Here is a 144,179-nt window from a genome sequence, read left to right as displayed (position 1 = left end):
CTTTTCTTTGCACTAACTGTCATCCTTGGCTTCCTCATAAGAAATATGTATTTGAGATTAATGATTGTTCTGTTCATCTTCTTATTTTTGCTTTTTAGATTCCTGTTCTTTTTGTACCATAATCCCAAATGTAGCATTGTGTTGTCATGAATAGCTCTATCTAGCTTATTATGTTCCCTCAAGGTTTCATTTTCTTTTTGGATGTGCCGGTTCAGAATTTCTAGCCCAAAGATCTCTTGTTTGAGAGAGCTAATTAAAGTTTGTTGTTGGGTGACAGGCTGCTCTAGATTAGATGAAGTTCCTAGGTCTACTGAAGTATTCTTTTTCTCTAATGACTCTATGTAGTCATAGATTTGTTGTTGTACTAGATCTATGTCAGGAGAAGCTCTACTTGGTCTACCTTCAAAATTCTGTGGAGTAGAGTTCTGTGGACTTTGTTAAAATGGAATATTGTTAGGGGACTGTACTGGGGTTTCTTCCTCTAAGTTTATAAACTGCGCCTCTTTTGATTCCACCTTCTTCACCTTGACTCGGAGTCTAGAGCTCCTCCTCAAGCTTTGGAAGCTTATGGTTTCTTCTTTTGTGTCCTTTTTTCTCTTTCATTTCTCCTTATTTTTCTTGATTTGCTCCTTGATCTTGGTTAGTCTTTCAGAGAGCATTTTTTCATCTTCTTGAGGTAATGAAGGTTCAGGAATGTCCTTATTGATTTCTTCAATCTTTTCTTTCATTTTTCTCTTTTGTTTGGTCTACTCCTTAACTTCTGGTTTAAGAGCTATCTCTGCATCATCCTTTTGTGAGGGGCTTTTAATGCTGTTATATCTTCTTCTAGTTCTTTTAACAGGACTTCCCTCAGATAAATCTAGAGCATCTTGAAAGAAATTCCTTACCAAAAAGTCTTCACATGTATCCCCTACACTTATCAAATGAAATTCAACTACAATCTTTACTAATCCATGATGATGTAGAGTTGTTTCTATTGATTCAAAATTCTTTTGAACATTTGTTGCCATTCTTATCAAACTATTCAGAAGGGAAAAGGGAATATTGAGGGTTCCATTCTCTAGAAAATTCATTAACAAACGTATATGATAAACATACATAGACCCAAACCTTCCTTCACATGTAATGAATTTTTACAATATTAACGACATGCTACTCCATTTGTTTTTTAGTGCTAAAATTGGAATCCATTTTCTAAAGACTGTAACATCCATACCTGGGTTTTTAAGAATCACCTTCTAAGGTTCATCATGAAACTCTTTGTTTTTAAACCATCTTTCTCCTAGTCTTAGGAGTTATGTTGCTTCTGCTATGAAGCATTCGGTGACTACAAATTTGATGTCCCTATTTCCACTTCCATGCCATCAAATGACCTTGTAAAGGATTTAGTGATTTCCTTGTGGTAGCCATCATAATTTTCAATAAAACACAACCACCTGACCTTTTGTAACATCCCCTTCAGATGTAGATACCCCTCCATGTATTTTACCCCTACGGGCTCAGTTCTAACAATGAGCCCCATATCCTCTGTTCTCGGTTACCCTTCAAAATTACTCTCACTATCTAAAAAATGGAATGACTACGTATATGGAAAGAATAAGACTGTGTATAAAAAAATAGGGAGATTTTGTATACGAAAATAGGAAGACTGTGTATATGGAAATGCAGTGACTGGGTATACGAAAATAGAGTGACTGTGGATATGTAAATAGAATAACTATATACACGTAATGGATGCGTAAATATGAGAGAAAATATTAAGGTTTGACATGTAATAAATAAATAGTCAGGGTTTGACAGTCATAGATAAGCAAGTCACGTCATTAATCTAACTGTTAACAGGTGTAGCTGTGAAGGACCGGTTAAGTACAAGTTATGGATTTTAAAGCAGAGATTAGTTATGAAGGAATCATTGGATCGTTTTTCATTGAAGGTGGAAGATATGGTAGAGACACCATGGTGGTCAAATCACATGATGGTTAATTAAGGAGACATGTGATAATACATGTTATACAAGCTGATGTTTTCAAACTTCTTTTTGAAATAAATTTTTGAATTTGCCTTTGGAACATTTACCTTTTGCTTGCTAATATTTTGATGTTTTGATCCATGGGTACTCTAGGCATGATTGGTATTCAAAGTTGTTTTTTCTTCAGTTACCTACATACATGATCTTATTATGAACTGCTTGGATTGATAAACAAATTGTTTCTACAGAATTAGATTAGCCGCAGAATAGGATCAGTTGCGGAACGAAATCAACTGCAGAATGTGAAACAGAGAGTGAAATATGGCTCATGAATGAATGAAATGGAAATGGCTATGTAAGCGAAAGTAATACAAGATTATAAATGAAAATGGAGATGAAAGAAATAATGGAAAAGGAAAAATTTATTGGTGAAATATGGCAATGGAATGAAGTGAAACTGTAAAAGTAAAATAGAGTGAAGTGAGATGAGATAATGAATTTTATAGAATGCAGAGTGACTGTGGCTTTTTGTCACCACTTGTTACAAAAAGGAAATGGAAAATATAGGGTGTCAGAAAATTCTAATTTTCACCCTGTATTTTTTATATAAACATGCCAATCAATGAATGGTTTTCAACCTTATACAATTATTTATTTATTCATTTATTTTTATTTTTTTATATAGGAAAAATAAAGACTAAGTTGGTGGAGAAGAAGGATTATTTTTCACTAACTTCATTTCAAATTTGTTATGGAAGATCTTGATGAACTCCTCCTTTGAAATTGGTTTTTCATATATCTTCAATCTATGACCATTCACAAGAAGAGGAGTTTGACTTTCATCTATTGTTCTGATCTTCACTACTCCGTTACTAAAGACTTTTCCAGCCTCATATGGCCCATGACAATCAGTTTGAATCTTTCCTTGAAAATCCTTAAACTTTGAATCAAATAACAGTGCCCAATCTCCTTCTTGAAACCTCTTGTCCTTGATGTACTTATCATGCCACTTAGGCCTCTGTTGTTGGACTATACCAGTCCTTTGAACTGCTTCTTTCCTGATTCCATCAAGTTCATTTAATTGCTCCAGTCTATGCTTTTGAGCCTCTGATAATTCCATCCCCAACTGGACTGCCATCTTGAAAGTTATGATTTGGAACTCTATAGGGAATAGGACTTGTTTACCATAAACAAGTTCATAGGGTGTATGTCCCATTGTGTTCCTCCATGTAGTTCTATAGGCCCATAAGGCTTCACGAAGCCTTTCTGCCCAATCTCTTTTATGTAGATGTGTAGTCTTGGTGAGGATTCCTTCAATCACTTTATTTGTAGACTCCACTTGACCATTTTCTTGTGGATGATAGGGAGTAGATTTCGTATGCTTGATTTTTTACTCCTCGTCAAGCCTTTCCACCATATTGGATGTGAATTGAGATCCCTGATTTGTCACAATTTCTCTTGGGACACTAAAATGAATGAAGATATCCTCAAAAAGAAAATTAACTACAAATATTTCATTAGAAAAAGGTAATGCTTTGGCTTCTACCCATTTGGTGACATAATCAGTGCATACCAATATATACTTTTTCTACTTAGATGGAGTATTAATTGGTCCAATAAAATCTAGAGTCCATTTTTCAAAGGGTTTAATAAGTACCTGAGTTCGTAATGGAATTTCATTTGATGGAGTAGGTTTCCCTACCTTTGGCAGCTATCACACCTCCTGACATATTCTTTATCATCTTTGAAGATGGATGGCCAATAATATCCTAAAGAAAGGATTGTATAGGTTTTCCTCTTCGCAGCAAAGTGTCCACCACACGGCTCATCACGACATGCTTTGAGAATATCAGGCATTTCATCTTCCTTGACACACCTTCTGATCATAAGATCTGGCCCTGTTTTGTACAATTCATTAGTGATCCGTGAATATCTTGCACTTGCTTGAATAATATTTCTTTTCTCTCTAGGAAGAAAATGTGAAGGTAACTTCCCTATAACCAAGTAATTAAAAAAAATTGTGAAACAAGGAGTTTGAGTAGTTACTGCAAAAAGATATTCATCAGGAAACTTATCTTCAACCAGAGAGTATTCTTTGATATTCTGAATCCTGGACAAGAAATCAACAACTGTGTTTTCTTTTCTAGGTCTATCTAGCATAGTAATGTTAAATTCTTGCAAAAGTAAAAGCCATATTGTAACTCTGCCATTAGTAATAGGTTTATTCATCAAATATATAATTACAGAGTGATCTGTATGAACAAAGGTTTCATAACCTGTTATATAGTGTCTAAACTTATTAATTGCATGAACAACAGTGAAAAAGTTCCTTTTCAGTCACAATATAATTCAACTCAGCAGGAGTCAAATTCTTACTTGTATAGTAAATGGCATAAGGAATCAAATCCTTTTGTCCCAATACAGCTCCCAGAGCTATATCTGAAGCATCTGTGGAAATATGGAGAGGAAGTTTCCAATTTGGACCTCTTAAAGTAGGTGCTTCAGAATTTTTTACTTTCAAGGTCTCAAATGCTAGTTGACAATCAGGATTCCAACTAAATTCACAATCTTTTGTAAGCAATTTGAAGTGTGGAGATGCTATTTCAGTGAAGTTTTCTATAAACCTTCTATAGTATCCGGTAAATCCTAGAAAACTTTTAACATCCTTTTGGCAATTTGGAATTGATAACTTAGAGATGACTTCAACTTTAGATCTATCAACTTTAATCCCATCTCCTGAAATGTGATGTCCTAAAACAATACCTTCTGTAAACATCATAAAAAAAAATTCATGGCTTAGTGAAAGCTTTGTTTCTTTACATCTTTTAAGAACTTTTCCCAAATTTTCTAAAGCTTCTTCAATTATGTTTCCATATACTGTAAAATCATCCATATATACCTCTACAAAATCATGTATTAGATCAGAAAAAAAATCCCAGTACTGCTCTTTCGAATGTTGCAGGAGCATTACACAACCCAAAAGGAAGTACTCGGTAGGCAAAAGTTCCCCATTAACAAGTAAATGTGGTTTTATCTTGATCCTCAGGTGCTACTTGAATTTGATTATAACCACTAAAACCATCCAAGAATGAGAAATACTTCTTACCTGCTAATGTATCTGACACATGATCTATAAAGGGATCTTTAAGGGTTTCTTTATTCAATTCTTGGTAATCAATGCACACCCTCCATTTACCATTCTTTTTAGGCACAATTACCAAAGGAGAAACTGATCGGCTATCTAAAATTGGGTAAATGAAGTTTACATTTAGTAATTTTTGGAGCTCTTCCTTTACAATCTCCCTAAGATTTGGATTCATCCTTATCTAAGGTTGTCTGATTGGTATACTATTTTCCTCAGTATAGATATGATGGATACAACTCTTAGGATCAATGCCTTTCATGTCGGTGTATTCCCATGCAAATGCAACAGAATGTTTTTGTCATGTTTTAGTTAGCTCTTCTTGTTGTATTTTCTCCAAGTTTTTGTTTATCTTCAATGTCATACTTGGAAAAATTTCAATTGTAGACCTACCAAAATCTTCCATTGAATGGAGATACATCTACCTAGATGACAAGTATTCAACGTTATATTTTTCTTGAAATTATGCATGATCATATTCTGAAGATGTTTCAAAATTTTCTAATGTATTCAAAATTTCACTATCTTCACTAATTTTTGATATAGTAAAGAGAGGTTGAATATCATCCTCATCAAAAATCCATTCCTTGTCATTTATTTCTATGATTGCTTTTGCTGGAGGATACAGAGTAAATTTCTTTGTTGAATTACCAACAGAAATATGCATGTCACCAAATCTACAACTAATAAAAGCATCAATTATGGCCATCCAAGGTCTTCTTAATATGAGTGGTTGTACTGCTAGATTATTCTTGGGAGTTAAGATCATGAAATCAATAGGATATTCCCAAGAATCTAAGGATACTGAAATATCATCTAGCACACCATCTGGTTTGATTACTAATCTATATGCAAGTTGCAGTAAGCTAGGTGTGTAAAGAAGATTAGGAAGTTTAAGTTGCTCCATAGTTTGTGTACTCATGATGTTTATTGCTGCCCCTAAGTCAATCGATGTATTTGGAGTTTCAATTCCATTTATATGTGTTTTGACAATTGGACTCCCCGGATCCACATATTTCTATATGGCAATTTTTCCCATCATTATGTCTGCTATATTTCCTACCAGGTGAATTCCTTTTTTTTCTTTTGCTTTTCTTCCTGGTCTTTTGATGCTCAACTCCTTTATTGTTTTGGACAGAATTGGAATTTCTCTAATGGTTTGTAGCAAAGGAATTTTGATACAGAAATTCTTCAATTCATTTAGAAAATCATAGTTGGGAAACAATATCTGTTTTTCTACCCCTCTATCAATTTGTAGTCTCTCAGGAAAAAGAGATGTAGAAGTAGATGTTGGTTGCTCAATGATAGGAGTTGTATTCACTCATTCTTTATGTTTTTCTTTTTCAATGTTTTGGTTTTGGAGAGATATTTCCCTAGAAATTTTATTTACTTTTAAAGAATCTTCCTCAAAATTGTCTTGTTCTTGAATAACTACATAAGATCTTTTCTTTTCTAATATCCTACCAGATCTTAGTTGAACATCATTAAGATCTAGAGGAGTAATCATGTAAATTGGAAATTGTTGTCCTTCTAACATGTAATCATTCTGAGGGTTTTTATTATTGGGGTTTGGTAATGGTTGGGTAGGTAGCTGAATTGGTTTCTGGTGAAATGGCAGCAAGAGTTGAGGATTTTGGCTTTGTTGTGGAGGTTGTTGTGGAAATGGCAATGAAAGTTGAGGGTTCTGATTTTTAAGTTGTGGCTGCTGATTTTGTGGGGGAGGATAATTCTGATAGGTGGAGGATATTAATAATATTGAGAAAATATCCCGTAAGGATTTTGTACCCCTTGTGCCCACGGTTGAGATTGATATTGATATTGAGGTTGAGGCCAAGCTTGCTGCCAAGAATTCCTGTTTGTTGGGGGTTGAGGATACATTTCATTGTTAAATCCCTAATTTTGTGGCCCCAACCAAGGTATTCTTGCAACAAAACAAAGAGATTCTACAGAATTTGGGACTCTTTCCTCTTGAAAGACAACCTTAAGACATGGGATTGAAGGACAACCCTTGGTTTCATGGCTTTCCGAACAGATCATACAAGTTTCTACAATTTTTGCATCTAAAGGGCATTCCCTTAGAGCATGTTTCTTCCTGCATTTTGGAAAAAAAATGGCCAAAGCATCAGCCTCTGTTTCTTTCTTGTTTTGATTTTAAGGGTGTCTAGTTCCTCACTAAGGCTCCCTAAAATGTATGTTTTAAACTCATCAAGCATATCGCCAATTTCTACGCTCCTTACAGAACCAATTGTAGATTTGTTTGCTCTAACAAGAGAAGGATCTCTTGGCCCTTCCCCTGTTTTAGATTTCCCTCTTGGGAGATGAACACACAGTTCTCCTATATCATTCAATGGAAGTTGAGAGATATCTCCATTCCCCATCATGTTAAGGGTATCTATCCACTCATCTCTAATGGCTTTTAACAAAAGAGCTTTCAAAGTTTCTTCATCTAAATTGTTCATCTTTGCTCTTTTCAAATTAAATTTGAATCTCTCAATCAAATACTCTAAGTTTTCATCCTCTCTTTGCATCATTTCGAACACGTCATCTTTATGATTGGTAGGCATGCAGTAATCCAAGTATCTATCCAAAAATACCTTTTTCATGACATTCCATGTTCTAATGGATTGAGTGACTAACCCCATGAACCATTTCAAAGCAGCTCCTTTCAATGTTGAAGGAAACAATTTAAGCCTTTGAGAGTGTTCTAGATAGTCATAATTTCTGCACAAGACTTCAAACTCAAACAAAAATGTTTCAAGGTCCTCACTTATCAACCCATAGAAGTTTTGGAGGATAGATGGTGAGATATTTCTCATTGTGGTATGTGTTTCCTCATCCACTATAGGGAATCCAAAATATTTATTTACTTCTCTATTTCCTTTGCCTCCTCTATTATTACCTCTACCTCCTCCATTATCTCCTCTACCTTTCCCTCTACCCCCTCCTCCAAACAGTGAGAATTATCCATCTTGTTCTTCTTCTACCATTATAGTTTCTTCAGAGTTAGTATAGGGTTCAACCTACAAGGTTTTCCCTCCTCCTCTAGTTCTTCTATTAATGGACTATGGGAGAGAGTTTCTACTTCTTCGTCCTCACCTGGTATTCCAAATTCTTCAACTACATTAGGCTCTTCTGTGGAGGTGAAAAAGGTTATCCCTGTTGTTGGAGATTCGAAATTTTTCTCTCCTAGGATTGTCTTGGTAGATGAAGTAGGAAATTATTCTGATTGGATTTTTTCCCTTGGAGTTTCAGGAGTCCTATGGCTGGGAGTATGAGATTGGGATGGAGGTGTGTCTTTCCTTATTCTTCATGGAGTAGGTGGTGTTGTAGGAATCGAACTTCTGCACCTAGCTATAAATCTACCCCTAGAGTCTCTCTCTCTATGCATGTCATTGTTTTGTTTTGTATTTTTTTTTTTTTGAATGCAAGAGATAAGGCTACCGAGTTACACTTCCCTAGCAACGGCACCAAAATATTTTTTCAATTTAGTGTTCTAAATTTCTCTACATAAATTATCAATCTGGGTGTCGTAAACTAATGAAGTGTAGTGCACTGTTTGTGTATAGATTTATTTTAAATACAGATTTAATATGAGTAGAGAGATTTAATTCTTTTATCTACAATTTTTTATAATTATTTATAATTTAATTTATTTATTTAATTATTTTTAATTTCAACTTTACTAACTAATAAACAAAATCACACATCATACTATATAAACCTCTCCTCTAGACTAATAATCAATATTTTATATTTAAATAAATTATATGTAATTTTATTATTTTATAAAACTACCTTTTTTTCACACTTTCATTCTGATGGATCCCACTTCACTGTTTATTTAACATGTTGTTATGTGAGTTTTTGGTCTTTTAATCCCTAATGATTTACAAGGAAACTAACAAAATCTTAAATCTAACTTCTGTAAAGACTGCTAAGAACCTAAAGAAATGAGAATTAAAAGAGATTAAATAAGATTTAGAAGCAAAGTTTAATCAAGAAATGAAAATAGAGTTTCTCTTTCTGCTCTTATCATTTTTTCCAAATCATGAACTAAAAAATAAAAGTAAAATTGCAACTACTGTCTAATCAATTACAAAAACAAAACTTAATGAAATACTAAAACTGAAAGTGAAATTGCAATTAATGTCTAATCTATCATGGAAACAAAACTAAATGAAGTGCTTAGTTACTTTGCCTCTCAATTTTGGGAGAAAAACCTCGTTGTGGTGACATTTTTAGGAAATTTTTACTTCATTATTCTAAGAGAAGATAAATGCAAAAAATGCAGAAAAGACTCATTGCATGAATGAAGTATTCAACCATGTAGTTTAAGATGATTTATCAACTAGAAGGGCTTTTTAGAAACATTCATCTACACCATGAGTCAATAAACTAGTAATAAAATAGCAAGAACAGTAATGGCACTAATCAGCCTAATTGAAAACTTAAAGACTAGTGAAACAGTAAATAAAACAAACTACGTTACACTAGTCCATTTCAACTTCTAACTACTGATAAAAACTAGAAAGAAATTAAGCAAAAAGAAGCTATTATGTACTAAAAGAAGCTATTCTGCATTAGTAAGAAAATGATAAGGATTGCATTATAAACAAGGTTAATATGAAAAATGGTTATGAACACTATGGAAGAAATGATGAATTTACAGTTAACTAGAAAAGATCAAACAAAATGAAATAAAACCTCAGTTAGCTCAGAGGCCCTCTGCAACTAATCAGGTTATGTGTACTTAATCAAACTCCAAGAAACTTCTTCACATATCTATAAAACTTGTGGTGTTCATGTTAAAAAAAAAAACACAGGAAATGAGTTTTTCAAAATTACAGAGCAATTGTCTTAGCTTAATACATGAGGAAATTCAAACTCCTTCTGAGTTCATTACACAGATATTTATAAGAAAATTATGCAACTGTCTGTCGAGAAAAATAAGCTACAGCCAGAAACACGTAGAAGATATGCACACGGAATTCTTTTCCTCAGCTGCTGGAGACATAAATCCAAGATGATGGTTGTTTGATTCAGTTGCACAGATGGCTGTTGGAGTCCATGGGTTCAGGAAGTTGTTTGGATAATGCTTCCCATCACTGTGAAACATGTTGATTATCCACGAAACAGATTCTTGTTGCCTTCGGTCTCTACGTTTGACTTCTCCATTGACCAAAGTCTTGTACCATCTTCCTTGTCAACCTGGGCTAGGTGAATATGACATGATGCATGTCATGATGATTTCTAAGTTGCCCATGTAATTAGTTGCTCCTTCTAACACCTAGAACTTGTTAAAGCATGGAAGTAGCTGCGGAATAGCCGATTAGCTGTAGAATAGGCTGCGTTCCATAGCTAAAAAGAAGAAACTTATTCAAATAGAAAAACATAAAAGCATAACATGTAAATCACTAAATGTTCTCCTTAAGCCAATATATACTGGTCATTGATGATAGGAATGTTTTTCTTCATGGAAAAACAAAGAAAAGGGCTGAGAAGAGTTGCTATGGATAGAGCAGTTTTGAGGCTCAACAGGTAGGATCTTCTACTAGTTCTTCATTCGCAGTTGGATAGGAGACCATTAAAACGTAGGCCTGCCCATGCGCTCCTATGTCTATTTTGGTAGGACATTCGCGTCTGACCCTAGATCTAGAATCACTTGGTCCATCTCATATTCCCCAATATGTGCAGTCAATCTCATTTCCCTCCCCGTTCGCATCGTGTTCTTTCCGCGCTTCCAAACTATGCATGGTTGTCCTCGCGTGGTCCCAATGCATCTAGTTATCAGTTCTTATAGCCCATTTATAGCTCTTTTTTTGCACAATAGCTTTATGCATGTCTCCAAGAACATAGTGAGCATTAATGGGTCCATTTCTGGCTCTAGTCTGTCTTTGCTTCCCGAAGTGGAGGCATCAATGAAGCTCCTCTCAGCTTCCATGAAGGTCTCCTTAGCATGCTCAAAACAAAATTTTGGTTCATTCATTAGAGCCTTGCAAACCCAGGTGCTTTCTTCAGGTTGCTTGCCTTTGTCATCCCCTATCATAATACCACTCCAGATCATCATATTTACATTAGGGTCTTCCCCACACGGCTCATACCTCATCATTTGCAAGTTCTCAGTCGGGGGAGGTTGGAGTGCTCCTTTATCACGCAACCTCACTATCAGTGTGGGACAATCCTCCATCTCATGGTCAAACAACGTACAATACAAGCATGATGGTTGCGTAGGATTCATACAATCGTGGGAATAATACCCTAGCCCTCTGCAATTGTAACATATCTATTTTCCGTGGCCTCCTCCTGGCCCCCCTCGACCTTGGCCTCATATGCGCCCCTGAAATATGTTGCATGCCATTCCTGCATTTTGATCGAGGGGCCATGTTTCGGCCTGAACTCTATAGGTAGGAGCTTGATCCATCATCAGCTCATAACTTCTACAGGTGCACTCATCATGTCCTACTAACCTGCAAAAACTACAGAACAACTGTTGTGAATTTTACGTATACTTTTTTAATAGATGGCAGTTATCTGTAGCATGATTTCATCCTATCTGAAAAGTCACCCACCATAGTGTAGGTGCCATGCTTGGTCCTGCTTGTGCCTCCGGTCTTAGTGCCATTGGCCCTCCTCCTGCAAGGTAATTCGTGAATACCGGGTAGTGATCCTTGTCGTGCCCCTGGCCCTTTCATTTTATGCACTATACCTCATCGCACATCTATGGGTAGGTTGTCCTATCTTGTTTCAAACTCTGCATCTCCAGGAACAAGTTTTTCAACTGCACGTGAATCTGCTTAATTCCCAGGTTAGGATCTTGTATTGGAGTCTCATGTAATCTCATCGCAACCTCCAAAGCCTCAGCCTAAGTGGTTAGCCTTTGTTATAACAACGCATTCCATAGATGTGGCGTTAACAATTCCACGAACCATTCATAGTGTTTCCCATCTGTTAATGTCATGCTCGCTTCGCGAATTATGCACTTAAGTCACGGGGTATCACCTGGTAGCATTGTGATTTCCTTGAATCCAGTGATCGACTATGCTTCTGAATTTGGCCTGCTAAATTTGTTTTTTAGCGCAACTTGGATATCCACGATCCTCACATTTAGATTTTCAATGGAATTCTTAATGTACCAGGTCAGCGCGCGATCCTGTAGAGCACTGAACAACAATGCCTTCTTTATATTGTCGTTCGTTACACCCTATTCTTCCCATACAACTTTTATTATGAACCAAAACTGGTATGGATCTTCATTCACTACTCCCTTAAACACTGTTAGCTTTATCACGCTTTCCATACTGCTTCGCGGTGGTGGCGGAGGTGGTATGAGCGAAGAAGGGGGGAAGACGATGAAACTGGTGGTGGTGTGGGTGGGGGTAGTATGCGCGAAATTCTCTATCTTATCAGATTAATCACACTTCTTTGTGAGACCTTCACGGGCTCTTCTTCGCCCCCTCGCGGACCTGAAATCAAGAGGCTAGCTTCTAATTCTATGCTACATTTTCTTTTGTAGATTATCGCACTCTGCGTAGCCCAAAACATCAATTTATTCACATAACCTTTTTTTCACACATTAGCATTTTAATCCAAGTTTTCAAATATTTAATGTACTTACCTCACGGTCCCTTGAGAAAGCATTGTTCTGCCTCGCTATAGCTAACTGAAGTATATACTATGAATTTGGTGATGAATCCTCCTATGATTCGATCAAGTCAATGATCGACAGCACGCGCAATCTTATGTTCCAATGCTTCCAGTTTGCGCACCAACCACACAATAGGTTTGTCGAGTTTACACCTTCCTTGGCTATTAGCTAGCTTCGCAATCCACTTGTCCAAATAAGTGGGGTAGGATGCAAAGAAAATTTCGTGGATATCCATATACAAATAGCAATCTAACCACTCTTCCTTTGATAGTCGTGGATTCCTATTTTCCTGCGCCACGAACTCGTAAATCTTTCTTTCCAACCAATCTTCAATTCCATTCTTTGTCAGATTCTAGTGATACAACATCAGACATCTCTATGCAGATCCCGGTCCCAACAACGAAACAATTTCTTGGCTTGTTGTGCCCTGACCCAGGTTCGGAGTTAATTAGCCAAACAAATCCCTGTACTACTCGCCCTTTTTGCAACAGTCCACAGAGCGTGGACTGAGGTCTCACCCGAAGTATTATGGGAGGGTGCTAGAACCAGTTTTCCACGCCCTTGAGATGTCTAAGAGGGTCGATTGGTCCCACCATTTGTCCCTATGCACAGGTTACTTCACGCACTTCCCTGTTCCTCATGCCCTGATACACTGCCTTCGTGCAGCGCTAACTAGGGGTTGTGGAGCTTCCACGTTGCTAGAGCTGTGCTCTGCTATTACCCAAAACCTTCCCTGTATTTCTATACCATTTAATTACCTTCACATACTTGGATGTCTTACGTCATAATTAGTTATACAAAACATTCATATAAGTTCGCACAACAAATAAACAATATACCTGCAAATTATACCCAATCATATATTAAAATAGGAAACGATGCACGGAAATATGGTAAACTTCTCTTTATTGATTCTTCCAATGGTTACAAACTAGACCTTCCCTGCGCACTTAGTTGCAATGGTTTGCGCACTCAGTTGCGGACTACTAGGCCTCTATGCACTAAGCTGTAGAGCATTTCCCTACCCTACAACCCAAAGACACACTTTTCACTTAAGCTTAATCACTTAGACTTCTCATGATCTTCTATTCTATCTTGGCTATCTTCTCTACTTAGAGGCTCACTCTATTTATATAATCCCATGGTCCACAGGCCATGGGTAGGTCTATTAAGTTGACATTACATTACAAAACGAGGGCAGAGAACCCTATGACTCTATCATAATTTCGCGCTCCACTCCCGCAATTCGCGGAGATTTTACAAGAATATTTCATCAAAACTTAGGCTTTAAGCCCAAAAACATGCGTTGGGTGGATTACATGCCCAACACCATTGTAATGCTGCATCCTTGAGGGTAGATGGAAACAGTTTTAACTTCTGCTCATCATCTGTATAGTCATAGGTTTGGCATATAACAACAAACTCAAATAGGAAAGTGTTGGGGTCTTCTGTGGTCGAGCCATGGAAATGAGGTAGGGCAGTAGGGCTTATGTTTTTCATCTTAGTGTCCCCATTGGTTTCGCTAATGGGGAAGGAACCATCAAATATCTCTCTATTCCCTCTGTCATTTATGTTTTCAACCATTGGTTCAGTAGGAATGGGTACTTCTTCTTCTTCTTCCCCTATAGATTCTTCAAATATGTCATGTTACTCGCCTAAGGGTTCCTCCAATTTACAACCACTGAAGAAGAGGGAAGGTTGGTTTCTTGATGTAGTGGGAGTATTTGGAAAAAAAATTGTAAGTTATCCCTATTCCTACACGGCATGAAAGGAAATGTTTTTGGTTTGGTTTTGTGTTTTTTTTCAAAATTGCAAAGTACTTTATAGAATTAAAATTGTTGATTAAATGAAAACTACTAAATGAATGTAGAAGCTACTTGATGAATTGAAATCTTGCTTGCAAAATGGAAAGGAAAGAAGAAAATGCAAAATGGGAAAAAAAGGAAACAACTAAATTACTTTTGCAAAAACAAACTAATGGAAGAATATTAAAGACAAGAAATAGAAGAAAAGAAAGCAGTAATCACATTTTACTCAGACACATCCCCGATAATGGTGCCAAAGAGCGATGAGCGCCAGTATTGCAGCAAGGATGTTGCAACTCCTGGGCTACCAACTTTACTTTATCAACCCAGGGTTCATACAAACTTGGAGGTGACAGTGTTGTATACACAAGTAAAAGTGATCATTATGCCTGTTGTCACTATTCAGCTCACAAGAGACCACTAGGGTTTTCAAGCCAAACTTCTATGGAGTCGGAATAAGCTTGATTTCTTGATGGAAGAAAGGTAAATCCACTCTAAGAGAGAGCTACTCTACTGCAATAATGGAGAAGACCAGAATTCAATGATAAATCACACCATTTCCTAATTAACTGCTAAGAAAATATGCTTTGAAAAAATGCTAAATCAACATGAACCAAATGATGCTATCTATGTTATAGAAGTAATAAGCATCAAACATCACTAATGTGTAAGTAAAGAGACTAAAATAAATCTAGTTTTGTCTTTTTGTCTTTTCATGCAAGATAAAGTATGCAAACTAATTTCTTCTAGTGATGTGGCAGATGAATTAAGGATGTTTGGTGATGGCTCAAAGGGTTATGAGATGGTTGGATGGTGTGGGAGATCCTTTGGAGGATTTTGGTGACTTCTTAGAGTTTTTCCCTCAATTCAACCTCAAAACAGGTCATTTTAGGAAAACTTACATGATGTATTAGAAACCTACAGGATTCCCTATACACCTACATGATACAACTGAGAGAAAAATGTGAGGTGTTGGAGGTGATGGAAGGCCTAGGGGAGGTGTTTTATGGGTGGCATGGAGTGGGAAAAGGTCCAGGATCACTCAAAAGTCAACAACAAATATAGGAGATTGTTGGATTCACTCAATTTGCATGGAAGAATTTCTATGAAAAATGATGAAAACTATTGAAGGTGATGGTGAAAACAAGGAATGGCTAAGGTGGATGGAATGGAAGGTGGTTGTTGGCTATAAATTCTTTGTCTCCTCCTGAAGCACCTGCTATGCATAAACCATGTATATCTTCCAATAAGATATGTAAACAAGAAACATTCTCATAAACTAGAAAAGCAGAATTAATGAACTAACTTCCTATAATATGCATGAGGAAACTTGTTGAAAGGAATGAAAGAATGGATGAGATCTAATGCAATAATGAAGATGAAAAATATGACAATGGAATCGTACCTTGCAAAAGTAACCAAATACTAATTTAAAGACAGCAAACTCCAAAGCTCATAAAAGAAATAGAAATCTGTGTTTTTGGGGCTGCTTAAGGGTCCCTTCCTCAAGTCATGATCCCTAAGGGAGGAAGTGAGTTCGAGACACCTGCTGACAACCTTATGGTGCTCCTTTCATCCCTACTAACCTACTAATGAGGTAAGGCACAAATGGAAGGAAATTAATAAACAACCAATCCAATCTACACTACTTGCAATGGAAATGCATCTAAAATAAAATTAACAATGAAGCTATCAAACTATACTAAACATACATATACAAGAAAAAGGAGCCTTGGCTACTAGGTTTGGTCTCTAACCTAGGAGCTTCATCCCTCTGAGTTAACTCAGAGCTGGATGAAAACAAAACTCATTTTTATTACCAAAACCTAAATTTACATCAATAAAACTTTCACAAGTCTGGAGCTCGAAAATAGCTTAGACTTTTACAAAAAAAATCTAAATCCTAACGAGGCTCTAGGACTCTTTACTTATACAGCTAGATTCCCCAACAACATTCTAAAAATTAGGGAACCTCGGCTCGTGAACTCAAGATAAACTAGCTCTTTTTCTCTTACCTGCTCAGCTGCCTTTTGATCCTCATGGCTTGGTTGTTTGCACTCCGAGCTGGTGTGATGGATGGAGGAATATTTGAGTGGGGGATAAGTAAATGATGAGGATTTACCTCCTAAAATCCCTCTCCCTTGTCCTGTTCGAGTTTGAACCTTAGTATTTGCAAAAATTCCTTGATTTCTCCCTAAATCTTGCATTCAATGCATATTTGTCCACTAGGCATAATATCCAACTCTAACTCATCTCATAAACACAATATAATAAAAAAATGTAATAAGTTGTGAGAAAAGTTGTTTAAATAAGCTAGGAGGTGAATTAAGGCCCATATAATTACCTAATGATGAGGCTCACCAGATGCTTGAGCATGTATATATGTATTGTAACACTGAAAGGAACATAATGAAATATCAATCTAGTAGTCCCAGTTTTGGTATCGAGGGGAAAATCTCTGTGTATATGTGTTATATGTGTTATGCTCTCACATTGTTTATTTATGTGTTTTAGAATTCATATGCAGGTAATTTCTGTACGGGGTTAAAATCTACAGGGCTTTTACCCAAGGTGACAACGGCAGGGAAGTCTATGTTGTATCTAGAACAGATGTTGCCTATACTCACTTTGAAATTTCTTTTGGGTATTCTTCATTCAAGGTGGCATGAATGAAGTTTACTTGCAGTGGATCCACCTAGTCTATCTATAGCCACTTTTCACTTTTAATTCTACGAAGTTGGATTTCATCACCAACTAATGAATTCGTTATGAAAAACTTGTTTGCAATGTTTTAATCCTTAGATTATTTAGCACATGTCAATTGTTTGTTTTTAGATTTTAGAGACCTCAGGATTGGATTGAGTATTTTTTGATTTTGTGATAAAATTTTATCCTCGAGGAATCACTAAAGTAGTCATGCATAATCCAGGGTAAACCCCCTAAATACACACCTAGCCAATTGGAAAAGATAAGAACTGAAAGGTGAAAGTCAACAGGATCTAGAGCCATAGAAGAACCTGAAACATTAGCAGTTCTACAATCTAAGATAGTATAAACCGAAGTGAATCCAATGCGAGAACTAGAATTAGGCTTAGCTCATTCTGGTCCAAAAATTACCGAAGTAGTTCAAACTGAATCTATTACTCGTGAGGTTTCAGACACTGAACTAACTAAACCGGAAATAGAACAACTTGAGTATGAAGTTTCTCAACCTAAATCACCTTCGGCAGTTATGGCTCCTACTCCTAAGCCACCTTCACCTCGAAGGAGGCTGATAATTATGACTAAGTTACCTTCTTAATTAATTAGCATTGAAGATATTACCAAAAATGTAGAGGCAGAAACATGTCATTCTCCATTTACACTGGTGAATCTTTTGACCCAAGAATCATTTTCTCTCCTTTTTGACCTAACCCTTGGTATTCTACCACTTTGACCTTTTCACATCATAATTTGTCACCACCATGCATTCCCTTTTATTCACCAGAATGAAATATTTCAGAAATTCCTATTCGAAGCCAACCCATTGATTCATCTATGTTTACCAGCTCCCTAAAATCACTACTGTATGGTGGTCCATCAATTCCTCCTAGATACGATTCACTTATTCGGACTTTTTAAGGAGATTCTTCTTCTCCTCAACCATCTTCTTAGTCATCTCGTTTATCTACATCTTCTAGTCATAGCATGACATCAATTTATGAAGCACCTATTGCATTAGACCAACAAATTCATATGGTATCTAGTAACTTAGGTAACCCTCAAGTAACCCCAACTAGTTTTTATTACCTACCTAGTGGGAAACCACCTTATCCTCCCCCTGGAGGATAACCTGTTGTCAAATATTATCCTACAGTTGTGGGTCAACCTTTTACCAAAACTTATGGTCAGATACCACAACCCTTTCTAGGTCAACATGTTGTAAGTCAACCTTTGCTTGGTACTCCTTATCCTAGGATGAACATTATTTGGAACCCTAATTTTGCTCAATAATTTGGTCTAGTTGCTCCACAAGTGCCACTTTATCAACCTGTTCAACCTACTGGAAAACCTGTTCCTCAAATACCTATTCCAAGTATTTTTGTACCTATCTAGTGGCCTATTCAAGGGATTTCAAAAACATTTGTTCAAAAACCTATCCAAGGAATTCCTCAAACACCTGTTCAGCAACTGCATCAAAAACAAGTTCAGAGTGCACCTCAAACACCTACTTCGCAGGCAGTTCCAAGTTCCCATAAGACACCTATCCTAGGATTATCACAAATGGCCATTCTAATTACCTCTCAAATACCTGTTCCTCAAACTAATCAAGAAATAACTCAGGTTTTTTCTTATCAAACTGGTCCTATAGTCCAGTCTATACCATAGATTCCTATTGAAAAACCTACTATAGGAACTATGCAAAAATATTTTCATGGTCAAGCTTTTTAGGTTTCACATTTTCAAGGGAAATTTTTTCAAAGTCCACCTTTCCAAGGTCAAACTTTCCAAAACCCACCTTTTAAAGGTCAATTTTCTCAATTTCAACGTGTTCAAAACCAATTTTCTCAAGGGAAACCTTTACAAACTGAACATGTACATAGGTAATATTAGTTAGTTCAACTTGGTCAAGCTCAAACTATCTAGGGTCAACCATACCATTGTCATACTTATCAAGTCCATGTTCAACCTCAACCTAGTATGTTTCACCCTCGTTACCCTAGTGGAATCCCAATTCCAACCACAAAGGCTATTCTAGGATACCCTAGGTATCCTCTTCGAGGGGTTGGTATTAACCCACAAGGTTATCAAACTTTACTACCAAACCCTAATCGACAATTTTCGCTTATTACAACCCTAGATTTACCTAATTTTTCGGTTAACCAATGATCCCATTTATTATTATCCTTATTGGTTGGTGATTCCTACCAAGTTACCGAGTGAAATACCCAAAGTTGAAGGGAAATCAGTAGAAGACCCGTCTAATCATGTGATGACATATCATCTTTGGTGTGCATCAAAATTATTTAATCGATGGTTCTATATGTCTTATCCTTTTCCAATGAACCTTCATCGGTTCAAGAGTCAAATGGTAGATTGAGCTACATCGCTCATCTTTCCATAAATTTAACTCTCTAGAAATATTGCTTTTAACCCATTTCCTACTACTGATTTGATATGATACTCGTACTGAAGTCTTGAATTATTTAAAACAATAAAAAATGACTCACACTTCCAATCACATACATGAATGAAGACATAGACATTGGTTAGTCAAAGATTTTATTCCAAATTAGATTTTAGCTGAATGGTTTACGAAGTCAATTCTTCATGTTATTACCGAGGATGATGCTAAGGGAGGTGTCATCACAGAAGATTAGGTAATTTTTCATGCTCAATATTTAGAAAGTATACACTAATCCGTCACCTTGTATGAGAAAATCCTAAATTTAAAACACCATACAAATGATCTGATCGTTACGAATCTTACATGATCTAATGCCACTAATGGTATAATAGGTTTTTTAACCAACAGTCTAAGGGAAAAGATAAAAATTCTTTGATGGACATGACTATCGAAGACAGTCGGTGACAATCGTGGTTTGCGGTTGATAGCCACGTTAATACTCATCTCCATTAAGATCCAAAAAATCTTGCTATCCTTGACCCTTTGGGGGTCCTTGGTGGCCCACAGTGAAGCAAACTTCGCTGCTTCTGATAAATCTTGTCCAACCGGAGGAAACTAACTATCCTTTGGTAACTCCCATACGACCAGTACTTTGGATAGAAACAACCACGCATAATGAAAGTTTTTGTTGTGGTCCTATGCCTATATGCAGTTCATGAGGAATTGGCTGCAGAGGTAGCATGCCCAGTTGAATTGTACATCCTCCGCGCAGTAGGTTGCTAATGATACAACTAGTGTCGACAATTCATCTGCGCGACACTTCCTCATAATTTTCCTAGCAAGAGGGTGGCTATTTTTACTGCGGGACTAGTTATACTAGAAATGGAGTAGCCACGCGGCTTCTTGACGAGCTTAAATTTGTTCTTCATTCACTCGATGAGGTCGCGCTCACTTGTATTTTCCCCTTATGCCATGGTCAGATTTAATCCTAAATGCGACACCTAAGTGATCCTATGCATCAACATGTCTGTGATCGGTATGGTTCTTCCGACCACAGGCACCCATCGTGCACCATGCACAACAGCCATTTGATCACTATCATGGTTATGGGCGCGTGGTTGTAATGTGTCACCCATAGCACATTTAGGAGTCCTGCCTTGTCCACCCATTTTATCCATTTCCCTAGCTCCAGCGTAGTCACGCCAGTGTCCTTATAGAAGACATGGAGCATCAACTGATCAGTCGCTATGTGGGGAAAGCGCTCTGTATAAGCCAAATCCCAATCCTCCATCTTTAAAAGGGGGATGTATGCTAGGCACAGTCTATGAAATTCGATCTTGTCCAACAGGAATAGTGTATGCAGTGTGACCTTACTCCCATCAATGTCCTTGGGGACCTCTTCCTTACCTCGGCGTAGAGGAATATATTCGGGTAGTTCAGAGATAAGGTCAGACCCTTCAACATCAATGTTCTCAGCCCCCATGTCAATGTCATCCCCACCCATATTGATTTCTTTATTGTCTGCTTCAGGTTCCAAGTCACCTACCTTTCCCTTCTCCTGCGCGATGGATTTTCCTTCTACGGGTGCTTTCTGGGCAATGCTCACACTAGCGGTGTCACTTTCTGCTTATCCTTCTTCGTTTTTAGACCTTCTTTGATCGGCATAGGCCTCAGCCTAGGTGACCTCAGGGATTTGGGTACCTCTGCATGTACTTCAACACTTCCTATCTCTGGGGTAGCTTCCTAGGCTGCCATTGCTTCTCCAGCACTCACAGTTTTTGCGGGCGCCAACATGATACTAGGCAACAACTCTTGTGCTTCCTTTGGCAACTTCTTAAATGTTGAACTCACTATCGAATATTCAAAGTACTCATGATTCATATGTGCCTGAGAGCTCAACACCTTAATTCTCAAAATTCCAAGTGTTTTTCGCTGGGTAGCCACCTGTAATTTATAGGCATTTTCGAATTCAAATCTGACCATTCCCCCCAAAATTCATTCATAAATACTTGAGTGGAAGAAGATTTTCAAAGATATTTCCCTCAAATTCCAACTTAAATATCCCCCCCCACTCCATTTAGCCATTTTCCAACTGTCAAATCATGAACAGTGACCATAGCGGTCAATTTCTGGCTACCCTACGTGGTCCCTCCTTCAATAGCGCAACTCCCTGCATGTTTATGCTGACACTATGACATTCCACGCAGTTTCCCAATTGTGCAGCTCCACAACCCGGGCAGTGTAGTTTATAGTCCCGCACCTCCTTTCAGATGCCTGGAGCACTAAGACTATGCTTCCATCATGTATTCATCTATCTAGATCGTCCTTGTATGGCTTCAATCGGCTACCATTTGCCCTCCCTGGGAATGGATCTCCATTCAACTTTACCAACTGAACTGCTCCACCATCTATAGTCTCCTTGATGAAATATGGCCCCATCAAATTCATCATGAATTTTCCTAGAAATTTATCAAATTTGTTGTCATATAATAGAACTAAATCATTTACCTTGAAGGTGAACAGTTTGATGTGTTGATCGTGCCATGCCTTTTCCCACTCCTTTTGAACTTGTTGATGGAATCCAGCTAGAAATCTATCCTCTTCAAGCTCTATTAGCTGCATGAGCCTCTCCTCCAAGGCTCTATGATTCGCCATTCTTGTGAATTCCACTATGCACAGACTAGGTACAATGTATTCCATCAGCATCATAGCTTCTATGCCATAAAATAGTTTGAATGGAATTTGTCCAGTCAACTTCTTGTAAGTTGCTCTATGAGCCCATAACACTGCGAGAACATCCACATCCCAGTCATTTCTTTGATCATTACAAACCTTTGTTAGCTCATTATCCAAAATTTTATTAAACAGTTCCACCGTCCCGTTAGCCCGCGGATGATATAACGTGCTCCTCTGATGGTAAACCTGAAATTCCTCTGTCATCGCGTTGATTGTCTCATTAATAAAATGTGTACTGTGATCTCTCATTAAAAATATTGGACATCCAAGTCTTGTCAGCATGTACTCAAAGATGAATTTTGTTGTTTTCATGCTTGTATAGTCCTTCACAGGCTATACCTCCACCCATTTGGTTAAGTTCTCAGTCGCGGTGATGATGTATCGCACACCCGTCTCATTTCCTGGAGGTTGAATTGCTCCCACAAAATCAATCACCCACATCTCAAAGGGCTGCAACGATATCTGCAAATTCAGCGGTAGCTCATCCCTCCACGAGGGTCTGCCAGTCCTTTGGCATGCATGACATGCCTTACAATACACCTTTGAATCCTTATGTAGTTTTGGCCACCACAACCCAACTCGTAGAATCTTCTGCGTCTTTGCCTTACACACATAATGTCTTCCTGTGGCTCCACCATAAGCCACAGTGGGGATGTTTTTTCGTTCAAACTCTGGAACATAACGTCATAATATTTCATCTGATCACATTTCGTACAAGTGCCCTGCAATGTTAGAAAACTCTGCCGCACACACCACCAGTTCCTTCTTTTGTTAACTTGTGTATCCTTCCGGAGTCATTCCTGTCACTAGGAAGTGTATATTATATTCAAAGTGGATCTCTGTGATGCACATAGCAAAGAGTTTCATGTCAAGCAGTCCTTCCTCCAAATTAGTAGGCTCTTCTCTAGTTTCAATGTGCGACAGATGATCCAGTCGTGCATTCAATCATCCTAGTTTCAAAATGACTTCAAAATAATATTCCTGGAACAACAATAGCCACCTGCATATCTTCCCCCCCTACACAGGCTTTGTTGACCAAGTATCTCAATGTAGAATGGTCTATATATATCTTAAAATGTCTACCCAACAGATAATGCCTAAGCTTCTGGAGCATGTATACCATAGCTAATCCTTCACTCTCTATTGTGGAATAATTTTTCTCAGCTTTGGACAGCTTCCTACTTGAGAATGCTATAGGGTTATCCAAGTCCCCTTCACTGGCCTATGTCAGTACTTTTCCCAGCGCAATAGATGACGCATCCACTTGCACATGAAATTCCTTATTCCAATCTCGGTGTTGTCACTCAAGTTGTCCTTCTAGTCGGCATCAAAAGGATACGGCCGAGGTAACCACAGACCAATCTTTGGATTGCAGGTTCCAGCCCACCTGTAATCAGAGAGGGCTCTGTCTTTTTTTTATTTAGCTTTGTTGATAATGTTTTAGGCTAGTTATTGAGGTCAAGGGGTTTTGCTTAGTTTTTTGTGGGAAGGATGATGCTTTCAGGTAAAGAGGCAGGGACAGCATGAAAGTTCTAGAACAATTGGGCGTGGAGTCAAAGAGTAGGACTGCTGGTGCATTTTCTTGGTCACAAGAGGGAATATGGAGCAAGCTAGCTGCGTATGAAACAATCATTCAAGGTAAAGGGATGGATTAAAGGCTAAGGAATGAGGGGCAATTTAAGAATCTCTCATTCAGATTAGCAGAAAGAAGACAAATGAGCCCTATCTAGGAGCAGTTAAGAATTCCTAGATAACAGTCATTTATATATGGAAATAGGTCAAACATGAGCCATAACAGAATTCATATTTATGCCTAATTTCAAGAGGAAAACATTAATAAGCCACAGAAACTAAGCATAGAGTGCAACCAAGCAAGTTCTGAGCCAATCCTTTGTTCTGTGACTTGAGCATATGTGGAATTGAAATAACAGAGATAAGGAAAACTTATTGATTCATATAGCAGCACAAGAATTCCACATTCAATTCTTCAAGCCATTAGACACAGAGCAGACAGTCGTTCCTCCAAAGCTTTTCAGCAATCTTTGATTAAGTAAAACATCTCTGATATCCAGTGCAAGCCTCTAATGAGGATTATCAACCAACCAACCCTTTAAACAATACAAAGGGTCGGTATATATAGGGAAAATTATCAAAAACTGACTTATTACAGCTGACCTAAGTAGGTCTGAAAGAAAATGATTACTTTAACCTAATCTTATCCAAAAATAAATGCATGAAAATATCTTTGGGCTGCGCTGAGGGCAGCTGTCTCAAAATTGAGTTAATGTCTATCCTGGGTAGCCTGGTGCAGTCCTTCTGTAATAACTGTGATTTTTCCTTTATCTCCACCTCTAACTTGGTTTTGCTGCTGTTTTGTTGGCATTAATGTCCACTAATCCCGACCAGATAGGCTTTTAAATAGCCTTAACTGCTTTGCTGACTTTGATGAAGGTTTTTAACTTTCACCTGATTTGATGTTGCTGAACTGATACTCTCTGTCGCTTCCTGATACTCTTTGGTGCTGATCGTGGAGTCTTTAAAATATTTTGAATGGTTTAGACTGTCCCATCGATCCTTCATGGCAGATACTCGGCCTTCTGTTGCTTTAAAAAGTGTGTTTTCCCCTTTTTGAATGCTTCGCAAAGAAAAACGGGTCATTCTGTGCCTTTCGGGCTTGCTGGGGGCTGCGCGATGAGGGGCTTTCCATTTTGGCCCATTTCCCGTAGCCATGCGCAATTAGTGCTAGGCGCTAATGGCACATGAAAAACTGCCTCAGAATCTGAATCCGGGCTTCCTAAGCATGATTTTCGCCTTTCACGCCTTTTTGAGTGATGACGTTAGCATGACATCAGCGGGTGGGACCCAATATGGCGGGTGACGTGGTGGGATGTCTTCAGCTGATGACGTCAGCAGTACGGCGGGTGACTTGGCAGTACAAAGTGGCGGTGATGTGGCAGGGTGACTTGGCAGTGCAGTGGCAGGAGGCCGACGCAGGTTGATGACGTCAGCGATGACATCACTAGGGAGAAGACGTGGCGTTGACGTCACCAGGGGAGGGCGTTTTGGTGGTTTCAGGCGCACCGCTTTAGCGCCTGGGTGGTTTGGGAGGAAGGGGCTCCGCCACAGCTGGGAGGGCGACACGTGGTGGGAGTACGGCGGGAAAACCACCGAACTCCCGGATGCTAACCCTCGGCGTGTTGGCATATGACAAAGCCCCGCGCACTGTAGATCTTGGGCGGGCCAGATCTAACGGCTGGCGGGACGGTTAAAGCGAGGGACAATTAGTGATGGGGCCCGCGCGTTATTGTGTTTGTTTATTCATACGGAGGGGGGGAGGTTTAAACATTAATAAAGTGGGTTTTGGGTTTATATCGAGCAGGGGTAAAATAAAAGTTTAACGTTTAACATAACATTTAAACATTTAACTTTTGGGAATGATTGTGAAGGGTTTAAATGTCTATTAGTTCAACCATGGGTTTAACTAATTCTGAGGGACAAACGAGGAAAGGTTAAATATAAGTCCCAAATGGACTTAATATTTCCCCAGTTTTTTAGAACATATGGCTATAGTGCCAGGGGGGGTTATTTAATATTTTTTGGGATTTTATATAGTTTTAGTAGTAAATGGGGATGGGGAATAGTTAGGGATCTATATAGTAGAATCAGGAGTTAATATGATCTGGTAGAGTGGAAATGAAAGGGACCAATGATAAGTCTATGAAGTGGAGACAGACATAGAGATTGTGCAGAAGATGAAAACATGACTTTTACACAAGAAATGTGGCTTCTTTTCATGAAGAAAGTCAAAACTTTGACTTAATGTTTCACAAAAATGAAATGGACTCAGGACTTGTTGGGTAGATCCCAAGGTCCTTTAGGGGTGTTAGTAAGAAACTTTGAGGGGGAGTGAAGGGAAGTTAGAAATGCTTCCAGAATTCTGCCACCAAAACACTACTTTGCTGCCTCTAACACTGATGAGATGAGATTTCCTTGTTAAAGCCAAAACTGAAGATAATCTTGCTTCTACAACCCTAGGCTACCTACCCAGCCTAATACATATAGAATTTTTTGTTACTTCAGGAAGGGTGCACTTAGACTTGCAGACCCTGCTTTATAATTTTTCTTTTTGACTGCCCTCCTATCTAAATCTATCCTTATTTCTTCCAAGGGCCCAGATTAAGCAGTTGGAGTCCTTTGTTTCTCTACCTGTCTACAAATCTGCCAAGATTAAGCTGTTTGGATAGATATCAATTCTCTATGTTCTAAAACAAGAAATTGAAACCTAGGGAAGCCAAGATTAAGCTGTCTGGACTTCCCTTAACAGAACATTCTTCAAAAATGGTTAAGTCATCAAAATTGGAATACAGCAATGGCATTTGGACTGGCACACTTTCATGGCCTCTTCTTTGGCCTTTTTATGGAAATATGAAGCATTGCAGGATGAAAAGTATGACATATTCCGTATGTAAAACTGTCAATCATGAAAGATGAACACCTCTTGCAACAGGAGGCTAACACTGGGAAGACTAGAATCGGCGCAGTAACCATTTTTGCCTTTAGCACATCCAAGCTCTTCTGGCATTCTTCATTCCAATAGAATGTAACATCCTTCTTTAACAATTTTTCAATTGGCATGGTGATCTGGGCATAGTTATTAATGAATTTCCTATAGTATCGTGTATGCCCCAATGTTGCTGCAACATTTTCACACTCCTTGGTGACTCCAAATTGTTAATGACCATGATCTTGATAGGGTCTACCATCAAGCCTTGTTGACATACCAGATGACCTAGAAAGATCCCAAAAGTGACACAACACAAACATTTCTTCAGATTGAGCGCAATTTGATACCTCCGGCATTTATCTTACATGAATCACAAACTTGCCACATGGAACTTTACGAATCCAAACATTGTCCAATCATCAATGTATACCTCCAAAAATTTATGAATGAAATCCTTCAATGCCATGATGACTACATGCGAAAATATCGTCGGTGCGTTCTTCAGCCCAAAAGGCATCAACAAATACTGGAAGCATCCCCACTCAGTCCGAAGGTCATCTTACTTCTATCCTATGGTGCGATGTTGATCTGATGGTTCCCAGAGAACACATCAGTGAACGAATATGCTTCTTAGCCACCAACATTATCCAGGACCTCATAGGTGAATGGGGTTGTGAAGGGATCATGCACGCATGCATCATTCAACTTCCTGAGATCTACTCATATCCTTATTTCTTCCTTCTTCTTCTTTTGTTTAACTACTATTGGGATCACCCATTCAGATTCTTCCACTGGTTCAATAATACCTACCACGAAAATCTTATCCAACTCTAAGCGAACCCTTTCTTTATACATCAGATCAGGCAATAAGATCTTTGCTTCATAGGTCTCACATCTATTTTTAGGGTGATCTTCATAACACCCAAGTCCCCTATTATCCCTTTGAAATCTAAAAACTTCGTGGGTAACATATCCTAATATTTGCACAGTAGTTCAACGACCTTATCTATTGCCGCATTGTCCCAGTAATCCCCAATATTTTATTTTCAAACTTTGACTCTGCCTCCATGCCAACATTCACCTGTCTATTTTTTAGTGGCTCGGTTATGTCTGGGTTCTCTAGTTGCGGTCCGTCAAATTTGCAGTGACCTTCAGTCTCAGGGATATTAATCTTCCTCGGGTCTTCATCTTCTTCGTCAACAGTCACATTATAGTAGTCCAGCGTATGGATCAGCTGAGTGGTATGATCAGCTGGAAACAAATCTAGAGGATCCTGTGGTATGCTGAATATTCTTTCCTTAACCTCCTGTAATGCTTTGTCGATACATTCAAACCCATCCTCAAAGTTGAATGCCATAAAAAAATCCTTGGCATAAAATGTCAAATTCTTTAGTGCCATGGTGGAGTTCTGCCTCCAAGTACCAATTCATTGGTATAACATCCAAGGTATGAAAAAATAGATGAAACCACTCCAATTGAGGCTTTGCTCCATACAATTCAATCCATTTGGCTAGATTTTCACGTGGATCATTTCTCCCATCATATTTTTCTGTTAGCCATACTTGTGGGTGACCAAACCGCACTCTCATCATTTTTTTGTATACGCGCCAATCATCAAAATTGTTCTTGTGCGTGCCCCACCATCTCATAGATGTAGTGCACAGTGCCCATTCCATGGCCTGGAAGCGATGTTTCCCTAGAATGTATCCCTGAAATGTATCCAAAATGTGATCAACATTAGTTAAACCATCATAGTAAGGCAAATCTATTACCTTTGATGATACACAGTGCAATGACTCGGCCATCATATTACAGCGCAACATGGATACTTCATGCATTCGATTCTTCCAGAGCTCTAGTTCTCCATATGAATATGATGTGCATGAACTTTCGCAGTCCCATGAAATATGTCCATCTACTGTCAGATTCACCCAATCCTGATCTCGTGTCATTGTCTTGTAAATCTGGTCCAAATAGTCCTCACTTTCATAATCACGGACCAGTTCTGTATAGCGTGGTCCTTCTGCAGGGTCCAGTGGCACCACTACGCGGAGCAATTTCTACTCAAATATCACCTTTTTCTTCTTCATATTTATTACCCCATTCACGTCAATGGCCTAATAAATCCCAAGGAGCGCGAAGTAGGGATTTATGTCATCCACAATCTCTATAACATCAAAATCAACTAGTGCACTCGCGCCTTCAATATCAACTGTTACACCATGCAACCTCCCCATTGGGATTATTTTCTATTGATTCTCCATCCTTAACTGAATTATAGACCACTGTAGCACATGTATCCCCATTCTCTCCCATGTCTATTTTGACAAAATGTTTGCTTCTAACCCCAAATCTAGGATAACCTTATCCATCTCATATTCTCCTATCTGCACGGTGAGTCTCATCTCATGTGCAGTTCTTGCCTTATGCTTACCAGTCCTTCTAAACATGCACAGTCCATCAGCAGTGGTTTCCTTGCCAACACACCTATTGATTAGCTCTTGCAATCCCTCCACAACCTTGCTATCACGTAGCAATTTCATGCAGGTCTCTAGGAATGTGGTAATAATGGATGGGTCCAATTCTTCAACAGGCTTCTCTTGACTCCCTGAGATAGAGGCCTCAGCGAAAATTTTCTTTGCTTCCATAAATGTTTCTTTTGTGCATTTTAGTACAATCATTGTCTCCCTTTCTAGCACTTTGCAGGCCCACTCACCTTCTTTAGGCTACTTCCCCCTATCCTCTCCAGTCATCGCTCCACTCTGTAACACAATATTTTCCTTAGGGTCTTCCTTGCAAGGATCAGCCCTCATCATCTCCAGGTTTTGAGTCAGTTTTTGAGGTTCCACCCCCTTCTCATGTATCTTAGCTAACAATATAGGGAAATCCTATGTCGCATGGTCAAACTGAGTACAATAGTGGCATGACAACTACATAGGATTTAGGAAGTCTCATGCGTACTGCCCTGGTCCTCCATAATTGTAACAAATAACCTGCCCTCGATGTCTGCCAGGTCCTCCTCCACCTCGTCCTCATCTGCACCCCTGATACTCACCTCACACTCCTCCAGCACCTTAGTCTGAATGCCATGTTTCTACCTGCACCCTGTATGCAGGTGTCCTATCCATCATTAATTCGTAACTCCAGAAATTACGCTAATGATGACCCACTGATTGACAGATGTTGCAGAAGAGTGTTTGTGGTATTTGTATGAATTTTTACAGCAAATGGAAATTGTTTGTCACATGTTTCCCAGCTATATAACAGATAACACACCATAGCACGGGCCCTATACTTGGCCCTACCATAGCTTTCAGCGTCAGAGGCATTGGTTCCCCCTGTTGCAACATAATTTGTGAAAACTCGAGAGTGATCTTTGTCGTGCCCTTGGAATTTTCACTTCTTCATGCACCTCTGGCTGAGTTGTTCTATCTTTTTTCAGACTTTACATTTCGAGGAAAATGTTCTACAACTGTGAATGAATCTGTTGAATTCCCAGATTATCATCCTACATTGGTGTCTCATTCGATCTCATCGTGATTTCCAGAGCTTTCACCTGGGTCACAATATTTTGTTGTGATAGCACAACCCTTAGATGAGGTAGGAGTGAGGCCACAAATAATTTGTGGTGCTGCCCATTAGTCATATTCATGTTAGCCACATGGATTGTACACTTCAATCTCTTATCCAAATTCCAGGGTGTCTCACCAGGCTTCATCATGATCTCTTTGAATCCCATAATTGATTGCGCTTCAGACTTAGGTCTACTAAACTCCTTATTCAGCGCAGTTTAGATATCTGCTAATGTGGACATCGGGTTATCCATGCAATACATAATGTACCAAGTTAGTATGCGGTCCTACAAAGCAGCAACCAATGTTGCTTTCTTCATTTGATCATCTGTGATACCCTGAGATTCCCATAGAGCCTTTGCAACAAAGCAAAAATGATCTGGATCTTCATTTGCCATGCCCTTGAACACAAGTAACTTTATGGAGTTCGCCATATTGAATAGTGGTAGAGGTGGTGGTGGTGTGGGTGAGGGCGTAAGCGGCGGAGGTGAAAATGGAAGTGGTGTGGGTGGATGAGGTATTTGTGGGAACCCTTTCTTTATCAAGTGAATAACGCTCTGTGGAGAAGCCTATGCTGCTTCGTCATTGTCAACCAGAGGAGGTTCAATCAACGGGCTATATTCAGGGCCTTTTATTCCTCTATCTTTGAAATTCCTTCCACTTGGTGTAGCCCCAAACATCAAGGTAATTGCATAACCCGCTTGTCCCACAATAACATATTAATCTAACTATTCAATGATTTTAAATACTTACCTCGCGGCCCTTTGAAGAAGCAATGCTCTGCTTCACTGTAACTAACCAAATTATCGACCATGAACTCTGTCACAAATCCTCCTATGATACGATGGAGCTGATTATCAATGGCATGCATGATCTTATCTTCATAGGCTTCCAATCTCCACACTAACTCCAGGGTCCAAACAATCGCACCATCAAGGCTCCACCTCCCTTGGTCATCTGCCAAATTCGTGATCCACTCATATAATTCAACCATGAATGAAAATAAGAATATTTCATGTATATCTATGTATAGATATTTGTCCAACCACTGCTCTTTCATCAATCACAGATTCTTGTTTTCTTGCACTGCAAATTCGTGGATCTCTCTATCCAACTAGTATTCAATCTCCTTCTTAGTTGGATTACAATGATGAGACATCATGCATCTCATTATGCAGATCTCGGTCCCAACAATGGAACCATTTGTTGGCTTGATGGGTGCTGACTCAGGTTCAGCTTTAAGTAGCCAAGAAAATCCCTACACTACTCGCCCTTTTGGCTTCAATCCATGGAGCGCAGACTAAAGTCTCACCCGAAGTAGTATGGGGGGATGCAGGAGCCAAGTTTCCGCACCCTGATATGGTTGTGATGTCGACTATATGTGTTAACCCTTCCTTTGTGTAGACTGATAAGCCCTTTAGGGCTTATCAAAGTATTTTTCATATTCGTTCTTGAAGCCTCCATGAAAGTCTTTGATTGTCCTTTGTAGACCTTAAATAGATAGATCAGGCACCTACACACCTCTATAATTACTCTTACTTATATATTTACTCAGGTTCTCTTAGTTTCGTACAATCTTAACAGGTAAATACAATTATCACGCGTAAACATATATTCTTAGTTATGTTCATTTAACAAAGAGAAACATTTAGATTCACACATTAGAATAGCATTTAAAAGATAAACCTAGTGTTCAACATAACATTATTACATGTAATTAACAGAAGTAACATACACAGGTAATTCTAGAATACTTCTCTTTGTTGAAACCCAGATTTCTAGTACAGATGCTTACTACCATGTGCACACAGCTGCAGGGGTTCGCGCACTCAGCTATGGACTTCTACCCTAAGCCTCTACGCAGTCAGCTGCAAAGCCTCTTCCTATGCTAAGACTCTTTGCTCTTAGCTCTCATAGACCCATAAAATTACTCAAAAGTTTCCCAAAAACTTATGAACTCCCTTATACTCTTCTAAGGTTCATTTTTTATACAATTCCATGCTCCACGAACCAAGGGTGGATCTCATCAAGATGACATAAACTATGTAAACTAAAGGTGGAAACCCTTTTTGACTGTTTACTTGTTCGTGCTCCGTGACCATAAAATGTGGAGACTTTACACTCTTTACACAAAACATGGGATTTTAACCACAAAACTTGGGAATTTAACCCAAAAATTGACCGCAGGGGACCGATTCCCAATAGAAGAGGAGGTAATTTCTTGTGCTCAGTATTTATAAATTATACACCAATCTGCCACCTTGTATGAGAAAATCTCAAATTTACCATGCAATACAAATGATCTGATAGTTACTACTCCTACGTGATCTATTGCTGCTAATGGTATAATAGGTTTTCTTAGCCAACAATCTAAGGGCAAAGATAAAAATTCTAAAACTACTCAGACTTTTTCCATACAATATTCACCCCCCGAAAGCCTTTCTCCAGAAGCTATTTTGGAAATTAATGTTGTAAAATCATTTATCGACAAGATTCAATCGGCTGGAGGTAAAAAGAAGGGGAAAGGTAAATCGAAACAACTTTCTTCTTTGAAAGAGAAACCTGATAAAATTGAACCTCCTGATGAAAAGAAAGAACCTTTCTATCCTTGATATATTTGGAATGGGGATCATTACACGAAGGAATGCCCACATCAAGTAGAGGTTCCCAAATGCATTAAAAGGTATTCAACTCCCACTATTTTGAAGGGTCAATTTCCTTCTCAAGATAGAAAAGATGTTTCTCATAACACATTTTCCTCTTATACATCACAATATATCATGATGATGTCTTTGCAGCAAATTATGGTATCTACGAGATCACAAGATTACAGATCTAAGGGTCTTATCAATAATGGAAATGAGGCTAGTTCATCTAGTCAACCTTATAGTTCAATTCCTCCTCCTCCTTCTGAACCACTACAGATCCAGAAACTGAAACTTGACATGATGATTTGACCACCTACCAAAGGTTTTATTTGAAAATCAAATTTCAACCCACATGCCAGAGCTGCACAAAACATTGTTGAAGACACGGCTATGTCTCCTTCTGCAATGTCAACTCTTAAAGTGTTGCAAACATGCATGACACAACGAATAGTTTTATTGTTAGCTATAGGATATATTTATCCACATGATTCTAATCTAAATATATTTGATCTTGAGATTCATATACCGAGACTCCCTCATCAACTAGTGTTCCAAGTTCTAGTTTTTGTTAAAACTAGACGAGTGTTCCGCATAGTTTTTTATAAAGGATCTTCTACGTGTATTATGTCAATTTCTTGTTGGAAAGATTTAGGTTCTCCAACCATCAATTAGTCACTTACCACTCTGAAATCCTTTGATGGAAGAGGCTTTCATCTTTACGGAATCCTAAATGATCTACCCATAAAGTTAAAGGGTAAAATGATCATGATCGAAGTTAAATTTGTTTATGCTAAGCTCTGTTACAACATTTTTCTTGGTCGAAGTTGGACATACACTATGTGAACAATGGTCTTTTCACTTTGTCTAATGATACAATTTCCTCACAAAGGGAAAATTGTTAAAGTAGACTAGCTTTTTACTACAATTCAGACCCTAACTCTATGGGTGACATACCTTTTATTAGAAAACAAATTCTCTTTATGAGGATATTGATGTTGGTTTAGTCAAATAATCATCACTAGTGGGAAATTTTGAACTTCCTCCATCAAACTTTCCTTCTAATTTTTCCAAGGTTAACATGATTACATCAAGCACTATGGAATCTTCTGATCCGTGGATAGTGCCTTTAGAGTCTGAATTAGTCTCGTATGGAAATGAGATTCCTTTGAATCCATTTGAATTGGATTATCAGGTTGTTCAATGATTTTCCAGCCCATCATCTTCTGATATTGATCAAGTGAATGCGATCAATGATGATTATTCTCCTTTACCTTGGCTAGAACTAGTTTCATTCCTAATCCTTTCGACTATACATTTCTAGCTGATGAAATTGTTATGGAAGTCATGAGTTCTAATGAAATTCCATGGAACGATTACCGTCATCATTCATATTTTCTACCTAACCTTGATAAAATTGACAATCATTTTTCAACTATGTTGTCACCTGAGATTGTAGATAGTCGAGAATCGCCCCTTTCAACTTTTCAAGCTAAGTACGAAAGAAATTTGGGAAAGATATCTACGATGATTACTATTAACATCTCAATCCAAATAGGAAATATTGAAAATATTCATGTGGTCTCCTCATGCTCATTCAAAGAAAATCGAACATATAAGACCCTATTTTGAAAATTATGTATCATTTTTGCCTGCTCCTATGAGGAAATGTCGACAATTGACCCAAGCCTCATTGTACATGAGATTAAGAACTACCTATATGTGAAAACTATGAGACAACAGTTATGTTTAGTGCATCCAAGAAAAGCTTCTACGATTAAAGTTAAGGTCCAAAAACTGTTCAAAGCAGGTTTCATCTCCCTGATTCCCTTAACTGATTGGGTTTCCAATATTGTACGTGTTAACAAGAAACATGGAACGATTAGAGTATGCATCGTTTATAGTGATTTCAATAAGGCTTGTATGAAGGACAACTATCCTACTCCGTATATCAACCAATTTTTTTATTATTGTGTCAGCGACGAAATGTTTTCTTTTATGGATGGATTTTTTAGTTACAACCAAATCAACATAGTCCCAAATGGTCAATACAAAACCACATTCATTTTCCAATGGCGAAATTTTGCCTATCGAAAACTCCCATTCGATTTGAAGAATGTCAGTGTAACTTTACAATCGGCTATGTTTTATGCATTTCACGATATTAAGCATATTGTGTAACCTTATTTGGATGACTTTCCAACTCATTCACTGAGACAAGAAGACCATCAAATGTATTTGAGAGAAATATTTATCAGATGTTTTCATTACAATATTCTCTTCAAGCAAATTTTTTTTATTTTTTTGTGCAAGCCAGTCAATTTCTAAGATTTGTCGTTTCAAAGGAAGGCATTAGTTTTGATCCACTGAAGGTAGAGGCTATTATAAATTTTCCTCCTCCTTCTAATCACCCCCAACTCCAAGGTTTTCAAGGGAAGGAAAACTTTCTACGTCGATCCATCCAGAACTATGTCAAGTTAACTAAATCACTGTTGAAAAATGGCATCTCATTTACCTAGGATGAAGTTGCACAAAAGGCCATTGATGCACTTAAACATGCATTGACCCATACACTATTGTTGCATCCTCCTGATTATCATTGAGGCTAATTTTTATTCTTAGCTTCATCCGATGTCACTATTGGCATAGTTTTAGTTCAGTAAGACAAATCAAACGAAGAGAATGTGATACATTACTTAAGTAGAAATTTCACCAAAACTGAAGCAAAATATGCACATGTGGAGAAATTTGTCTCGACAGCTATTCAAGTTGTCAAAAATTTTCGTCACTACATTAGACTGCACAAAACTACTGTGATTTCCAATTGAAACCCCATGGTTTAATTCTTACTAGAATTATACGAGGGGGAGGCATTCCAAAAGGATAGTCATCCTATAGGAATTTGATTTGGAATTCATTAAATCCAAATCTAAGAAATCGCTACTATTTGTTGAATTATTATCTGATTTTCCCCACACTAACATGCAAAAATGGTAGATGATTCTCTTCTAGAAGAATCCCTATTTTGCACAAATAATTTAGATCCCTAGTATAGAGACATGATTATTTATCTTCAAACCCAAACATTTCAGCCAGAACTAAATCGAGCTGATTGTCGTCGTATCCAGTATCAATTCGAACAATACAATATTGTTGGTGATACACTTTATCGTTGTGGTGTTGATTCCATCTTTATATGATGTTTAACTCACGAGGAATCCATAAAGGAATTAAATGACTGTAATTCTAGATCTAGCGGTGGTCATATGTTAGGGTTTTCCACTACTCAGAAGATCCTATGCGCGAGGTATTTCTGGCCTTCTATGTTCAAATATTATATCATTGTAGTTCGAAAATCCATAATTTTCAAATCTGTGATAAAAAAATGCATGCAAACCCATCTCCTCTTCACGCAATCATTGTTCTCGGTATTTTCATTAAATGGGGCATCGATTTCCTTACATGTAACCCTCACTTGGTTGGGGGCATGGGTACATTATTCTAATGGTAGATTATTTTACAAAGTGAGCCAAGGTCATGCCTACATATAAGGATGATGGTGAAAAAACATCCATTTCATATTCAGTCATGTGATTGCTCGGTTCAAAGTTCCACAAGCCATCGTCACGAACCATGGTAGCCATTTTCGAAACTTTCTGATGACTGATCATACCACGAAGCTAGGCCTACATCATGAAAATTATACTCCATATTACCCACAGGTGAATGGATGAGTAGAAGTCATCAAAATTATTTTAACCACCAGGGTTAAATTTATTATCGGGATTCATAAACGAGACTAAAATCTAATGCTTTATCTAGCCTTGTGGGCATACCATACCATTGCAAAAACTTCAACTAGTTTTACTCCTTTCCAGCTCATTTATGACACGCAATTAGTTTTACCTATTGAATGTGAAATACCATCCTTGGACCTGGAAATTTAATTATTACCATCTACTTCTGCTAAAGAAGAACTCTTCCTATACATAGCATGTCTCGATGAGACCCATTGTCATGCTACATTAGCTAGCGAGGCCTAAAAGAAATAAATTAAAGTACAATATGATCAAAATGTCACACCTTGTTCATATTCAGAATGTGATTTAGTCTTGGACTATGATAAAGAGCATGATACTTTAGGCACTCTTAAATTTGAGCCTATGTGGCATAGCCCTTATGTTGTAAAACGTGCATTGGCAAAAGGGGCCTATGAACTAGATGATTATGACAAAATTCATTTGGGAAAGCCCAGCAATGGTCTTTACCTAAAGAAATATTATGATTAGATTGTTTGGTGAAGAATTTGTATATTGATGTACCATATTTTATGTTTGGAAATTTTTAGTGACTTTTTAATATTTTCCACTACTTCTCTTGCTTATATTTTGTTCCACTTGATTTGGAGATGTCGACACTCGGTCAAACTTACATTGGCTTGACTGATGGTGCTAGTCGTAGTACTCATAATTTATCTTCTGGAGCCTGGGTCATTTATCCACCCACAGATGAGTTAGTTTCTATTCATGGGATATGCCTTAGTAAAACAACGAATCAAAGTATAGTGAAATGATTCAGTTATTATGTGATGCCATTTCATTTGGTATTCGTCGATTGATCATTAGGTTAGATTTAGAACTCATAGTATTACATTTGAATGGTGTTTAATTAGTTAGAAGTGCTTCCATGTTATGAATGTTTTTTCAAGTACGTCTCTTAGAAAGAGAGTTTCATTATATCGAGTATCAACATATTCTAAGAAATTTAAACACATTAACTAATGCATTGGTTATTTATGTTTTAAATTGGCATTTGTAAAACATCCATAATGAAATCAATGCAATATTCATTTTTATATATTGTACAAGATAGGCTGAAAATAGAAGTAGTATCTTTCATTAGATAAATGTCTATAAAAAGTGTGGCTTTTACAAAAATTTCATCCGAAGACATGAGGCCCTATGGCCTTTATTTTTTTTATCATGCTAATACATCATTAGGAAAACAAAAACATAACTCTTATACTAGTGACTATGCATGATTATGTTCATGGTAGCATAAAATAGTATGTGGTACTCATCATAGCAAGCAGATAATAGGTCTCGGAACCCCCACAATGTGCCTCTGATAGCAGAGAGGCAAGTCATCTATCCTGACATCTGGGATGTACAGGGTCAACCTCTCAAGGTTATACTCTATCTCAGTCAATGCCTCTACTGCATCTGAGTTTGGCATTGTGTTAGCTACTACTTTTTCACCATGCCTATAATATATGTGTAATCCATTCAGTCTCACTGAGGCCACATCTACATGATCATTTCATACAATTAGTTTTGGATGCCAAAAAAAAAAAACCAAATTGTGAAGTTTTACTTAGATTTACCCAATACGTTCCAGCTAGTAGTGTCATGTATGGATCACTTGTGTAATCCATGCTTGCATATGGAAAATCTTCAATCACGATAATTTGATTTTCAATGATTCAAAGAAGTCAGGAGTATACCTGATCATTGGTCCTTCGCCACCTCCATGGCATGCCATAAGTGGGACCCATTTCAACATGTGAGGGTCCTAAGGTCCTCCTCTCTCTACAACTATGTGTGGAGTGAGAAGAGGGATCTGCTCTAGAGAAAATGAGAAGAAAAAGGCACCATAACCAAATTTTTTGAGTTTCCCTATTCTGACTGAAGTTAGTTTCCCTTTTAGATTGACAACTACAACCTCACTGAAGTTGAATATAGTAGGTTGCAAATTATTTATTACAATTCGCATATGAACCTTTGTGAGAAAATGTGGCGCCACACTACCGCATAGTCATGCAACAATGAACCTGATATATTTCAAAGGAAGCCTTGCTAGGGTTTTAATGTCAGTTTCCCATCTTTTAGAGAAGCTCCATCACTAGAATGTTGTATCGGAATTGTGGCATTAGTTTTACCACATCACCTATCCCCATATAGATATATTTCCACCGCACGCCATGGAAGTGCATTCAAGAAGTAAATTTCATCAGCGTCAACGATGGGCATATGGTATTCAACTATGAAGCATTCTTCTTGGACGTTCCACTTTCCCATCATCCATTCTAGCAAGCCTGATTGGGCTTTCATGCCTGAAATGGTGAAAATATTGTACAAACCATAGTTTGTTAATGCATGTATGGTCTCTAGATGGTTTAGAGTAGCTATGTCTTTCTCTTCATGTTCATGTTCTCTCCATTCCATTTTTGTAGCTTAAAACCCTAAAAATGAGCATAAAAGATAATTAGAAATAATCATGGTAAAAATTGGCAAGAAATTTCGTTGTTTTCTATTTTATTTTTTGTGCCCTCGGCGCTGTGCCAAATGGACTATGTTGAAAAAGTGCAGATGTGTGCGGTTATCTCCCTAGAAACTTTGCACATCACATTTTTTACTGTAAAAAATATGGTCAATGTGCGCATGCATAATAATTACGAACTGCACACACTGAGGGTGATTTTCAATTTGAAACCCCTCCCCAAAAAATCCAAATCCACAGTGAAATGTTCAACAAAAACCGTGAAAACAAGGAACTCAGAGTGATGATGTACCTATAAAATAAAACTCGCGATCTCATCCAACATTTTGACTAGAATCTGCCTCAAATGTTTTTGGTGAAAATGACCACGATCACTCTCAAAAGCTAAAAAATACAAATGGTAAAAACCTTTTACTTTTTTTTGCATTTTTATAAGTTTTTTAGGCCTATTAAAATATTATTTTTTTCCTATTAACCTTTAAAATTCAAACTTTTAATTTTTTTACTTTATTTTTTAGTAGAGATAATTATTTCGAGTTTAAGTGTGCATATCATACGTTATTTACGGAAAACAAATAATTTTTCCATTGAGTATATTTTTATCACTTTTTCGAACTTGTTAAAATATATGAAAAAAGAAACCAATGAGTTCCATTTATGCCCTTTTTAGACTCCTTAAAAATGAAATTATCATTGACTACTTGATTGTTCGAACTCGTAAAAGTAAAGGAAAAACCATCTATTTAGAATAACTTTATGCCATCCATGGACTGAACCAGACTATTTATGAAAAATATATGCGTTCACTAATCATGGTCAATAAAGTTCTCTTCTGCGTTATTTTACCTCTTTTTCAGGCTTAAGGAACTTAATTAACAAAAAATGACATTGTGGAGTTTACTTATTTTTTCTCCTAACTCCCTAAAACTAAAAAAACATCAATCTTTACTTTCTCTAGGCTCGTTAAACTCTTTAAACTCTTTAAATATGAAAATGACATCGAGTTACCCCTTCACTAAACTTGTAAAGCTTAAATAGTGCAAGACTCATTAAGAATGATGAGACCTAACCACTCCTTCCTAGGGTCCATTAAAAATACTTCAAAGGACTCATCTAAAGGATGAGATTACATGACAAGCATATGTTATCCTCCTCAAGCTTGTAAAAAATAAAGAGGTACTTGCTAATAATGGTGGGGGGAAAGTGAGAAAAAACCTTTATTTTGTATTTGTAAAAGGGAGTATGCCATTGTTCAACATGACACTCCATCACTTTTTTTGTATGGATTGTGAAATCCATTTTCCGCTCAGTTGACCATAGCTCATTGAAATTCTTCAATTTGTTTGAGTATTATTTTTTAGTCAAATGTTGCCAATTCATCATGTCGTATCACTAATATGTTCAACAGAAGTCCAACCTCAGTCAAATTACTTTTCTAGTCATAGCCTTTAGCTATGTCAATCATCCCTGAGTCAATTATGGATTACTCCAAATTGTTGTTCTTTAAAACTTGACATGAGTTTCATGTCATGGGCCTCTTGCGATGGGTCTCTTCCAATCAACTTTAGCTCACTAGCTAGGAATTTGATCTAGAAACATTCAGTACCTTGGGGCTTGCATGCCTTAATAGCAGGTTTTTCGCCTTCAACGACAAGTTCTCATCATTGAAATTTGATCAAATGATTCTATGAAAGAATTCTCCTGTAAATTTGGAATCCAAAATATCCCAAAGAAAGTGGAATTCCTAGATCCCATGGTTCAAAACCTTATTTTTGGCTTCCTGCAGAGTTCCCTAGTCAATGTTTGCACATACTATAAGATTCCATTAGGAACTATGCATAAGTATGCATTTTCATACAATGTGACCCACGAACATGAATTAACACATGTAAAAATAAAAATTAAAGTCCAAAAGCCTTGTTCGTCATATCTATTCCAACAAACAAGCTCTGAACCATTACCTATCCAGTCTCGATCCCTCCCATCATGGAGCAACTCCCTCTCTTTGAGGAATCCCTATCCCACCATTAGTGGATCTCTTCCTTTGGAAAATGGATCCCAAACTTTCCACTCTTGGCCTGTAAAGCTAACCCAGGCCTGAGGATTGAGGAGTAGTGTTGGAAGTAGGCTTATGCTGCAGGTGTAAGGTTGGAATGCTACTCATTCAAGGAGAGGGTTGGAGATTGTGGGAAGGGACTTGTAACATCAACGGTTAATTGTTGTAAGTATATTCTCCATATTATTAATATAAGGAAATTGTCATTTCTCAATTATATTTTTGTTGATATGATTTGTAGGATTCCTTGATCACCTACATAGATTGCGATTTCATATTTATCAGTTTATGATATGTGGTTGAGTTAATTATTCCATTTATCTCTTATGTCATATATTGGATGATTTGATCTCGTGTTTGTCTTTTTCTATGCGGATCTTGTGCAGGATATCACAGAGAAGATGTGGGAATCAATGGGAGGATCTTTAAAGGATTGAGGAGGAACATATGGTAGAAATGTTTGAAGGGTAATTCATCAATTATTTCTATTAAATGATAATTTGCCTCTATCATAGTATTTGTTTTAGTCAATCATAGTCTAGAGAAAGAAAGGTCGCAATTTCTAGTTGTTTGTTAGTAGATTTATTTGGAGTCTAGGGATATCGTTCTTGTCTGCAAGAGGGATAAGTCCACATAACACCTATAGGAGAGATGTCAACACCCATGGATAGTCAACATTCCTCAAATAACCACAAATGACCTATTAGTCACCTATAAATAGTAATGATGACTGCAAGAACCTTCAAGGTTTTCTATAACGACGTGTCTGAAATATCATCCCTGGAAAATAGGTATTAGGGCCTATGTATCTATGTCTCTATGTATTTTTTTCTTAGTTATAAAATGAAAGTAAAAAAAGAAAGAGGCATTCACTATGAATATGGAATGAATATTAATAGGTTGAATTGTTTCTATAAAAAACATATCTCTCCTCTCCTATGTATCAATATCCCTCTTTTATCTACTAAAATAGGGAATAATAATAATGGATGCCATTCCTTTTTCATAGCCTAGTATTTAGAATATCTTGATAGATATCTAAGGTTAGGGAAATTGTTTTTGCACAATTTAACCCTAATTTAGTGTGACAGTTTTCTAATTTATATAATATTTCAAAACAACATTAGTGACTAGCCCTCATGTTTGAGTAATGGAAGCCAACATGGCATTCATGTTGTACCATTGTGCTCAATAGGGTAGGTCACCTTCTAAGAGGCATAAATTTTGCATAAAAACTTTGATCTAGGTGACTTTCACACCATTGGAAAGATTTCAATATACATAATAGTAACGAGAGCTTATAATATATACTTGGAATTATTTTACCTAAAATGGTGCTATTTTATGCCTCAAATTGACTTTGGGAGTTTCAAATCCTTAAATCCCCAAGCTAGCACATGCCCCTAAATGGACCTTACAAGACAATTACTCCAAATATTTTACATAGAATGTACAAATATAAATGAAAAGTAATATAATGATCCATTCTATATCACCTCACCTCATTATTTTTTCTTAACTTCATTGTCCTATGGGTGTTGTTATCCGCACCCTATACCTTTCTCATCCCCCCTACAACATTTGATTATATTGTATGTTCTTGCATATCATGAGTGTTCAATAATTTTTTATTCTTATCAACTAAGAGAATATGATTAATTTTTGTTGGTATATCTAACAAAATCCCAGCACGTCCAAGGCCTCTTACATTGTGGATAGCTAAGAGAGAATTGAGAATCCTCTTGTAGTTTTCATCAAAATATTTTGGTAAATGAATGTGTGAATTCTTCGTTATTGTTCCTCATATTTTAAATCATAGAATCTTCATAATGTCATAAAATAGCTGCTTAACTTGATATATTATCCTTATATTGCTTATTGAAAATGGTATGATATTATGAAGGCTCACTATTATGATGCATTGACCCTTGATCCTTTTCCCCTTTCTCTAATGCGTTAAGCCAATAGGATTTTTATAGTCAACTTTGAAACTAATTCCTTGCATTTGTACAGATGAGACAATGTATATTTTGTTTCTTGCAAGATATAATCGATGATGAGAATCCTTTTAAAATATTATCTAACCTTTTTCATGAAGTTTCTTACTAGTGAATAGGAAGTAATGATTGGTTTCTTCAGTCAATTTTGGTTTACCTAATTATATTTGAATATCCATGTGGATATATTTCTTATTTAAGATAAATTAATAGGGTATCTAGGTCAATTATAACCCCTCCTTCCATTGGTGGGTTAATATAGTGATTATATCTTGTTGCCTCAAACTTGAACCACTATTGATGATGACTTATGAGACATTTTAGAAAGGATATTTGATATAGGGTGACACAAAATATTTTTTTATAACATGCATCTCAATATTTATTGTTTATTTTGAAGTTGTCAAAATATTCTCTATACCTTCATTTCTTGAAAGTTATGGAAACTAGTCCTCACTTTTAACAAAGTAAGGCATGCCCTTATTGATATTCATAGCTAATTATAGCCAAGGAAATTGGAAATACTACATGGTTAAATGGATTTCCTTTACTATGAGCATCATTGATACATTCAACGAATGATTTCATGGAGAGATATCACCAATTATCCATTTCCTTGGTGCAATAGTATTGGAAATCAAGATAATATATAGTGTGCATTGTTCCCTCTTATATTTCCTCATGACATTAAATTTGAATATTTGGATATTCATCCTAATCATATTTATGGTAACTATCATGACCATTCCACATCATTTTCTTATGATGTATCATGTTTTTTCCAGAGGTCATCTTCATTGGTCTTCATTAGTTTTCCATTTTGTTGAAAGACTATCAAAATTTCAAGCACATACAAGGAATGTATCATCATATCCTTGTTTTAATCCAATGTAAGGCCACCATAGACATACTAACAAAGTTATCTAATCAAGAACTTGATACATCTATACACTAGTGGCGTGATACAAAAAGGTAGGAACTTAAAGTAGTGACGAGACTTTCGTGGATCACAATTCCTCCATGACATCCATTATTGTGTCCCCAATACTTATATGAAATTGATTCATGTTAAAGTATAGAGTTATATTAGGTATTATCTCACCACCCACACACAAAAAATTAAGTGGTGCTCAATGATTCTTGTGAATTCTACCTTTCCCATGAACTCCCCCCTTTCATGTACTATGGATTTAATGGGGTATGCATGCACATATTCTTTAATATATAGATATATTGAAAAAACCATGTTTCTGATTTCTTCTACTATGAACTCTTGGAATATTGAATGGGGTGTGGATAAAACCTAGATTATCTATTGGATGTATAAGTTAGTATATATATGATTTATAAGTGCAATAAATACTTCAAGATATGAAGTACACCGATAATCTGATCTATTTGAGTATGGAATTAATAATTGAAAATAAACTCACATCGATACAATTTTTTTGTCCTTAAAAACCTTATATGTATGACATGAACCCTATAGTAATGATATTTGGTCCTACATCTCTAGTTTTTGGTCCTAAATCGCGACTAATACCATAATACCCATCCTATCTAAACAATATTTCAAACTCCTAATTATATACTAATTGAATTATTTTTACACTATGTATAGTTTGTGAGGTTGTGTGTGTCATCACAAAAGAAAATAATTCACTTAGTTCCTATTGGGGAGATATCAACATCCAAGGATAGTCAAAACTGCTCAAATCACCACAAATGACCTATTAGTCACCTTCAAATAGTAATGATGACATCAGCACCCTTAAAGGTTTTTTATTACAAAGTGTGTGAAATATCAGCCCTAGAAAAGTAGGTATTACAGCCTATGTCTCTATGTCCCTATGTCTATTCTACTCAGCTATAAGATTCAAGTAAAAATAAAAGATGCACTCACTAGGAATATGGCATGAACACTAATAGCTTGAATGATTTCTATGAAAAAATATGCCTCCTCTACTATGCATCAATATCCATCTTTTATCTACTAAAATAGTGAATAGTAATAATAAAAAAAGAATGGAGGCCATTCCTTTTCTAATAGCTTGGTATTTAGAATATCTTGATAGTTATCTTAAGGTTAGGGCAACAGTTTTTGTTTTATTTAACCCTAATTTGGTGTTAAAGTTTTGTAACTTATAGAATATTTTGAAACACCATAAGTAACTAGCCCTGATGTTTGAGTAAAGGAAGCCAACATCGCATCCACGTAGTACCTTTGTGGTCATTAGGGTAGGTCTTGTTCTAAGAGGCATAGCTTTTTCATATAAACTTTGATTTAGGTGACTTTCACACAATTGGAATGATTTCAATCTACATAATAGTAACGAGAGGTTAGAATATATCCTTGGAATTATTTTAACTAAAAGGCTGCTATTTGATGTCTCAAATTAACTATGGAAATTTCAAAACCTTAAATCACCAAGCTAGCACAAGCCCCTAAAATTTCCTTTACAAGCTAATTAATCCAAATTTTTTACATGGAAGTTACAAATATAAATGAATAATGATATAATGATCCATTCTATATCACCTCATCTCATTTTTTTGGTTAACGTCTTTGTCCTATGGGTGTTGTTAGCCCCACCCTATACCTTTTTCATCTCCCCTACAACCTTTGGTTCTATTTTATGTTGTTGCATATCAAGAGTATTCAGTTTTTTTTATTCTTATCAACTAAGAGGATATGATTAATTTGTGTTGGTATATCTAATGAAATCCCAATAAGTCCAAGGCCTATTACATTATGGATAACTAAGATAGAATTAAGAATACTCTTGAAGTTTCAACAAAATATTTGGTAAATGCATGTGTGCATTCTTGGTTATTGTTCCCATATTATAAATTAGATAATCTTAATAATGTCATAAAATACCTCCTTGGTTTTGTATATTATTCTTATATTCCTTATTGAAAATTGTATGATATTATGAATGGTCACTATTATTATGCACTAGGCCTTGATCCTTGTCCGCTTTCTCTAATGCATTAAGCCAATAGGATTTTTAGTTTCAACTTTGAAACTAATCCCTTTAATTTTTAGGCATGAGCCAATGTATATTTTATTTCTTGTGAGATAGGATCCATGATGAGAATCCTATTGGAGTCTTATCTAACCTTTTCTTGAAGTTTCTTCCTAGGGAATAGGAAGTAATTATTGGTTTCTTCACTCAACTTTAGTTTAAATAATTATATTTCAATATCCATGTGCATATATTTCTCATTTAAGATGAATGAATATGGTATCCACCTCAATTCTAACCCCTCCTTCCATTATTGTGTTGATAATGTGATTATATCTTGTTGCCTAAAACTTGACCCGCTATTGATGATGACTTATGACGAATTTTAGAAATGATATTTGATATTGGGTGAAACAAAATATTTTATTATAACATACATCTAAATCTCGATCGTCTATTTTCAAGTTAAAAAAATATTCTCTATACTTTCATTTCTTGAAAGTTATGGAAACTAGTCCTCGCTTTTGACAAAGTAAGTCATGCTGCTGTGGAGATTCCTAGCTAATTTTAGCAAAGGAAATTTGAAATAATCCATGGTTAAATGGATTTACTTTACTGTGAATCTCATTGATACATTCAATGAATTATTTCATGGAGATATATCTCCAATCATCCATTTCCTTGGTGAAATAGTGTTGGAAATCGGGATAATATATAGAGAGCATTGTTCTCTCTTATATTTCCTTAGGACTTGAAATTTAAATATTTGTATATTCGTCCTAATCATATTTATGGTAACTAACATGAATATTCCACCTCATTTTATTTAAATGTTTCATGTTTCTTCCAGAGGTCATCTTCATTGGTATTCATTAATTTTCCATTTTGCTCAAAGATTATCAAAATTTCAAGCACATACATGGAATGTATCATCATATCCTTGTTTTACTCCAATGGAATGCTGCCATAGATATACTAACTAAGTTATCTAATCAAGAACTTGATACATATATACACTAGTGTTGTGCTACAATAAGGTTGGGACTTAAAGTAATGATGGGACTTGCTAGGACTACAATTCCTCCATGACATCCGTTCTTGTGTCCCGAATACTTATATTAAATTGATTCATGTTAAAGTATTCAGTGAGATTAGGGATGATCTCACCACACACTCAAAAAAAATTAATTGGTTCTTAATGATTCTTGTTATTTCTACCTTTCCCATGAACTCACCCTTTTGATATACTATGAAATTAATGGGGTATGCATGCAAATATTCTTTACTATATAGATATATTGAAAGAACCATGTTGCTAATTTCTTGTATTATGAACTCTTCGAATGTTGAATGGAGTGTGGAGAGAACCAAGTTCATCTATTGGATTTATAAGTTAGTATACATATGGTTTATAAGTGCAATAAATACTTCAAGATATGAAGTACACCAATAATATGATCTATTCCAATATGGAATTAATAATTACAAATAAATTCCCATTGATACATTTTTTTTCTCCTTGAAAACCTTATATGTGACATGAACCCTATAGTCATAGATATTTGGTCCTACGTCTCTAGGTTTTTGTCCTAAACCATGACTAAGACCATAAGACCTGTCCTTTTCAGATACTATGTCAAGCTCGTAATTATATAAGAATTGAAGGATTTTAACACCATGTACAGTTCATGAGGTTGTATGCATCACCACCAAAGGAAATATTTGACTTAGGTTGTATAGGAGAGATGAAAGCATCCAAGGATATTCAAACCTCTTCAAGTCACCACAAATGACCTATTAGTCACCTATAAATAGTAATGATGGCCTCAAAAACCTTGAAGGTTTTTTATAACAACGTGTGCTAAATATCAACCATGGAAAAATAGATATTAGGGCCTATGTCTCGATGTTTTGGTCCTAAACCATATCCTAGTTCACAAGACCCATCATTTGTACATAATATTTCAAACTCACAACTATATTACAATTTACTTTTCTTAGTAACATGAATGCTTCTTAAGGCTATAGGAGTCATGAAATGAGGAAATAATTACGTTAGGAACTATAGTATGCTTGCAGGGATCTATGATCATTAGGACTTCTCAAAACACAAATTAAAAGTCACCCTATTTTGAAGGTCTAATTAAACACCATTTCGATGTTTTGAGCACTACTCATAGATTTCAAGGCCATGGACATCAGTTTAGGAGGGAATAGTCTCCTTAATACCTATGGTAGGGTTGTAGAAATCCAAGGATATGGACAACTCCTCACACTACAAGAAAAAAGGTCACTGGTGAGGGTCATGCTTGTGACAGACCTTTAAGGTTTGTCACTAATGTCACATATGGTGATGATGTTTAAAAAAGCGTTGTTGTAAGTGTATATAGTGATGGTCCTTTAAGATTTGTCACCAAAGCCATTATCAATGACACTTATGGTGAGGGTCACTAAAGGCCCGTCACTAATTCTCTCTTTGCTGACACTTTTGGTGAGGGTCATTAAAGGCCCATCACTAATTATCAATTTGGTGACACTTCTAGCGATGATCTTTTATTAACCACTACCAATGATCACTTTGGTTACTTTTGGAGATGGTCAATAAATGTTCATCACTGTTGATCATTCCAATGAGTTTTTGATGATGCTACATGCCTGTGACGCACCTTTAAGGTCTGTCACCAATGTCGCAAATGGTGACAGTCTTTAAAAAAATTTTGTTGTAAGTGTATATAGTGATGCTCCTTTAAGGTTTGTCACCAAATCAATTTTCAATGCCACTTTTGGTGAGGGTCGTTAAAGGCTCGCCACTAATTTTCTCTTTGGTGACACTTTTGGTGAGGTTCATTAAAGGCCCATCACTAATTGTATTTTCGGTGAAACTTCTAGTGATGATCTTTTATTGACCCTCACCAATGCTCTTTTTGGTTACTTTTGGTGATGGTCAAATTTTTTTTGCCATCATCAATCATTCCAAATTGTTTTTTATGACACTATGTACCTGTTACTATATTTTTTGTCAAACTATAACGATTTAAGACCATTGTTGTGGAGTCTTTTTCATTATGAGTCCAAGGTCATAGCAGCTATAATAGTTAGTCAATTTGTTAAGAAGTAATTAGTGTGTATCATTTCCCTCAAGTCATAAGAATATAGTTTTCCTATGATTTAACACATGATTCATCTCTATTAGGTTTACTATCTAGCAAATTTCCTTTAAATAAAGTTCCACCAGTGTGTGTAGGAACTATATTATTTAATACATAATAAAGTTGTATCAATTCTATTACTAGGAGAGACCTAGCACTCCTCAACACTCATGGCACACCTTAACATGCTTTGGAATAGTAAACTAGCATTCCTTGGCACCTCGCATGTCTTGGAACATATTTGTACTTGGAACATCTTTGTACAAGACATCTTGCCATGAGTGGGATGTGCAAGCAGACATTGGCATGCCCTAGCATATCATACCACTCCCCTATCATGTGTTGGCATGCCCTTTAGTCGCTAGCATGTCCTAGAACACCTTGGCATAATATTTCATTGACAAACATTAGCACTTGGAAACGGTTAGCACTCGGCATGTATTGGAACATATTAGTAGTGTGCCTAGCATTCCACTTTTGAAAAAGATAAAGTCTTGACTTAATAACCCTCTTATGTGTTCATTTCCTTGCATTTTAGCTTGGTTATTCCATTTGTTGCCCTGAAACTCCTTGATGTATATTGGCATACTATAGGACCATGCACATCCTAGCATGTCTTAGCACCTGGCATGCCTTGGCACTATTTGGCACATGTTAGCATGCCTTGAAACTTCCTAGCACACTCTATCACTTATTAAAATTCCCTGATAGTCCTTGGCATTCCTTAGCCATGCTTAGAATACCTTTTCACTCCCTCCTTAGCATGACAACTAGCACTCATTGACACTCCCCGAGACACCATCATATTCATTCACTTCCATGCATTTTGACATAGTGCTTCCTTGTGTTGTCCTAGTACTCCCTAACACTACTCAACATGTATTGGAACTCTCTAGCACACCTTTGCTCTCTTCGATATGCTCTGCCAGTTCATAGCATCCATCACACTCCCTGATACACATTGGCACCTCGTACGTGTTGGAACTTGTAAAGTCTTAGCATGTTTACCATGCATTGAGATGACTTGGTATGCTTTGGCATGGTTTAATTTTAAATTTATTTGAGATCAATTATTCGAAACTGGATGAGAATAAATAGACGAATATTTGGCACTTAGAATAAATTGACACTTGGCACTTGGCACCTATTGGCACTTAGTGTTGGTGTGCCTAGCATGCCCCTAATGGAAAAGGTAAATTGATGACTCATTAACCCTATTATGTGCTCATTTCCTTGTACTTTAACTTGTTCCTCCATTTTGTGGCTTTGACATTCACTGGCATGCACTATCACACCCTCACACATCTTGGCATGGCTTAGCACATGGCACACCTTATCTTGTTTGACATGTCTTTTTACTATCTGGGACATGTTAGCATGCCCTAGCATTCCCTAACACATATTGGCAATCATGACCTCACAACTAGCATTTCATTTTTCCATGACTTGGGAACCTTACAGTCACTAGAACACCTTGGCCATCCATAGTTGTCATGACCTTTGTTATCATCCAAAATGTCCCAGGCTGATGAGGAGATCGATAGAGGTAACCACATACCAAGGTTTTAGTTTGGTAGTTAGCCCTTATTTCTGGGAAAACTAGTGTCTTTTCAATTGACTAGCCCTTTAGGTTTGGTAGCTACCCTAGAAACAACAGTTTAAAGCAATTCGTGATTTATTCTATGTATAATAGATAAGAGAAGGACAAAGGAACAAACCTAGATCTTCTACTTAACTCCTTGCTTGACCTCTCTCCCCCTTGACAGAGCTTGCAACTCCTATTTGTACTTATACTGCTTGGAGAGTACCCATAGAAACACAGTAACAAAGAACCGTCAAAGAATCTTGATCTATTATATCATAATCATTACAGAATCAGAAATATAATGAAAATACAATGGCATTCATAAATAATAACATTCGCAATTGAATAGTTATATGGAAGAAAACTCGAAGAACTTTATTAAATAGAAGGGAGAATTACATCCCAATTGTCTGATCCAGCATCATCCTCCCAGCATCAAAGCCCTCTTCACCTCATGAAATAGCACGATCACCCAACAATATAATGCTCTTTCTCAAATACAAACTATCAACGCTTCCTTACAATTCACAATATTCTAGCCTCTAGATCTCTTAGATGAGGGATCCATTTATAGATGTGTGCAAGGGTGTGAGTAACCTTCGATTTTTCGATTCAGGTCATTCCACTTGTTCCATTTGGTTCCACTTCGAGATTTCTTGGATCTCTTACTCATCCCTGGGTGAATTAAGAGAGGCAAGTGTCGTAGGAGAAGTTTCTAGAAGATTCCATGAGAATCCACTTAGAAAACTCTCTCGGACATTTGTCCATCCTCTCTCATCGCACCCTGCAGAAGGCCTCATCAGTATGCATCGGATCTAGCTAGTGTAGAAGTTAGTATGCATCGCACCCCGACAGTTGAGCAGTCAGTATGATCTAGTTTAGGCCAGTTCTGGATGGTTTTTCAGGTGGAACTTTTGGGGAATGATGTAATCAGTTGACCATGATCTTTTAGGGTATGAAACAATTATTTTAGGGCTTAAAGAGCCCTATTTTATCAACATATGAGATTGGGGTTGAATTTCCCAAATATGTCTATAACAGTTTCCCCCTAAAGCATGAAGTCATAAATCTTGATATGGGGTGAAATGATTTGTCATGAGGATCCAACGTTTCAAACTGGAAGGTGACCTATATAAAATACAATACAATACATCATCATAATATAATTTTCATGATCTAGCTGAGGCATGCATTCCCATGCTCAGCTTTATGAATTCACTTCATGTACATAGACCAGATAGCTATCTACAAACGCAGACTGGTGACTCTTCAGGTGTAGAGTCATCATCCTTGGTCTGGATGACCATCTGTGCAGTGTCATTGTACATTTGATGTTTTTATATCCCTAAATATATTGCAGCCTGGATGGATGAAACTAGATTCGGGGTCTTCATACTCGTTCAATCTTCACCCGATGTAAAAGTCAATCCATGTGAAGAGATGTTCTGAAGTCGAACATGGAAAGATATCGCCTGATTACCAGCCAATAATGTGAGTTGTTAACAAACATGAGAGGAATCACCAATAATGATAATGACCCTCAAGGTACTACAGTACAATTCATGTGGTTTGAATGTATGATCCAATCTCGAACACCACACAAAATCTTCCAGACGAAGGCCATTAATGTCAACCTATCACTGGAAGTGAGAAACTTGCCATTGAGGCATGCAGGCTTCAAAGCACTGAAAGAGTTGTTTCTAAGTCAACATCTTGGATAATGAGCTGATATCGATAAGAAGTGACTTGTCGTAGGAAGGCCTTAATGTATCCCACATCTACGACACAAAATGAAGCAAATGATTTTCTGGAGGTGAAAACGATCGACGACACAAGGTTTAAGAATGGCGGTCATGAAAAATGGAGGTTGAAGGTATTGCAGTGGATGAGACGTTAACTAGATGGTGAATTCTGTACTGAATGACTTCTCTTTAATGTATTAATGAAACTGAGGTGAATTGGTAGTGTTAACCCCAAAAGATGGATGGTGTGAAAGACTAATGGTGAGACGACCAGTGAATGGAATAACCCAACCTAACTCAATCATAGAGATGAAGTGAAAGTGTCATGTTCAAGAGCGACCTGCCACCATAAAGTTTTCAAGTTTTTTTCCCTTCTTCCCCGGTCATCGCTCACCAATACCTCTTTATTTTTGTCAAGCCTCAGGAGGATAACATGTACCTGTTCTATAATTTTCCCTTTGGGAAAACCTCTCGCTATGTTTTAACGAGTCTAGCAACAGTGAACCTCATTCTTGTCTGGGTGGACAAGTTTGTCGCTATTGTTTTAACGAGTTTAACGACAAGGATAACTCGGTCCTTTTCATGTTTAGAGAGTTCGAAAAGGGATGAAAAGGAAACTCCAAAAGTTCTTTTTCGTAGCATAATCCCTTAGGTCTGAAAAAGGTTAAAAGAATGCAAAAGGGATGAATTTTCTATCATTTTAATGAGTCGAAAAAGACAAGCGCTCGAACTTGTTTGTGAGATAATCCCTTAGGTCTAGAAAATACTAAAATATATAGGAGGGGTAGAATTTCTGACCACTTTAATGAGCTAGAAAGGCCAATTGCTCGAAAATCTTTTCATATTTAACGAGTCTAAAAAGGCTTTAAAGAAGGCTCGATTTTGAGGAACAAGTGGTGTCTAGGGTAGCAACTGGTTCCTGGTAAGTTTGGAACTTCTCAAAACATAGTGATGTGAAGAGGTTGACTAATAAAACCACTCATTGCGACTGTTCCTCAAAAAGGTAAACAACCAAGTGGAAGCATATGATCAGCCAAAATAATGGAGGGTGATGGTAGGTACACAACCAAGGCTCAAAAGGCTGATAGAACTGCAATCACAAAGGGTATTTACTCGGACGTTCATTTTTTAATGAGCTTGAATCCTAGCGGAACTATGCTCAGTTTAAGTTTCATTTTTTTTTACAAGCTTAAAATGGAAAGATTTTCTTGAACAAGTGGTCAAAGATGTTCAATTCACTGTTTAGCACATGATATCTTTTCGATGGTCATTTAACCTGCTTAATTACTCCAATAAATTGATTAGAAATACATATATATGTAGGAAAAAATAACTAAAACTAGTATTTTACTTAAATTACATGAATAGCAAATACAAAAGTAGTTTCACCTTTCATTTTTATCATTTCATTTCAAATTTGGGATTTTGGAGCTCTGGAGTGGTTTTCCCCCTCAAATTTCGTCCGATGATTTTGGGAGATCCTGTGGACCATTCTCTGCGCCGTCAGGACTAGGTAGGAGCTAACCCTAAGCTCTTCATTTTCATTCCATTTTTTCTTGATTCTGAGTTAGTTTTTCCACATTCCTAGGCCCCTAGGGTTTAAAGATCTCATTCCCCAATCATCACACCTAGCCTATATCGAAAGGTACGATTCATACTGAGCTGCCAACAGGCCAGTCAGTATGCATCCCACCTTTCTCAAAGGTAGGGTGCAATGGGTGCAGAAAGGCAACTTTACACAATGATTTTTCATCAAAATTTTTCCTGTTTTTGCTCAAATTTGGATCCTAACTCATCTTTTGTCTTTTCTTTCAAACATTTGTTGGATCTAGATGGTCGTCACATGGCATGAACGAGAACATTAAGAGGAGGACATGATTTCTCTACACGACCAGGGCGCAGTTGCTGCATTACAAAATTGTGGCTTGCTCAAGTTCTTCCGCATATCGAGCATGGGGCAACATATTAGTTTGTTGCAGTAATTTCTTGATGCTTGGGATCCGATTGACCGGGTATTCTAGATCATAGGTAAATATATTCCATTGACAGTCGAGGACATCTACTTTCTGATGGGTTCGTTGAGGCGTGGTGCCCCTCTTTCACTATCAGGATTTGCTCGTGGAGGTGAATCCTTGAAAGGCTATATTCGTCAGTTCTGCAGAGATGGATCTTAGCCTAGCAGAGATGGCAAGATCAATTTTTGGGATGTCACTCGTTTGCCCTTGAGGACCATTTTATTCACCTTTGCTAGATTGGCTGGCAGCACGGCTTTACATTTGGCAAACAGATCTTACATGCAGTATGCCCTAGAATGCTTGGAACCAAAGGTGTTCAATTGGTGCGAGGCGATACTTCCTATCATAAAAGAGAAACTCTCTAAAGTAAAGAATGGAAGAACCAAGAATTTTGGCTACGGTTCCATATTGACTGCTTTTTCTTTGGAGAGGATTCCACTAATGCAGCCTGAGATCATTTCAGTGGGATTTCCAGCACCAGGGAACCACATATGTCGAGATGGGTTGATCTTATGGCCAAACATGTTGTTCAGACATAGATTTTATTCTCTGATGCCTTTTTCGAGTGGTTCGACCGTCAAGAGATGGTATTTGTGGAGTATCCATACGTCAGGATGGATTTCCAAGGCGATCCAGATTTGATGTTACCAACTAGCAAGCAGTGGAGTGATATAGGTAAAATGATTCAACCACATATTTGTTTACTAGTCTTATAATTTTTTTGTGTTTTTAAATGTTACCAAGACCAATCAAACTTATATGTGTGTGTAGACATTGGAACAGTGTGACCAGTGGCACGTCCGCAGGCGAAAGATGATGCTCTAGAAGGAGAGGCTATAGGGAGGGTCATCCTTCGAGATTTGGACATATCGGAGACCCTAGCATTGCTATAGGATCAGATCGAGGACCTCACTCTCGGTATTCAGGATGTCAGGACCAATGAGTTACCTTTGAGGTTATAGCTCCATACTACCAGTGTGCCGAGTCGATGGACCAGGCTCTTGTGCATGGTCGCATAGGCGGTGACATGTTATTACCAGCATCATTAGTCTAAGATGCTTTTCTGCATTCATTTTGAGTTTCTTGGTCAGTTTACCGATTTTGTCTTGGACACAAAACATTTTGTAAAACTATAAACGGTTATATATTTTTGATTTTTGGAGTTTTATTTTGGTTAAGTTATGCAATCCAGATGCAAATGTTGATGTAAAATGCTTTCTTTACAAATGCCACAAATGTCTATCTAACACATAGTTTGCTAATGAATCAGTCAATGTGTTTGAGTTTCTGGAAATGTGCTGATATTGAATGGATTCAAACTATATTTCGAAAATCCTAACTCTTAGGAACATGCGATAAATAACTGGGTTCCGAATGGAATAAATGCCAGTAAGCTATAGAATGACGAAATGTGAATCTAGCCTCACAACGAGCCAGCGTATGCCATGCAAAATGGCATCATAGAGAAGTTCAATCAACGCATTATACTCAGCGATGTTGTTCATCAATCGGCCAATACATATCCCCCTGAAACTCACTAACTCGCTGCTTGGAGCGAAAATGGCCCAGGCTGCAGAAGCTAGGTTTTGCGTACTACGACTAGATCCATCGGCGTACCCAATAAATGGTTCCAAAAAGTTTGGCATCTGCAACAAATGCGAAGTGGATTACCTAACCAAAATGACAACTCTAAAAGAAAACACAAAAAATGCAATAAAAGCATATGTATAATGAGTTTACTACACTTAATTAAGCATAGTAACGTTTAAGATACAACCCGTTTCGGGACTGCAAGAGTGGAATCCCACCATAATCAACCAACTCGTAGGCTCCTTTTGTCAATACTCGCTTAATAATGTAGGGGCCCATCCATAATGGTTCGAATTTACCTACTCCTAATTTGTCAGAGTCCTAATCGTAAAGAAAGACCAGGTCACCTTCTGAGAAGACACAAGGCTTGACATTTTTGTCAAATTGCACCTTGGCACATTTCTTATGTGTTTCGCTAGCGAACGCGACATCACGACGGGTTTCATCTAGGTGGATTAGTTCCAAGAAAAGAGCCTCTTCCTCAGAAGTTTCGAGAAGAAGATCAATTGCAAGCTTGAGGGATGAGATTTCGCATTGAATTGGTAAGATATCTTCCAAACCATCAACTGAAAATGCATAAATCCAGTCGAATTTTTCACTGAAGTCCTATATGCCCACATAGCTGAGTACATGATTAAATGTCAATTCGGTTTGTGGATTCCAATCATTCTCTACAACATTCGCTTAAGGAATTTGTTGATTGCCTCAACATGTCCATTAGCCTATAGATAACATGGAGTAGAACTGTCATGGGACAATCCTAATTTGGTAGTCAATTCAATCATCATGTGATTGCGAAAATGCGACCCATGATCTGTGACTATAGTCTGTGGAACACTAAATATAGAAACTACATGATTAAAAAAGAAAAGAGCAGCCGTTTCGCCACTGTTGTTTAATGTAGGCATCGCCTCGGTCCATTTTGTAAAATAGTCGACAACAACTATAGTATACCCATGCCCCTCGTCTGAGGTGGGGTTACATGTCATGAAATCAATGCCCCATTTACCGAATGGCCAAACAACAACTACTAGATGTAGTGGTGCAGGTGGTAGTATGATTTTGCGATAAAAAATATGACAAGCATGGCAACTTCTGACTATAGTTATGGAATCTTTGAATATGGTGGGCCAGAAAAAACATCCTCGTAAGATCTTTTATGCAGTAGCGTAACCAGATAGATGACCCCCACAATCACCTGAATGAAAATCATTCAAAACTTTTTCAGCCTCCTCATGCATGATGCACCTTCATAGAACTATATCGACCCCACGACGGTAAAGCATATCGCCAGTGATCAGGTAGTCTTTGGCTTGGTATCGAGTACGTCTTTGTTCAGAGTGAGAGGTGTTAGGCCTAAAAGTTTTGGTTTGGAGATAGGTCGGTATATCTCCATACCACGAATCGTTTGATGATATCAGAAACAAAGTCTCATCCATGATTGATGCTTTGGATGTTAAATCATTGGATGACAAGGGAAGGTCACAAAGTAACTCTGCAAAGATGAGAGATTTCTTTGATTTGGATTTGGTGAAGTCCATATCATACTCCTACAAAATGGCTATCCATTTGGAATATTTTCCCCCCAGCAATTGACGCGACAGACTGTAGGTCATAGGGTTGCAATTTGACACAATGGTAGTTTTGCGAAAGAGAACGTAGTGTTGGAATCTCTGTACTACTTGAATAGCTGTTAAAGCCAATTTTTCAACATAAGAGTACTTGATTTCTATATCATTAAGATTTCGACTTAAATAATATATAGGATGTTCAATTCCTTTATCTTCTTGCACTAAAAACATGGCTATGGTCATATCTACAGTGGCGAGATACAGGTTAAAGTATTTTTGATAGTCAAGAGCATATATTAATGATGCTTTTATCAGGGAATCTTTTAAAGCATCAAAGGAAGCTTGTGCAACCTGATCCCAGTGGAAGGGTACTTCTTTTTTCAAAAGACACATATAACCTTTAGCTAGTTCAGCATAATGTGGAATGAACCTCCTTAGAAAGTTAGCTTTGGCTTGGAGTTTCTGAATATGAAGTAAATTTGAAGGTGGAGGCATGTAAAGGATTGCCTAAGCCTTAAATGGGTCGAGTCGAATTCTATCCTTAGAAACTATGAAACCAAGTAGTCAACCAGAACCAACCCAAAAAACACACTTGTGCGGATTGAGTCGTATCTTGTAGTGTCGGCAACGTAGAAATATGGCTCTCAAATGCTATGGATGATCAGTCCACTTTCGCGAATAAGCCAGTAGGTCTCGAGATACTGTTGAACGATGTGTTTGATATCATGGAAGGCATAGTTCATTGCCCTCTGAAAATTTTCCCCTGCATTCTTCAAACCGAAAGGTAATTTACGATACGCAAATGTGCCCCATGGACATATAAATGCAACCTTCAACTGGTCCTATGGGTGGATATTGATTTGATTGTATCCAGAAAATCCATCCATGAATGAAAGGATTTCGCATGCACCACATCATCAATTATCAGGTTGATGAAGGGCGTACGATAGTTGTCCTTTGGACACGCTTGATTTACATCCCTATAATCGATGCACACTATAATTGTTCCTTGTTTTTTCATTACAGGAACAATATTTGATACCCAATCAGTGAGAGGAACAGGGTAAATGAAACCAACATGCAAAGGTTTTTCAACTTCTGCCTTAATTGCAGCAGCTTTCTTTAGATGGATAGGTCGAAGCCGTTGTCTTACTGGTTTGACATCTGGATACATGTTGATTTCATGTTCAACAATTCTAGAGTCAATGCCTAGAATTTATTCATATGACCATGCAAAGACATCTCTGAATTCGCAAAAGAGAGTGCAATAAATTTCCAGTTCTGATGGAGAATGAGATTTGCCAAAGTTAATATTCTCTACAACATTAGGTTTGGTCGAGATATTAATGGCAATAGTTTCTTCAATATTGGAAAGATTTCACTCGGAATCCACTATATTTAGAGTATTTGATCAAAAAATAAAAAATTGAAGGATGATTGAGGTCATTTGAATAATCTTCATTGTTATGTTGAAGGTGGGAATGATGGTGGTAATCTTCCCACGATGTCTCCCTTATCATCATTGACTAGATGATTCCTTTGTCTGTAGCATGTATACGAGACCAAGGATCAGAAGAGGTACCATATTCTAAAGACCTATCTACCCAAACACTCATCGAGTGCTAATTTGGGTTTGCCACCCAGGCCCGGAAGATTGATTGCTACAAAGATTCTACGGGGTTTGGTGGCAGCACCTCGTGGTGAGCCACACTATCAAAATTTTCAGAGTTCTTCTTATTGTTAGTGTATATAGAAGATATCATATGACAGGTTTCCACTGTGGCCACTTCTGCAAGTCCAGGTGGACGCGGGAGGGAAAAATAACCCATTAAGGAAGCGTCTTTTAGGAGATCTACTCTAATATTTTGAAGTGATTGAGAACTTCCATGGATCAATAGAATGCTTCCAGATGCTTGTGAACTGTTAGGAAAAAAGGCTAGTTGGTCAATGATTGTAATTCTGCCTTGGAAGGGAAATGCAATCTTTCTAAAGTATGTAGACACAACGGAAGCCATAGCATAAATCCAGGGTCTTCCTAGTAAAATATTGTAATCAAGGTTTCCATCAATGACCTCAACTTCAATTTCTACCATCTTGGCCCCCAGTTTAACTTGCTAGCCACTTAAAATCCCATACAACATGTATGTTCCTCCATCAAATGCTTTAAATGTCATTGATGATCATGACAAGGGTGGTGAACCTAAAGTTTTCCAGCAACTCATTGACATAATATAGGTAGATGCCCCCTCATAAATGATTGTTTGATGAAAATTTTTATTGAGGGCTTTTACCTGTATAATAAAAGCGAGTTGGGCCAGTAACTGAGGTGTGTATCCTCTATGATTAAAGGCCAAAAGATTGGAATCTGTTGGATCAATCCCACCTATTGATGATAACAAAGCCTACTTTTGGGAGGGGCAATTCTAAAGTATATTATAATTCTATGTAGCTACGCACGAGGATTAAATGTCGATTTATGTACGACTCCCTTTGGTGGCTTTATATTGAATTCAGGAATAATGGGTGGAAAAACTTCTGGCAAAGTTGTTGTTGAAACACCAGGTTGATCTGTAGTTTGGTTGTTTCATGACGATGGATTCCCATAATATTTATTCCTTGTCGATATCAAAGCATCATTTTTCTCTTTTGAGATGGATAGCATGAGCCCTTGGGATGTAGAAGCATTATCAATAGCAACCAGATTAGTTTCTGGGTTCGAAAACGGATCAGTCAACACCGCTGAGGTATTTGAAGCCTTTAAAAATTTAACAACCTCAGCTCGATGTGGACAATATTTTGTCAAATGCTCATGATTGCATATGTAACATGGATCTTGAGATTTCTTTTACCCAGTATGGTTCTCAGAAGATTTTTCAGGAGTTAAGTCATCCTATTTCTTCTTATTATTTTTCCCTTTCTTCTTGCCCCCTAGTTGCTTTGGATTCTTTCCCTTGTCAGATGACACGACATTAAAATCCAAGGCAAGAGGTTTGTCATTTGCTTTTTGACTAGAAACTACAAGGGCTTTACCAGATGGAGCCTTTGTGGTTCGTGCGCTTGAGGCATCGATCATGCCATCACCGGTGTGAGAGTCCCTCTTCGATTTAGGAGGGGAAGGAATGGAAGATTTCAGTCGGGGAGCATCAGGAATTTTGTCATAGAGTGTGCCAGACTGAGTTTAGATCAAGTCTAAGTACTAGACATGAGCAATGACTTGCTCTTCAGTGACAACTCCTCCTTTCACCACGTCCTCTGTTATAGAAGGCAATAAGGACTTAATAAACCACTAAGCTAAAAGCTAATCAGGAACATACGTCTTTGCCATTCGACAACGACGTCGCCGCTCATGAATATGATCAAATATATGAGTGGTCGTGGTTTGTTTAATGTTGGTAAGGAGTTCTGTCCCCATTTTGTACCTTATGGGTAATTGAAAGTGGGTTAGAAATGTAGTGGCAAGGGGGCTGAAGTTATCGAACGAAGCTCTAGGCAATTCAATATACCATTTCATTGCTGGACCAGTGATCGTTCTCTAAAAAAGGTGAAGCCTAATCGATTCATCATTCAGGGTGCTAGATGAGCGTGAAAAATGAAAGGTCATAACGTTATTCGATGGATCTTCACCTGGATTTCCGTTGAATTTAGGAATATCATAGGGAATTTTATGAGGAATCATTGGCCACCAAGGGGAGTATGCAATTGGATCATTAGTCAACCGATTCAATTCCGGTAATTCTAGAGTTGCTAAAAAAGGAAACTATTGATTCAGGTTAGGTGAAGCATACCTAGGATAAGATGGAATCGCCTGAGCTATAGGTCTTTGCATACCAACATAATGTATCTGATGTTGGTAACTTTGATAAGGTTGTTGAACATAACCAGTATAGTGTGGTTGTTGATAACCATTTTGAAAATGTGGCTATCCATTACTTACAAAGCCTTGTTGTTCAGGTCCTCGGTAGGTTTGATATTGACCAAGCCCATACAGAGGTTGGGTTTGTTGGAATTGAAGTTGTTGGTATTGTACCAACAATGGTTGTTGGACCATTTACTATTCCCCAATACTACAAGATTGACCAAGATGCAGAGTGATAATACTCGTTTGAGCCTAAGTCGTTCCAGGTAAGGAAACACTAACTTAAGGTTGCGATCGAGTGGTAGAGACAAGAGGCTCTTGTATTGCAACCTGAGAGACTTGAGGTTGAGACACAATAGGTAGTTCTTGTACTTGTGACATAGTCACAATAGCAAGTGTTGTAGCAATATTTGACACAGGTTGGATCGGTTGCATTGAATATACAACCCTTGGTTGTTGTGGCAGTATTGGTACCCAACCACTGGATGTAATTCTAGTTTGACCTGAATTTTGTTGTAAACTCTCATATGGTTGTTCCCCAGGAGGGAACAATGAAAAATCATACTACCCTCCATATGGCGGCAGTCCAGTGTTCAAAGGATATATCGATCTTTGAAGACTGGGTTACCCAAATTGATACTCGCATACCGGATCAACTTGCTGAGTTTCAAAATAAGAAATACTAGATGGGAATCCGGATGAATAAATAGGAGCAGACCATGTTGCTGAAGCAACCTCTAAATGGATTCCTGCTAGTGGTTGATAACTAGCTGGAAAGATTGTATACCAGCAAACATTATAGGAATGGTAGCAAGAAGCTCTGTCGTAGTTGTATCAGGTGACACAGTCCTAGATGTTGATGGTTACTCAGACATGTTCAATCTATCCAAAATATTTCCTAGCGATTCGACAGGAACTTACAGTGAATGATGACTAAAAGAACCAAGCTCGGGAGTAGAAGGATACAAATCAATCCTAGTTACAAAATGTGATGGGGTATTGTTCATAAGCAACAAAAAAAAACTAAATAGAGTTGAAAGCAAGGACAAAAACCCCAAATTTCAAGAATGGAAATAGGTTCAGTGAGTCATCGCACCCGGACTTCATAGAAACAGGGATGCATCGCACTTTTCAGACTCGAAAGGTGCGATGCATACTGGTTGACAGTGACAGAGAATGTGATGGGATAGGGAGCGCAACTGAAGTGGGTTTTGGTTCAAATTTGCAGTTGTTTTCAATGAGTAAAGCTGAGCTATGATGGATAGTAAAGAGAAAAGTACAAAGGAATGTCTTGAGAGGTTATTGAGCTACCAAAAGGGCATCTAGAATGCTTGTAAGTCAAATGTTTAATTCATAAACTAAACCAGAGATTAACTAAAACAACATTCATCTACTATGAAATTGCATAGCAAGAGAAATTTGAAGGCTACCAGGCTGACTTCAAGCTTTGTCTATAGTTTATAAAACAAGAAATAACAACAAACAAACATCTATTCGATCCCCAATGGAGTCGCCAATTTTTTTCTGGGAAAACTAGTGTCTTTTCGATCGACTAGCCCTCTAGGTTTGGTAGCTACCCTAGAAACAATAGTTTAAAGCAATTCGTGATTTCTTCTATGTATAATAGATAAGACAAAGACAAAGAAACCAACCTAGATCTTCCGCTTAACTCCTTGCTTGACCTCTCTCCCTTTTGACGGAGCTTGCAACTCCTCTCTGTACTTATCCTGCTTGGGAAGTACCTGTAGAAACACAGTAACAAAGAACCATCAAAGCATCTTGATTTATTATATCATAATCATTACAGAATCAGAAATATAATGAACATACAATGGAATTCATAAATAATAACATTCACAATTGCACAGTTATGTGGAAGAAAACTCGAGGAACTTTATTAAATAGAAGGGAGAATTACAACCCAATTGTCTAATCCAGCATCATCCTCCTAGCATCAAAGCCCTCTTCACCTCATGAAATAGCAAGACCACCCAACGATACAATGCTCTTTCTCAAATACAAACCATCAACACTTCCTTACAATTCACAATATTCTAGCATCTAGATCTCTTAGATGAGGGATCCATTTATAGATGTGTGCAAGGGTGTGAGTCATATCTAGGTTTTTGATTAGTGTCATTCCACTTATTACATTTGGTTCCACTTGGAGATTTCTTGGATCTCTTACTCATCCCTGGGAGAATTCAGAGAGGCAAGTTTCATAGAGGAAGTTTCTAGAAGATTCCATGAGCATCCTCTTAGCAAATTGTCTCGGACATTTCTCCATCCTCACTCATCACACCCTACAGAAGGCCTCATCAGTATGCATCACATCTGGCTAGTGTAGATGTCAGTATGCATCGCACCCTGACAGTGGAGAAGTCAGTATGGTCCAGTTTAGGCCAGTTCTGGATGGTTTTTCATATGGAACTTTTGGGGAATGATGTAATCAGTTGACCATGATCTTTTAGGGTATGAAACAAATCTTTTAGGGTTTAAAGAGCCCTAGTTTATTGAAATATAAGATTGGGATTGAAGTGTCCAAATATCTCTATAACAGCCCTGCCAAACTAGAGAAGGCTCTCTCTATGAAATCACAGCTAAGAGATGACTGGAATGTAAATTATTTTAGGCTACATAGCTAGGATAGGGTGGGTTTTGGAAAATTTAGGGTGTTGTTGCTCGATAAGGGAGAAAAACCAGGTAGCTAGGTCAGAGGATCAAAGGGTTACAACAACAAAGATATAAAGGAGCAAGTAGAATTAATTTTGTGATGAAAATTAGGGTTTTTCGGTGTAGTGTAGTTCTTAGAAGAAGAAAAAGGTCTTAATGAGCATGGAACATGAATTCATTAAGAAAGAAAGAAAGTAACCCATAATTATTTTTCCATCAAAACAAAGCTTTATGCAAATAATTTTCTTTATAAACTGTAAGGAAAACCATTGAGGAATTGATGAATGGAAAGAGAATATGAATATATTTCATATAAATCTATAACATATAAAAAATAACATCAAAAACTTACTGCACATGAATTCCTAGATAATAGTTGCAAACTGTGTCCTTTGATTTTCATAAAATTTCCAAGTACAAGCTACAATAGTTCTCTCCTATGAAATCCAATCCATTAGAAAATGATACATAAATACCAAAAAAACATCTCCCCACTCTCAGGTGTCAAATTCATGACTCTAGGAACTATTCCATGAGGTGTTTTAACCAAACCCTAATGTCTAGGGAAGTTAAAAACAACTTCTACAATTAACTTTAATTCCAACCTCTCTCATAAATGAGGTCAAATTTAGATTAAAAATATCAAGTACAAATGCTAACCACCCATTATTTACATTTAATTTTACCACCCACATTCATCTACTTCACCCTTTTGGCTTTTACCAAAGTTAAACTAAGAATTACAAAAAATTACACAGTGAAAATTTTACAAAATTCTCATAAATTTCTAGGTGTGTAGCGAGCTGTTGGAGGCCATTTTTGAGTGCCTTTCTGAGGTCCAAATCTAGATCTGAACCATTTTATGGAAATCTAGGAGATTGTATATGTTGTTAGAGTATTATTTCACTCCCAATTACCCATTTTGGACTGAGATATGGCAATTCTCCCAAGTTGTCTCTAGGTGCGCAACGAAATGGAAAAAGAGGGGCAAAAAGGTGATTTTTGGCCTCTTTCTTTGAAAATTTATCAAAAGATGAGCCCCATATAAAGAAATTGGGAAAATGGGTTTTGATATGGGGTCATAATAAATCCAAAAATGTTGAGTTTCCATCATTTTCATCACTAAGGAAGAAGCGCAACCTGAGATCGCTATGCTCCGAGACATAAAATTGCCAAACAATTGCAAGTTTGCACCAGTCTGCACCAAAACACAAAATTTTCTCCAAATCCTCCAAAAATTTGTCTAGAGATGCCTAATGAGGTATTTTATGTAATCATGGATGCATCAGAAAGCAAATATAACTTACCATTCTCCTCTTGGCGGATTAGGGTTTCCTTGAGTTTTTCCTTCAACTACTTGATTTCGACCTTGGCAACCTGATTCCTTGTGTAATAATGGATGGCTATTTCCTTTGGCAACTTGTTAACCCTAACACTTGGCACATATTTTCATATCATTTCCATGGACTCTAGCATGCCTTAGCACTGCAAATAATATCTTGTCACTCCCTCAACACACCTGGAACTCACCGACACTTCTTGTCGCAAAATATTATTCATTCATTTCCATGCATTATTTTGACCTAGTGGTCTCTTTTGTTTCCATGGCACTTTGTAACACTTCCTAGCATGTGTTGGCACACCTTGAAACCTGGCATATCTTGGTTGGATGCTTCCCTCACACTCTAGCATTCCTTAGCATTGCCTAACATACCATGTCACTCCCTCCTTAACGCACATGGAACTCGCTGCAGTCCCTATCACACACTCTTATTCGTTCATTTCCATGCATTTTTACCAGTTGCTCCCTTATGTTTCCGTAGCACTCATTAACACTCAGGATGCATTAGAACACCTTAGAACTTGGTACATATTGGCATGCTTCCATAGAACTATAACATGCATTGGCACTACCTAGCATACCTTGTCACTCCCTCCTTAGAACACTTGAAACTTGCTAACACTCCCTATCGCACATTCTTATTCATTCATTTACATGCAATTGAAGCTAGTTATCCCTTGTGTTTCCTGGCACTCCTTAACACTCCCTAGCATGTGTTGGTGCCACACCCTAACAATTGCCACATCTTAGCGTGCCTTAGCACTTGGCATGGCTTGGCATTCCTAACATGCCTTGGAACTATCTAGCATGTGTTAGCACTTCTTAGAATTTCCTAGCACATGTTGGTAGTCCCTAGTTGTCATGGATTTATAGATATCCTTACCTTTTTCGTGACTTGGGAAACCAACCAATTCATTGAAAAAATAATGTTGTGCCTAGCCCTAACACTCCCCAAAAATCATTGGCATCCATTCACACTATCTAGCATGTGTTAGCATTCTTTTTCATTACTTAGCACACCCTGGCACTCGTTAGCTATCATACCCTCAAAACTAACCTTAGATTTTTTACAACATACGAACCCAACCAAATCTTGCCTCAACTATAACAACATCTTGACCAAGTTACACTTACTACAACTAGACTATGACCTGTTCATCGAAGAAATTCCTATAACTCATCTTAGGCTACTCGTGTTGAATATCAACTCATACATCTTAACAAGTTACGAGGACAAGTCTCAGATCCAACCATGGTCGTAAAATTACTAAGCAAGAAATTTTACATCTTGACATGCCATAACAGCTTGCATGCCTAAAAATCCCTTGGCACTATGTAAGACATGTTAGCATCCCCTACATTTCTTAGAATGCTTCACACACCCTAACACATCCTATCACTCCCTGACACCTAGCACACCTTGTACTCACTAACACTCTCTGTCACGCTCTTATTCATTCATTTCCATGCATTTGAAACTAGTGCTCCCTTGCGTTTCCCTGGAACTTGGCCCTAACATTCCCTAGCATGTGTTGGCACCACACCATGGTGGCTGGAACTTCTTGGCATGTCTTGGCATACCTAAAATTCCTTAGAACTATCTAAAATGTGTTAGTACTTCCTGACATTCCCTGGAACACATTGGCACTCCCTAGCTATCATTCCCTCAAAGATAGGCTTACTTTTTTTGTGACTTGGGAACCCAACCAAGTCATTAAAAATACAATGTTGTGCCCAACCCAAATTCTCCCTTTGTCTGAAACTACTTTGTACACTACTTATCACAACCATATGCTTACCTCTTGGAAGTCTTATTCTGAATTTCTCCTAACACACTTCATCCTTGGGACACCTGGAATTCGTTGACACTCCTTGGAACACACTCTTATTCGTTCATTTCCAAGCATTTTGAACTAGTTCTCTGTTGTGATGCCTTGGCTCTGTCTAGCATAGCTTTTCATTCCCTCCTTAGCACACCTGGAACTCGCTGACACTTCATTTCCATGCATTTTAAATGAGTGCTCCCTTATTTTTTCCTCACACTTGAACCTCACACTCCCTAGCGTGCATTATTGCCACACCTTGGCACCTGACACAACTTCGCATGCCTATCATTCCTTGGAACTATCTAGCATGTGCTCGTACTTCCTGGCACTCCCTAGCACACCTTGGTACTCCCTAGTTTTCATGCCCTCATAGATAGCCTTACTTTTTTTGCAATTTGGCAAACCAAACATGTCATTGGAAAACCATGTTCTGCCTAACCCAAAGTCTCCCTTTTTCTGAAACTTCTTTGTCCAGCCCCTTATTGTAACCATAGGCTTGCCTCCTACAAGTATTATTCTGACCTTCTCCTAACATAATTTATCCTTGAGACACCTGGAATTCATTAACACTCCTTGACACACACTCTTATTCATTCATTTCAATGCATTTTGACCTAGTTCTCCCTTGTGATATTATGGCACTCCCTAACACTCCTCAAAATGAATTGACACTATTTGGCATGTGTTAGCACAACTTTTCATTCCTTGGCATGCCCTGGTACTCCTTATGTATCATGTCTGACAACTACCCTTACTCTTTTTGGGACTTAGCGTTGCCTAGCATACCATGTGACTCTCTCCTTAGCACACCTGGAACTTCTTGAAACTCCCTGTCACACACTCTTATTCATTCACTTCCATTCATTTTTAGCTATTGATCCCTTGTTCTTCTCTGTCACTCCCTAAGCACGCATCGACACACCTTGGCACTTGACACATCTTGGTATGCTTCCATAGCAACTCTGACATTCGTTGGCACTACCTATCATACCTTGTCACTCCCTCCTTAGCACACTTGGAACTTTTTAACACTTCACTTCCATGCAATTGAAACTAGTGCTCCATTGTGTTTCCTTGGTACTTGGCCCTCACACTCCCTAGCATGCGTTTGCACGAGACCATGGCACCTGGCACATCTTGGAATGCCTTAGAACTTGGATTGTATTGGCATGCCTATCGTGCCTTGGAACTATCTATCATGTGTTAGTATTTCGTAGCATTCCTTGGAACTCCCTAGCTGTCATGCCCTCATAGATAGCCTTTATTTTTTTTGCGACTTAGGAACCCAATGAAGTCACTGGCCAAACAATGTTGTACCCAACCCAAGGTCTCCCTTTGTTCACCTATTAGACTAGTGAAAATTATAGGCAAAATTGGAAAGGTTGGACGTGACTGTTCCAACAATACTCTTATTGGCTTGCAATACATCCATTCATAACACATACCTACAATAGTATTGGTCACCTATTTAGCTAGTGCGTATTGTAGGCAAACTGTTAAATGTTGGACATCGATGTCTCAAGTTCACACACTAGCACTAAAGATGCAATGTATTCTGTGCATCCTTAGATATGTTTGAGATTGCAAGTTAACTGTTTAAATAAATGCATGTATAAAACTTCTATATTAGCAAAATAACCATCAATATTTTTTTCTATCATTTTGGCTGAATTCACAATTGTATGTTGAAAAGTTTCAGTTCAATGTCAAGAAATTAGGATATATAAATGTGAGATATATACTCTGTATCTCTTGGTTATCTCCTTATCAAATCCAAGATTTTTTTGGCTACATGTTAATTGTTTGAACTTTGAACTTTGAAGAAATTCCTGAATGGGCTTTGTAAGGCAATGGTACCATAAATTGTGTTATTTCAAAGATTTGACTTCCAAATTTTCACAAAATACAATGTCCTTAATAAATAATTATATATGTAGATACTTATGTTTAGGATTATATATGTGTTGGAGCAGTTCCTTTATTTTTTACTATAATCCTCATGTTGACAAGCTGTAGCTAACTTTTTTCATCAATTGTTCATAGAATATGAAAAATATTTCATTGTCAAAATGTGGCAAAAATTACATTTCTCCTGATTTATTTTTTTATTATTCATGACAAGATAATCATGTTGGAGGAATTAGGTATCCTACAATCTATTTCAATTTGTGGATATTTTCTTTCCTCCCTTTTTTTACAACGATGCAGATTTAATTTTCATCTTCATGGTTTTTTCATGTATCTTATCTAGACCCAAATGCTTGTAACAGAGCGAATATTCAGAAGTAGTTGTGGACACAGACTATCAAAGGTTAATGTTACAATACCAATTCCACATGGTATCAGAAAAAATTTAATGGTCTTTGACATAAAGAAGAGTTATTTAACAGTAAGGTTGAAAGGGCAACATTATGTCTTAGTTCTAAGTCATTTATTTTCTTTTCTTAGCTGCAAGTCATTGGTTTAATTTTGAGCTTTATTAGATCAATTATTTCACTAATCCAATACGCATGGCTTGTATTTCTCACCCAATGTTAGTTACTTGACATGGTTGATATAAGATTCAATTCTAGGCCACTTTTAGCTTAAGTCAAAGATTTTATTGATTAAAAGGATGTTGATATTTTGATTTCACTAGTACAAAATGAGATATTAGTGACTACGTGACTAAAAATTTAGTCACCACAATTATTTCAAGTGAACTACTACTAAATTTGAGCAATTTTAAGTGACCCAACTAAAAATGGCTAATTTAGTCTACGGATAAAATATACGACTCAATAATAAGTGACCCAACTAAAAGAAACTAGGTTAAATGACTAATTTTGTCTAGGACTAAAATGTGTGGCTAGAACGAAAGTGACAAATATAGAAATGATGAACGCTAATGACTAATATAGTCCAAGAATAAAAATATAATGAAATAAAAAGTACATGATTATTCATTTATGCTAAGCCATTTTTAATTGTGTCACTCTAGAAATGGAAAATTACAATTTTGATATTGATTTCACTAAATTTTAACACTACAAATGGATTGAGAGGCTAGGGGTGGTCTTTGAATCCATCTATAGTGTTAAAATTTAGAGACCCCTCTCTAAATGTACCTGCAATGTTAAAAATTAGGTAGAAAGATTCAACAACCCCTTAAAGGGTCTATGAATCCATCTATAATGTTAAAATTATAATAGTTTCATACATTATAGAATATAAGTTTACGATATTTACAATATACAATAATTTTATACTCTTTTTGGAGGGAAATAGTTTTACTCTTTCTTTGGAGGGAAAGACCAGAAAAAAGTTTAACACTAATATAGAAAGGTTTTAAGCATTAATAATAAAACACAAGCACTATATAGTCAAAAAACCTAACGCTAAAGTTGAGAAGGAAATGATGTGTGATTGGTTTCTTCTATTGCAACCATATAGTGATACTGAGAGTAATTTTGAGGTAAGTAACACCCACTTAATTTGTTTTGTGTTTCTCATTATTGGGTTGTAGGCTGAAATATAAAATGGAAATGATAAGAATATTGTTTTTTTTGGATTTAGGTTAGTAGGATGGGGGATGATCAGGTGTTGCCATAGGTGAGAGCATTTCGATTGGGACCAAAGTATGCTCGCAAAGATGCTGAATTCATTGACCCAATTGGGTACATTTTGAAGATAGTAAAGGAATCTAGAAGGTACGACATTTGCAAGATATTTACTCCAATACCCAATGCAACTAATAACCAAGGCACCCAAGAGGGTTTTCATTGCAAATTTGAATAATTTTTTGGAGCTGTTAGGGACTGCTATGAGAAACAATCTTGGGGTTTAGTTTGAGATGAAAAAATGGCTAGGAGAGGGATTATTGCTCTAGGGATTTTGTTGTAGTTTTTCCTCTATAACAATAGGTGGGTGGAGGCCCAATTTTAGATATCTCCATCGCACACAGAGAATTTGTGAATTGGCATTTACCTATCATACCAAGAAAGAAATCTAGTAAAAACCTACCCCTATGTCATGGATCCAACACAACGGCCCTACACTTTTCAGTCGATTGCAACTACACTCAATATTAGTACCAAGGATTTGAAAGCGTGGAAGATATTTATTGGGTTTCTCCACAAGGAGGTGCTTATCTCTACAAGCAATGCGATGATGGAAAATAGGTCATTTTTTCCTACCGAAGTGAGAAATGACACCATTTTGGCAGGTTTCACACAGAGAGATCTCAAGGCTGCCATTGAAACTACTGGGGACATAAACCAGATAGCAGTCTAGATTGTGATGAAATGCAATAAATTGTGAGTTGGAGAAAATAGTACTCCTGTGCCTAAAAAAATCATCCTTGCTAATGAAGGTCACACATGTCCCAAGCCTTCTGTTACAAATGGATTTATGAAGGTTTATTCCAAAAAGGAGCCTAATTTTGTAACTATTCTCAATGAAACATATTTTCTGCCTCACCAGGAAGGAGATGTCACCATTAGTTATGATGTCACATGGGCCTTTAAATTCAACTATTGGGCATAGGTATCTATTTCTAATGGGAATCCTATTGGCAATTTGGACCACTAGAAGTTGTCCAGGGAATGGTAGAGGCGAGAACTTATTCAAGCCATGAAGGGCATAAAGACACTAGAACAATGTTAGAGTGACTGTGTCAATGGAGTTGCATGCCCTTTCTACCAAGACATGGATTTATCAAGTGTGATGAGTTGTGAGAACATCCCAATAATTGTGGACCTTAGTCAATACATGGATAATAATACATTTGTTGGAAAGATAAAATATTTTTATAGAAATTTCACTATTCTTCCACCCATCATTGTCTAAATTTTCTTTCCAACTTCAGGTCTACAAACTCCCTCCAAATTTGAATTGAACCACGTTATTTCCTCCTCTAAATTGGAAGATAAACGGTATACTTAATCCTGATTGCTAAGCAGTGCGTGTTTTGTGCTAGTCTTGTATGAACTTCTCGATGAGATGTTTCAATTTCACCAAGCGGCGTGATCATCAAGTCTTTCATCACCTTGGTCATCTCTTTTTTTTTCTGTATTTTCTTACTAACTCTGGGCTAACTCCTAAATTTCTTCTGTCCTTTCTCCTAATCTATATATTTTCTTCTACATTATGTGTATATATGTCATGGAAAGTATGACTTTGGAAATGCCCTGGGCCACTATTTTACCCTTCTTATGATGACCACAACTGAGAGAGAGGAGGAGAGAAGGAGAAAAGTAGTAGTTTCAGAACTGTGGGAAAATGTATGGATATTTGGTAATTTTCATTGTTCAAATCAAATTCTGATCCATTACATGATATTTGATATCACCTCCCTTTCTCTAATTCATTTTTCCTTACGCCCCGCCAACTACATATTTTCCCTTTTCTTTGCAATGATTACTGTAGTAGTGATGCAGTGGTCCTCCTTCAACTCTTTATTTTTAGTCATTATTGATAGTGTTGAAGACTAATAGAGATATCCATTATAGATTCTAGAAGATCTTTCAGGTAGCTTAAGTCTTCCTTAGAAACAAAAATTTTGAATGGCAGGGATTGATTTTGACTCCTCCGGCAATGTAGTTATGGTGATAATATCTATGGCCTTCTGTTGTTTTATTTTAAGTTTTAGTTCAACCTCGTGGTTACTTTGTTGAATGACTTTGTTTAAGTGTTTGAATCCTATTGCAAACTTTATTTTTGTTTCCTGCTGCTATATATTTGTATAGCTCAATTATTCTCACACTGTTGGACCAAGAATACCTGTTAAGTGTGAGAAAAATAATTTCTTCCTCCTAGCTTTCTCCGGGTTTCTAAGATTGAATCTTTACTTACCAAACTCAGGAACATAAATGAAAATATAGAATAAAAGGCCTGATGGAACCTACAATTTTAAGTTAAAATGTATCAGAGTACTTATCATTGGCCATACATACTAGTGTTGTTACAGAATGTTGTGCAAAACTTTTATGGAGTAGAACTTTCCAGACTATTTTCATTCTCCAATTATATATTATGCTATCTGCACATGATCAATGCAAAAAATTAGCTAAATCTTTTGACTTAATTGGCATGTAAAGAAATTGGTATTGATTGTATCCATATGTAGCGTACAATCTAAGTAATGCCAAAGATATGCAATTTAATTCAATAGCATTATTGTGGTGCGGATTTTTGAGAGGTCTAAGGACAACTTAGTTACATTGATTGTGAAAACCTTGTGAATTGGAGGAAGTCCTTGGCGAGTGATTTGTGTAGATAATGGATGATGCATTTTCTTGGGGGTGAATTTCAAGGCTACCTTTTTTATTTTTTTAACGAGGATGCCCTGTTAGTCAATGCATCTCTAAAGAAGTTGACTTATTTTGGCAACAGTAGAAAATCCAATATCATGGGGGAGATAACAATAAGTTTAATATGTTAACAATTCATGTTAACATCAAAACACAATATCCAACTGCTTTACATAGGACACGAAATGGCTTGCTGCTTGAGTAGAGATGATAATTGATTCAAAATTGTGACAAGTATTTGTTGTTTTCCTCCATATGAGTGCACATTTCTAGTGGCCAAGAAAAAAATAATAAAGGTGTCTCATTACGTTGCGTGATTTTGGCTAGGGGACTTATTTGTCACGAAGCCTTTTGGTTAGAAATTCAAAATATCTCTGTGAAAAATTAAGGCTATTATTACATGAAATGTAAGAAATTTTAAGTATCATTATGTATGGTGGTTGTAGCTATGGAAAATTATGGACAATATTTTATGAAAACATTAGGAAAATGGATCATATGAATTTTTAACTACCTTAACCATATTTCATTATATCTCTCTACTTTGAGCTATACAATGATTGTGAACATATTTTCTTTATGTGAAATTGCAAGTTATAGGTTTGAAATGTCCACAAAACTAGAGTACATGTTTTTAACTTACGATATCATTTTGGTTTATTTCTAACATAGGCTACAGGCTAAAACACGACATACTGACACAATCCGTTATAGCTATTAATAACCATTCCATTTGTCTGATGCACATTTTAGCTGCAAACTAGTTATCGACCTAATTTAGTAACCATCGTTACCATCAATGATGGTTTTTTCTGGCAACACTTTTGTATTCCCATTGATCCTTAGTATTGAGAGTAATCATTTTAAATTGCAATATTAATTGCACTAAGGGAAGTGAGGAGCACTCTGCAACCCCGTATGAGTGAGATGTTCCACATGATTAAGGTTTATAAATCAAAATTCACAAAATTTTGAGATTTGTAATGTTACAAAGAAAATTAAAAAGTGGATTATTATCCTATTATAGACAACTATAATAGTAAAATTAATCATCATAAATCAAAAGAGAATCTTTTAAGCACATAGATTTTTGCATCACAATTTATTTTTGATCCCTTGTTTATGGGAAAACTAGTGTCTTTTCGATCAGCTAATCCCACTAGGATTGCTGGCTATCCTAGAAACAAACAATCAAAGCAATTTGTGATTTCCTCTATGTATGATAGATAAGAGAGAAGCAAAGAGACCAACCTGGATCTTCTGCTTGACTCCTTGATTGATTTCTTCCCCCCTTGATAGAGCTTGCAACTCCTCTCCTACTTTTTCCGCTTAGAGAATACCTATAGAAACAAAGTAAAAAAACAGCATCAAAGCATCTCGATCTATTATATCATAAACAATGCAGAATCATAAATACATTGAACATACAATAGCATTCACAAATAACAAGATTCACAAATACACGATTGTATGGAGGAAAACTGAACGAACTTTATTAAAATAGAAGGGAGAATTACAACCCAGCTATCTGATCTAGCATCATCCTCCTGACATCAAAGCCCTCTTCACCTCGTGAAAAGAAAAATCACCCAACAATACAATTCTCTTTCTCAAAGAAAAACAATCACCGCTTCCTTACAAATTACAAAGTTTCAGCCTCTAGATCTCTCAGACAAGGGATCCATTTATAGATGTCTGCAATGGTGTGAGTCATCTATGGGTTTTTTATTAATGTCATTCCACTTTTTGTTCTTAGTTCCACTTGGAGATTTCTTGGATCTCTTACTCATCCTTGGGCGAATTCAGAGAGGCAAGTGTCATAAGGGAAGTTTCTAGAAGATTCTATGAGCATCCACTTAGCAAACTATCTTGGACATTTGTCCATCCTCGCTCATCGCACCCCACAGAAGCCTCTTCAGTATGGAAATCACTTGGCTAGTGTAGAAGTCAGTATGCATTGTACCCTAACAGTGGAGCAGTCAATATGGTCCAATTTTGGCCAGTTCTAAGTGGTTTTTCAGGTGGAACTTTTGGGGAATGATGTAATCAGTTGACGATGGTTCTTTAGGGTATGAAACAACACTTTTGGGAGTTAAAGAGCCCTTGGTTTATCGACATATAAGATTGGGGTTGCAGTGCCCAAATATGTCTATAACATCCCTCTTGCTGCTTAATTGATCTAAGATTAAGGTGTGGATCTATCAAATAATAAATAGTTATCTGTTGGGATGAAACTTTATGGATATGATTTGTTGGGCAGTTCTTTTACTGAAGTACTTGCTATTTATGTTTTTGTAAGTAGAAAATGATTGTGATCCACAATTTTCTATATCAAGTTTTGAAATATACCTTATTTTATCGATAAACCATTTTCTCTCTTGAGTAAATGAATTTTACCTTGATGTTTTGTTGTAAAGTGGAATAAAACTCAGGAAAAACCTTCACTATATAGTTCACTAAAACTCTGTCATGTGCAATCACTATATAGAATATGGAAGACTCATCTTTCAAGTAAAAAGGATAACAAGGATTAGTTAGAAGCATTTTCATCCATTTCCTTGATGTTTAATCCTATGACAATACAAAACTAAGCTATTTCAATTTCCTTTTATCACCCAACTAGAAATATGGAATAGTTTTCATCCACTAGGGATGTGCAGGACTGGTCCTTACCATATTTAGCTTTGTTATCTATATCCTTTAGAATTCATTTCTACACATGTTTTGCAACAATTTAATCACTATTTTTTTGGAGTAACATAGGTAATTTCAGTCCAACATTCTACTTCTGCTGTAGAAATAATTATTTTCATCTAATTGAGGTCAACGGTTTGTTCACATTAACAGCGAAATCAAGCCAATAGTTACTTAATAACTAATTGATGGAAATTTAAATTGGCATTCTATTGATAACAAACTAGATGATAAAAGAAAGGGTGGATTTTTCTGAAGTGGTGACATTTGTATTAATTAAACAAAGGTTGATATAAACATAAGCCATAAGCTGCACAACATCAACAATTTGTCTTTTTACCCTTTTATGTAACAAATTTAGCGGAGTTTCAAATATTAAAATCCATTCTTTCTACCCAAGGTATCTCCATTTGAGCGAGTGGATGCATATCTTCTGTGTGTAGAAAAAATCCTCTAACTCATGCATGTTAATGGAGTGTAGATTACAAGCATGTGTTTTAGGTATTTACCTATAAAGCATATGATTTTGATAGTTGCTAAATTTGGGCTTTGTCAAGGCATATTTTGTTGTAGAGCATAATGCATATGGAGTTCTAATGCATCATATTTGATTGTTCAATTTATACCAACAACTTTTGCATTGATTATATTAGCATGTAAAAACTATTTTATTGCGTGCTCTATGGCACTTGATTAGTGATGATATTTTTTCTTACTTCTTTCATCTCATTTGAGAGAAAAAATGTTAATTATTTGATTGTATTGTGTTGTTTAGGAACTGTGGCTAGCACATCTTTACGTGATGAATTTGTAGGTGATGTTTACTAGAATCATGGCACTGAATTCTTCTCTTCACCATCATCATCAGGTGGGTTCACTGGGCTTCTTCACTGAGGCCTATGTAAAGAATAATTGCCTACGGGGCATTTTTTCCATGGGAAAACTCAAAAATATTGGTTGAACAAATATTATTTGGCATGATAAGTTTCTTCTGAGCCCTTGTAGGTTGGCTCTAATGTTGGAAACATTCAATGGGTTAGATAAATTTCGCATGAAATAGTGAAAATTGAATGGCTCCAAACCTGTTGAGTCCATATGGGCAACATACAAGCATTAGCAAGCAGAAATTGCCACTTTAGCTTGTCTGTTTCTATCTTTATTTGGTTTGTATCTCTTAACAAATTACTGATTGTGTCAGGTGCTTGATGTCTCGTGTGCACGATGCATAGAAAATCATCTTAAGCTCCTAAGAGTTGTATTTCTATGTTTTTATTAGGGATAATGGGCTCTTCCAATGGATTTTATATTAGATATCATTTTAATTTTGTGGTCATAACAATAGTGATGGAAATGCCCTTTTTCTGTTAATTGATGCCCTTTCTAGTTGTCCACCATATGTGTTTGATGTTCTTCATCTGTCATTTCTAGGTCAATGTTAGGAAACCCCTTATCACTTCTTGGACAGTACAGTGATGATGAATTGGGAGAAGAGGAAAGCATAGAAACCAAGGAAGCATGTATCTCTTAGCTGAAGCCTTGAAGTTTTGCAACTGAACATGTATATTTATCAAGGGTTGTCATGCACAACCCTAACGCCTTGTTTAATTTTCACTGCAATGAATCAAAAATATCAACATTAAGTTATATGTTTTTGTCTTTTGACATATTTACTAAGAAATGTCAGTCCTGTCTTTTTGTGTCCTTTTCTATTTTATTAGGTGGTAGATTTCCTTGCAGATTTGCAAAACAATGGACTTATTGAAAATAGTTCAGACCTTAAAAAGGATTTTATAGAAGAAAACTTTATGTTGAACATGAGGGTGCATATGTTGAAAACTCAATCTTGAATAAAGTAGATACAAAAGAGGAAATCATAATAAGTGACTTGGAAGGTTTTGCGACTGTTATAAAGGACTCCAATAATTCAATGGTTATAGACATTGGTTCTACACAGGAAAAAAGAATCGAAGATACAATAATTAATGTAAATCTTTTAAGAATGACCAAAGTGGTCAATATTATTATTGGAGTGTTAAAACTAGGGAAACCACCTGGGAAATACCCACTACTATGGTTCAACAAGTTACATGATCAGCTGATGGAAGATACATATCAAAGGAAGAAAGCTCACAGGGAGATGGGTTAGGCCTTAATGATACTACTTTGGAGAGAGAGGGTGGACATGAGGTAGAACCTATGGTCCATAGTATTTAGGAGGATCCTACTTCTACTTCAATACCACCTGAAAAATCAGAGCCTTCAATAGAACGCTCTCACGACAATCAGAAGAAAGGCTTGCAAGAACAAGAAAGTGGAGTTAACCTAGATGAAGAAGTGAAGGAAGAGGATGGAGATGTTAAATTGACCTATTCTAATGACATAAATGTTTAGTTTAATGATAAACTATGTCCAACAGATGAACCTAGAGTGGAAGAAGTTGTTCCGAGTAATTATGTCTCCTAAGAGGAAATGGTAAATGGAGACTTTGACAACACAAAAATAGAAGATATGGGAGTACAATGTTTTGAGGAAAAATAAGAGCCTAACCAAGAAAAATAGTTCATACCTCTCAAACAATAGATTCAAGAGCAAAGTCCCAATCCTCTTGAACTTCTTACATGGATTGAAAAGTTGTACTTAATATTCAATGCTCTTCACGAGTACTATATATATTCCATTTAGTTTTACTTTTTATATATTCTAGAATGAAATTTTATATATTCAAAGTATGACTTTGGTACCTGCCATGTTCATGTTCTTGCAACAGGTTATCTTCCCACATATTTTATTTTATATTTTCTCTCCAACAATTTCCTATACCTATAACCATTTTTCAAGAATACTGATACGATTCGAGCTTTGAACTTGTGACTAAGGTATGCAACGGAGGCATACATGGAAGTGCATACATGGAAGGTTCAAGCTTGAATAATCCTCCGGAAGGTTTAGTGTATTATGAGCCTGGTAGCAACACAATACGTGGGAGTGCAGAGATTAGTAACGCTCAAACGTCCAATTACTATGAACAGATTGGTGCTATCACTTATGTTGGGAACTCAAGACTCAACACATACACTAATAAGGTCTCTACTAAAGGCATCACTTATGTCATTGGTGCTTCATCAGGGCCCATGAGTACAGGCGAGGTTTCCTCAATCCAATTTTTAGTTGTTGTTACCATTAGCTCGATAGCCTTAGTTACTATGGATGCCTCAACTCGAGGTGCAGCTGCACTTACAGTGGAAAATCCAGGAGGAAAAAATATATCAAAGGATAATTTCCAATAAAATGAGTATTCTATATATAGAGAGCTATCTTGTTTCCATGCGTACCAGTGCTTCTTTAATTTTGTCCTCTTTGTAAACCTGAAACTGTCTGATAATTTAAATTTTTTGAGTGCCCTACCATGCTATTAACAAACTAATTTTTCCATTAAATTTTAGTGTGAAGTAATAAGTTTCACCATGTTCTTCCATAGATAGAAGAATATATCGTAGCTTATGTTCCCATGACCAATTATAACTATTACTCATCCTAAAATAGTGAAACTTCCAACCCTAATTATTATGCCAAACCTGATGGTCTTACAGACGGAACACAATTGGCTTATTATGACCATACTACGAGCACATACATGGAAGGTTCATGCTTGAATAATCCTCGGAAGGTTTAATGTACTATGAACTAGGTGGAAACAAAATACTTGGGAGTGACGGTCTGTGCCATGTGAAATACTACAATCAGGTTTATTTGATCAAAAGAGACTTCTACCTAGAGGTTATTTCCCTTCGTTGAAAGGCTTTTCATGAGAATTTATCCATACCTCTGAATCCATATGGTCAACAATATGAACTAGAGAACATCCACCTTCATAGGGCCGAATCAAATATTCACTCGATTGCATTTATGCTCTAACAAACTGTTGCACCACGGGTGAATTTAGAAATCATTTCTTAAGTGATAATAGTTCCATTCCAAAGGATTGGTGTTAGCCTCGATCTAGTCTTTCCATGATTGATTTAGTGTTTAAGATCTAGAAAAGAGTCTTGTCGGTATGGTCAAATAGGGTCAACACTCCATTCTTTCCCATCACTGGTCCCACATCACACATTATTTCCATGTGTCAAGCTTGTGTCAAGGCTTACGTTTTACATTTTTTCCTACGTCATAATGTTAGATGGTTGTTAAGTCACTTTTATTATTTTTAGAGTCCAATTCATAGGGTTAGAGTCTCATTTCCATCGTCAAATAAAGCTCAACAACCTTGTTTTACACTTTATGGATCTCATATCATGTTTTGAAAGTCATGTGTTTAGCCATTTTGAAAAAAATTTGAAACTTCCTACGAATCCACATTTTCGTAGCATAGAGAGTGTAAGAAACTAGTTTTGTGCTATTAAATCACTGAACTAGGAGTTTTCGTAGCGCGCTACGAAACCCCTGAAGCAGCATGTTTCAGCAGAAAAACTATTTTTACTAGTCAACTTCCAGAAGGTTTCCTGAGCAGCTGAAAACTCAATTTTGAAAAATTAAAGAGATTTTTCTTCCTAACATACTGAAATCCAAAAACCTCTTTCATTTTCTTCAAATTCGTTCCGAGGTAGGATAAATTTATGGTTAAACTTGCGCTACGAAACTGATGTAGGTGCAATTTTGTCTTCTGGTTTTAGCAGTCTTTTTCAAGATCCGTTTCTGGTTACAGGAAAACTTATTTTGGAATTATAAGTGAGGCTTCTCTTCATAAACTCTCTGGCTACAATAACCTATCTCACTTTCTTTATAAGTGTTTTCAGTTGGGAGATATTAAGCTTTCATTGAGACCCTAATTTCAGAAAACAGATTTTTCTTGTTTTACAAGTGTTTTTCAAGGACAAATTTTGGACAGTTGGAGACGTTTTTTAAAAATCCAAGAGAGGTTTTTGTTCTAGAAATCATGGTACAAAAAAACCTCCTTCAGTTTCAAAACATGTGTCAGGGACGAGGAGATAAAGGATCTATCCCACGTGCCAACCTTCAAGGATCCTAAACCAAAAAATAGGGAAACATGTTCCCTAATTTCTAGGGTTTGTCATCAGCAGTCAGGTGACAACGTCGGAGGCTTCATCAAATTCAACTTCATGAGGTTTTCATTGTCAAAGAATTCATTTAATGTTTATTTGAGGTGGTTTATTCATAATAAGGGGTTACACTCCTAGTTGTATTAGCTGTCAAATGCATTTAAAGGTTTGTTTTATGGTTAGAATAGGTGTCACTGATGGCAAATTCAAATTCCCCTCATGATGGAGGAAGGAATCCAAGCTTGTAATGAATCTATATATGAAAAGAGATGTAATGCACCTGAGGTTGGCAATTTCCAAAGAAACAAGCACATTGTGCTATTGTATATGACTGCATGTTTTCAGGTTAATACAAAGAGCAACTTTCACTACTCAGGATCCAGAAGGGGTTTCAATGTTTGATTTTCCTCATGGCTTCCTTCACATACTTACTTGCAGTGGTATAGACACATGTTACTTAGAATTCATTTGAAGATGCTCTAACTTCCTTCATGTGTTTGTAGGCTGTGTTCTCTAATTATATCTTTGTTTTGCTTTTATGTTAAAACCCTCTATGCCCTGAATTCCATGTGAAATTGATCTTGTTGTTGTACTGAAACACACTTAGACTCCATAGCCCAATGGAAGTTTGTTAATTGGTATTATAACCATTTATACATTTTTGTTCGAATTTTCCATAGAGTTAGCCATCTAATCTTCAAAGTAAAATATTTAATCCAGTGACAGAGCCCTCTCAGGTTGAGGAGGCTAAGCCTCTGCCAAAAGTTGGTTTGAAAGAGTTACACAATGTCTTCTTGATCAGTAGCCTATCACGGGTCTGATTTTGTGTTAACATTTTGGTGCGTCTACCGGGAGCCTAAAGTCTATTCATTCCCGAAATTAAGAGGCTGAACTTCTGAAGGTAGCAGGAGCTCAAACATCGTTTTGAGGCTCCAAACTACCTTGGTGACTCCACACATCAAATAAAAAATTGGAAGGTGACTCCACTGCTAGAAGATCAGTAGATTGATGAAGTTACAAGATGAGTTCTACTGCAAGAATGAATGCCAGGTATGCTCCTATGAATCAGTCTCATATCCATGGTTTTCCAAATCCCACGCCAAAGGTTGATTGTTTAGAGGATCTTTCGATATTCAAAGATGAAAAGAAAGACAATGCTACTCTTCATTTGGTTAGGTTTCATATACATGTACGTAGTCTTAAGGTTTAGTTCCCTGAAGATTGTCCCATGAGGATGTTTATGGCCACTTTAGAAGGAAAAGCATGGTCTTGGTATAAAAGTTTGGAAAATGGTTCATTATATTCTCTTGCTGATTTTGATGATGTATTCTATGACATGTATAAAGAGTGTCATCCCTCCTTATTGCTGGTCAAAGATTGTTGTAAACATTCTATGAGTTTAATTCAATATTTGGAGGATTATTATGATGATGATGAGTTTATGGATGAAGAAATTTTAGAGGCTCTTCATAACAATACATTTCAACACCAAGAAGAAATTATAACATCCCATGAAATGCATCATGAAAATCAGGAGGGGTTTACTTATGAAAATAATATTACATCCTCTGAGATTGATGTAGAGATGCAGCAAACTTGCCAGTCTTTTGATCATAAAGAGTATGAAAACAATTACAAACACCAAGAAGAAATGCTGGAGGAAATTTTTTATAACCCTCAGGCAGAGGAAAAGGTTGTTCATTTTTGTAATTCCTTGCAGCAGCTTACATCAAAGAATGATCATAATAATGAGGAAAATTACATTGTTTGTGGGAATCATTCAAGAAAGAAGTTGGATAGCATATCAAATAAATGTTGTGTAGTTGAGGATCAGTTGTTTGAAGATATAGAATGTTATGAGAATCATCAAACTAAACATGTGTTTTTTGACCCTATAGCTGACTACATGGAAAAGATTTACTGTTCAGGCTTCCAGTTATATTTTCATCTTGAACAATAGTTACACCTCATGCTACCTTGGTTATTTCAGTATCTGGTTTATTTTTTCTTCAAGCACAGTCAAGAGATTCAAGTGTCAAATCAGATCGATGACTGGCTTCATTGGAAGTTTCATGTTCCTTGAGCTACAAGTGGAGATTTCAGCTGATAGGGTAGGTAGGAATGTGCAAATAATGTCAACGTAGGTTGATTGACCATCTATTTCAGTAGGTGCAGTTTGAATTATTATTTCAAAAATCATTAAAGGCTTGAGGGGCAGATTGGGCAGAAGTTCAGAGTTTTATTCTAGAGGATGGATAGCGGCACAGGAGCTACAAGTTCTTAGTGTACCACAGGGGCACACTATCCCAAGTGGAGCCACTGTTATCACTTAAGAAACGATTTCTGAACTCGTAGAATCAGTTCCATTCCAAAGGATTGGTGTTAGCGTTGGTCTAGACTTTCCATGGTTGCTTTAGTGTCTAAGACCTAGAAAAGAGTCTTGTTGGTATGGTCAAATAGGGTCAACACTCTGTTCTTGCCCATCACTGGTCCCACATCACACATTATTTCCATGTGTCAAGCTTGTTTGAAGGTTTACATTTTACATTTTTTCCTAATTCATAATGTGAGATGGTGGTTAAGTCACTTTTATGGTTTTTAGAGTCTAAGTCATAGGGTTAGAGTCTCGTTTCCATTATCAAATAAAGCTCAACAACCTTGTTTTACACTTTATGGATCTCATATCATGTTTTGAAAGTCATGTGTTTAGCCATTTTGAAAAAAATTTGAAACTTGCTATGAATCCATGCTTTCATAGCACAGACAGTGTAAAAAACTAGTTTTGCGCTATGAAATCACTGAACCAGGAGTTTTCATAGCGCACTACGAAACCCCTGAAGCAGCCTGTTTCAGCAGAAAAACTATTTTTACTAGTCAACTTCCAGAAGGTTTCCTGAGCAGCTGAAAACTCAATTTTGAAAATTGAAAGGGGCTTTTCTTACTAAGATATTTAACTACAAAAATTTCTTTCATTATCTTCAAATTCGTTCTGAGGTGGGAAAAGTTTATGATTAAGCTTGCGCTACGAAACTGTTGTAGGTGTAGTTTTGTCTTCTGGTTTTAGCAATCTTTTTTATGATCCGTTACTGGTTACGGGAAAAATTATTTCGGAATTCTAAGGGAGGTTTATCTTAATAAAATCTCCATATACAATAGCCTATCTCACTTTCTTCATAAGTGTTTTCAGTTGGGAGATACTAAGCTTTCATTGAGACCCTAATTTCAGAAAAATGATTTTTCCTGTTTTACACGTGTTTTTCAAGGACCTATTCTGGACATTTGGAGAAGTGTTTTAAAAAAAAAAAAGAGAGGTTTTTTCTCTAGAAATCATGGTCTAAAAAAGCCTCCTTCAGTTTCGAAAAATGTGTCATTGATGAGGAGATAAAGGCTCTGTCCGTCGTGCCAACTTCCAAGGATCCTAAACCTAAAAAGAGGGAAACATGTTCCCTAATTTTTAGGGTTTGTCATCAGCAGTCAGGTGACAACGTGGGAGGCTTCATCAAATTCGACTTCATGAGGTTGCAGTTGTCAAAGAATGTATTTAATGTTTAGTTGAGGTGGTTTAGTCATCATAAGGAGTTACACTCCTAGTTGTATTAGGTCTCTAGGACTACTAGTTAGTTGTCAAATGCATTTAAAGGTTTGTTTTGATGGTTAGAATAGGTGTCACTGATGGAAAATTCAAATTCCTCTCATGATGGAGGAAGGAATCCAAGCTTGTAATGAACTCTATATATGACAAGAGATGTAATGCACTTGAGGTCGGCAATTTTCAAAGAAACAAGCACATTGTGCTATTGTATATGACTGCATGTTTTCAGGTTAATACAAAGCGCTGCTTTCACTACTCAGGATTCAGAATGGGTTTCAAAGTTTGATTTTCCTCATGGATTCCTTCACATACTTACTTGCAGTGGTATAGACACATGTTACTTAGAATTCATTTGAAGATGCTCTAACTTCCTTCATGTGTTTGTAGGCTGTGTTCTCTATATTATATCTTTGTTTTTATTTTATGTTAAAACCCTCTATGCCCTGACTTCCATGTGAAATTTATCTTGTTGTTGTACTGAAACACACTTAGACTCCATAACCCAATGGAAGTTTGTTAATTGGTATTACAACCATTTATACATTGTTGTTCGAATTTCCATAGAGTTAGCCATCTAATCTTCAAAGTAAAATCTTTAATCCAGTGAGAGAGTCCTCTCAGGTTGAGGATTCTAAGCCTCAACCAAAAGTTGGTTTGAAAGAGTTACACAAGGTCTTCCTGATCAGCAGCCTATCAGGGGTCTGATTTTGTGAAGATTGCTAAAACCAGAAGACAAAATTGCACCTACAGCAGTTTCGTAGCACAATTTTAACCATAAATTGCTCCCATCTCAGAATGAATTTGAAGAAACTGAACGAGTTTTTCGTAGCTCAGTATGTTAGTAATAAAAGCCTCTTTCCGTTTCCAAAATTGTGTTTTCAGCTGCTCAGGAAACCTTCTGGAAGTTGACTAGTAAAAATAGTTTTTCTGCTGAAACAGGCTGCTTCAGGGGTTTCGTAGCGTGCTACAAAAACTCCTAGTTCAGTAATTTCGTAGTGTAAAACTAGATTTTTACACTGTCTGAACTACGAAAAGGTGGATTCATAGAAAGTTTCAAAATTTTTTCAAAATGGCTAAGCACATGACTTTCAAAACATGATATGAGATCCATAAAGTGTAAAACAAGGTTGTTGAGCTTTATTTGATGATGGAAATGAGACTCTAGCCCTATGAATTAGACTCTAAAAACCATAAAGTGACTTAACCACCATCTAACATTATGACTTAGGAAAAAATGTAAAATATAAACCTTGACACAAGCTTGACACATGGAAATAATGTGTGATGTGGGACTAGTGATGGGCAAGAACGGAGTGTTGACCCTATTTGACCATACCAACAAGACTCTTTTCTAGATATTAGACACTAATGCAACCATGGAAAGACTAGTCCAAGGCTAACACCAATCCGTTGGAATGGAACTGATGCTCTGAATTTAGAAATCATTTCTTAAGTGATAACAATGGGCATGTTGGGACCTCCTTGAGTTCCAATCAAGGATCTCTCGCAAACCTTTGACAAATGTTTTGGAAGTTTTCCAAAGTTAGTTGAGAAAATTATGGAAGAATAAATGCTTTAGAAATGTGACTAAGACAAGAAAGCTACATTTGGGGAAGAAATAAAGATAGAATTAGGAACATGCCAACAAAAGAAAAGTACAAGAAAATCAGAAAGGAAAATAGGCCAGAACTCTTGATTTTTTCTTAAAACTCCCCAAGTTACTGCAAGAAGTATCCAACGTACCACAAGACTACCATCTTCCAATACAAAAGTGTATCTAAGAGTCCATAAATCTTGGGCATGAGCAAAATTAGTTGGTGCATACCTCTGCAATTAATAGTAGCATTCAAATTAGACACTGATGAAAACTTCACAAATTTTAGATGGCTAAAAACCTCTCATCTTACAATTCATTTCACCTGCATGTATAAAATCTCAATTGTTCCTCCATTTCTAGTTGAGAAAGAAGTAAGAACATCCACACTTCAACAATCTCGAAGCCAAGATGTGCAATCTTTGAGAATCTCTGCAACCTGAATTAAACAACAAAAAATAAGCACCCATTCATCTATCAACCTGAAGTGAAGACAAAGATCCATGGAAATGGGGATATGTTTAACTTTGTAGGGTCTATACCAACAAGAGAACAAGCTCATGCAACTACTCCAGTACACCCATGTGAAATAGTGACAATTCCAATAGCATCCGGAAGAGGCTATACAAAATAACCAACTCTCATTATTAACTACCATTAGAAAAACAGTAACATAAAATGGTGTTCAGCCAAAAATTGGAGAACAAACCTTCATCCCAGGCATCTAGATCCACTCAACAACATTTCCTTTAGCCTTTGAAATAAACTTTGTTAAAGCCTCCTCTGCAATAGAAAGGAATATGTAGAGACAGGAGGCAAAAAAACCATACTCTAGTCATAACTGAAACATTTTGTAGGTGTAAAATGTAGATAACAATTTTACAGGACTCCAGACAACAAACACAATCAATTCCTAACTGCATAACAAACTAAAGTAGTCTATGCATAGAAAAAATATCAGCACCCGTTACAAGTCTGAAACAAAGTCCCATCTCCTAAGAAAAATTTTTGTATTAGTTTTGAGTTGGTGAAGTTCAGGTCTATAACACATCTCCATGCTTATTAGGCCCTCACATTCTCACCGTTTCCTACTCAAGAAAAAATAGATATCTTGGAGATCGAACTCAAGAACTTCCCCAGGCTTCTCTATCACTGAACTACATGCCCTTTTTATTCCGAAAATCCTTACCAGTTCCAGATCAAGGTGTGGATTGCACAATCCAACAACTCTTTATGTTTGAAGTTATTTACATGGGAGAGATGGGTAGGAGTTTGCAGGGTAGATACAATTGCGATCTCAAAAGATTCTTGAAAAATCCTTTAACCCTTTCCTCTCAACATAGAGAGATTAATTTATATCACTTGACTTATCAGAGGAATAGAGAAGGACACTACTATTGAGACCATTAGGCAGCCACAATTATTTGGGCTCCTGTAGATTTTCAAATCACTGATACTAACTCATAACATATGAATCAAGCCATTACATAAACAATACCCTACTTAGAACAGATCTAATGAATACAACAAAATGAAAATAAAACTTATAACCAAGCCACAAAACATATAAAAAGGCCTGTTGGTGCAGAAAAAAATCAAAACCCAACTCTGAAAATAAATGCATTTTTAGGGGTAAAGGCATTTAACATACCCAACAGGGCTAGCATCCCTGGGGGGATCCTGGGGCATTAGGTGATTTTGTTGTTGATGTTTAACACTTGTAACCACAGACTCACAGCTAGAGTCTGTAGTTGCTATGGAGGCCTACAATAACCCCCACCCCAAAAAAAATCTCAAACTTAGTATCCAGAAGCATGTAATCCAAAAAAAACCTCAAAAACAAAACAAGGATTTAAAAGAACTGTGACATTCTACAACTGCTGCCTGAAATAACCATTCTCGTACACCAATTATGAGACTTCTTTATTCAAGCAGTCATTCTCCTCCATTAACAACTTGTTCATGGCAGAAAGCTTTTTGTTCACAGGCTGGAGACAAGAAGCTTCCTTGCAGTGCTTGTCCCAACACTTCGAGAAACACCCAAAAATGGCAACATAGGTATTTTTAACCCATATGGGAGGTGTTGGAAAATGGAACTAGGTTCGGTCTTCATAATTGTACTTAAACTTCCTAACCTATGGATTTTCCAACTTGGTGTCAGAGCTATGGTATTGGTCAAAGGCAGTTCTAGGCTAATGAAACTAATGGAACTCACTACAGAAGCTCAGATGATCTCAGTGCTACCATAGAAGGTTGGATCTCTGAGATTATTACAGACTACAGTGAATTGGTTTCAGTGTTGTTACACAGTGAGAAAAAATTCGGATATCACAGGTGTGCTCTCGGTATAATCATAGGCAGAAGAAGAAGGGTCTCGGTGTCATCTCAGTCACCATATCAACACAGTCTCGGTGCTTCCATAGTATTATGATCTTGTGACCTCAACTTGGTGCTATTTCAGTAATGCTAATACAGTATATGAGACTCGGTTCTATCAAAATGGTGATATCACAGTAAGAAAGGCTAAATGCTATAACAAAGAGAAGGTCACAGTACCACTACAATGATAAGGTTTCAGTTCCATCATCGTGAGAAGGTTTCACTATCAACAAAGTGAGAAGGTCTGGATACATAATAGTGATGCTATTATAATAATACTCTCACAATGAATTGATGTTATTACAAGGATTTGGTATTTCCACAGTTCAGTACCTCCACAGTTACCACAGTTTCGGTGAAGTTACAGTCATAAAATAATTCAGGTTCTATGATATGTGGTCAAAGTTTTGATATGATCATAAGTTGGAGCATTGTTAAGAAGCAATAATATTTATAAGAACTAAAACATTGATAAGTGTTCACCACAACAAGAAGCTTTAGCTACCACCACATTGTCACCATTAATGAACTATGTCACTCCTACAGCAACGAAGATTGGGATGATGGATATTATTACTATGTGTAAACCAAAGTATGAAGCTTCTTAATGGACTGTGTCATCACATGAACTATACGAAGTCTGTCCTTACAAACTCAAGCACAAAGGAAGCACTCTTTCAGGATCTGAGTACAAGGAACCAGGTAAGTATTCTTACTACAACAAGGTTAATAAGCTCTTAGGAATCATAGGTATGTAAATACAAGGTAAGTATAATCATAAATATTTTCAAATATATCTAACTTCAAATGGTACATATCTAGTCTAGGATGAAATTTTAATCCCTAGATAACATGCATCATTGTCTTCTAGAGTTTACAAATAATCTAGGATTTCAAGAAAAAGTCCTTAAGGAATAACCTTTTTATAGGATTCCATCCTCCATGGTTATGTAGAAGATCTAGCTTGAGAAATTAGATCATGCTCTTGGTATCACGTGTGTTTCTTGAAAGTATGTATTATAGGTATAGAATACCATGAATTGTTGAATGATCAAGGAGTATGAAAGAAGGCCTCACAAGGCAAAGCATTGGAGATAAAAAGGTTTGTCAAGAAACAAAGGTATGCCTTAAATTATGAATCATTTATATTTTCACAATAAAGGTTTATAACATTATACATTTGATATTCTACATTACTAACATTGATATGACTAGTTGTATTGAATCATAATGATTCTTGATAAATCTACCCTCCTCATATCTTTTATTGTTTGTATAGAACCCTAGATTGGTTCTCTGAAAAACCCTAACTTAAGGGTATGTTACTATTAATGTGTGAAACCCCTAAAACTACTTAGGGTTATTGATGGAGAAATTGCTATTATGATTTGATATATTGATAATGTCATGTTTGGGGTTTGTGGTATGATCATGGAAACTCTAACTTATTATGGTTGAAATGTTGTTGTTTGGAAAATATAGGGTTTAGCAGCTAAACCCTAGTAGTAGTTAAAATTCTCTAGTCTAGAATTTATGAATCTATATAGTGATTGCTGAAAATTTGAAGATAGAAATCTAGGGTTTACATCAAACCCTAGTAGATGCTAGTCATCATGTTGATTAAGTTGTGATTGGTTTTGTTTGTTGAAGCTCATGTATGAAGTCTTAGTGAGGAGTCTAACATATGAGTTCTGAAGATTGTTAGATTCATTAATTTGATTTGTTTCTATGATTTTCTATGTAAAGAAACCTGTTGTTAAAAGAATATTGAAACCCTAGATAAAATGAGTTTGATATCTTGATGAGCTATGAATGTGATTTAGGGGTTGTATCTAAACCTGGGCAAGACGTTGAAGTATAGTCTCTTGTTGATTATGTTTGTAAAGTCTAAGTTCTTCCGTTGCTATAAGTTTTTGATATGGCTAACTTCATGCTTCTATAATTTTGGTTGTACTTTCTATCTAAGTGGTGCAGGTACATCATCTTCAAGTTAGTGAAGATGATCATAAAGTAAAATTGATGTGATAATAATTATATATTAATGACTCTAATAAGAAGGCTGGAAGCCATTAAAGATTCACTGATGTCATAAAAAAGAGAAGCATAACTCCCTAGGTTAAGAGGGAACCTCGATGAAATCTTCCTACGATAAGAGAATGGTTGAGAATATTCCTTGTATATAAATGATTAGATACTCTCTATTTAAGAGGGAGTGAAAAACATGATTCTCTTCTTCATGTGTCATGCACTACACCAGAACTAACAGCTACAAGTTTTAGTGAAGGGCTTGAATAGGAGAAGGAAATTCGAGAATGCACTTTGCAGTGCTGTTGAAAGAAGGAAAGAAAGATCTGATTGAAGAATATGTTGTTCCATTTTAAGTAGGAAGGAAAGTGTATGATTGAGGAATCTTCTGTCAAAGATTCAGTTGATAGTCCTACTATGGGAAGTTGAGAAGCAACATCAAGTTGTCTAGAAGACCCTAGAGGTTTGTATTTGATTATAGTATAGTATTGATTGGGGTTATGTTTATACAGGTGAATATCTTGAAGGTTTTCATGGCATGCTAGTTACCAATCAGTTTGATTGGGAGAGATTGGTCAACCTTGATCTGCTGGATCGAGGAATGTTGAGGCTTTGTGAGTGAAGCATTTTCTGGGAGGATATATGGCTGAAACTCTATGTTGATGTCTAGGTCCCAGAGTTGAAAAGGTGGCATTTGCCATTGAGCTCTGACATGCACCTGGATTTCTAGGTTGATGGTTAGCAAGTAATCCTAATGGTACCGAGAGAGGCTAAAAGCTTGAATCCATCTTATTCCCACCCAAATAGAATTCCCTGGTCAGGAATCTAGTACATGGCATTGTGGTACCTAAAATCATCCATAGATGATGTGGTTTAAGATCTTCCATGTACCTCTCTAATTATATGTAAATATGAATACCTCCCTAGTTAAGAGAGAGTGTTAGAAAATGTAACTAGGTTTGGTCTTCATAATTGTACTTGAAGTCAAAATGTAATAAAAATAATTTTATTATTAAATTGAATGGACTTATTAAAGAATGGGTTTCATGCTTGGGTCAATTATAGGTCAAGCCTCCATTGTAGGCTTTAGGTTATTGTCAAAATCATTTACTATTGGGTCAAAGACTCCTCCATCAAGTCACCTTCTTCAAGCAAGGTCATCATGTCAAATTCTTCAAGTCAGCTTCATATAGATTATCCTCATGTCAGCATTCTACAATGTCACACCTATTCACATGCTCATGTCATCCCATTAATGATGGACGAACCACTATATATACCCAGTTGAGCTTGTCGCATTTCTTCATCTGTGGAGCTCACATTTCAGAGGTAGTTTCGGTGGTCTCTATGGAACAGTTTGGTGATCTCAGGAAAAAAATTAACTTGTGAATCTAAAAAAGAAGTGCATATTTCAGAGTAATATGTTTCGTTAAAGGGTGCTAGCTCAATGGAATAGCATCTACTTTACCAGTAGGAGGTTGGTCAACCAATTCCATCGTTTTCTGACATCCATATGGAATGACGACGATCATTTTTTAGTGACAGAGGCTCTTTTGACCATCACCAATGAGCTTTGGTGATATTTTTCGACCCTCACCAAAAATATTAAATAGTGATGGTTAATGAACGCCACCATATATACGCATCAATAGTGATGACCCTCAAAGGTTTGTGATGAGCCCCATAAATGGGTAATTATATGGGCTCATTTTTCCTCTTAATTCGAATTAATCCACCATTATCATTAGTGTATTGCATTTTTTTTATTATATTTATGCTAATAGAGTGAATTGGGTTAGTCATTATGCCAAAAAGTCTAATGTGTGCTTTATGAAGATTTTTGGTGAATTTTGAGACAAAATCAAAGGTTTAATGAGCATTTGGCAACCAAATTCGAGGAAGAACAAGGCAAAGGATTTGTAGGAGGGTGTCCCCTTCATTTATGAAGCCTTACCTTCAATTCTCTATCAGAAACTCAGAGCACAAAGGTCCACTTTCCAAGGGGCAGCCGAGCAAGTAAAGAAGGACTGTTGTTTATCTCCAGTTCTGAGAAGCCAAGTTCCTTGATTTTAGGAGGACTATTGGAAGTCCCCATTTGTATAAATAAGAAGTCTTAGGGCGTTAGTTTTTTTTAGTGAGATGATAGCCATTTCATAGTATATTTTCACACTTTTGTGCAGCATTGCACTCAGCTCATTTTCGAGCTATTTTTTAAGACAATTTTGTGATGTAACTACTATTTTTTGATAAATGAAGATGAACCAAGTTTTGAACCAACACTGATCATTCCTAGATGGCTGAAGCTCTTAGGTTAGGGCCCAAACCAAGCTATCCAGCACCTCCTTTGTGTATTTATATGCTTTTGCTTGCATTAATGAGATAATTTATGTTGTTTAGGTTAATCCTGCTTTCTTAAGTTAGGTTGTTTTTGATGATTAGAATAGTTGGTTTTGCTTGGAGTTGCTTAAGTAGTTTTCTGCAGTGACAAAAAAAGATCTAAAAGGGCTACTAGCAGGACTTGATCTCCTTTCTCCCTCCTTGGGACCATGATTTGAGGTCAAGGCACTACTGCTGCCACCAAAAACATTTTTTTTACTTTTCCAATGAAATTGCTAGTGTGATATTTCTAGTTGGAGAAGTTGATATTAGTTTGGATTCACATGCTTAGATCATTTCATGTTCATTTACCATGGTTTTCTTGTATAATATTCAGCTCATAAAGTTATCTTCAACATTTGTCTGGATTTAGGTTAGAATTTAGGTTAGAATAGACAAAACTCTGTTTTTTCGGTTCCTGCTTTGGTCAGTTTTGAGAAGTAAGTGTGCAACTCTCCTGTAGAACATTCCAGCTTATCATTCCTCCATAAAAAACATGTACTAGTTCATCTCTCAAGATTTCCCCACTCATTCGCTACATCTCACCAATCTGCCCTAATTTCTTCGTTTTTCCACAAAGTTGCTTTCTTGCCCTTTGAACAAATCCAACAATCTCTTTCATTCCTAATCTTCGTTGACAAGTTATAGACCTCTCAACACCTCCATCCAGCCTTCATTTCCCTTTTCCCATAATTTTTCCACCTTCAAACCTCCAAAAATAGCCTTTGGCCTCCTCCTGTAGATCCTCCAGTAGAACCTATTGCAGATCCCCTGCAGCCTCCTGTAGAAATTATTCTGAGTCATTTTTCAAAGTCTGATTGCAATGGAAGTATTTAGAAGGGTACTATGGGCTTCTTAGGACCCCTCCACTCCTTCATTGCCATTTGAAAAAGCCAACTCCATCTTCTTTTACCATCAACCCTTTGCACCGTCACAATCAATCAAATCACAAGCATAATAATTTCACATAAAAATACTCAAAAGTACAAGAAGATGATTTCTTCTCATTTCTCTTCAGAAGTAGCTTGAATAAAGGAAGTTTTTCTTTCCAATAGTCAATTGCACCCATTTCAGTAGTTTTCATCTCTTTTCTTACAAAATGAGGGTTTACTAGGGTTTGCTAGGGTTTGCATTTCATTTCAATTTTCCTTCGCTTTCTGCAAGTAGAATAGCCCCTGTATAGTTAGTTTCCTTTCATTAGAGTTAAAGATTCTTTTGAGAACTCAAAGAAGTTGGCTTAAGCTACTAGCGAACTTGTGCCAGTTGATCAAGTGACAGGCTGTAGTAAGAGTTAGTACTTGTTCATACAACACTGTTGCTTCCAAGTTTATTACGAACTACCAGGTTGATAAAAGTAAAGAAGGAAGCCCCAGGAGTTGCAGCATTATTGCTGCAATACTAGAGGTCACCAGTTTGTAACCATAAATCACTGTTGTTGATATGAAATGGTGATGATTGTTGTCTGTCATTATAGTAATTATTCATGACGGACCTTGAATGTCACCACAACACCTATACTTCTGCCAATGTGACTTTTCATGATAGTTAATGAACGTCACCATATATATGAACCAATAATGATGTCCATGAAATATCCATCACAGTAAATCGTTGTTGCTCATACGAAATGGTTATGGTCACTATCCATCATTATAATCAATATTCTTGATGGACCTTGAATGTCACTATAACACCTATACTTTTGGCGACACCACCTTTGGTGATGTTCAGTTTTTGGTTTTTGGAGGCTGTGATCCATTACCATCGCTCATATGAAATGGTGATGATCATTGACCATCATTATAAATAATTATTGGTGATGGAACTTGAATGTCACTACAACACCTATACTTTTGACGACGCCACCTCAGTGGTGTTCTGGATTTGGTGACAAAGGCTATGGTTTGTCGCCATTGCTCATATGAAATGGTGATGGTCACTATCCATCATTATACAAATCATTATTGGTGACGAACTTTGAATGTCACTACAACACCTATACTTTTGGTGACACCACCTATGGTGACGTTCAGGTTTTGGTAACGAAGACTCTTTTGAGCGTCACCAATGAGCTTATGGTGACATTTTTCACCCCTCACCAATGTCCTTTTTTATTGTAGTGTCAAACCACCATACATGGCATCTTAATAGTATTTTAGCTAGCGCATAGAAACAATAATTTTGATATGGGGCCTCTTACACTAATGATGATCCTCAATGGATTCTAGGCTAGGAATTAATTCATAGGCTCTTACACCTAACAAGGTTCATCCAAGATAGAAGAACCATCTAAGTTATATGCATATATTACTCATATGAGAAAATAAATTTCCTTTACGTGGCCTTTATTATTTTTTAAAACCTCATGTATAGGACCTGACTAATAAAGGAATATGTCTTAGGATTTACATGTTTAGGTTTGGTCTTGAACCATCACCTAGACCATAATATACATTCATTATACATGAGATTTCAAACTCCTAGTTGAATCTTAATTGGATTTTTTGAGCACAATGTATGGCTTTTAAGGCTGTAAATATGGTTGCAGGAGGAAACAATTACTATAATAATTATCCTAAGCTTTAAGCATCCAAGGAATGTAAAAAAACATTAAATCAACATAAAGTACCTTTGAACAACATTGATCTAGGTGGCTCTAGAGACACACACAGACAAAGAGGACTCAGGAAAACTCAAAACACAAAGTATTTTGTATTATGCATGAACCAAGACCAGGGCATATACCTCATCATCTTGATTGCGATGGTGTGAACGGTTCGTCAATCCAAGTCTGGATGAGGAAGATAGAGGCAGTCAAATTTGGGTTGACTTTTTGATGACTAGGTAGGCTTGAAAAAGACACAATTTGGCCTTTTCGGGTGAACAAAATCTGGCCAACTCCAACGAGATTCCAGGAAAAAACATGGCCTGGTTAAAAAGAATCCTTCGACCTAAAATCCAAATTTTGAATATGCCTTATATATATATATATATATATATATATATATATATATATATATATATATATATATATATATATATATATATATATATAAAAAAATGGCAGTGGTGGGCCACCAACCCTACCACCCACGCCTCTCCTTACCACCATTAACCATACGCATATATTAAGGTGAGGTCGGCACGACTTGAACCCACCCAGCCACGTGGGCTAGCCCCCGCCGGCCGACCTCATATGAAGTACCATGTCATCCATTAAAACAAACCCCAACCAACATAATATCAAATGAAACCATGCGGCATTAAAAAAGGAATTAGCTACGCACTATTTTGGAGATGCGAGGGTTTGCAACTGCAACCTCCACTCTCCTAAACAACTCCACCACCAACAAGCCATAACAAAATCCTTGTCAAATCTACCAATGTTTGTATATATAACCCCTCACGTCATTTTCATGGGTATAACGGAGGCATAACAGAATGGGGAGAGAGCCAATGGGATAGAGGTGTCACGAACATCATTCCGTATAATGGAACCATGATTTGCATTCATTTTGAGGCAGAATATTCTTTTATGCCCAAAGATTCTCCTGGGAGGTAAAAATTCCTTTTATCAAAATGTAACCAAGTTTACAGTCAATTTTCATAGATTTTCATAAGAAATGCCATGGCGAGGTTAGATTCACCTCTTGAGCAACAAATTTTCAAATTCCCAATGAAGGAATCTTTGAGGAATCTTGAGGGAGTCTTCCAGATTCCTTCGACGCTAAAATTCACCAGAGTCAGAATAAAGGCAACTTCAAACTCATTTTTCTCAGAATTTCGTAAGGAATCTAATGGTGCAGTTGGAATTTTGATCTAAGAAGAAAATTTTCAGAGGACCCGAAGGAGGAAATCTTTGGGGAATCTTGGTGGAATCTAAGATATTCCTTGAGTCCTAGATTCTCAATTTCTCAGAATTTAGAAATTTGACATTCAATTTTGCATTATTCAACGCCAAAAATCTGATGGTTCATTCAGATTTTTCATTCGCTCATTTCATTTTTCAGCCACTTTTCTAAGTGGAGTGCAGGTGTCAACATTCATGTGTGCGCAACCATTTCCATGCGAGTGATGTCATGAGATCGATGGCACGAACAACTTCAGAATTTTGACATCCACTTCTTCTGATGGCCCCTGGTTGTGAGGTATATGCAGTGCGTTCATGTACTTATTTTTCTATGCATTGTGCTGCATAGGTCCCTGTTTGATGTTGATGAGGGATCTTGTTTATTACTTGTTTTCATGATTTCTACTTCATGTGACAGGGAATTGTCTATGTGATGTACTCGTTTTCATGATTTGTCATGTTATGTTTTGAGATCCCTTTGTTGTATGTTGATCGGATACTCAGGTTGTCATCATGCATGTTTTCATTAAGATCCCTCTTATGCCATGTTGGTGGGATGCTCATCATGCATGAGTTAATGTCATACTAATAGGAGTCTTTTTAATTGATAGTTCCTATAATGGAACATCTCTTGGAGCCACTCCTTCGTGAGGGCATTTTCCTTTTATGATAGCGACATCACCTCTATGTACATTATCACTATTGATAGGACTTAATGCAGTAGCCTACACCATCTTGACACCAGGGCTCGTAGACATAGTCCCTCCTGGACGAACTCCGTTATCAACGTCTTATTATTTTATGTTGTTGATGATTATCATGTTCCTCTTCTTTATAGTATGCAGATGTATTCATAACTGTTCTTTTAAAAATGTAGTTTAACACATCATGAAAGTAAAAGGCCTTGGAAGGGTCCTTTGTCACACCCAGACCTGGATCAAGTGGTATCAGAGTGGTCTTTGCATTGATGTGAATTGCAAGTGTGAAGAATGGAACGTGCAGCAACAGAGGATGAAAAAGTGATGTACGAGACCATGGTCAAAATTTCCCAAAAGGTGGAGGTATTGTATTAAGATCTACAAAAAGAGATAGAGGAAAAGGAGCGATTGTAGCTTCAGTTGCAAGCCACGAAAGAGGCTCTAGAAGACCTGAAGCATAACAAATTAGAATCTTCAAAAAAAGAACACTAAGTTGAAGATGATTCTACATGAAGAGAAAGAGGAAAAATAGAGTTTGCTACAACAACTACAAGCTAAGGACAAGGCCTTGGAAGAGCTGCAGCATGACCCATGTGAGGTAAAAAGTAGTTCTCCAAATTCATGTATGTGTCCTGATGATGATTTCGTTGTTTTCGAAAATCATACCACAGGAATTGGCTCCAAACTATTGAGGAGAATGGGGTATGAAGGAAAAGGATTAGGTGTTAATGGCCAAGGCATTGTCAACCCCATCAAAGTAGAAGAATTACCGCATCAGGCAAGACTTGGGTATGTTAGAAAGGAAGTTGGGGAATGCGCTGAGACAATTAGTGAACCACCACCAACAGATGATGAGAAGCCCTCAACAGTTCTTTCCAAATCAACAGAGGAGGTAAAATATGTTGATTTCCTTTCAGTTTCATTGTCACATAGTATGACTTCTGTTGGATAAGTGGAGATCCCAATCATAGGGAAAAACATGAGGCCCCTTACCAAGACGAGGCACGAGGAGGAAAAAGAACTTGGTGTTAATAACTAAGGCATAACTCAAGCATTGGAGGCTATGGAGAGACCTTAATTTATAGGCTCGAGATACACCAAAGGAGAATGCTCGAAGGTGTCAGATTCTTCTGAGACATCGTCGAAATTGTCGAAGAAAGAGAATGATGGGAACACATCCCCATCATCCCATGGCAGCACCCATTACAGGGAAAGAGCTGAGGCAAGCTCTCATCACCATAATTACACCATAAAAAACAGGGAAAGGTATAACCAATTTCGATTTTCAAATGTTCATTTCGATTATAATCATGCTTTTAATGATGAACAGAAAACATGGCATCGAAAATCATGTACCTTCTGTGGATTACATAACCATACATTTTCTAAGCGTTAGAAAAGAATGACAGCACACAAAAGGATGAGGCATGAAAGAACCTCTCAACAGCAGGTAAAGAAACATGTTAAGTAGGTCTAGAGGAAGAAAACCTACTGCAGTGATTGCGATAGATGTGGCCATCAAAGAGCCACTTGTTGGAGGCTCCATCCAGAGCAGCGCCTTAAACACAAAGCATCGGTGCATGAACCAGTTGAAACAATTGTTTGACAAGACAAGCCACCACAAGGAGGTGACCCATTCACCTTGGTAAGTGAAAAATGGTTTCTAGACATGTTGTGGTTTCATGGTCATGATTTTGTGAATCATTTGTTGCATTTTAAAATGTAAAAGTGATGATGTGTTTTCCATCACTTGTTCAACAACAATGATGTCTGGTCTTATGTGGTGTCACATGTTGAATTTTGAAAGTGATGTCACGTTTCCACCACTTGTCAAAGAAAAACAATAGTGCTTGATCTTATTTTTGTAAATCATGTGTTGCAATAATGATGTGTTTTTCATCACTTGTTGAAGCAACAATGATAGGTTGGCCTTGTTGTCGTAGCTGGGGTATTGCGTCCATCCATTAAAACAAACCCCAACCAACATATCAAATCAAACCATGCGGCGTTAAAAAAAGAATTAACTACGCGCTATTTTGGGGATGTGGGGGTTTGAAACTGCAACCTCCGCCCTCCTAAACTACCCCACCACCAACAAGCCACAAAAAAATCCTTGTTAAATCTATCAATGGTTGTATATATAACCCCTCACGTCATTTGCACAGGTAGAGCGGAGGAAGAATAGAATGGGGAGAGAGCCAACGGGACAGAGATGTCACGAACAAAGTTATGTATAATGAAACCATGATTTGCAGTGCTAAGCAGAACCATGATTTGGAGGTATTTTGAGTCAAAATATTCTTTTATTCTCAAAGATTCTCCGAGGAGATAAAAATTCTTTTTATTAGAATGTAACCAAGTTTACTGTCAATTTTCATAGATTTTCACAGGGAACGCCATGGCGGGGTTAGATTCCCCTTTGAGCAGCAGATTCACAGATTCCGAGCAGAACGAATCTTTGAGGAATCTTGAAGGAATCTTCTAGATTTCTTGGACACTGAAATTCGCTAGAGTCAAAATACAACCAACTTCACACTCATTTTTCTCAAAATTCCACAAGGAATTTGATGGTTTAGTTGAAATTTCGATCTGAGCTGAATATTTTAGAGGACCCAAAGGAGGTAATATTTGGGGAATCTAGGGGGAATCTAAAAGATTCCTTGAGCCCCAGATTCTCAATTTCTTAGAATTTAGAAATTTGACTATCGATTTTGTACTATTCAACACCACAAATCTGATGGTGCGTTCAGATTTTTCATTCGCTCATTTCATTTTTTAGCCACTTTTCTAAGTGGATTGCAGGTGTCAACATTCATGTGTGAGCAGCCATTTCCATGTGATTGATGCTATGAGATCAATGGAATGAACAACTTCAGTAGTTTGACATCGACTTCTTCAGGTGGCCTCTAATTGTGAGGTATATGCAGTGTGTTCACGTACTTATTTTGCTATGCATTGTGCTGCATAGATCCCTATTTGATGTTGATGAGGGATCTTGTTTATTACTTGTTTGCATGATTCCTACTTGATGTGATGGGGAATTGTCTATGTGATGTACTTGTTGTCGTGATTTGTCATGTTATGTTTTGAGATCCCTCTTATGCCATGTTGGTGGGATGCTCATCATGCATGAGTTTATGTCATACTGATAGGAGTATTTTTTATCGAGAGCTAATGTAGCGGAACATATCTTGGAACCACTACTGCGTTAGGGAGTTTTCCTTGTATGATAGTGACATCACCTCTATGTACATCATCACTATTTACATCACTTAATGTAGCAGCCTACACCATCTTGACACTAGCTCCCGGAGATGTAGTCCCTCCTGGATGAACTCTGTTATCAACATCTTGTTATTATATGTTGCTGATGATTATCATGTTCCTCTTCTTTACAGTATGCATATGTATTCATTAATGTTCTTTTAAAAATGCAATTTAACACATCACAAAAGTAAAAGGTCTTGGAAGGGTCCTTTGTCACACTTGGACCTAGATCAAACTTTCTATTGACCTAGGAGCAATTATGATGCTATAGTCCCCCCTCTACATAACATTATCCTTATTTAGAACTATTCATACTTAAGTTGTTGGCTCCTACTCCTTAAAAATGCACTCAAGATAAACAAATTGTTTGAGTTATTCTAATGTACCACTCACAACCACAATTCGTTGGTAGGACCTTTGTTTCTTTCCCATGTAAAAATCTTGATAAATGTATGCTCTCTCATGTGGAGCTAATAGGTAGCATTTTTCATGGTTTAGGTATGATGCTAAAGTTTCTTATGGGTAATGTACCTATTGATCAATTGGTAATACATCATGGTGCATGAGTCATGATTCCTAGAGGAACATCATAGGGCCTGTGTCCCTAGGTTTTTGTACAAGACATTGGTTTAGAGCATGAGATCCATCCAATAAATATTCTTTTATGTTATCCACAATGCATGTGAAAACTTAGAAATAACACAAATTCTTAGCTTATAAAAAAGAATACATGTTATTGTTATATAAAACAAAAAGTATTATTTCCTTGGATTTATGGAAATTGTGTTTATCATGAATTTTTGAATATGAATTAAAGCTACTTCATGCCTCACTACAACAAAATCCTATGATCAGCATCCCTTGTTTATTCCATTTTGCATCTAGAGCCCATTTTCGGTGCTACTTGCGTCCATTTAGTAAATATGGTGCAAAACTTGATGCAAAATTTGCATGTGTTTTGCACTAGTTCTTACACCAAGTTGAGCACCAGGTATTGTAATAGGTTTCATGCTAGGTTTTGCACCATGTTTTATGCCAAGTTTTGTGCCATCCATTGCACTAGGTTTTGTTCCATCTTTTGTGTCATGTTTGGTACCTAATTTTGTTTCAACCACTTTTGCATCCTCTATTGCATCCACATTTTGCACCTACATTTGCTTCAACATTTGAAACATCTTTTGCATCCTCCTTTGCATCCTTTTTTGAATCATATTTTGCATCCATTTTTGCATCATTTTTTGCATGCCCTGTGCCCCAAGTTTTCCATTGAAGTATGTGTCTAATTTTTCATCTACTTTGCTGCATTCACTTTTGCATCTTCTTTTGCATCCATATTCACATCCCCTTCTTCATCTATTATTGTGTCCACTATTGCATCCAATTTTGTTGTGCCACAATTTGAACCTAGCTTGACACCTCCCTTTGCACCCACTTTTTCTTCTAATTTCGTATCCATGTTTGCACCCTCAATTGTGTCTAGGTTTTCATCAAGTTTTACATCTAATTTTTCATCCCTTTTTTTTTCCACTTTTTATTTAGGATGTGCATCAAATTTTGTGTCTTGTTTTACATCTACTTTTGCATCAACTTTTGCATCCACTGTTGCACCCACATTTACATCCACCTTTACTTCCATTTTTGCATCAAAGTTTGCTTTTTTTTTTCATATATCATTACATCCACTTTTGTTGTGCCACAATTTGCGCCATGTTTTGCGCTTATTGTTGTACCAACATTTTCTTCCAATTTTGCATCCATGTTCACATCCATTTTTTGCATCCAATTTTGTTTCGCCTATTGCACCCATGTTTTCATCCACTTTTACATCCCTTTTTGCATCTTGTTTTGCATCCAAGTTTTCATTTATTTGCATATGTTTTTACATCCACTTTTGCCTCTAAGTATAAACATAAAACATCAATAACATCAAATAAAATAGAGCATGAAAGATAGATAATGGGGAAAGTGTTTGTTACTATTTATCTTTGGTAGAAATGGAATACATCGATGGCTCCTCCAAGCCTATACTTAGGATATGCTCCATAAAAAATATGCTCACTGGTGTGGATGCACACGTTTATCATGGTTGAATCATTGACAGGATTTCGCATAAGTTCCTTCTCCTTCCCATGACTAGTGAAGAGCATTGTTTATATAGATTCCCATCATGACTTAACTTCATTGCACCTAGAGACTTTCTTAACTATATCAAGGTGATGATTAAGATAGGCCAAATCAATATTTTTTTTAATCAACAATGATTATTTTAAACAAAGTTGTTAATTTGGACTGAATCTAAGCTTTTCTCGCTGAATTCTCACACTATTTCAAAGGTCAAGTGTAGAAAGCGCTTTGATGGACTTCCACTTCAACCTCAAACACTACGAAGGAGCATTTATAGACCTTCTAGTTTTGTCCATATCACTTGGAAGGAGAATTGATCCCTAAAAATAATGTTTTTTTTTATCTTTCACCTGCCACAAATTGATACTCTAACTTAGCAAAGAATATTCTTAGTTTCTTGACCCTAGGGGGTGGACTTTTGAGCCATAACACTTGGCTATGTGATTATCTATGTGCTTTATTTTTAGTAATGAAATATTATGTATAAGTGCATCAAAGATACATGAATTCTTGATGAAGGAGGAGCATTATCTTCATCAATTATCAATGTCTTAGATTATATGGATGATAACATGGCCTCACATTAGGTAGTTGATTCTTATAACATGCTTGGCTAGGGGGTGTGATAGTAGGTTGCATATAGTTGGGTGGCGATGATACAACATCACTCATGGTGAGACAAGCACTTTGACATTCCACATGATGAAAGATGTCTAGCTTGTGTTTGGTAAGGGCACATCGATTAGGTGTATTCTAGATGATATATGTGCTCTCCAACCTAGTATGGAAAATATTTTGTAATGTACTATCACATCTTGTTAAAAAATTTACAAGATCAAATTATGTGAAAATAAATATAAAATAGAATAAAATTGAAAACATTAAAATAAAATAAAAATAAAAATTAATAATTATACATATAATAAATTTTAATTAATAATTAAACCAACCCAAATCCATCTTAACTACGGATTTACCAATTGTCAAGAGAGGTAAAATATCTTGAGGTCAAAACCTCTTTTAGATTGAGAAGAGAATAAATTTGTCTCAATTATTGCTAAATCCAAATTTGAGATGGATATAGGCTTGTTAAAAATACAACACTAAAAGTGAAATTGAAAGAAAAAATCCAAATTGAAAAAAATTTTAACTCATCCTATCAAAATTCCTTCATAAAATTTGGACATGAACCACTTCCATAATAATGGAAGTTCACATCACCATGAAATTACCCTAACATGGTTTTCATCTAAAATAGCAATCAACATAACCTTAAAATTACATAGAAAGCCCTTGGTTATGATAAATTTGTCTTTGGAAGATTTTTGTTATTTCCAACTAAGTGTTAGTCACAATGATTTGTAATAATGGTTGAGGATTTGGTGCTAGACACTGTGGTCAGAAGCTGGGTATTGTTGCCATTGTTTATGGTCATGGTATTTATAAGCATCTTACCCAATCTCGTGTCAAAGCTCGTGATATCATCACAACTGTCTGACCCTAGAATTGTTAAGGAAGGGTGAGTAATAAAGCCTCTCGATTGATTTTGTTTTTTCAAATTTTTGTATTTCAAATTGAGAAATCCAAGGTTTTTGGATTTGATGGAGTGCAGGAAGTTCATTATGAGAGTCAAAAATTGGAGGGTTGTGACTACTTTGATCCTCGATAGGTCCTTTCACGCATGTTGGACTTACTAGAATCATGAGTTATATTTGGTCAATGCTTTCTTTCCAGTAATCGATTTCTTAATAACTATATTACTTTACCCTTACCCTGTAGGCTTCGATCCTGAAACCTGATTTTTCACAAAAATGAAATAATTTGAAAAAAATATATGTGTACTTTGGAACCCTAAATATCATGGCGACAAAATCATTTGAGGTTGGATCTGGGAATGTGTCGAAGGTCCCTTGACATCATATTTGAATGCATTATTTTATCTATTTGAAGGAGAATGGGCTTCTTGAAGGGCTAGATGTCACCCTAGAGAAAGGTATAAATAAGAGTAAGAAGGAGGCTCATTCTCACCAACCCAAGTGCAAATCATCATTGTGGATATCATCTTATGTAGTCACATCTCAAGAGGAGAGGGTCGTGGGTGGAAAGGGATTGTTTCTCAGTTTGTTAATGTTTTGCACAATTCTGAGTAGGAATAGGAGGCTAGCCGCAATCATGAGGGACATAAAATTTCATGGTTTGAGGTTGATATTCTTAAGTAAATAGGGGCAAAGTACGCTGGTCTATTACAAGAGGGATCGAGCCCTATATTAGGGCGAGTTTGCAGTTAAAGAGGAGCTATAATAACGTCCTAAGGTGGCTTGACTAGTAGCGAGGAAGGGTTGGCCTATTAGGAATGGATAACGAGAATTTGGTGGTAGTTTGAGGGCTCAAACGGTGCCCTAAATAGGAAGAAAATCTCAAGTTTGATATTTACACACGTCCATGAGCAACAATAGAGGAACATGTCCTTGATCAGAGGTAAGTGTTCTCCTATGTTGATGGTTTTGCAAGATCGTTGAGTGTCCCCAATTAAGAACATATTTTTTGGCCATGTTAAGGTTGTTTGGAGGGAAAAAAGTTGATTTCTAAGGAATCCCTAATTGCATATGTTGAAGGACTATAGGTTTTCTAAGAGAGGTATATTTGGAAAACTCAAGGACTTGTCTTTGAATGACAAAAGAAGGAAGCCAAGGGAGAAGTTTGCCCATCCAAATATTTTTGAAGAGAATAACATCTTAGAGTGATAGGGGGAAGCCCTTCATGGCCTAATTTTGTCTTCATTGGAGTAGCACATGAAGGAAATAGTGGGAAGAAGTCCCTAAGTGTTGAGGAGTAGTAGTGGATAGTGTAGAAGTTTTTGACAAATAGAGTTTTGAACAACTGACCAGAAGACTCTATGTGTTGATTCTTTGAAGGACTAATTATCATCTAGAGGGAAAATTGGAGTCTTTTTCAGTGGCCTAAAGGAGAAGGATCATTAATAGAGGAAGATTGGTGTTGCTACAAATCAAGACAAAAATCACTGACATATGTGTTTAGGACACCTGGATTGAAAGGGTTGCAGGGTGCCACAATAGCGAGTAGGTCAAGTGTTGTCTTCTTCAGGGTATATGGGTTTTCAAAGAACTTACACCAAACCCTAGTTTGTATTCCTTGTATGATTCATTGTATGAGGGCCATGATCCCTAGTACAGGAGCCCTAGACTATTGTATTATAGATTGACAATATAACAAAGTTGGGTTATTGAAAAATTGTAAAAATTTGTATATTTGTGCATGCGTTTATTTACTACTATATTTATTCCACTATGAAGATTAGTTAGTTGTAGCATTAGATTTGGTAGTGTCATATATTCTAAGACCCTGACATAAATTCTCGAGTGTCGTGGAAAATCAATACTCTCCTTGATTCTGGGTGACAAGATCAAGCTACACGATGTATTTCAAATGTATGAGTTTACATTGGTGGCTTTTTCTCATTCTCATTGTTTTATTAGTAATACAATATAAAAATGTATGAAAAAGGAGTGGGGGTCTCCCATCAACTCATTTCCAACTTGTAAGATACTAGTAAGATGTTTCCTCATTTTATTTTTCAACAAGTCTGAAGAGGTTCAATGGGATCTACATACAGTTTGTAGTATCGACTCTTGCATCCCTTTCATTGTTAAGCATTGGAATGCTACTTTTGATCCCACTCGGGAGGGACTAGACAAGGCCCCTATTTGGGCTCAGCCTCCAGGACTAAAAGTACAATTATTGTTGGATGAGGCTCTCAAGGAGATTGGAAACAAGTTGGGGGAATGCTTGGAGGTCAACCTCTCATGGAAATACTCAACGGAGATGAATATGGTGAGGGTATCACTAAATTTGGAAATCAGAGATGGCTTCTAGGGTGAAATGGAACTCCAACATCGAGGCATAACTTCTCCTCAGACTTTAGACTATAAGGGCATCCTCTTCATATGTCACAAATGTCACAAACAAAACCTTAATTATACAAGTTTTCCACTTGGGTTCAATGGAAACAAAGGAAAGTACAAGACCTCATCTCCAAGATGAAAGAGAAAGGATTTGTCCTGATGGAAATGACCCCTATCATCCTTTCTACAACTATCTCAGATTCCCCTACTATCTCGACGAATCAAACTCCAGGCCTCATTGCAACTGTTCTTATGATGATTGATGGGGCTTACATGAGGTACATATCTAGTTGTCCACAACTCCACATAGCCACTACTTCGACAACACTATCCTCGGGTACTCTCTCTTCATTTGTTTCTTTATCTTCTATTGTTAGTTGTATTTTGGATTTGGGGAAGGATTGGAATACAGTAGAACATGTACTCCCTGTATATACGTTATTGAGAGAAATTTTAAGTTTATGTGGCTTTGTTCATGTGGTAGATATCAACTTCTTGAATGAGTCCTAGAAGTCACATCCCTTGGGTGGTTTACTTCAAGAACAAACCAAATATACTTCCCACTGTGGCCAATAATTGGGCATGGTTATCTTAATAGAAAAAATGATATTGTATGAAAGCCTTATGTTTTTTTGATAGAACGATTATATACTTAAATAAAATTCCATTTGTACATGTTTATGTACAACTTTGATGGTGGTGATAAAAATTTATTGAAGTCAAAACTTAAAAAGTGTATTGAGTTTCATTAATCCAATATGGGATAGCAATCATTTTTTTAATGTTCATGATGCTAACAAATAAAAGGGAACGTATGAATATCTAAGATGAATGTTGAATCCATAATTTGATGATGTATATGAAGACATCAAGTACGTTCATTGCCGTAGATAAATCTATAGAGAAAATTCTTTAGTAATATGTAGCACTATCTTTTTTTGAGTATTGTAGCATTTTAATGAAACACTTTTTAATGTAAAGGGAATTATTTACTTTGATTGATATGGCAGGTTGTAGCTAAAAGGAAAATATAACGAGAAGTTGTATCACCTCTAGTTGATCATTGATGAAAGGTTGCCTAATGAATGTGGTGTCATAAGTCCTTAGATTAGTAGGTATAGAGTGCAAGGTCAATTTGGATGAATTTATATCTATAATATTTTACTAGAGAATTAGTGGGAACATTATTTGGGTACATAATTTTCTTTATGGATGGAAGTATGTTCATAAAACTCCATATCACTCAATGTTTATAGCTAGGTTGATGTTTGTGCTTAGAGTACAATAAGTTCCTAATTATTTTGTGCAGTCCCAATGTGTGGCCAAAATGTATGATTGGTCTTCTATTCGTATGTTATTTGAGATGACAATACTACAAGTAAATCATAGTGGAGTAGCATATATGAAGAATTTTTTGTAGAGATGTTAGAAAGTTTCTACAATGAATAACTAGTGGTTGGTTTTTATAGTGGTGAAAGATGAATTGAAGAAATATTGTTTAACGCCTACTATTAACGATAGATATTTCTTAGTTGGAATTGTGATTTTGCAACAAGGAGGACATAATGATGTTCTAGACATAATAAAGAGTTTCTTTGAATTTCATCCAAAATCATGGCAATGATATTCCTTGTGGTAGCAATGGAGATTGGTTGGAGATGGACAAATAGGGTACACATTTTATTATATTGATTAAAAAATAGGACCATATGGAAAGATGAATCACATCTTATATTTGGAGAATGTCTAACATGGTGTTTGTAGATTATATATATTGATCATTGATGATAATGAGCTTCATCTTAGTTAAAGTTGTTACTTGGGATGAATATTGTAATAACATGTGATATTATAAAAGCTTTATACTTATTGCCTCCATAACATGGAGCATGCAAATATTATGTACCATATCTACCTATGTATTTTGTTAAGGGAATATCATTGTATGACACTTCTAAGAAGTCATATTGATTATCCATGCATCCTTTATGATCTGGATATCTTGTTTTATATAATGTATAACCTCTCATAAAGTATGGGAAATGTGTCATTTGAATTCTCTATAAGTGGATTGTGTTGGCTGTGAACTTTAGGAGGCGAGATAGCCCTAAAGACCTAACTTTTCCTATACATTTAGGTGGATTTCATTAAAATATGAATGAACCATGTAATCGAAGGAGATATTAGTGGTTTAGTAGTTGCAATAGTTAGGTACCCATGTATTTTGTTGGATTTCCACTCAATTATGTGGATGCTAACAATTTGGTAATGTCTACATCATTGAGGAATGAGACACAAATTCCAAGTTAGATCGTATATATACTTTGTTCATACACTAGAGTGTCTTTTCTGTATTGAACCAATGGAAGATGATGATGAATACTTACCTAACAAAGATAAAGACATGTCCAACTCACTAAGGGTGAAAGTTGGGATTATTAACTCTTACCTATCTTATAGAATATTATGTCATGCTTATTATCATACATGAAAAGGTTTTGGTGTGTTAATGTATTGATCAATGTAACGTAGAGTTGGTCTCAACATGTGTATTCTTATTATGTGTTTTTATGAGGTTTTTTGTTCATGGCTTGATGAAATATTTTGATTAACAAGATTTTTTAAGTTAGTGCATAATTGAAATTTCCTCAATAGGTTTTTAATGTGCCAAGATAGCATGTCTGTCTCAAAATAAACTTTTATTTATTTATATATGTATTATTACATTCTTAAATAAATTGAAGACACACAATTTTGGTGTATAAAATATGTTCAATATCTTATTATTTTGATTAAAATTTCAACAACAAAATATTTTTATTTTTTAAAAATATATATGAAGTAAATAAAGACAAATTAACCTTACATGAATTTCATTCTATAACATGCATCCATAGGTTATTCATCCATCGATACCTATGAAAACCCATGAAAAGAGAACTATATGGTTAGGTATATCATGTTCCAATGGTTTTTCCTCATTACTGTTCAAACAAGTCATGTTAGGAGAAATAAATGGGAAGAAACTAAGGTAGGCCCACAATCCACATAGATGCATATATTAATCAAGTAGGTTCAATTTAACATATTGATGTAAATTTTAGATATGGTGTACCAATTACCCTCTATAGAATAGAGATTAAAAATTTAACTGCTGATAGGTTTTTTATTGTTTTATCTAGATACGAAAAGAGAAAAATTCCATACATGAAAAATAGTATGCAGGTCTCTTCGTCGTGAAGGGAATATGCGTGGATGAAAAGTAGTGGAAGAAAACACAAGTATGGGTGATATATGGCTGCTTCTAATGGTGCAAAGACAAAGAGTAGAGGTGATATATGCATTGTTTTCACCTACAACATCTCCTTCATCTACTCTTATTTGCTTTCCCTTGCACCTTTCAATGCAATAGCTAGTTTTAATAAGTTAAAAGATTAGAAAAGTGAGTGATATAAAAACGTTTTTGACATTGAATCACAATGGAGGGAAAAATGTATATATCCCATTAGGAAGGAAAAGCATCCCTTTATATTTCCTTTTTAATTAAGTATCTCATTTTTGGAAACTTTCTCATTTTTCAAAAACTTCTCATTTTTTGAAACCTTCACATCTTTCTTTGGACATTTTTTCCCTCCTCTAGCAAACTTCAAACTTGTAGTTATAGTTTTCTTTGACTACAATAGCTCGATAGGTGGCACTTAACCTTTTATCTCCACTCTGGTCACAATAGCTTGAGATTCCTCATTTCCTGGAGAGCGAGTTTCTTTTTTTCTTCACTAGTTCGATGTCCGGGAGAAAGGTGGTATGATTACTCTTCTGTATAGGCTGAGTAATACATTCTGCTATTGCGATGAAGAATTGCTGACAGGGCCGAGTTTCATTGCTAAAAGTTGGATGGTTCTTTTTATTTATTCTGATTGTGGGTGGCCCTTGCTGAGGACATGGTGATTGTATATAAACTTGGAGAGGTGCAAAAAATTCATGTTCAAAACCCATTCTAAAAACAATCATAGTGAATACCAATCCTTCCCTTCATCTAGCTGAGCGTAAGAGTTACTGGTGCAAGTTATCCTTGAATGAGTAAGAATCATAGTGAATATGAATCCTTCCCTTCATCTAGTTGAGCATAAGAGTTACTAGTGCAAGTCCTGCTTGAGTGAGGATGATTTGAAGGGAAAATACTACTGCTAAATGAGTTAAATATGAACTGATATGTGGATCTATTTCGCATGCAAAGAGATAAATAATTGTAGTCTATTTCACTGGAATTACATTATCAAGTTCCTCTAATCCATTGCATGCAATACTTATTTTCACAGTGATTAATAAAAAAAATCGTTGCCATTGTTTTTATTATTTTTATTTCATACATCAGTCTTATATGAAATTTTTGAATCATTGATATTTTACTAAACGAATTGGGAGTTATTTTCAAGTTCCTATAGTTCATAATACAATCTAGTGGAAGATAAATGTATGAAAGGAGACCTACAGCAATGAAAATACAAATTGTTTGAAGAAATTTGCCTCAAGATTTAATTGCAAACTCAAATATTTATTGAAAATTTGAGGTTTTTCTAATAAGGAACCTCACATATAGTTTTTGATTCTTTGAATAAAGAGAGAAAGAGTGAAATACAAGAGTGTTAGTAATGAATCTGCTACTACGACCTATTTTGATACACAATATCACATATCTATGTGTTTTGACATATGATGTCGCTATGGATACGTTATGAATAAGTTACCTTTATATTCTAATTTTTAATCTTATTGGTTCTTCGAAGTAGGAAAGTTAGGGTATAGACAAGATATTACAAAACCAAGACACTTCTAAGTCGAGTGGGTTCATACCTCTCCCGATCAGTTGAGTGGGATAAACCCCCTAAGTATTTATTGGGTGAGGGGTATTTATTTCACATTTTCACCTCCACAGTTTGATCTTCCCCTAAGTGAGCTTTGTAATGATACCTTGTGTTCAAGAAATAATCAGCTGCATGTATAGGATGATGGAATTGATTGCTCCATTTGTTATTAATGATGTCCTAGATAAGCCCATACTTAGCTATTCTTTCTTTATGACTGCCCTTATTTTCTCTTTTACTTAATCCATAGCCTCATAGATGTATCCCATGGCTAGCTTTTCCCCATCCACCAACTGCAACAGCTTAACAAGAGACTCACAAATTTACACAAATTTATAGTTGTACAATTATTTCCATCAATCCATTCATCTAACATATGGTAAAAATGACCAGATGAAGCTATAAATTCCTTCAAGTATTCTTCTATGGATGAAATCTCTTCTACAAAATAAATTCTCTCAAGTCATGCAAACTAAGGCTTTTTAAGTCTTTCTTGCATCAATAACAAAATCCCACATAGGCTGGTAATAAGGAGAGTGGGATGCATTGAAGGGGATATAGATGCATCATTAAACCATATTCTATGTATTCACAAAAACATCTTTATATTTCTTCTTATAATGGGTATCTAAGGTTGATTATTTTGACTTGGTTGAGAGCCACTAACATAACCGAGGGTTGTTGTGACATAACTTTGAATGTTATTTGATAGGTTGCTTATCAACACTAGCAAGTGTAGGAACATAATGGAAGGGGTCCAAGACATTTGTATAGGGGATAGAGGGAGAGTCTTCAACCTCAAATTCAAAACCAACATTTTCTCCCACTGGAAAAAGTTGCCTCTTTGTCTCTATTTCATTATTTACCTCCTTTTTCCTAGCCTTATTTTCTTAAATTTTTTAAAATTGACTTTGCATCTCCAATCCAATCTGTCTAGTCTCCTCTAATTGTGCCTTTCATGGGTAAATTTGCCCTCATATAGCATCCAAGTGTTGTTTCAACTGATGAATCCTTATGTTTCTTGCAAAATTTTCATTACATCACATTATTAAAAAGATCAACAGCGATCCATGCAGGGTATCTCACTCTTGGGGCCATGGTAAATGGAAATAAATTTCCAAATACGAAAAATTAACGATCTACTTTAAACTTCAAAGTTCAAGTTTCAAACTAATAGAACTATGAACAATAGAAGGCTGAAAGTACAAAAATGCAAACAAATATTTGAAATATGCATTTTAAGGAGAGAAAAACATGGGGATCAAAATTAAATCTACCTTTTAAGGAGAGAATAATATAGGGTAAAACTTGTCATTTGACTTTTTACATACTTGGGAATAAGAATAATGGACAATGGGCTACTCTAATCTTGAAAATGGTTGTATCATCCTCCCTTAGATGCCATTTATCGAACACAAATAGCCCAATATCATTGGAAAACAAGTTTTAGCCTCCAATCTCACTCTAACTCACTATGGGGAGACAAACTAGATGTTGTTTCATTTTTTCCAAAACAAGATACCACCTGGGTTTTCCTATACAATCCTATTTACTTTATGCAAGCACGCACACATGAGAAACTCTATTTTTTCCTAATAATCCTCTAGAACAACATTACTATGCCCACCTCAGCCTTGCATGAGGGACTTTGAGGCTAGGAACTGAACTACTGCATATTTGACATCCCAGCTGAATTCAGTCATTTTTCATCATGTTCTACCTAGAGAAGCTATATTTTGAATCACATAGTTCATATCAGACAAATCTCTAGTAGACTCATGAAGCCATTTCATTGCCCAAAGAACTTCATATACATATCTGCTCTGGGAGGCATAATAATTTTATGCAACAACAATGTTGTTGTCATATTTTCCTTTATAATTGTCAACAAAAGTGAAAATTTTCTTGGCATGGTTGAGAAGCTCATTGGAGTAGGCAAGATCAGACTGACTGAAAATAATTGAAGAATCAACCAATTTTGTTGCTATTTCTCTTGCGATATTTGATCCAACATTGTTTTCATCAATTATATATTCCTTGCAAGGTATGGTAATGTTTTCTGGCCTTTGCCAATAATATCTGTGGTCATGCCTTCATGTCCTCATGTCTTCCTAGTACATGTTGAATCCAAAGATATATATCACTCCATTCTTGTTTTCTTCCATCACAATGTTTTCCTCATTTAATCATTAGGCCTCCTTTTATAAAACATATGTTATCCCACTTTTCTCTCTAAATTATGTGAAAGAAATTGTCTCCACTTAATTTGCAAGTACTATTAATGGGTCACCAAATTCTTTAGAGAGTTTTTTAGCAGTTGATTTGTTTCATTGATCCATTTCGTATTTAAGAAATAGTCACTAAAGGCTTATATGTGTTTTGACATTTTTTAAATCACATTTGAGAAGTAACTTTAGAGCCACAATTCTTAGGCCTTCATCTTAACAATGTGACTATAAAAAAGATTCAAAATACATCTACAACTAACTTTGTATCATGGTTCTTATTTGTATCCATTAAAGGATCTTGAAATTTGTTTGTTGGGTATATAAAAAAATTTCCACTTTCCTCTCTCTTTTCTTAAATGATTGGCTTATTATATGAAAATTTCTTGTTTACCATTGTTAGGTGTAGAAATATTTTTATGCCATTCATCCATTTTATATCCAAGAGAGATTCACCAAAGGTTTACATTGGATTGATTTTTTTTTAAAGTACGTTTGAGAAGGAACCTTTGAGAAATAATTCCTCAGGAGACCTTCATCTTGACAATGTGATTCTAAGAAATACACAAAATGTATCTAGCACTAGCTTCGTCTCATTGTTAATATTTGGTCTCATTAAAGGATCTCCAATCTTGGTTTTTTGTATATATAAGTTACTTTCCACTATTGTCTATTCTTTTAAATGATTGGCTTCTTATAGGAAAATTTCCTCTTTACCATTTCTATGTGTAGCCATCTTTTTATATTCTTAGCTCGAAACTTATTTGTTTAAAAAATCTTACACTAAATGGCCATTTTGTACACGAGTTTGTTAAGGGTTTTAATTGGCTTGGTAGTAGGTGAATCAAATGTTAATATGGTAGGGTAATTTTATGTCTTACTCATAGTATGGGTGTTTGAGGTAAATGTGGAAGGTTAAAATGATCACCAATATATATAATATTGTGCAAAGGTTATGTGGTGGTAGCAAATTGTTCGTTAATTTTGTCTAACAAAATAAAAGTTATTTTATTTTAGATATATCTCCATGATTCATTCATCCTATATTTTTTAAGATCCAATGTATTTTGGGTGCAACATATATCCATACCTCTAAATATGTAGCCAATAAGAATGAAAAATGTAAAAAGGAATAAACCCATGAAAATATAAAAATAAAATTCCAAAACAAAATGGAGACATTCCATAAATAAAGTGCAACATAAACCTCTAAGGTTGTGAGTTGTTCATTCTTTCGATGTTGACTAGGGTTTTAGTTGCTCCAACTTGAATCATGTTTCATTGAAGGAATCTGCCATTTTGGCTTCCAGTATCCATATGAAGCTTAGCTACCCTTGAATTCTCATTATTCCCAGCTCGTTGACAGAAACATTTTCGAGTTTGGTGGATTTTTTGCAGCCCACTGTTTTCCCCTTGACTGAGTGTTAGCAGCCATAAATTGTAGCCATGCATGATCCAGTTATATTTCTGAGTAATTATCTTCAAGTTTTTTCTCATACCATCATTTTTTGTCATATGAGGCAGACGATTTTGGTGAATAACATGTTGGGATTGGATTTATTTCCTTTGTTATTGTGATGTTGAATCTAATGGAGGGATGGAGGATGATCTTTCTTCTTGTGAGATATGCACCTATTTTTGTGGTTGTACAGTAGGTGGAGATGACACTGATGATTGGTGGTTTTTCATGGATAAAGAAACTTGAGACTGCTGCTTTACTGATGATTGTTGCAAAAATACCTTTTGATGCTAAAAAAGGTTGAAGTCTGAGACATGATACTTGTTTCCTACATAACAGTTTGAACTTGTTGGCTTATAATCCCTGACATTATCACTTATTTCGCTGACTACAAAGAAAATGGACTAGTAAAAATCCTTTCTCCGAGTGCTATCTCCACCATTTGTTCCCTTTTTTTGGCATGTTAAATTCTAGGTACAAGCCATTGATGCCAATTTCCTTGATCAATCTCTACAAACTGGTTATACACTATCATGCTTCGCCTTTCCAAACCTTTTGATACTTGACTCTATTGTTCCTACTAACATTGTGGTTGGTTCTTATGTTTCTACGTTTGTGCTTGATGTTTTGATTGTTATTGTTGTTGTTGTTATTGATGCACTCGGTTTGGTTGCAAACTCAATTATCCAAACCCTTGAGAACATTATCTAGGTGTGTGAGGCAAAATTTAGTGTCTCTTTTGTGCATTTTGTGACATAAATGGAGTAAGGGATGAAATAGGTTGGGGTGGTTGATGGTACAATGTTGGCGGTGAACGGGATTTGGAATGCTAGGGACCACTAGTATGTTGGTGCTAAAGGACATGTGGAGTTTAATGTTGTTGTGGATAAGAGTTATTAGAGATATGTGGCATTGTATACGGTGTTTGAGAAAGTGGGTGTAGTTTGTACTGTGGCAGTGGGGATCCATTTGAAGCAAATTGTTGTTGATGGAGATATCGCTGATGCTATTACCGTTGTAGTTGTTGGCGAAGAAAATAGGCTTGTAGATTGTGATTGGGATTTTTCAATTGAGAATGGTTCATATTATTGTTTGGTTGTAGCATCTGGTGTTTTTGTTTTGACTATAAAAATTATGAGATTGACAAGAAACAATCTGATTAGAGAAAAAAATATTCAGATTACTAATATATGGTGTAACTTGACCATTTCGCTATGTAGTCTCGAGTTGAAACCCTTGCATTAGAAGCCACTAATTGTCAGTATATTTTCCAGGCAATAAATTGGAATGAAAATAAAAAATGTTGTAAATAATATAGGTAATAAACAAAAAAGCGAAAAAAAATCATTTTGAAAACCTAGACACTACACTCTCTCAATATTACAAGGTTTGCATATTTTTCTTAGAAAAATATTGTAGCACTTACGACAAACATTGTCTGACACCATTGGATCCAGCATTCCAAAGAAAGGTAATAAAAGTTATGATTAGTGAACAAATTTCCCTTCTCTAATCCCACTGTAAGCAAGCAACAACAATATTGAACTCCTCTAAAATGTTTTCCAATGCATATGAATTTCTTCCATGATTGAAGAACTAAGAAGATAATTTGGATTTCATTGCATTGGCATAAGAGAGAGTTTACTAAACTAAAATATACATTTGTAAAATTACATAATAGTATTATTTACATTTTTCTATTTACCACCAAAGGAAGTCCAAAATGTGTGGACACGAAGGAACAAACATTTTTGTTTTCTTCCTACCAAGGCTTAGTCACTGACTTCAACAAAGTCCTTTTTTTTTAAAATGTTGCGTATATCAACATAAAATATGATATATAGATAATATGAAAATGGGTATGAGACTGCTTGAAGAACAAGAAAAGATTCTTTAGATTAACCTCTACCTCAACTGAATAGTCTGACATTTCATTATAGAAGAATACTTGGAAAAATTCAGAATATGGAAATCATCAAGACGCAACCAATAAATTTGATTTCATTCGGTAAATTTATTCGATTCAGTTTGGTGGATCAAGTTAAAATTTATCATTTATAAAGTTCAATTTAATTTAACTTCTAAGTTTAATACTAAGTTCTCCAATCCTAATTTTAAAATAGGGAATAATGTTAATGACAGTGATAAAGTCCTATGGTTTTTTTTTTAACAACATACTACTAATGAAAATTGTTTCTCCCATCCCAGAAAAGATGGACCACTGGAATGATTTATAGAACACAAAGGCAAGGATTTCAGATAATTATATCATTATGTCTTTGACTTCTTTATGTTTTGAATAATGTGGGGCATTCCACCCTACCCCTAAAGGTGAAAAAAATTTAGGTTTCATGGTCATTTTACTTTTACTCTTTTATATTGAATTATTTAGCGGTGGAGCAAGCATCTGAGATTCAAGGAATTTGTTATTTGAATGGTAAATTTGTACGGCCAATGTTTCAGAGCTTCAATGGACCAAATAATACATAAAGTTATATTTTATCACCATGGAAAGCTTCAATCTCCTCGATGAGCTGAAACCTATTTTCCCTATTATTTAATATTTTGAATGTTGCAACACAATAATCAAAGCTATAAATTATGGCCCTAATTGAGAAAAATTTGTTTCATTTCAGATGCTTGTATTTTCAACTTAATGTTCCCAACAACATATTTTATTGTAAGAATTTGTTCTTGCTCTTTTTTTAATTGTATTTTGGCTACAGTTGAGTAAAATTATTAAGGGCTAGTTAGAATATGATGTTGAGGGTTATACTATTATTGATTTCCCTTATAATTATGAGTATAGAGGTGGTCATATACATGCAAGTTTGAGGGAATTATTCATTTTTCACTTATATGTTTACCAATCAGTTATTTGAATTTCCCCGTTTAGTTATTACTATCATTTTTTTCAGGGAGAAATAAACATCAGTGACCTAGAGGACATGGATTGTTTTTAGAAAAACAAATCCAAAATAGGAAATCTATGTCCATTATTATCCATTGTGAGTATTCATCCATCAAAGCACCTAAGATCTAAGTGACATTCATATTACCGATTTTACGGCCTTTTATTACTCTTATAATTGATTCCGAAATATTGTTCCACCATTATTTGATATAATGTCATTTTAGGCTCTTCATATTTACTATTTAGCAATCAAAGCTAAGGCATTAGTTTTTCTGTGAGTAAAGAGTTTGTTTCAAATCTAGTAAAGAAGTTTTATTTAGTTGAAAATGTCACAAGATATTTCCCTATATGTATGTAGGTGTTTAATAGAAAATAAGTTAATGTTAGAATTTGAATTTAAAAGAAAGAAGGTTAAAGAAAGAGAAAAAACAAGTCTTGTTTACTATGTATATATTGTATGTAATAGATAAAGGAGGGGAAAGAACCCAAACACAAACCTAGTTTTTTTTATCTCTTTGTATTTAGTAGATATGAAGTATCTATTTGCCGAATAAGTATGATATGAAGATGGATTTATGTTATTCAAATAATTAGAATGATGGATTTATATTAGTTTTGATTCCTTTTAATCAATATCCAATATTTACAAAAATTCCAAAAAGTCAAATCCTTTTTTTGTTGCTTAAAAAGATGAGGCTTCAAATCAATATCTAGATTCTATTTTTACTCCAATTTTATTAATATTGGACATATAATGTTATTATCATTACAAACATAATGTGAAAGGCATTGAGATATCCTTAAATGGTTCCTTTAAAAAAAAAAACATAATGTGTTCTTCTTGATTGTTAAATTATCATATATTATGTTTTATCTACTTGTTTATTTGAAGACAATGCTATCAAATAATTTTATTAGACAAATTCAAGCCAACTTTGATAGGTTTCCTTCCCATTTTTTTCTCTAAAGTATATGATTTCCTACTTTAAAAAATCTCACTGATTATTCTAATCTAGACAATCTAGAATGTGTGTGGGTATATGTATATATATTGGTAACTTGTTTCTCAAAATTACTTTTTATTCCATTTTCAAAAAAGTTTACTACATTTTCAAATTCAAAATATTTCTGTTTTGATCACATCTATCATTTTTAATCATCATAAACAATATGACTACATTACGATGTTATCAAGTAGTTCTATTTTTTTATCTACAAGAGGTAGGTCACTTATACATATGCACATAGAATGTTTACATGATTTCTAAGAACTGAGTCGAGAAACACTCATGGTGCTTCCCAGTAATTTTTTGTGAAGTTTGGAAGCTTGAGCAATATCATGCTTAAAATTGAAAATGTTTGTGTGCCAATTAGACATGACGAAACATTAATAGAGACAAATTTTCCCATGTCCACTATATTAATACCAGTGAGAGAAAAAAAGAAACCATAGCTTCAGAGATAGAGGTGTGCCATAGTGAGCTTGCATTAATTATCATCGTCTTGAAGGGAAATGGCATTTTGGGAACACTTTCCATCCTTGTGTTTTCAACGTCGCTTGTATCTTAGTTCTTGAAGGTCCTATGGTGTTTCGGTTCTTTCTTTATATATCATTGAAGTTTTATATTAATTTTTGGGGGATTCAGAAGAATTACATTCTAGAGATATGTATATTCATGGAGCACATATGAGAACTATGCACTAGATTTTGTGTTGGATCCATCATGTCTAATCTCTTTGTTGTATTTCCTACTCTACATGATTTTGAGTTTTAATCATAATAACAAATATAATTGTTGTTTTTGTCAATATTTACTATAATCATATACGATTTTTAAATTTCTCAGTGATTTCTTTCATCTCCAAACTTGTATTAGAGGAGCCATAGAACATGCAGACTTTCGATTTATACTTTGGTTAGTCTCAAGTTTAAATAATCGAATTTAATGCTATTTTTTAGGTGGCCGAGTGTATTAACCATGTGAAAATTGCTTCCTTGTTCTAAAACAATTGTGTTATGCATCTATTGGACAACTGTTTTTGCCAGCTAAGCTAATGAACCGACAAGTCTAAAGTTTTATAGTTTAATTATTGTTTTATATTTCAGAATTTATAAAGGTACAAGGTTTAATTCTTTAAAGGGTTCTAGCTCAATGGAAGAGCATCGGATTTACAAGCAAGTGTTTGGTGTTGGGATTCCATTTTTCCGTAATATTCATATATAATGCATGCAAATTAAGCTGCACTATTGGATGAAAAGGGTGATGCAAAACTTGGTGCAAAAACAAATGCAAAAGTGGATGTAAAAAATGGCCCAAAATTGAATGTAACAATAAATCCAAGATGGGATGAAAAGGTGGACGCAACACATGGCTTAACATAGGATGCAAATTTGAATGCTCAAAAGGATGTGAAATTGAATGCAAGAAACGTTTAAAAATATCCAGAATTTAATGTTGGAAATGATGCAAAATATGGTGAAAAATGGCATGTGATAAAGGGAGACAAATCAAACGTAAAAGTAGATGTAAAAAATGGTCGAAAAAAAGATGCAGAAATGGGAACAAAAATGGATGCAAAATTTGCTGTTAAATCAAATTCAACATATGGTGAAATGATAGGCACCAAAGCTGGTGCAAAACTAGATGCAATAACAGATGCAAAATTAGAAGCAAAAACTAGTGTAATACTATACACAACACATGACGTAACACTAGATTAAAAAAATGACACAAAATGGATAGAGAAAAGGTGCTAAATTGGATGCAAAAGACGGTGTAATTTTGATGTAAATGATGGCACAAAAATGGAAGCAAAGAGTGACACATAATAGGAAGAAAAAAACAATGAAAAAAACATGCAAAAATTTCACAAAACTAGAAGAAAACTTTTCTCATAAAATTAGATGCAAATCCTAGTGCAAATTTGACACAAAAAGTGATGTATAATCTGGTGTAAAAAAGGATGCAAAATATAGCATAAAAAATGATGTAAAATTAGGTGAAAAAAATTTCGCTTTAGAAAAGTGTACAACAAAGCCAAAGTTAGCGGGATGTTGCTCATTCCAATTGTAAAAAAATCCTATAAAATCTGGTGCTAAATTCGATGCAAAAAATGGTGCAAAACTAGCAGCAAAACTTGTCATCAAACTAGATGTAAATCCTAGTGCAAAATTTGAATGAAAATGTGTCATAAAACATGGTACAATAATAGATGCAAAAGGTGGTGCAAAATTGGACACCAAACATGGTACAAACTGGGTGCAAAATCTGCTGGAAAAAATGATGCAAACTCTGCACAAAATAGGACAGTTTAAAAATTGTACAATAAAACCATATTTTCTGCTAGGTTACTTATCCCAATTGGAAAAATAATGCACTAAAATTTGGTGTAAATATGGTGCAATTTTCCTATTTTTTTTGTAGTTCCTAAAGTTCACATTTTAATAGAAAACTATCTATGTTTTAAATAAAATTCATATTTGAAGAGAACCAAACTCCCTAAACCATTTTTAATGGAACTTGGATCTAGCCTATTTTAAGTGCTTGTTGTCACAATAATTCTAAAATGTGACCTCAATATCTTCTCCTACCTAAACATTTATTTTTCTCTATATTCCCACTTCATTCGAAAAGTCTAAAGGGTAGGGGAACGTCATGAAGAGATGTGCATTTGAATCATCTTATTTTTGGCATAGACTACCCCGTCGGTGGCCAACAAATTTTTTTTTTGGTAGAATACCATACAAAGGAGCTCTATATCAAGATCAAATATATATATCATTTTGAAGGGGCTCTATGTTTCCATGTGAATCTTCTTTCTCCTCCTCAGAAAGAGCCTTATAGCCTAAATTTTGGTACATATCGCCATGATGGGTTTAGAGATGAGACCAATTGGACTTCCTCTTATTTTATTTTGACATTACTTACTTGTAAAAAATATATGTGGCTTATCCATTATGTTGTGTTTTTCCCCAAATCTTAAGTCCTTTTGCAAAAACGAAGCTCAATACCATAAGTTTTCCTTGGCTTATTTCATGACCTATCATAATATATTATATCATTTGTTATGTAGCTTATGAATCAATGGTGTGACATATTGTGAGTACCTTTGATGCGAACCTAAGGGTCCAAACTTCTTTGCCTCACGCCACCCTTGCCCACTTTCCATATAAACCATATTCCAAACTGTTAAAATTAATAAAGAAGATATGTCAACACATTTGAATAATTATATCTTGTTTCCATTCCTCTACACCATCGAGAAGCAATATATTTATCTTTAATAACATTTTCCCCCAATCCAATTCCTTGAGCCATCCTATGATTTTGAAAAGGAAATAAAATTATTCAAACCCAAACTATCGTTTGTCATTGCTAATGTGAACTTATTCCATTTTTTAAGGAAAAAACATTTTTTCTCTTGTTTCCCATAATAAGGAAACCTATAGTATAATATTATAATAATTTGTATAATGATTTTCGTTATCCACGCAAGTGACATCTAGTACACTGGAGTTTTTAATAATACATGAATGAGTGTTAGTTTGACATATAACTATCTTAGTCTATCATACGCTTCAGAGAAGTCCACTTTGATCACAATCAATGTTTAATTATTTAATTTGATTTAATGCATATCTTCTTGAATAATCACTATAGCCTCATTAATTTTCATTCCATCTATAAGTCAAAAGGTCATATATTTTTCCTAACAATATTCCTTTTAAACCCCTAACAATTACCTTGGAGATTATTGTTTATATATACTTTCGTTATGATACTCAACCAAATTTCCCAAAATATTTTGAGTTTCCATCTTATAGAATCAAAATAAAGAAATGTTGTGCTGAAAGATTCCAACATCTTCCCATTTGTTCTAGTAGGCTTGAGAACCCTCTCTAAAGCATCACCTACAAATCAAATCTTATTGAAAATAATTCCATATGGAGGCCAATTGGCCTTGAAATTTGATCCTTTTGGAAACGTTTGAGAATACTACGAAACTATTTTCCCCACCTACTCCATCAAAGATTGTTTTTCCTTAGCATTGGATATTATGAAAAACATTTTGAAAATATAATTTCCTATGCTAGGGTGGCATGAGAGTATTATTTAAATAGGGTTGAGAAGTAATTTTCACCCTCTACAACTATTCCCTTAAATTTTTTTCCCATGAGCCATATTTCTTTCCAAATATGAAATCTATTTAATGTTTCTTCTATGGTTGGAAAATTTGTGGAAATAGTATTTTCATCTCCCATAGAAAACCTAAATATATGATTTTAAACGACCATTCTCTCTTTTATTATAGGGTGATTTTCCTCTTTTGGCATTCTAATTATTTGACATGTAACTTATTTATCTATCAGAAAACCAAAACTTCAATGGTATAAATAGCTTCCAAATCTTCTCCCACTTTTTTGAGGGGCTTTTAATCATTTTTCTCCTTTCCTTTGGCCCATTGTATAGTTTTATTCATTGATTTATTTAGGTTTTGGTGGAATTATATGGAGGCAATATGTCTTAATCTTCCACTAGAATACTCATGATATTTATTTATCATTGTTTATAAAACTCTCATCTTTTATCCATTTAGGGTTTATCTTCGAAGGACTAATAAGATTTTCTTGGGTAGGGGATATCTTATGTATAACTCAGATTTTACTATAATCCCCTTCTAAATAAACACATTACCTTAATTGGCTTATTTTTTCAAAGAGAGATTCAAAATTTAGGAGCCAATGAAGTCACTTGGCACTACAAGCCTCTCTTTATCTCTTATTTCTCTAAGTTGGAGATAGTTTATTGGGATCAACATCTAGTAGACCTACTTATTCAAATGTTTTAATAAAACAACTAATATGACAATCCACTTGTGTAGTCAATCCCCCTATGATCCGAATTGGATCCTCAAACAATTCCATGACTATTAAAACTTAACAGTGAATGACAGACTTCAAAAGCTTGCAAAGAGCTATTAGAAGGACCTCTGGACAGTGGTAGTTTGTAGCCAGCACAGAACGACGAGGACCTCGGTTAAAGTACGCTAACTGAGGCCCATGAAGACTGCGCAGTGGTGCAAACTAGCAATTGGGAAATCCAGATCAGGAAACAAAGGCCATTTCTCATGCACTCTTAGCGCAAATCACGCATCGCTGGGCAAAACCCCTCGAGAAGGAAACGCCTCGAGCACACGTCATAAGAAAAGCCATGAAATCATGGGAAAGGTGCTAAATGATAAGTGAGTTCTGCACTCCAAAACTAGTGGAATATCGGAGGCATTTCGGGTGGTAAGCGGGTTTGTCAAAGGACCTAGCCATTCCATACATTGCATGACGTGTGTCCGGCGGATGAGAGAGAAAACCGCTCTAATCGTGGGCTAACGTTCAATCAAGTCAACTGTGTGATAAGATCGATAACCATGTGATCTGGAGGCACCAGTTCTAATGGTAGAGATCGCACCCGATGGGAGACTAGATTTTTAGGGAGGAATATGTTGAGGCATAAAAAGATTTGGAGTTTGATTTGACCGTTGAGTTGGCAGATGAATCATTTCATGGCATAAACGAAATAACAAATTGTCGAGGAAGAGCTAGCACTCAGTTCGTGAAGGGAGAAGTGGCCACCTCCCCGTGAAATGTTACATAGTGGTGATGACGTAGAGGCAGGGAATTCCAAGCAGACAATAGTAGGAAATCCGAAGAGATGGAAGAGGAAGCGAGCTGTAAAAGGACATATTGGCATTAAGCCATGAACAGATGAAGAACAGAGAAGAAGGATAAGAAGGAGACAATGAGGCAGAGGAGACAGAACATAGAGTAAAGCAAGAAGTAGAGAAGTGAGCTAACCAGCAAAGCTAAGGCAGCATCGAGCAAACAGAACTAGGCTTGAGAGGTTCAAGGAATCCCTGTGAGGATATTTGTCAGGAGCTAAGTACCAAATTCCACTCATCCCATTAAGACCAATTGAGGTCAAGACTTGGTAAGGGGAGTCTGTGTACTCTAGTGGCTTGGGGAATCCAAGAACCACCTTAATAAGCATCATCTATTTCAGGAGACTCAAATTGAGCTCCTCATTGTAAAAACTCTGCTTAATGGCACAATAAAAGAAGGCCCCCATTCAAAAGTTTCACCAGAGACATAGCCCATGAGGATTGGGTGAACTCCTTATTAAATTTTTGTGTTCTGTTTTGCTTGTTGTGTTTCTCTTACTGTTTCCCAATGTCTGTGTATTTTGCAATCTTATCGATCCATTGCACAGGATAACATAGACACAAACACTGGCACATGAGTCTATAATACCTTCATTAATTAATTAACTGACATCACACACAAGTTATTTTCAGATCAAGTGGTATCAGAGATTTAGGTTGTTAAGGTTAGACAAGATTGTGTTGGATTTAGCTATTGAATGCTAACTAGATCAAAGCTCAAATTAGGAGAAGGAGAGTTGGTCGAAGCTAATCCTGAAATTGGGAGAGTCTATCCTTAGAAGACAATGTCAGAGGAAGGTTTTGTGGGGCCAGAGCCTCAATTCGTTGATAGTTTCCTAGCCATAAGGTCCATGGTACAGGAAATGTATAAGGACTTTAGAAAACATAAAGATGAAGATTCATTAGGATCTAAACAAGATAAAGGAGAAGATGAGTCTCTCCTCCATGAACATTCAAAAGGAAAAGGGAAAAAGGAAAGCTTTCTCACACCTCCTAATAGCCCTGAACATAAAAAAGAAGACATCTTTGATTAAACTAGATGTCAAATTTGATTTACCTATATATGATGGAGAGTTGAATGCAGAAACGCTGGACAATCGGATTAGACAAATTGATGTTTATTGCAGAGTGTGGAGTATCGTCTCAGACAAGAGCAAGATTCAGCTAGCTAGCCTATGCCTTCGAGACACTGCCTTGGTTTGGTCGGTAGGCAGGACCCAAGCTGACATGAAGAGACATGGTAAGACTATTTCTGTCTAGAGTGAATTTGTTTCTGCAATCAAAAAGCAGTTCTATCCATTGGCCTACATGTAGCAAGTCATGATGAGCTGGAAAACTCTTCGACAAATGAAAGGGAAAAGTGTACAAGGTTATACCCAAGAATTTTGAAAGATAGCATTGATTTTAGGAATCTCATTAGACTCACCTGAGACTCTGTTGAAGTACATTAGTGGTCTACACATCTACATGAGGCACACTATCTTCATGTTTAATCCTACTAGTATAAATGAGGTATTTGTTCAAGCTACGCATCTAGAAGCTAGAGGAAAGAATGGAAACCAAGAAGTTGGGGGATCAGCCCAACCCACTGCAAGCAAGAATAAGGAGAAAAGAAAAAAAAAATGGAAAGCAAGGAAGGCCAACACTATACAGAAAAGCAAGGCTTCATGCACTCACTGTAAGAAGGATGGGCATGATGATGAGCATTGTTGGATTCTGCATCTAGAGCTGAGACCTAAGAAGTTCGAGGGCAAGAAGAAGAATATTGCTACAACTATTTAGAAAGATTTTGGGTCGGACTCAGGGGATGAAACAACCATTGCAGCCACTGGTATAAAAGGTAAGAATTCTGAAGCATCTACTAATAATTCTGCACAATCTACTATTGATGAAGAAAATGAGAGAAATAGACATGAGATTTTCCATATTCGAGTTATTTCCAAACATCAAAGGATTGATACTTTGTTTGATAGTGTATCACAATTAAATTTAATTTTTGAAGCAATTGTAAAGACGTTGGGATTACTGACTACATCTCACATAAAACCATACCCATTAGGATGCTTAAGTGATAAAGCACAACTACAAGTGACTAGACAATGCAAACTCAAGTATTCTTTTTGGTCAGCATTTGTAGATGAGGTTGAGTTAGACATAATTCCTTTGGATATATGTGGAATTGTTTTAGGAAGTCCTTACTTGTATGACAAAAACGCTATTTTCTATAGAGCTGAGAACAAGTATCTACTCGTTAAAGATGGAATCGAATACTTTGTAAGAGCTCATAAGCTCAAGAATAATTATACTCTCATAAACTTAGGGCAGATGAAACGAATGATAAATTCAGGCAAACGATTTTTATTGATGGTTGTAAAGGAAAAGAGACCTGATAAAACCAATGTATTTGAGGGCTGTGATGTTAAACAACAAGCTGATTTAGAAAAATTTGTTTCAGAGTATGATATCTTGTTTCAAGAACCTAAAGGTCTGCCACCCAAAAAGGAAATAGTGCATGATATTATTTTGTAGCAAGATGGTCCATTGCCTAACATTGGAATGTGCATGTTGTCTACTTTAGAGAATGCAGAAATCAAGAAGCAGGTGCATGAGTTGCTCGAGAAGGGGTTCATCAGACCTAGCACATCACCATGTGGGTCACCAATCGTTTTGGTGAGAAATAAAGATGGCTCGTGGAGAATGTTCATTCATTACCGAGCACTTAATAAGATAACAATAAAAAATCGTTATTCCCTTCCTCGCATAGATGATCTCTTAGATCAATTGAAAGAAGTTGTTTATTTTTCCAAGTTAGACTTGCATAGTGGATATCATTAGGTTAGAGTTGCAAAACAAGATGCATGAAAGAATGATTTCAAAATGAAGTAGGGATTGTATGAGTGGCTAGTTATGCCTTTTGGCTTGACTAATGCTCCTACTACTTTCATGAGAATAATGAATGATGTACTCAGACCTTTTCTTGATGATTTTGTTATTGTGTATCTGGATGACATTCTGATATTTAGCAAAAGATGGGAAGAACATTTAAAGCATGTTAAGCAGACAATAGATGTTTTGAAAAGAGAAAAACTTTATGTTAAACTGTCAAAATGTGAATCTTTGAATTATTTGGGACATATAGTAGGGGATGGTGAATTGAAGATAGATCCCTCTATGGTGGCATTCGTTGTAAACTGGCCTAAACCCAAATATGCTACAGAAGTTAAGAGCTTCTTAAGAGCAGCACAATATTGGAGAAAGTTCATTTCTAAATTTTCCTTAATTTCAACTCCCTTACATGCTTTAACAAGATTGAACAAGGTGTTTTAGTGGGGTGTCAAACAACAGAAAGCCTTCAACACCTTGAAAGAAAAGATTAGTATAGCACCTATACTAGCACTGTGTGGTCATCAGACTGCCTGATCATCAGAGACCATTTGAGATCCAAATGGATGCCAGTGACTATGCCATGGGAGTAGTGTTGACACAACATGGTAAACCCATATGTTATCATTCTGAGACATTTAATTCTATAGTAGTTAACTATCCTACATATGATAAAGAATTGTATGCATTAGTACAAAGTGTGAAAAAGTGGAAACATTACTTAATGGGCAAAGAGATAGTAATACATACTGATCATCAACCAATTCAATATCTACAATCCCAAACTAAGTTGTAGCAACCAAGACACTATAGATGGATGGGTTTTCTAAAACAGTTTCATTTGGTTATCAGATATAAAAAGGGCATACACAATAAAGTTGTAGATATGTTATCTAGACCCATTATAAATGCATCTATCATACTTAAGCATAATTCTATGTTACATGAGTGCTACATTGAACAATATGGTCAAGATATAGACTTCAAAGATGTGTATGCAACTTTAAGTCAAGGCAAATGAATAGAATAATTGGATTATCATGTAAATGACCAACTCTTATATCATTGTGGGAAGTTATGCATTCCACAAACTGAAAGAGTAAAGATAATTCAAGAAGCACACACTTCTCTAATATTACGTCACCTTGGGGTAAGTAAGACAGTTGTACAGCTGCAAAGGTTTTGTTATTGGCCGAAAATGAACGATATATTTTCTAGATATGTAAGAGGGTGTACTATGTGTGCTAAAATCAAGCCCAACAATAGAAAACTAGGCTTGTACACTCCATTACTAGTTCCTTCTCATCCTTGGGAAATTGTTTCCATGGATTTTGTTGGAGGACTACATAAATATGGGAAAGTTCATGATTATTTGTATGTTTTTGTGGATAGGTTTAGCAAAATGTGTATTTTGATACCTTGTAATAAACAGATTACAGCAGAACAAACTTCAAAACTGTTCTATCAACATGTATGGGTTCATTTTGGATTATCCACTTCCATTATATCTGATCGAGACACCCGATTTGTGGGAAATTTTTGGTCGAGTCTGTGGGAACTGATGGACACCAAACTGAAGAAGAGCACAACTTTCCATCCACAAACCAATGGCTAGACAAAAGTAGTCAATAGGATAGTGATCCAGTTGCTCAGGGGATATTGCGGCAAGCATCCTAAGCTTTCGGATGAACATTTGTGTTATGTGCAGCATGCTTACAACAGAGCCAAATGTTCTTCTACACAGAGATCTCCTTTTGAGACCTATTTTCGTTTTACATGGAGGTCACCCTTAGATTTTTTCTTTGGTAAGGACACAACAGTTGAGGGACACAATGATGTGAATAGGGAAACTAGGTTCATTGAACAAGTCCAATAGATTCACCAAGTAGTACAGGAATAGCTAGAAAAGGGCCAAGCCAAATACAAGGCAAGGCATGACAAGCATTAGATGGAGCATAGTTTCCAAGTTGGTGACCAAGTTTGGATGTATATCAACAAGGACAAGATGCAAGGTGAAGGTAAAAAGCTAAAGCCTATCAGGTATGGACCTTTCAAGATACTTGAGAAAATTGGTGAGAATGTTTTTCACCTTGATCTACCAGCTTACATGCACATCTACTCAGTCATAAATGCAGATAGCTTGAGACTATTTGAACCTTCGTTAATTGAAGACCCTGAAGAAGAGAGTCAATTGCCTTCTATTGATGACCTGTTACCTGAATATCTTAATGAACTGCAGGAAGACACAGTTCTGGACAAGAAGGTGAGAATAACATGCAGGGGAGATGTTGAGTACCTCAGGATTGGGCTCAAGGGTTCAAAGCCGAGCAGTACAAAATGGATAGAGATTGGACAAGTGAGACAATTGTACCCTCACTTAGTCAATTATTGAAAACTAACTTTTGGTGGTCTAAAAGCTTTTTCAGTGCGAAGGTCGTTATCCAAATTGGATCCTCAAACAATTCCATGACTGTTAAAACTTAAGAGTGAATGCTAGACTTCAAAATATTTCAAAGAGCTACCAAAATGACCTTTGGACAGTTCTAGTTTGTGCATGGAATGATGAGGACCTCGGTCAAAGTGTGCTGACCAAGGCCCATGGAGACCACGCAGTGGCGCAAACTAGCGATTGGGAAATCTAGATCAGGAAACGATGGCCATTTCTGATGCGCGATTAGTGCAAATCACACATCTCTAGGAAGAACCCCTTGAGAAGGAAAAGCCCAAGCACACAATCACAAGGAAAGACATGAAACTGTGCGAGAAGCACTAAAACAATAAGTGGGTCCCACGCTCCAAAACGGTGGAATATCGGAGGCGTTTCGGGTGGTAAGCGGGTTTGGCAGAAGACCTAGTGATTCCATGATGCATGTCCAGTGGATGAGAGAGAAAAATACTCTCATCGCGGGCTAACGTTTGAGGAAGTGAACCGCACGATAAGAGTGATAACCATAGGATCTAGAGGCCCTAGATCTAACGGTAGAGATTGCACCTAATGGGAGACCGGATTTGGAGGGAGGAATAAGCTGAGGCATAAAAGCATTTGGAGTCCGATTTGACCGATGAGCTAACGGATGAATCATTTCGTGGCATAACTGAAATAATGAACCATCGAGGAAGAGCTAGCGCTCAATTCGTAAAGGGACAAGTGGCCACCTCCCTGTGAAACGTTACGCAGCGGCAATGATGTAGAGGTAGGGAATTCTAAGCGGAAAATAGTAGGCAATCCAAAGAGATAGAAGAGGAAGCGAGCAGTCAAAGGAAGTATTGGATTTAAACTACGAATAGACAGAGAACATAGAAGAAGAAGAAGAATGAGACAGTGAGATAGAGGAGACAGAAAAGAGAGTAAAGTAAGAAGCAGAGAGGCAAGCTAACCTGCAGAGCTAAAGCAACATCAAGCAGACAGAACTAGGTTTGAGAGGTTCAAGCAATCCCTGTGAGGATATCTGTCGAGAACTGAGTACCAAATTGGACTCATCCCATTAAGACCAGTTGAGGTCGAGACTTGGTAAGGGGAGTCTGTGTACTGTAGTGGCTTGGGGAATCCAAGATCCACCCTACTAAGCATCATCTGTTTCAAGAGAATCAAATTGAGCTCATCATTGTAAAAACTCTTCTTAAAGACACAATAAAAGAAGGCCACCATTGAAAGTTGGACCAGAGACGTAGCCCAGGAGGATTGGGTGAACTCCTTATTAAATTGTTGTGTTCTGTTTTTCTTGCTGTGTTTCTCTTACTGTTTCCCAGTGTTTGTATATTTTGCAATCTTATCTATCTGTAGCCTAAGATAACATAGACACACACACTAGCACATGTGTCTGTAATACCTTCATTAATTAATTAACGGATATCACGCACAAGTGATTTTCGGATCACCCTACCTCCAAAGTTCCTCCAAAAGTAAAACCCATGCCCCCTCTCACAACTACTAACCTAGTCTTTATACAATCCATCTAAGAGAACTCATCTAGACATTTTATTCTATAAATAAATGTCCTACCAAAATTCAATAAAGTAATATATTTCTCTAGATTTAAGGAGAATAGGGCATCCCCTATACATTTTTTCAAATGCCAAGAAGGTATGGTCAAAAGAGCATCTCTTCCAGCCAATTATATTTCACCCTAAACTTCCAAAAAAATCAATAGAAGAAAAATCCCATATGCCTAAAAATTTAGAATGTTCCTAAATGGTTTTCTCACCATTATTAATTAAATCCTTTAGAAGAATTAAATAAATATTAATTTCCTCTTCTAATATCATTTATATGGATTTTCGAATAGATTGGCTAGTCATCTACATTTAGTGTATGTTAGCACTCCGTAAATCCTTTAAGGTTGAACAAAGGGAAACCAAAGGTAACCACAAACCACTTTTAGGTTAAGGTCCAGTACCCCTAACCTTGGAGAGGGCTCTCTCACTAGATCAACTATGAATCAAAGACTGATAGGATATGGATTTTAGACAGGTTATTAAGCTTAGAGGTAGATGACTTAAAGTTGAATGAAAATTGTTGGGAGTGAGGGTGATTGAGGTATAAGTTTATATAACATCTAGGGATACATGAGCTATCCAAATAATAGAGGCTAGGTAGGTGCACATTTTAAGTCAAATATTGAGTGTAGTATAGTGAAAGAATGAGGGAAACATAAAAATATCTAGTTAAACTTAACAGAGCATATAATTATGAATTCTACTACACAACTAATGGTGAAATAGTTAGAAGAACCATGATAGAGCAATAAAGAATTCCACCATGTATGAGATCCACAGTTATCTTGAGCATCTAAAGATGAATTCAAGACAATAGTTTCAGAAATGGATATTAGACTAACATAAAGAGAACAAAAACTTGGAAACACACACCACATGAATCATCTGAAACTGATAACACAATCTTCTCTAAGATTTTTATTAAAATGCTTACATACATGGCCTCTTCCTACCCTCAACAATTCTTCCTTTTTTTAATTACATTTTATACTTATCCTTTAAATATCATTTTGGCCAAGGGATAGATACATTGCATTCATCCATTAAATGAATCAAGGGTGTGTTTTATTAGAACAACAAGATTCAGGTCAAATATGAGAACAAAATTATCTCATAAAATCATCTTCATTCTCATCTACCCGTAGTCATCTGGAAAATCCTGAATTGTCTGCCATGGTGCCAAAAATACTCCTAATGACCTATTTCATTCCCCTTATGCTTTATCAACATGCTTTGAGCTTATCATGGATCTTATCAGCCTCCTTTTGAATATTCAAAACAATAAAATATGGTGGAGTATAAATTCATGACTATGGAAAGGATTTTAAGCCATAAAACTATTGGGTGGTAACCATCATCTTATCTCATAAGTGATTATCTCGCAAGATTCCGTTATACTTCCTTTTAGGATTTTTAGGATTTGGTGAAAAGGGGTGCGATTCGTTGGAATATTTCATTACAAACGATCCCCATATGTAACACATGGGACCTCAACATTTATGCCCCTAGTCCCTGTGCCATATTAGAACTTTATAATCGATGATTTCACAAATGTAACATTTCGTTGCAATCCCAAAAATTCTGATCTCTGATATATTATGTCGCCTAGTCCACGTAGATAGGGAATAGGGGACGACTCACACCAGTTTTTAAGATTTAAAACCTTTGTTAACATTTCTCTGCTTTAAAAAAACCTTTGTTAATGTTTTCACCCAACCATTAGTTTTAATGCATAAAACACATATATTTCTGTCGCTCACCTGCCTTGTGCCAATAGCCCTTGGTTCTTTGAGTTCTCTGTGCCCATGGTGCTAGCCCTCACATAGGAGCCCTCAATCGTAGGATTCAATAAGATATTATAACTTAATGTAGTGATATTATTCATTCGACGATCACCGATTTTTATCTAACTTCATCCTTTGCCACGTGTCACCCTTTTTTGGGCTCTTATGACGCTGAAAATGTTGAATCTACTCGCCATGCATCCACCATACAACCATGCCATTACTGATGTCAGCTACCACATCGAATATCAAAGCCCATTGTTGCTCACCACGTGTCCCATTGAAGGAGAGAGAAAAGACTTCGTCCTTCTGTATTTTTCCAATAAAATCCTTTGTTAGGTTATATTCGGCCCACCCCGACATTTTAACACTGAAATACTTTCTCGATGGTTTAATCTAATAACACAACTTCACGTTATTAAAACTTTTAGTGGTTGTCACCCTTGCAACCTATGAACATTGATTACCGATTTTCATATGCTTTGGACCTCGCCAACTGCCGATTGCAAATATTTCTCATCGCCGATGTGCTCGATCAATGATCAGAGATAATTGATATGCTTCGTTGTTGCGTTGTGTATTGGACCTCCAATCGTCAATATGTGATATTGGGGATTATTGATTGTTGTTTCATTCTGACCTTCGTTGCTTGCCTCTCCAAATTTGTGAGATGCAGGATCTGGGATCAACACTTAGGCATTTTCCCTTTATTTTCTGGATTTGAGGAAGGATTTTCATTTAGCTATAATTTTTTATTGGAAGTGAGTTTGAAGAGCTAGATATATCATTGGAAAGATGCTTCTGGGGACTTTATCATGAAAACACCTACAACATGATATGAACTAGACTTATCATGCAACAAAAATCCCAAACCATTTGACTTGTCTTAACCGCATGACTTTAAGAAGTAAATGGCTCCTTGGATAAGTAAACCTTTAGGCTATAACATCTTAGTGATTCATAGGCTAAATTGACCAAAATGAATGGTAAGAGACCAACACCACTCATACCTATTACAGGACCCTAACATCGGCTCCAGTGAGGATGGAATCCTTCCTATGAGGTGCCAAGAACAAAAAGAAGACTAGTGGCCTAACCATTGGGCAATGGAGTCAAAATTAAAAACCAATTAACTACAAACTGACTGACTGATTAACTAACTGAACTTACATAGCTAGAAACTTCAAAGACAATAATAATTTTGATAGCACATCACCAATGTCTTGGTGCCTTCTCCTTGCGCTTCAAACCATGATGATAGATGTCCATACCTACTGAAAGTATATACACTAGGTGATCTCTTTTATCCAATGTAGCCAGTCAATAAAATGGCTACTTGACTGAATTCTTCTCATGTGTCCCTTCAGAACATAGAAGAAGAAAGAGAATGGAAACTAAAAATTCAAATAATCTTCAAAACCATCATTGGTAAAGAGTGCAAGCTTCCACAAATCCTGCAACAAACTATCCATGGAAAGACAATTTGCTTCTTTCACTGGTTCCAAGAGGCGAGCAAAAGAATATTAAAAAACATAATTAGTTACCTATGCTTATGACCATTCAGAGGACACTATTCCAGAGAAAAGGGAGCACTTAGTTCATTAATATCACCCTCTTCAATTTCGGAAACCACCTTATCCACAGTTATAATATGCACAACCATAGTATCCAAGAAAACCTACTCTTATTCAGGAAACTCTTCATTTTCTAAAGCTAGAGGCAAATCTTCATGTGCAAGAGACTCCAAAACAATCCCTTTTGTTTCACTAATCTCCTCTTCTTGATCATTAACAGTCTATTGAATATAATGATCAGGCTCAATAGGACAAACCTACTACATTTCTTCATCGATCTATGTTTGGTTGGTTTCATCTTCAACTATAATAATTGTTGCCTACAGGGAATCTTGATAAATATCTAGGAAATAAATCTCTTATGTTTTTTGTTCTTAACATTGGGATGAAAATTCACAAAGTGATTCTTTTGTTTTGTCATCCATGCATTCTTCATCACCATAAATATTTTACATATAGTGAAATAAATCTTCAAAACATGCACAACATTTTTTAGCAGGAGGTAGGGGAGGACAAAATTCCTTAAAATGTTCATAAAATACTGTGTGAAAGTCCATAAGAGAACACAAACTAGCAGGTGGAAAACCTTCATACCAAGATATAGCTTTTCCTTCTAAGTTTTCCATGAACATCTTCATTAAAAAGTCCTCAAGAAACTTAACCATAAGATTATATACATGGAAATGAGACTTGAATAGATGTAAATCAACATCGTCTCATTTTTTATCTTTGAACTTTGGCAAATAATTTTGCCAATCTACACAAGGCATAGGATTTGGAAAACCAGGAATACAAGATCTATCCACAGGTGCATACCTGGAATTTATTCTTGAAACCATATTGAAAACAATCAACCAAAATTAATAACATTTGATAGGTGGAGCCACTGCGAACGTTTTATCTTCTTGGTCTGTTGAAATCAGAATCACTAGTTTAAAGGTTTAGCGTTTCTATATCTTTTTGATATTCACCATCAACAAGCATATCTAAACAATTGATGATCTTTCCCAAAGAAAATGAAACTTTCGTTCCCTAGCAACGACACCACTATGTTAGCACTATGTAAATCCCTCAAGGTTGAGGAAAGGGATCCTAGAGGTAACCACAAACCACGTGTAGGTTAAGGTCCAGTACCCCTAACCTTAGAGAGGTCTCTCTCACTGGATCAACTATCAATCAAAGACTGATGGGATATGTATTTAAGATTGGTTATTAAGCTTAGAGGTAGATGACATAAAGTTGAATTAAAATTGTTGAGAGTGAGGCCACTAAAGTCTAAGTTTATAGAAAATTAGGGCATGCATGAGCCATCCAGATAACAGAGGAATTCTAGGTGCACATTTCAATTCAACTGTCAATTGTAGTATAGTGAAATAATGAGGGAAACATAAAAATATCTAGTCAAATGTAATAGAGCATATAATTATGAATTCTGATACACAACTAATGGACAAATATTTATAAGAACCATGAAGAAGAAATAAATAATTCCATCATATATGAGATCCACAATTATCCTGAGCATCTACCGCTGAATTCAAGACAATAGTCTCAAAAATGGATATTAGACTAACGTAGAGAGAACATAAACTTGAAAACACATACAAGTGGAATCTTTGAAACTGATAACATAATCTACTCTGAGCTTTTTATTATAATGTTTATGTATAGGGCCTCTTCCTACCCTCAACAATTCTCCCTTTTTTTATTACATTGTATACTTAGCCTTTAAATATCGTTTTTTCTAGGGGCAAGATACATTACATTCATCCGTTAAGTGAATCAAGGGTGTGTTTTATCAGAACAACAAGATTCACGTCAAATATAGGAACACCATTAACTCATAAAATCATCTTCATTCTCATCTACCCATAGTCCTCTAGAAAATCCTGAATTGTCTAGCATGGTGTCAAAAATCCTCCTAATGCTCTGGTTCATTCCCCTTCTTCTTTATTGGCCCACTTTAAGCTTATCGATTAACTTATCGGCCTCCTTCCAAAAAGTCAAAACCATAAAAACATGGTGGAGTATAAAATCATGACTATGGAAAGGAATGTAAGCCATAAAACTAGTGGGTGGCCATCAACCTATCTTACAAGCGATTATCCCACAAGCTTGCCTTATTCTTCCTTTTAATATTTCTGAGATTTGGTGAAAAGGTGGCTAATTCTTTGGAATATTCCATTACAAACGGTCCCCATATGTAAAACATGGGACCACAACATATATGCATGTGGGCCCTATGAGATATCGAAACTTTACAATCACTCATTTCACAATATAGCATTTCGTTGTAGTCCCAAAACTTGCGATCTTTGGTATATGACATGGCCTGGTCCACCTATAGAGGGAATAGAGGAGGTTTTGTGCTAGATTTTAACATAAACCTTTGTTAAAAATTCTCTTCTTTATAAAAATATTTGTTAAATTTTCCACCCAATCATTGTTTTTAAAGCATAAAACACATATATTTCTGTCACCTTCTTGCCTTGTGCCAATAACCCTTGGTTCTTTGAGTTCTATGTGATCTGGTGCTATCCCTCACATCGAAGACATCAATCACAGGTTCTAACATAATGCAATGATATTCTTCATCCTCCGATTACTGATTGTGATGTGACGTCATCCTTTGCCATGTGTCACGCGGTGAGTGGTGACATGTGTCACCTTTTTTTGGTCTCTTATGACCGTTGAAAATGATGAATCTTCCCTCCACATATCCACTCTACAACCATGTCATTGTTGACGTAAACTACCACATGGCATATCGAAACCAAATGATGCTTCCCACGTGTCCCATTGGATGAGAGACAAAAGGCTTCATCATGCTCTATTTTTCCAATAAAATCCTTTGTTAAGTTAAATTCAACCCTCCCTGACACTTTAACGCTGAAGTGCTTTACAAAAATCTAATCACATATTGCAACTTCGAATTATCGCAAATTTTAAAGGTTGTCACCCCTGTGACCTATGAATGACGATTTCTGATTGCGATATGCTTTGGACCCCACCAACTGTTGATTGTCGATATGTCTCATTGCCAGTGTGCCTGATCGATGATTGTAGATCGCCGATATTCTTCGTTGTTATGCTATGTATTGGACCTCTAATGAATGATATGTGATATCGTCAATTACGAATCATTGCTTCTCTCTAACCTCCACCTCTTGCCTCTCCAAATATGTGATATATGGGATTTGGGATCAACATTTATGCATTTTCCCTTTAATTTATGGATTTCAGGAATGATTTTCATTTAGCTATAACTTTTGATCCGAAAGGTAGTTTCAAGAACTGGATATATCGTTGGAAATATTGTTTTGAGCACTTTATTAGGGAAACACTTGAAACATGATCTGAACCATAATTCTCATGAAAAAATCCTCACAAACCTTCAAACTTGTCTTAACCACAGGACTTCAAGAACTAAATGGCTCCTTGGACAAGTAAACCTTTAGGCTATGACATCTTAGTCATTCATAGGCTAAATTGACCAAAATGAACAGTAGGAGACCAACACTATTGATACCTATTATGGGACCCTAACGATTTCATGGGAATCATTTGGAGCCCTCTTTGGGGTTATATTCTCTAAGGGTCCCTATAAAGGAAAGACATATGCCAATTCTTATTTTTTAGGAATATTTCTCTTGAGATAACTTCATTAGGGATTTACTCCTATTGCGATGAAATTTTAGGTCAAATCCATTAGGAAAACCCAAACCCCATTTCCCCTTTCCATGTATGTCGATGTCTTTGTAACATCCCCTGGTTTATTTCCTATGTAAATTAAAATAAAACCAAGGTCATGGGATGCATATTCCAAGATGAATGTTGGGAAAAACATAGCGATGGGGGTCATTTTTAATTAATTTATGGTTATGGAAATTAGCAAAGGAAAAGAGGAATTAATTGGCATTTGTTTATGAAAATAATATAGAATAGGATAAAGGAGAAATGAAAGGTCACAGGTTTACATGAGAGGATATTGAAGGGAAAATGAAGAAAATAAAGGCCTCGATGATAGAAAAGGCTTATGAGGATCTATTCACATATTTTTGTTAGCCTTGTGTTGGAGTGATATTCTATTCTACCTTATTCTTGCACACTTAGAGTATCCTTGGACCATTCTTGGAGCTCTTTCCATACCTTGGATTTGGAGCAAGAAGTAAAAGGAACGTAGGAAAGTGTAAGGGAACACATGGATCAGTAGCTACAGCTAGATTCCTTTATAGATAATAGGTTTCATGTGTGATTTCCTTGCTAATTTATGGATGCATGGAATATACATGTCGTTTTTTGGTTATGTGCTTCCATTGGAATTTCCTCGTTTAACTTACATGTTTTCCATGTGTTTGACGAAAATCCTAGTATGTTCTAGTCAATCTAGGTCAATTTTTTGAGTTGATATTGAATGTTTAGCTTTCTTCCATGTTAAATATGATTTCCGAAAGTCTCAAGAAATTTTGGGCGGTGGTCTAGAGGTAGGCCTGAAAAAGGTGGCACTGATCCTAGGGCCGCATGGTTATATCTTAAGAAATTGGGCTATAATTGCATGGATCTAGTGTTGTGCATGTGTTTTGAGGCCTGTAGCCAAATGCATGGCTTGTTTTGGTGTGATTGTGGGCCCAAGAAGAGAAAAAGGACTCCATTCATGGCTTGGTCACCTAGGGTGTTTCTTTAGCCTCTGATTGTTATGTAGCCCATGTAGGATGTCAGTATGTGGTTTGTTTATCAACCCCACTTCCTTAATTTGATCTAGGAGGTCGGGCCATGTCATAGTAACTCTTTGTCTCATGTTTACCATTGAAGACTGGTGAAATTGGGTAAATGTATGAGGGGTGATTACAAATTGGTATCATATATCTCATGTTCAACACTTGGACTGGGTGGGAAGAATATGTTTGTCATGCATGCATGTTAGTTATCCATGTGTTTCCATGCATGCATTGTGATAGTCATTGTTTCATTTGTTTCGTCATGTAGAGGTTTATGATGTTGACGTTGAGATGATTGATATGTTGATTTCATTAAATTTATGTATGTTGTCCTAATCTGGATTGATTTTTTATCTGAGTTAGCCTCCCCTAAACTTCACTGAGGTATTTTTTATCATGTTTATATTTGGTTTATGTAACATCGTATGGTTGCCGGAAGTAGAAGATCAAGACGACAAAAAAATGGTGGACAATAGTTCATGTGATTCTCCCTATATATCATATGAATAACCTGTTGTTGAGTAATCCCCTGCCATAGAAGATACATTAAGAAGTTTGAAACCAAAGATAAGAAGTTTTAAGCCGGATAGTGATAGGATCACTCACTCATAGGAAATACTTTCCAGGGAATAACAAAAGTAAGAAGAAGTTAATGGAGTCATCCTTCGAAGTCTATCAGATTTATAGAGATGCGGATCACTTACGATTAATCATGGACAAGAGGAAAGGACCAATGGGGCATGTGGAAGTAGGTCTCAATCAGGATATAGGTTTGATAGGGATGATACAGTGAGAGATGGCAGGTTCTTGGATACACCTAACATCAGGGGTAATGACCGTGGGTTCTATTTAATTTCTGGATCAAAGAGACGACATCGTCATCAACACCACCATCCATATAGGAGGAGTGAAAATTATTACTTTCCATAGGGGTTCAAGAAAGAAAAGCATCCTACATTTGATGGATAAATGGAGAAGTCACAAGATGAAAAAGCTTGGTTACTTGGCATGAATAAGTTCTTCAGATTGCACGATTACTCAGAGAATATGAAATCCATGATAGTTAATTCTAGTCTTAAAGGAAAAGTAGACATTTGGTGGGAATATGTGAAGAATGTTAGAATAATTTGGGAAGAGGAGTTGATTTGGAGTGAGTTTGAGAGAATTTTAAGAATAAATATCTATCTGAACAATACTATTATGATAGGGAAAAGGAGTTCTAAGAGTTGAAGATCGGATCTATGAATCATGAGGAGTATATTGGCATATTCTTAGAGTTATTCAGATATGTGCCTTATCTTAAGAAGGAGAAAGAAAATATTCAGAGCTTCATTAGTGGTTTGTCGGTATCATTCAAAGACAAAATCGAGTTTGATGTGCCTAGACCATTGAAGGAATCCGTCATAAAGTTGAAGCATTGTTATGAGAAATCGAAGTGAAAGACCAAATCTAAGTAGGATTGGAAAGGTAATGAGAAGAATAAAGGAAAGTGAGTTAAGAAGATAGGAAAACCTCAAGATACAGATGACAAGGAGAATGAAACACTTTATAATAAATTCAATGTAGTTGGGGGATGACAAGGATTTCAGTATGAGGAGCAAAACAAGGGTGATAATAGGAATCCTTTACATTGTTGGACTTGTGAAAAGGATCATCGCAAGAGATATTCTATAAAACATCATGGTGGAAGATAATATATTTATACTTCCCATGAGGCACAAATAGCTAGGGATGTTGGACATAGTATCCCTCAGATTTATCCATCATTAAATAATAGACAGGCTGATCATTAGGCATCTATTATTGAGATGGAACGTAAGACTTGTGATCAAGTTGTTTCTATTTTGATTGACCCTCAATCTAACTATAGTTATATTAGTCCTTACATGCTGGATAAGTGTTGCTTGAATAAAAAAGTCCATGAAATCTTGGTTTGTGTAGTTGGCTACATGTACTAAGAAAAGAGTTCATCATTGAGTAAGATCTTGTGCATTTAAGTTGAATAGTATGTCTACTTTAACACATATAAATGTTCTTTTGTTGGGATCATAAAGTATGTTATTGGCTATGGATTGGTTGTACATTCACAAGACTAAGGTAGATTACTATGATAAGTTTATTGAGTGTTTGGATGATGATGAAGAGAAGAGAATCTTATAGGATAAGAAGAAGCCTACATCAGTGACAATCATTACAACTATGTAGGTAAAGTGCACTAGTAGAAAAGGATGCGCATTTTTTTTAATTCATATTTCTAGTGACAAAAGGTAAGGATATTAAGGAGGCTAAAGTCTTGAATAGTTATCCAGTTTTGTAGCAGTTTCAGGATGTATTTCTAGTATAGATGTCAAAGTTATCACCTCATAGGAAACTGGAATTTTCTATTGAGTAGATGTTAGGAGTAGCACCAACATAGATGGAACCATACATGATGATTTCTCTAGAGCTAGTGGAATTGAAGCTGAATTTCAAGGAAATGCTTGACAAGGGATACATTAGGCCAAGTGTGTTACCTTAGGGTGCACTAGTGTTGTTTCTAAAAAATAAACATGGCACTCTCAAGTTTTGTATTGTTTATAGGCAGTTGAACAATGTGATTATTAAGAATAGGTAGCCTTTGCCATAGATTGATGACTTATTTGATCAGTTGAAGGGAGTAGTGGTGTTCTTGAAGATCAGAGAAGAAAACATCTACAAGACTCGCTTTTGGACTAGGTCTTGTAGTTTTCTAGAGCACAAGTGTACGAAAAAACACCCCCTTAGCAGTGCATTTTTACCTGCAAATGATCATAGTCAAAATTGGTGTTGTTAGTGGACAAAATTAAATAAACGCAACACTATAAATAGTTGAAACAATGCGTACATAAACATTAATTTAAAAAAAAGAGGTGCATAAACAAAAAAATTCTCAAATATATCAAACACTTCAATAATATATGAAAATATCCCTTTATTTATTGTTGGTGGTAGAGGTTGAATACAATTAGAATCTTAGACACTTGAAGAGAATTTTTTGAACTAGGGAGTTCAAAAATCCTCACCAAGTAGGTTTCTCTTCCTCAATCTCTTTGCAAGTTTCTCCACTCTCTCAAAGAAGTGTGAAGACTTTCCAAAGGGTGGATTCCTCTTCACTCACTAATATGTTGGGTTTCTTACAATAAATTTGGCCAACATGCTAGTGCTCTTCATTTCCATGCTTTCAATAATGGATTGGTGGTCTTCTCAAACAAGAATTTGGCCAACACAACAATGTCTATTGTTTTGGCTCTCCCATGGCATGTTTATACAAAAAAAATTTAATCCCTCTTGCCTCTCTTTGTACATGTATGATAAATACACATTAGTAGGACAAGAAAATTCCATTGAGGGTTGCACTTCTCCAAGGCAACTTGAATTCAGTTAT

General features: G+C 36.3%; 1 pseudogene; it reads right to left on the bottom strand.

Annotated features, from left to right (window-relative positions):
- Window positions 1–27,914: 27,914 nt before the first annotated feature.
- Window positions 27,915–102,821, bottom strand: LOC149263548 (homeobox-leucine zipper protein ATHB-8-like; annotated as a pseudogene).
- Between the last annotated feature and the right edge of the window lie 41,358 nt (window positions 102,822–144,179).

This window comes from Pinus tabuliformis, chromosome 6, assembly GCF_031772625.1.
Source record: "Pinus tabuliformis cultivar Carrire ecotype Pingquan chromosome 6, CPIR1, whole genome shotgun sequence".
In the NCBI taxonomy this organism is placed as follows: Eukaryota; Viridiplantae; Streptophyta; class Pinopsida; order Pinales; family Pinaceae; genus Pinus; species Pinus tabuliformis.
This window is presented reverse-complemented; position numbering and strand designations above follow the sequence as displayed.